The 144,179-nt window shown below is 46.0% G+C and overlaps 1 protein-coding gene across 2 annotated transcripts; it reads right to left on the minus strand.

Moving 5' to 3' along the window:
• Positions 1-381: 381 nt before the first annotated feature.
• On the minus strand, positions 382-71,363 carry SMIM24 (small integral membrane protein 24). Of its 2 annotated transcripts, XM_069964526.1 has the most exons (5): positions 71,157-71,363; positions 33,158-33,290; positions 30,647-30,682; positions 23,796-23,893; positions 587-680 (listed from the first exon to the last, which is right to left on the minus strand). In XM_069964526.1, exons 1-5 carry the CDS (start codon positions 71,218-71,220, stop codon positions 670-672), a joined length of 342 nt encoding a protein of 113 aa, XP_069820627.1. In that variant the 5' UTR covers positions 71,221-71,363; the 3' UTR covers positions 587-669. The 2 variants fall into 2 exon arrangements, with proteins under 2 accessions (XP_069820626.1, XP_069820627.1); XM_069964525.1 differs by lacking the exon at positions 23,796-23,893 and having other exon boundaries at positions 382-680; positions 71,157-71,360.
• Between the last annotated feature and the right edge of the window lie 72,816 nt (positions 71,364-144,179).

A 144,179-nucleotide genomic window follows, 5' to 3' on the forward strand; every position in this document is an offset into this window, starting at 1 on the left:
AATGTTAAGTATTGGGCATCTCCGCTCTACATGGCTCCCTGTTAAGAAATGACAGCCGATGTGAGCGGAGGCGCTCTATACTTACCAGTGAGGCAGGCGGAATTCCGCAGTGGGAATTCCACGCCTGTAAATGCGGCATTGCATTTTAAAGTTTAATTTATTTAACTTTAAGTATAAACTCAAATTTATTTAATTTTAATTGTAATTCAATTTAAACAGTCAAACAATCAATAAATTTGATCACTAACATGTTTCAGTTGGGTAACGTCTTTTGTTTAAAGCAAAAGTAAAAGTGGTTATTTATTTAAAAGACACTAGTGTCTGTTTGCGGAATGGAGGACCCACAGTTTTTGAACTAAACACAGAATCACAGAACATGGCTTTATTAAAAATTAATTTTTAATTTTTTTTATGTAACACTTATAGGATGACATTCTTACTATATGTTTCAACAAGACTACATGATCTAATTAAACAAATCTGCAGGAAATATATATATTTTTGAGATTAGAATAATGATACTGAAGTGTCAGAAAGATCACATTGGTGTGGCCTTTGATTCATCATTTTCTTTTTCATCCCACTTCCCCATAGCTTTCTTGTTTCCTTCATGTTGTTGTAGCTTGGTTTCAAATTCTTCTTCGTCAAGACCATTATTTTCGTAGACATTCATGTGAACACTGTAAATTGTAAACATTAACCCAAGATAAGATATGTAAATATAGTATTGAACATATGCAGTGCACGCGGTTTTGCCAAATGACTAAAGAAATGTATTGAAAAAGCAAAGCACCCTTGGTCCACTGTATTTATAAGCTGCTCCCACCCTGAGCAGAGCTGGAACCCCTTCTCTGAAAGCTGTACTGGCAATCAGCTTCATATGACCATGCATTTCCCTTGCAGAAAATGAAAGTAATGTCTAATCAAATCATTTAGGAGTGGGTAAGGTCTGTGTGAAAACAGTGTAATACATGTCTAATTATTTTCAATTTAAAATCATGCTTTAGTTTACACTGTGAACTAAACTACAACTTTTTATTCCATGGATTTAAAATTTGTGTCAAGGAAAAAAATTATTTATTTGTTTTCTGTATCCATTTTGTTTAACCCCTAGACGACCCTGGACGTAGGGTTACGTCATGGAAGTCTGTCCTCAGACGACCCATGACGTAACCTTACGTCCTGGGTGTTTTTCCCGCTATGAAGCGCGCTACGGAGCGCGCTACGGAGCGGAGCGCGCTTCATAGCAGGTGGGGGCCGGCTGCAATCAGCAGCCGGGACCTCACCGGTAATGACACGCTGCAGCGATCGCGCTGCCGCGTGTCATTAACCCCTTAAACGCCGCGACCGCGGCGTTTAAGTGTAAGTGACAGGGGGAGTCCCCTGTCACTTACCGATCGGGACCCCCGCAGTGTGACTGCGGGGGTCCCGATCGTTGAAACGGACTGCCGGAGGTCTCTTACCTGCCTCCGTGCGGTCCGATCGGCGATCTGCTACACTGAGCCTGCACAGGCAGGCTCAATGAGCAGATCGCCGATAACACTGATCAATGCTATGCCTATGGTATAGCATTCATCAGTGTAGAAATCTAAGTACTGGATGTAAAAGTCCCCCAAAGGGACTTCAAAAGTGTAAAAAAAAAAAAGTTCAAAACACTAACACACTACCCCAAAACCCCTCCCCCAATAAAAGTCTAAATCACCCCCCTTTCCCATTATATAAATAAAACATATAAAAATGAATAAATAGATAAACATATAATATACCGTAGCGTGCGTAATTGTCCGATCTATTAAAATATAACAAGCGTCATTGTGACCGGTAAACGGCGTACACGAAAAGAGGGGGAAAAGTGCGCAGATTACCGATTTTATGTTACATTATATATTTTAAAAAATCAATAAAAAGTGATCAAAACGTCCGATCTTCACAAATATGGTATTAATAAAAACTAGAGATCATGGCGGAAAAAATGACACCCCATACAGCCCCGTAGGTGAAAAAATAAAACCGTTATAAGCGTTTTTTCACTCTTTTATCTGTTTTAGGACTACAAACCCCAGCCCACATGTACATGTTAGGAGTTGTAGTCCTGGATAACATATACACTAGATATGAGTGAACCCCCTGGATTTCTGGTTCATATGAACCAGAACTCTTGGTGTCTGATTCCCGCTGTCTGCAGGCTCCGTGCAGCGGGTGGATACAGCTGGAGGACCGCCTGGAAAACTAGGATACAGCCGGCGGGTTCGCTCATCTCTAATATGCACTACAGTAACCATCCTACTGGTGGGCGGGGTCTCAATGAGGCAGGATTCTGCTACCTCAGCAAGAAATAGATATAATAGTGACTGGCATGAGGTGAAGTAGCCTCTCTCCTCTCCATATTACACACAGTAGCATCTCTCCTCTCCATATTACAGACAGCAGCAGCACTGCCCTAACACTGTACATCCTTACAGTACAATAGTAACAATATAGGGGAAGATTTAGCAAAGCCTGTGCAGGGGAGCAGTTACCCATAGCAACCAATCAGATTGCTTCTTTCATTTTTAAAAAGACCTTGAAAATGAATCCTAGAATCTGACTGCTTGCTATGGGTGACTGCTTTCCTGTTCCTCTACACAAGTTTTGATAAATCACCCCTATAGTTCCTTTATTTACTGTTTATCGCTCCAACCTAAGCTGCAGTAGAGATTGTAGTCTGTCCTGCTGTCCTGCTGCAGTTTCTTCTGGGCTCAGATGTTACATGTTAGGGTTGTGGCTAAAAAAATGTGGGATGCATAACCACACCCATCTGATGACTCACTGTTCCCTCACTGGCAGGAACAGGAAACAAAAAGGGAACAGGACATCACAGGAAGTAAAGAAAACACAGGCAGAATGATCATGTGACTGAGCCTGAGAACACAATAAGCACTCTAAATAAAAAATAGAAGTGTATGTTGAATATGCAACACCCACAGAGGTCAATGCAATGCTAGTTTATTGAAAAATCCCGGACAACCCCTTTAAAGGGGTAGTGCAGCGCTAAACATTTATTCACAAAATAACACACATTACAAAGTTATACAACTTTGTAATGTGTGTTATGTATGTGAATGGCGCCCTTCCCCGTGTTTCCCCCCACCCACGCTAGACCCGGAAGTGTTGGTGCATTATACTTACCGCATTTGTGTCTACCCCCGTCCGCCATCTTGTGACAATGACGTCGTCTTCGGGAAGCCGGCCTAACCGCTCCATCCGTCCCTCATGCCGGCCCCCCTCTGCCGTGTCACCAGCAACTCAGCCGCGAATGGCTAAGCACAGCTATGCTCGGCCATTCGCGGCTGAGCAGCATAGGGGGGCCGGCATGAAGGACGGATGGAGCGGTTCGGCCTGCCTCCCGAAGACGATGTCATTGTCACAAGATGGCGGACGGGGGTCGACACGAATGCGGTAAGTATAATGCACCAACACTTGCAGGTCTAGCGTGGGTGAGGAGGAAAACAGGGAAGGGGGCCATTCACATACATAACACACATTACAAAGAGGTATAGGTGTCGGTTTCCATTCCAAAGGAACATCCATCAGTAGAGGGCGCTCAATTGAAAACCTGGGGTGGATCCACACCAGTAAGGGATAGGATAAGCATAGAAAAAAGCAACAGCGCCCAGAAACCTAAACCAATCAAATCATAAGTGTAGAGAACATTAAATAAGTTAGCTCCACTTACTTCACTAGGGGGGAAAGGCCAATAAGTTCAGACCTGACGCCCATCAGGACGTTCAATGTACACCCGTGGCAGCCATGTCACACTGGGCACGTTGATAATCCAAGGTAATTTATTCCCAAATCAGTCAGGCAACGCATTTCGGTGGGCACAATCCAACTTTTCTCAAGCCAACATAATGCATAGATAACAGTGCTTTTATTAAAAAATACTTACACCATCCAAGAGAAGTTGCACGGATCTCGCGCCGAGCCAGAGGTGATGCATCGCACGGCAAACCAGAAGTCAGAAATTCACCCTGGACACGTATACCCAGGTCCTAGAGCTAACCAGATTTGATCCAGAATTCGCTCTAAAGTAGACATTGGAGCTAATATGTAGTGCGCTGTATTAGTGGCACACAATAGTGTATGGATGTATATAATTATCGGACCGGGGAGATCTCTTAGATCAACATATAGAAGGTGCTATCACATATAACATATGGCATATATATATATAGCATTAGACATAATAGAGTGATAAAATAATATAAAAAGCCATTGCTTAAAAGGCAATCACATACAATGAAATCCATTATAATTAAGCAGAAAAAGGGGAAGGGGTGGGGAAATCATAGAATCATAAAACATAGCATTATATGATGACTAAAAATAGTCCATAAAAGAATACTAAATTCAAAAGAGAATAACTCCAAAAAATAATTGCTTAAAAGGGGCTTTCATAAAAATACATGAATTAAAACTATTCATTCAGAGATGGACCCACACATATTAAACTAATCATCTACTATAATATACTATACCTATATAGTTACATACAAAAACACCCAACTCCACATTTGGAATACATAAATACATCAAAATATATAAATATCTATTTAAAAATATATATTTAAACTGAGATAATCCTTATTTTATATCATACTTCATGGTGCTTGTTTAAGTAAAAAGTGATCTTTTACCATCTGCAGATTGTGCTAAGTGGGAGGACTTCACAAAAACTGTGCTACTTAATCCCACCTACAGCATCACCTGAGGGCCCTGCCCCTCCATTACGTCATTGCCACATAGGCCCCGCCCCCTCGCAAACCATTGGAACAGGCTGGCCTAAAGGTCTAGGCCCCACCCCCTCTAAGTCGGCCCATAGCAATGGGCGTTGAAGGGGCAAGGCCTATGTGCCAATGACGTCATGGAGGGGTTGGGCCTATGGTGGTGCTGTGGGCACGGCTAAGTGGCGGCGTTGACTTGAAGCCCCATCCACTTTGCACAATCTGTAGATGGTAAAAGATCACTTTTTTCATGACATATGATGTAAAATAAGGTATGAAAACTGCTTAATGTACCCTTTACACCTTTGTAGAGGAGTCAGAATGCAAAAAGGGGGTGACAGTGTCACTTTAAAATAGCTGCTCCAAAGATTCATTTAACCCATGAGGCTTCAACGAATTCATCTGAAAAATCCAATACATTTCTTTGTGTCAGAGATTTATGTAGTTTTAATTTGGAATTCTCTCTATCACTGTGATACGCAACAATTTAGGATTGCTATCATGAGCTTCTGAGAAGTGCCTTGAAACGCTATGTTTTTGATATTTATGACATATGTTAAACCTGTGTTTATTTAGTCTTTGTCGTAATGTATTTTTTGTGCATCCAATACTGTATATTTCAAATTACATGGGCATTCTAACATGTAAATTACAAAACTCGAATTACATGTCAAATGTCTTTTTTGAAGTTTTAGGGATAGATGGAGCCATATAATTTTTTACTGTTTTGCTCCTATCTAGAATCAGATCCTTCAAAACCGGGTTACTTTTTAGGATCCCCCAGTTATTACGTAGCACTTTTTTTCTGTTCATGTGGCAGGCATTATATTTAGTTACAAAAAATGTTCCTCTTTCTTTCTCCTCTCTCTTACTTTGTGATGGTAGGAGACAAGCATCTTGGTTAAAATTCAATGCTCTGTCACGAGCTAATCTATTGCAGAGTATAGAAAGTTGCTCCTCGCACCTTACATTAGTACCACAATTGCGCCTAATTCTTTTCATTTGCACAAATGGTATGTTATTCTTCCAGCTATTAAGGTGACAACTATTATAGTCGAGGTAACTGTTGGCATCTACCTCTTTAAAGCCTGTGGCAGTTTGAATAGTGGAATCCTCTATGTATGTAGTTAGGTCCAAAAATACTTCTTTATAACTGATATAACTGGTCAAAAATACTTCTTTATAACTGATATAACTGGTCAACAAAATCGGATAATCCCTCCATATTTCCCTCCCACAGTAAAATAATATCATCAATGTATCGCTTATTAAAGACAACACTAGGGTGGTGTAACTGTCTTTCGAATGCTCCCATGTATAAATTTGCAAAGCATGGGGCAAAATTTGGTCCCCATGGTGGTCCCGCACGTTTGTATAAAAATTTTTTATTGTAAGTGAAATAATTATGAGTTAAAACGAATAAAATGGCTTCCAAAATAAAATCCCTTTGTCTAGTCGGCATTAGGGGATCCTTCTTTAGAAATTATTCCACAGCTTGAATGCCCCTCCCATGAGGGATATTGCTATAAAGGGAGGCGACATCCAGTGTGAGGCATTAGGGGTTTCTCCTTTAGAAATGATTCCACAGCTTGAATGCCCCTCCCATAAGGGATATTGCCTCAGCTTGAATGCCCCTCCCATGATGGATAGTGCCATAGCTTGAATGCCCCTCCCATGAGGGATATTGTACAGAAATTAAACGCTTAACATGCTCCAAAGCCAATGACCCCACTAGTTTAACCACTAAAGCAGTGTTTTTCAACTCCAGTCCTCAAGACCCACCAACAGGTCATGTTTTGAGGATTTCACTATAATTATAGTCAGTGCACTAGTAACTGCCACAGAAGTTCGTTGTATGGGATATCCTCAAAACATGACCTGTTGGTGGGTTTTGAGGACTGGGGTTGAGAAACACTGCACTAAAGTGATTTTTAACCTCTCGCAACACATATTAACATCACATGAAACTAGTGTTCTAAGTAAAGGTCTCTCATTTCGTCCCACCAGTGGGTTTAATTTCTTTGATTGAGGTCAACAAACAACTCAATTTATCCGTAAACTTACATTGAAGAGACATTTCACTTTAAAAACTTTAGGGACTGCAGTAAACTGTACCCCCATTATTATTAATGATGATTCTGATGTTTGTAATTATGTCAATTTAGATGAAATTGTGTTATAGAGGAAGACCAAACTACTACTGACCTTAGGCTCAAATCTAAATCAAAGGTCCCTTTTTAGAGGACTTTTATAATAAAGTGATGAGGAAGTTTAAGACTATGGGTAAAGAAAAACATTATATTTATACTATAGACCGACTATACCATACTTTTATTTTTTTGCCCCAAATCCATAAATGTAGAAAAACACCCCCAGGAAGGCCCATCATTGCTAGTATGGGCTCGGTGACGGGCAATCATTCAGTATATATTGATCGCCAACTCCAGACATTTGTAGTATTCTTACCAGCTTATTTAAAGGATACTAACCACCTCCTTACTTGTTTCACTTGGAAAGACAACTATATTTGAGCCACACTGGATGTCGTCTCCCTTTATAGCCATATCCCTCATGGGAGAGGCATTCAAGGTGTGGAATCATTTCTAAAGGAGGATCCCCTAATGCCCACTAGACAAAGGGATTTTATTTTGGAAGCCATTTTATTCGTTTTAACTCATAATTATTTCACTTACAATAAAAAGTTTATAAAAATGTGTGGGACTGCCATGGGGACCAAATTTGCCCCATGCTTTGCAAATTTATACATGGGAGCATTCGAAAGACAGTTACACCACCCTAATGTTGTCTTTTATAAGCGATACATTGATGATATTATTTTAGTGTGGGAGGGAAATATGAAGGGATTTTCTGATTTTGTTGGTAATCTTAATGCAAATAATTGGGGTCTTGAGTTGACCAGTTATATTAGTAATGCAGAAGTAGTATTTTTGAACCTAACTACAGAGTGGCCCAAAAAAAAATGTATCCACTGTTTAAAAGTCCATAACTTGCAAACTAATTGACGGAATTGTCTCATATTTGGTAGTGTACTAGTTTGTAGTTCTGGCGGTCACCACACAAGCGTTGTATTGTTTTGTCAGATGACAGTCGCCGGATAGTCTGTGTTGTGTTCGTAGTTGCATCTAGTTACTCGAGTAAACATGGCTGGCGCAAGGCTTACATTGGATAAAAGGAAGTTAGTTTTGAAGTGGTGTTTTAAGTACAAAAACATTAATGAGGTTCAAGGGCAATGGCGAAATGAGTATAAACAGAGCCAACGACACGTTTAACGATTCGTCGCATTCGAAACAAATTTGAAGCTGAAGGCTGTGTTGAGGCTGGGTTCACACTATGTATATTTGAGGCTGTATTTGGTCCTCATGTCAGGTCCTCATAGCAACCAAAACCAGGAGTCGATTGAAAACACAGAAAGGCTCTGTTCACATAATGTTGTAACTGAGTGGATGGCCGCCATATAACGGTAAATAACTTCCATTATTTCAATACAACAGCCGTTGTGTTAAAATAACAGCACATATTTGCCATTAAATGACGTCCATCCACTCAATTACAACATTATGTGAACAGAGCCTTTCTGTGTTTTTAATCCACTCCTTGTTTTGGTTGCTATACAGCCTCAAACATACAGCCTCAAATATACGTAGTGTGAACATAGCCTAAAGATGTACACAAACAACGATCTGGACGACCTGTAACAGTAACAAGTCCAGCTAACTCCCGTCGTGTATTACAACAATTCACTCGCTTACTACAGAAGTCTTTGAGACAGTGTGTCCGTGAAACTGGAGTGAGTCGCTCAAGTGTTCGGCGAATTTTGAAGACAGCAAAGTGGAAGTGTTATACCCACGATTGCTACAAGCAATGAACGAGGACAACCCAGATTGTAGAATGGAGTACTGCGAGTGGATTAACAATATGGTGCGCAACAATGACGAGTTTGCAGAGATGATCGAGTAAATCGCCACAATTACATCTACTGGGCCGCTGAAAATCCGAACGTCCATGTCGACAAAGCCGTGAATTTGCCAGGAGTAAATGTGTGGTGTGGGTTGTCGTATCGGGGCTTGATTGGGCCATTCTTCTTTGACGGCACAGTCACCTGTGAGGTGTACCTTCATGAGCTTCAGACATTCATTTTACCTGCCATCCGAGACCTGTATGGAAACGGAAGATTTTACTTTCAACAAGATGGTGCCCCAGCCCACTACCAAAATCGTGTTAGGGCGTATCTCGAAAATCTACCAGGAAGAAGGATAGGCCATAGAGGTGCTGTGGAGTATCCACCACGTTCCCCAGACTTAACTCCTCTGGACTTTTACCTATGGGGAACACTAAAGGACGTCGTTTATCGACAAAAGCCACGCACATTGGATGAACTTCGAGAATCCATCGTTCATTCATGTGCAAATATCGAACTGAACATGTTGCAGTCAGTAGTTCGTGCTGCAGTTCGGCGGCATCGTTTGTGTGTGGATGTGAATGGTGACCATTTCGAACACCTACAGTGATATCTTTAAGTTGGACTTTAAGCTACACTTTCACCAAATATGAGACAACTCTGTCAATGAGTTTGCAAGTTATGGACTTTTAAACAGTGGATACATTTTTTTTGACCACTCTGTATATACATATAGGATTCAACTATTCAAACTGCCAGAACCAGGTAGTTTTAGATGTGGTAGCCAACGTTGTAAATTTACCAGAGGAAGATGCCCCTTTCACTATCAAACAACATTTGACATGTAACTTGAGTTTTGTAATTTAGATATTAGAATGCCCATGTAATTTAAAATATATTGGATGCACAAAAAATACATTACGACAAAGACTAAATAAACACAGGTTTAATATATGCCATAAATATCAAATACATAGCGTTTCTAGGCACTTCTCAGAAGCTCATGACAGCAATCCTAAATTGTTGCTTACCCGAATTCCAAATGAAAACTACAGGAGCCTCTGCCACTAAGAAATGTATTGGATTTTTCAGATGAATTCGTTGAATCCTCATGGGTTAAATGAATCTTTGGAGCAGGTATTTTAACTTCTTACTTATACTTCATACGTATACTTACTTATACTTTATTAGGTACACCATGCTAGTAACGGGTTGGACCCCCTTTTGCCTTCAGAACTGCCTCAATTCTTCGTGGCATAGATTCAACAAGGTGCTGGAAGCATTCCTCAGAGATTTTGGTCCATATTGACATGATGGCATCACACAGTTGCCGCAGATTTGTCGGCTGTACATCCATGATGCGAATCTCCCGTTCCACCACATCCCAAAGATGCTCTATTGGATTGAGATCTGGTGACTGTGGAGGCCATTTGAGTACAGTGAACTCATTGTCATGTTCAAGAAACCAGTCTGAGATGATGCTAGCTTTATGACATGTCGCATTATCCTGTTGAAAGTAGCCATCAGATGTTGGGTACATTGTGGTCATAAAGGGATGGACATGGTCAACAACAATACTCAGGTAGGCTGTGGCGTTGCAACGATGCTCAATTGGTACCAAGGGGCCCAAAGAGTGCCAAGAAAATATTGCCCACACCATGACACCACCACCACCAGCCTGAACTGTTGATACAAGGCAGGATGGATCCATGCTTTCATGTTGTTGACGCCAAATTCTGACCCTACCATCCGAATGTCGCAGCAGAAATCGAGACTCATCAGACCAGGTAACGTTTTTCCAATCTTCTACTGTCCAATTTCGATGAGCTTGTGCAAATTGTAGCCTCAGTTTCCTGTTCGTAGCTGAAAGGAGTGGCACCTGGTGTGGTCTTCTGCTGCTGTAGCCCATCTGCTTCAAAGTTCGACGTACTGTGCGTTCAGAGATGCTCTTCTGCCTACCTTGGTTGTAACGGTTGGCTATTTGAGTCACTGTTGCCTTTCTATCAGCTCGAACCAGTCTGCCCATTCTCCTCTGACCTCTGGCATCAACAAGGCATTTCCGCCCACAGAACTGCCGCTTATGACATGTCGCATTATCCTGTTGAAAGTAGCCATCAGATGTTGGGTACATTGTGGTCATAAAGGGATGGACATGGTCAACAACAATACTCAGGTAGGCTGTGGCATTGCAACGATGCTCAATTGGTACCAAGGGGCCCAAAGAGTGCCAAGAAAATATTGCCCACACCATGACACCACCACCACCAGCCTGAACCGTTGATACAAGGCAGGATGGATCCATGCTTTCATGTTGTTGACGCCAAATTCTGACCCTACCATCCGAATGTCGCAGCAGAAATCGAGACTCATCAGACCAGGTAACGTTTTTCCAATCTTCTACTGTCCAATTTCGATGAGCTTGTGCAAATTGTAGCCTCAGTTTCCTGTTCGTAGCTGAAAGGAGTGGCACCCGGTGTGGTCTTCTGCTGCTGTAGCCCATCTGCTTCAAAGTTCGACGTACTGTGCGTTCAGAGATGCTCTTCTGCCTACCTTGGTTGTAACGGTTGGCTATTTGAGTCACTGTTGCCTTTCTATCAGCTCGAACCAGTCTGCCCATTCTCCTCTGACCTCTGGCATCAACAAGGCATTTCCGCCCACAGAACTGCCGCTCACTGGATGTTTTTTCTTTCTCTGTAAACCCTAGAGATGGTTGTGCGTGAAAATCCCAGTAGATCAGCAGTTTCTGAAATACTCAGCCCAGCCCTTCTGGCACCAACAACCATGCCACATTCAAAGGCACTCAAATCACCTTTCTTCCCCATACTGATGCTCGGTTTAAACTGCAGGAGATTGTCTTGACCATGTCTACATGCCTAAATGAACTGAGTTGCCGCCATGTGATTGTCTGATTAGAAATTAAGTGGTAACGTGCAGTTGGAAAGGTGTACCTAATAAAGTGGCCGGTGAGTGTATATATATTTTTTTTTTAGATAGATATTTATATATTTTGACATATTTATGTATTCCATATGTGGAGTTGGGTGTTTTTGTATGTAACTATATGGGTATAGTATATTATAGTAGATACGAACTGGAGAGAATGGAACGGCTGCACATCCCATCTATGGCTGATACTAATGCCGCTAGGCCTATATTAAAAATCAACACCAGAGTGTCTGTATATGAATTGATCAAGCCATATTGCCTCGTGTACCACCGCGCAGGTCCTCTGGTCCACACAGGTCCCTACGCTAACTCCACACCGTGTCGGTCAGCGACCGCCAACCCCGCAAAGCGTGCACATGCAGGGAAGGGAGGCCATGGAACAGCCCTGCAACCCCAATGTCACAGGACCAGACCCAAAAAGCCCCACCAAAACCCGGCCAGCACCACCGGCGGGGAAGGCTGCCCCCAAACGACACAAGTATGGATATGGTATTACACTTACCATTGCTGCTCTCCATTCTCTCCAGTTCGTGTTTTACATTTCTCCCTCTCTGAACAGCTAGCACTCCTTTATAAGACCCACATGACCAAAATTAGCAGGATATGCCTGTGCTCACATGTCTGGACCCTATGTCTTCCCCATTCTGTGAGAGCAGCAATGGTAAGTGTAATACCATATCCATACTTGTGTCGTTTGGGGGCAGCCTTCCCCGCCGGTGGTGCTGGCTGGGTTTTGGTGGGGCTTTTTGGGTCTGGTCCTGTGACATTGGGGTTGCAGGGCCGTTCCATGGCCTCCCTTCCCTGCACGTGCACGCTTTGGGGGTTGGCGGTCGCTGACCGACACGGTGTGGAGTTAGCGTAGGGACCCATGTTGACCAGAGGACCTGCGCGGTGGTACACGGGGCAATATGGCTTGATCAATTCATATACAGACACTCTGGTGTTGATTTTTAATATAGGCCTAGCAGCATTAGTATCAGCCATAGATGGGATGTGCAGCGGTTCCATTCTCTCCAGTTCGTGTTTTACAGTTCTCCCTCTCTGAACAGCTAGCACTCCTTTATAAGACCCACATAACCAAAATTAGCAGGATATGCCTGTGCTCACATGTCTGGACCCTATGTCTTCCCCATTCTGTGAGAGCAGCAATGGTAAATGTAATACCATATCCATACTTGTTTCGTTTGGGGGCAGCCTTCCCCGCCGGTGGTGCTGGCTGGGTTTTGGTGGGGCTTTTTGGGTCTGGTCCTGTGACATTGGGGTTGCAGGGCCGTTCCATGGCCTCCCTTCCCTGCACGTGCACGCTTTGCGGGGTTGGCGGTCGCTGACCGACACGGTGTGGAGTTAGCGTAGGGACCCGTGTTGACCAGAGGACCTGCGCGGTGGTACACGGGGCAATATGGCTTGATCAATTCATATACAGACACTCTGGTGTTGATTTTTAATATAGGCCTAGCGGCATTAGTATCAGCCATAGATGGGATGTGCAGCGGTTCCATTCTCTCCAGTTCGCGTATATTATAGTAGATGATTCATCTGTATGGGTCCATCTCTGAGTGAATAGTTTGAATTAATGTATTTTTATGGAAGCCCCTTTTAAGCAATTATTTTAGTATTCTTTTATGGACTATTTTTAGTCATCATGTAATGCTATGTTTTATGATTTTATGAACCCCCTCCCCCTTTCAGCTTTATTTTAATGGATTTAATCGTATGTGATTGCCTTTTAAGCAATTGCTTTTTACAATATTTTATCACTGTATTATGTCTAATGCTATATATATGCCACATGTTATATGTGATAGCACCTTCTATATGTTGATCTAAGAGATCTTCCCGGTCCGATAATTATATCCATCCATACACTATTGTGTGCCACTAATACAGCACACTAAATATTAGCTCCAATAATGTATACTTGAGAGCGAATTCCGGACCGAATCCAGTTAGCTCAAGGACCTGGGTATACGTGTCCAGGGTGGAACGCACTGATGGAACGCAAGGCATTTACGACTTACGGTTTACTGTGCGATGCGTCACTTCCGGCCCGGGGCGAGATCCATGCAACTTCTCTTGGATGATGTAAGTAATTTATCTTATAAAAACCCTGTTATCTATGCATTATGTTGGCTTGAGAAAGGTGGGATTGTGCCCACCGAAATGCGTTGCCTGACTGATTTGGGAATAAATTACCTTGGACATTTCTAAATTGGGTTGGGACTCTCAAGACAAACTCCTCTCTTCTACTCTAAACTTACTCTACTTCTCAGCACGCAACCAAATCAGCACTACTATTCTACCTCTAAAGCTCTCAGCGCAGATCTTGTCTAGTCAAGTCTGAAGTCTATTGTCAGTTAGTGTTCCTTCAGTAAAGAAGAGTTTATTTATGATGCCAGGATTCAGTGATTATTACTCTAGCACATACACAGTAGTTACACTGTCCTTGGGTCATCTCCCCATTCTGTGGGTGGCAAAACTGACAGTCCGGGTGGGTCACAACTCCACTTCCATTTCAGGGTAATTTTTCTGAAAACAATAAATATCTATAGTACAAGCGATTTTAAGAAACTCTGTAATAGGTTTCATTTACCAAAAGAGTTTCCTTCTGTACTGAAAAAGCTGTTTTTCTAGCTCCCCCCTGACTTCAGAAGAAGCAGGATTTCTGTGTCTATTATGTGGCTACAGAGAGGGGAGGGGCTAAGAGCAGTGAGTGAGCAGGGAGCAGTCCTGCACAGCACAACACCCTGCAATCTTCTCTCAGAAAGTTCCTAGATAAGCACTGACCTTTCTGACCCCTGAATCCAGCGTTTTAGGTGGCCAGACAGTCTACAAACAGCTGACCTTCATGTCTCCCTCTTCCTGCTCACTCATATCCCTCGGCCCCTTCCCCTCCATAGGGATATAATGGACACAGCAGAACTTGTCTTCACTGGCTTCTCTGTAATGAAGACGGGTTTGACTGATAATGCACAGATAAGAAGTGAGCGGGGGAGGCTGGGAGATTGCTTTTTGAGTACAGAAAGAGGCTTTTTATACCTATTATAGGGTTTCTTAAAATCGCTTATACTACTGATTTCTGCAAAAAAAAAAAAAAAACGCTTTAACCCCTTAAGGACCGGGCCTGAAATGGCCTTAAGGACCGGAGCAAATTTTATGAATATGACCTGTTTCACTTTATTCATTAATAACTTCGGCATGCTTTTACCTATCCAGCTGATTCTGAGATTGTTTTCTCGTGCCATATTGTACTTCACATTTCTTGTAAATTGGAGTCGATACTTATAACGAATCTTTATGAAAAAAAACAAAATAACTGCAAAATGCATTTTTCCAACTTTAAAACTTTTCTGCTTATACAGAAAATGGTTATGCCACATAAATTATATATTAAATAGCATTAGCAACATGTCTACTTTATGTTGGCGGCATTTATTAAACTATATTTCGGGGGGGGGGGGGGGGCGTGGCCTGCAGCCGTCGGGGAAGGACGCATTTTGCCTGAGCTCCGGCCCGACATAGCTTTTATCAGCTTTATCAAGTGGAATCTTCTACCAGAGGCGCCTCTTTCCGTCACCGGACCTATATTACTACCCGGGGATCTCGTAACATCATGCAGAGACAGAGGAGACAAGCTTACAAGCAGTGCGGACCGAAATCAGGCCTCGCTGAAGCAAGATGGTGCTGGCTGCTCTCCGCAGCGTCGCCTACAGAGCCAGTACTCTGCCTCATCTCCCGCAAGAACCCGCTCATCCCGCACATCAGCAGCGGCGGATTCAGCTGTTTCTTCAGGCTCCCGAAACCCGGGAGCTACTCCCTCCCCATACACCCGCCGCTTTCTTTCCTGGGAGACTGACTCGAAGGACTCTGACGAACAGCCGGCACCCCGTATAAAGGCTTCTAAGGGACAAGGCTTGATGTCACCATCAGCTGGGGTTGCTCGGCTCTCTTCCTCCAGTAGTACTGGTAAGGAAAGCTTCCCTCCGACCCCACCAGCTGATGTGCGGCAAACTCCTCCAGACAAAGTCCCTGACGTTCCTGACACCCTGTCATCTCCCTGCTCGTTGCCTCCTGTGCCTTCACCCTCTCCTCAGCTACCAGCTGCTTCTTCTGTGAACTCTGTGCAGCCATTATTTGCCGCAGACACAAATTTGTCTACTGAAAAGGAGGCAGTCACTCTTTCTCTTAAGACTCTTAACATTACAGGCAACTCCTGACTCCCAACGTGATTCAGATCAAAGGGACATTGTTTCCACATTACCACCACCTACTACAACAATTGTACAAGCAAGTGCTATACAGACCCCACGGTCGCTACTCAACACCACTGAACCCTCAGCCACCAATAACTGTCTGGGAACTCTCTCTCCATCAGCTTCTATTTTCGTCAGCAAAGCCTCTAAGTCTGTCTACAGTGACATCTCTACTTCTACATCTCTTCCTTCGCAACAGATTTTCCAAACAATATGGCGTGAAAAAAGACAAAGTATTTTTTACACTGAAACGTTGTTCTAGCCTTCAATTTTTCATTTTCACAAAGGGATAAAAGGAAGAAAAAACACAAAACATGTAGCGCAGTTTCTCCTGAGTACAGAAATACCACAGATGTGGACATAAAGTGCCAAGCGGGCGCAGGACGAGCCTCCAAAGGGAAGGAGCGCCAATTGGCTTTTGGAAGCTGGATTTCACTGGAATGGATTTCAAGGGCCACGTCGCATTTACAGAGCCCTCGTGCTGCCAAAACACTGGAAATCCCCCACAAGTGAACCCATTCTGGAAACTACACCCCTCAAGGAATCTAACAAGGGGTGCAGTGAGCATATGGACCCCACTAGTGACGGGCACAAATGTGGAAAAATGTGACATGAAAGTGAAAATTTTCATTTTTTCACTTTCACGGCACAAATGTGCCCGTCATCAAGGGGTCCATATCCTCATTGCACCCCTTATTAGATTCCTTGAGGGGTGTAGTTTCCAGAATGGGGTCACTTGTGGGGGGTTTCCAGTGTTTTGGCAGCACGACGGCTCTGTAAATGTGACATGGCGTTCATCATCCATTCTAGCCAAATCCAACCTCCAAAATCCAAATGGCGCTCCTTCCCTTCCCACATGGCGCTTTATGTCCACATGTGGGGTATTTACGGACTCGGGGGAAATTGCTCTACACATGGTGTTTTTTTTCTCTTTTAACCCCTTGTGAAAATGATAAATTCAAGGCTAGACCAACATTATAGTGTAAAAAATTTAATATTTCATTTTCACGCCACATTGTTTCACATTTGTGCCCATCACCAGTGGGGTCCATATGCTCACTACACCCCTTGTTACATTCCCTGAGGGGTGTAGTTTCCAGAATGGGGTCACTTGTGGGGGGTTTCAACTGTCTTGGCAACACAGGGGCCTTTTAAATGCAATATGGCCCCTCGAAATCCATTCCAGCCAAATCCAGCCTCAAAAAACCAAATGGCGCTCCTTCCCTTTGGAGGCTTACCTTGCACCCGCATGGCGCTTTATGTCCACATGTGGGGTATTTCCGTACTCGGGAAATTTCTCTACACATTTTGTGTTTTTTTTTAATCTTTTAACCCCTTTTAAAAAATGAAAAAAATCAAGACAAGATCAATGATTTAGAGTAAAAAGTAAAAAAAAAATTACACTCAATGTTGGTCTAGCCTTGATTTTTTTCCATTTCCACAAGGGGTTAAAAAAATAAATAAACGCAAAACGTGTAGCGTAATTTCCCCTGAGTACGAAAATACCCCACATGTGGACATAATGTGCCACCAAAGGGACAGAGCGCCATTTAGAGGCTGGAATGGAGGATCGAGGCCATGTCGCAATTACAAAGCTCCTGTGCTGCCAGGACAGTAGAAACCCCCCACAAGTGACCCCATTCTGGAAATTACACCCCATAAGGAATCTAACAAGGGGTGCAGTGAGTATATGGACCCCACTGGTAACAGGCACATATGTAGAATATGTGGTGTGAAAATAAAAAATACCATTTTTTTTTTATTTTCACGTCCCAAATGTGGCCGTCACCAGGGGACCATATCCCCGCTGGCCCCCTTGTTAGATTCCTTATGGGGTGTAGTTTCCAGAATGGGGTCACATGTGGGGGTTTTCTACTGTCCTGGCCGCACAGAGGCTTTGTAATTGCATCATGACATCCTCTAATGGGAATGGCGGCCATACCTATTTAGCTGGGGAAAAGGGACAATTCTAATTTATTGGGGGGTATTAGGCCAATTATTAGTTTATAAGGTTGAAAATGACAGGTGTCCATCAAATTCAACCTGTGTTGATCCAGAGGAAGGCAAAAAAAAACCTCGTAAGGCAGACAACAGTAGCCTCATCACAGGGAAAAATTCCTTCCCGACTCCATAATGGCAATCAGAATAATCCATGGACCAACGTGACCCCTGAAATAGGAATAAGGGATAGAATTTAGACAATGTAGAACTCCAATGACGTGTGGTACGCCTTGAAGCGATCCAGTATGCAGAGGCCGGGGTGATCAGGACAGGCGTCACACTGTAAAATGGTGTCCTTCCTGATCCCCCTGTTACGCCACATTCTGCACTTCTTCTGGGGTTTCCTGTTTTCCAGTGTGGGTGACGTCGCCTGAAAAATGTTGCCCAGGGGCGATACGGGGTCCTTCATATCCAGAAGCGCTGGGTCCACTCCTAAATATTAGGGCTCTATTACTGCTTCTAATATATTCGGATCGTGCCGCAAGCTACAGTAGCTCGGGCTGCGAGGGACCGGAAGAGGGGGTGCTGGTATAAAAGTTATACCCTTACAAGTGGTAACCTTTATCCAGCAGTGGGAAGATCAGTTCCCAAATGATCTCCCCATTAACTCAGAGGATGGGGGGGGGGGGGGCGGGCAGGATTCGGGTGTCCCTTCCTTCATACACTCTAATTAGGCTATGTTCACACTACGTATATTTGAGGCTGTATGTTTGAGGCTGTACAGCAACCAAAACAAGGAGTGGATTGAAAGCACAGAAAGGCTATGTTCACATAATGTTGTAATTGAGTGGATGGCCGCCATTTAATGGCAAATATTTGCTGTTATCTTATAACAATGGCTGTTATATAGAAATAATGGCCGTTATTTACTGTTATATGGCGGCCATCCACTCAATTACAACATTATGTGAACAGAGCCTTTCTGTGTTTTCAATCCACTCCTGGTTTTGGTTGCTATGAGGACCTGACATGAGGACCAAATACAGCCTCAAATATACATAGTGTGAACCCAGCCTTAGGGTACGTGCACACTGCGGAATGGCGAAGGATAACCCTTTGTGTATTCCGCAGCTCGCACCCGCCGGCGGACTGATGCAGCTGCGCGTCTCCGCTCGTGTCACACTCCATTCTATGCACGGGCGGATTCCGCCCTCTGTCCAAAGAATGAACGTGTTCATTCTTTGGACAGACGATGGAATCCGCCCGTGCATAGAATGGAGTCTATGACAAGGGTGGAGACACGCGCCCACATCAGTCCACCGGCGGGTGCCAGCTGCGGAATGCACAAAGGGTTATCCTTCGCCATTCTGCAGTGTGCACGTACCCTAAATCGGTAAGTGTACCCTGAGGTACGCTCACAGAGTTTGTAGAATTTCACCGCCATACCGTGATCTCTTATTGGGACAGTACTGGCGGAAAAGACGTGTCTGGGGGGCGGCATACGCTACGCCACCCCCAGATACGTCATTGGATGATGAGGATGAATGGGGGAAAGAAGGATCCCCCCCATTCATCCTCACTGGCTGTTTCGGTGTCGGAGGCAATAATAACGTATGCGTCCGACACCGAAAACACCCTGGGGGCCATTTTTATACGGGGACTAGTATATGGGGTATATAAATGTGTACTGGTGTAGTGTAAAACTTTATTTCGTGTAGTGTAATGTAGTGTTTTTTTATTTTTATTTTTTTTTATAACTGTTTATTTAATTTTTTTAAATTTTTCTTACCAAGAAACAACATAACAAGGATCAATCACAGAGAAATGCATAGAGATCTACAAAAAGCACATATCAGTGTAGTTTGAGTACCAATTTTCAATATTGACAATAAGGTAACGGACGAACAAGAGCGGCCTAGTAAGTGGGTACATATTATTGCTTCTCCTCTCAGTACTCAGGAGAGAGCACCTGTTCGCTAAAAATGAGATGGCACGGCAAATCTCTGTAGTCATATTACATACTTCAGAACAGAGACACTGAAAAAATGAACCAAACATACATACAGACAAACATACGAACAGACAAACCAATAGACGGGGGGGGAGACAGGGGAAAAACACTAGGAAGAGGCTAGGGTTCCCAGAGTTGTGTCCCATGGTTCCCATATTTTCTCAAACTTTTCTACCCTATTGTCGTTCAGTGCAGTCAGGTATTCCATCCGCCTGATATCCCTAATCCTCTGAATGAGCATATCTCGGGATGGGGCTTGCGTGTTCTTCCACATAGCAGGTATCGCACATTTGGCCGCTGTAAGGATGTGCAGGAGGAGTCTGGCTTCGGGTTTTCTCAACCGTTTAGGTGGAACATTGAGTAGGTATGTCAGGATCTCTAGTGGAAGTCGTGTGCGCAGGACCGAGTGTAATAAGTCTCTAACTACTCCCCAGTAATGTTGAATTAGCGGACATTCCCAGAATATATGTATCAGCGTGCCTGGCATTTGGGAGCATCTCCAGCATAGGGGAGACGTAGCCGGGAACAAGCGGTTCAGTAAATCAGGAGTATGATACCAATGCATGAGGAGTTTGTATTGGTTCTCCTTATAACTGACGCATGTCGAGGCCTTCGCCGCTTGGGACCATATAATTTGCCACAGTGTGAAAGGTATGCTTCTCCCCAGGTACGTCTCCCATTTGGACATGTAGCTCCAGCCTCGGGAGGGGTCATCAGGAGGGAAAGCTAGTAAGTTATGTATACTGGTGATCAGTCCACTAGTAGACGTGTTTAGTTTACACAACCACTCAAAGGGGGAAGGCTTAGAGAAAGGCCTGTCTCCACACAGGGAAGTTGCATATTGGCAGAGGTCGTCATAGAAGTGACGGGCCCTCGGGGGTAGGCCATATCTATCCTGAAGTTTAGGAAAAGGTAAGATAGTCCGCTTCAGAGGGTCTATGATATCAGCAAAGTGGAAGGTTTTTGCACGTAGCCACGGGTCAACTGCGTCTGCCACCATACTATTAGGGATGGCGGGGGTGTACAGAAAGGAGGTCAGGGGGGAGAATCGAGACTGTAATGCAAATTTATCTCTAGCTTCCACCCATATTCGTCTAGTCAGTCGCATGGGGCCTAGCATATCTCTATCTGGGACATCTAGAAGGGGGTTCCAGATTAAGACCCCTGGGTGAATGGGCGCCAGCCACAGCTTTTCAATCTGCGTCCATTTCGTGTACGCCCAAAGAGACGTCCACGCTGGGACTCTGCGGAGGTGAGTTGCTAAGTAATACCTATGGACATCTGGGACTCCCAGACCCCCATGTTCTGTTTTTGCTGTAACGATCTGAGCTGAAATTCTATGACGTCCATTCCTCCAGATGAACTTCAGGAGCACCTTCTGAAAAGAGGACATGAAGTTTTTGGAGATTGGGACAGGTAGGGTTTCATACAAATAGAGAAGCTTCGGGAGGATGGACATTTTCACGGCCGCTATCCTCCCCAGGAGGGATAAGGGGAGAGGGTTCCACTTAGAGAGGAGTGCCGTCACTTCCTGCAGGAGTGGTGGGAAGTTAGTTTTGAACAGGGTGGAAAAGGAGGAGGTTATGTTAGTTCCCAGGTACCGAAGGGCACTGTTTTTCCATTTGTACGGGAAGGAGTGCTGTAACGTCTCAGTCAGGGAAGGTGGAAGGTTAATTGGCAAGGCTTCCGTTTTTGTCTTGTTGATTTTATAGCCCGATAACCTCCCATACTCGTCCAAGATGTTGTGTAAGTTAGGGAGGGAAGTCTGGGGGTCACGTAGGGTTAACAGGATGTCATCCGCAAATAAAGATAATTTAAATTCTTTCTCATGAATCAGTATCCCTTTAACATCAGGGCTCAGTCGTATGCGAGCTGCCAGTGGCTCTATACAGAGGACAAACAGCAGGGGTGACAGGGGGCACCCCTGTCTGGTCCCGTTGTGTATGGATATGCGAGGGGACATTGCATGGGGGAGGCGCACTTCGGCAGTCGGGGAAGAATACAGGGAGCATATTGCGGAAAGGAAGGGCCCGGAAAATCCAAAGGCTTTCAGTGTGGCCATCAGAAAGGGCCAGCCCAGCCTGTCAAAGGCTTTTTCCGCGTCTAGGCTCAGGAGGAGCCCTCCAGCCCTTGTTTTATTAAGGACGTCAATTAAATCTATGGTTCTCCGTGTGTTATCCCCCGCCTGACGATTAAGCACGAAACCAACCTGGTCCTTATCAATGAGTTTCGGAAGGAGCGCTCCAAGTCTATTCGCCAGTAATTTTGTGAAAATTTTAAGATCTGAGTTTAACAAGGAGATGGGTCGGTAACTGGCACAGTCTGTGGGATCTTTATTTGGTTTGGGCACGACCGTTATGTAGGAGTCAAGCATCCGTTGTGGAACAGGGGAACCGGAGAGGAAAGAGTTAAATAGGGGCAGGATGTGCTGGGATAATTCAGTCGAGAAGGTCTTATAGTACGAGTATGGGAGGCCATCGGGGCCCGGAGATTTCCCATTAGGGAGGTCCTTAAGTACCTCAGCAAGTTCCTCATGGGTGATTGGACTGTTTAGAGTTGTCAGGTCCTCTGATAAGAGGGTTGGCAACTGACAGGAAAGTAGGTAGTCCTGAAGGGCCCTCTCTCTATCATCCGGGTTGGGCGGTAATTGGGAAGGAAGAGAATATAGATTAGAATAGTAATCAGCAAACAATGATGCCATATGTATTGGGTCATATGTCAAACCACCAGTGGGATCCTTAATGGCAGATGGTGAGTTCATACATCTATTATCCCGGAGCTGGGCTGCTAATAGAGAGTGTGCTTTATTAGCTTTTTCATAATATTTATGTCTCGTGTAGGTCAGTAATTTTTCCACCTTCAGTATCGCCAGATCTTTCAGTTTTGCACGAGTTTCCACTAGCTGCCGGAGGATACGAACCGATGGGGAAGAGATCATTTGGGTCTCCAGTGTTCTGACCCATGAAGCTAGGTTCTGCGCCTGGAAGTTTGCATCCTTCTTCAGCTTAGCGGAGAGTGCTATACAATGCCCTCTAAGAACTGACTTGTGGGCCTCCCACAGGGTTGTCTGTGAGGGCACACTGCCTACGTTTAGTTGAAAGTAGTCATTGATACATTTTCTCAAGGAATCTCTATGGGCTGATTGCTTCACCAGGAGCTCGTTAAGGCGCCAATGGCAAACCCGACGAGGGGAATGTATATCCTTGAGATCAAGGACCACCGGGGAATGGTCTGACCAAGTAATCCCTGGGATGTCAACATGATCAGTCAATCTCAGGCCCAAGATATTGCCAAAGAAAAAGTCAATGCGAGTATGGGTTAAGTGTGGATGAGAGAAGAAGGTGAACGTCTTCTCGTTAGGGTGCGTCACCCGCCATAGGTCAAACAGATCATGTCTCCTAATCAATTGTCGAAATTTCTGAGACGTAAGGCTCACGGTCTGCGGGGTGGGGCCAGGGGTCTGAGGTTGGCGGTCTGTCGAAGGCGAGAACGGGACGTTAAAATCACCTCCCACCAGAAGGGTTGGAGAGGAAAGTGTATTTGCCAGGGCACTAACTTTATTAAATACTGTCGCTAGAAAACTCACCTGACCTGTGTTAGGGCTATACACATTACAGAGGATCATCGGAGAACCCTGTAGGGTACCAGCCAAAATAATATAACGGCCTCCTGTGTCCACATCTGAATGTGTGACCAGGAATGGGCATGATTTAGAAATCAGGATCGCTACCCCTGCTCTCTTTCTGTCTAATGTCGCAGAGTAAGTTGTTGGAAATTGAAAATGGGCAAATTTGAACGTACATGACCCATCATGGTGCGTCTCCTGGAGAAATACTATGTCCGCTCTCAGAGCTTTCAGCTCCCGAAGAAGAAGACGCCTCTTAACGTTTGAGTTGAGGCCCCTCACATTAAACGTAATCAGACGCACCATGACAGGACATGAACAGGTAGGATATCTCGCATACCTTGTGGACTACCGAGTGCGAGGACCCGATAAGGGTAGGGCCGGTTCCATCTCCAGGCAGAGGGAACAGCTGGGACTCGGAGGGAGGAAGCATCAGTTCTAATAGAGAGGGGGGGGAGGAAGGACAAAACATGAATACCACATAACAACATAAAAATACCACAGCAAACAAGAAAACAACAACATTCCTATTGTTTATATGACCGTCAACTCAGTCGGACAGTCCCTATCTAGACAACCGTAGCAAATGTATTATATGAGAGGCCCTCTGAGATCCTATAAGGCCACTCAGGGGCTAGGAGGTCTGAGATAGGAAGGGGGGAAACGAGGCAGATGCCCCAGCTAACAGACACTTCACTGTCTAAAGGTTTGTATATACGAAAAAAAGGAAAAACACTCTTTCTATATCCAGCTCAGAGCAAACCCGCAATAAACAATAAAATTAAAACAGAATTAAGGCAATTAAATGACAACTTGGAGAAAATAAAGGGGGGACCCCTTTATGGTTAAGGAACAGCCACCATCAGACCCATCAATATCCAGTTCAGCGGGGGTTGGACCTCGGGGGGGATCGGAGGTCTGGGGGGGAGCGCATCTGGGAACCCCGCTTTTTTCTTTGGCGAGTTGAGGACCACACTGGTCTGGGGGGAGGTGGTGGGGGGATCAGCTCCCAATCCGGTAAGTCCGGTACCGGAAAATCTAGGGCAGAGCAGAACTGTTCCAAGTCCTCCGCAGAACGCAGGGCCAGGGTCACACCATTTCATCGGACGTTGAGGCTGAAGGGGAACCCCCAGCGATAGGGGATATTCCGATCTCTAAGACATTGTAGCAATGGACGTAGTAATCTGCGTTTCTGGAGCGTCACCCATGACAGATCAGGAAGAAGCTGAATGTAGGTTCCACGGAAGCTAATGTCATTCAACTCTCTGGATTTTTGCATAATGGCTTCTTTAAGCATGAAATCAGTCACACAGCAAATTATGTCCCTTGCTTGGGAGTTTCCAGCTCTAGGTCTGAGGGCTCTGTGAGCCCGGTCTAGCTTTATCTCGTGATCCCGTGGTGTACCCAGGATTTGATTAAACAAAGCCGATAGGATTTCTCTCAGGTCTTCAGCATGCGGAGACTCAGGGAGGCCCCTAACGCGTATGTTGTGTCTGCGCCCCCTATTATCAAGGTCTTCTAGGTGGCGTTGGTAGTCCCCCAAAGCATTATGTTGTGCCAGAACAGTGGACTGTAGGTCCATTATGTAGGATCTGGTGTCATCATGTTCAGTCTCCAGGGAATCCACCCTGTTTCCCACCTGCTGCAGGTCATGGCGTAATGCTGCAATTTCCCCTCGGCATGCTGCTTTAACTTCCTGTATTAGGGCCTTAAAGTCCTCTTTGGTGGGTATATTATTAAGGTATTTACTCAGGGGGTGGTCAGGGGCCATAATGTCATCATCAGACTCCGACTGACGTGGTCCCCATGTCCCTACAGTTCCTGCATGGGGGGACTCAGTATGCTCCAGTGCCTGTGTGCTGTCCTCAGAGCCTGTAGAGAACCAGTCTGGGGGGGAGGAGGACGGTGCAGGCGGGGGGGCCACTCTAGGGCCCTTGGTCTTATGTGGGGGCCTGGGCGGCAGTGGACGTTGCTGCGACGGGGCAGGAAGGACCGGGTCCTGTAAAGAGGCGGCCGGTTCCTCGGCTGTAATGGCGGCCGCCACGTGTGGAGCCGGGTTACCTCGGTCCTCGCCGCCGTCACCAGATGCCAGGCTGCCATGGTCGGAGGCAAGATGGGGTGAGTCCAGGGCTCCCTCGGATGTCTCCGCTGCCTCTGAGTGCCGGGTTGATGGGGGAGGGTGCTCCGCAAGCCGCTGCAGCGCCTGGCGCCCTGCCGGCGCCATCTTGGAATGTGCGGCGGCCTGGTCCGAGACCAAGAAGGTATCCAGGGGACCCGAAATGACGGCTCCTGGAGCCTGAGGCTTGGTGACCGGCTTCTGGGAGCCTCTTCTGGTCATGGTCCAGGTGTGTGGGGTCCCGGTAACTGCGGGTAAACTGCCTGGCGGGTCAGCTCTGAGCGGAGCTCTGAAACGTGCGTCCGCTCACTCCGGCATCTAGACACGCCCCGTGTTTTTTTATTTAACAGTAAGAAAAAAACCTACGCCAACAAAGGAGTTGCGGATAAATGCCGCACTTATGTGCGGCACTTATCAGCAGAAAGTGGTGGTAGGCTATAGGGGGGAAAAAAAGCACCTATGCCAAAAAGGAGGAGTTGCTGATCAGCGGCGCACTTTCGTGCGATGCTGATCAGCACTCAGCGGCAGTAGGGTGCGGAAAATGAAAAAAAAAATGGGGGGAAAAAAAAAAACTGTCTTCAACCCTATAGTTACTGATAAGTGTATTATATACACTTATCAGCCACTAGGAGGCAGTAGAAGGCAAAAAACGAAGACAAACGACGGAAGCTGGAAAAAGCCGAAGTTGAAGCCCCGGAAAAAGCTGAACACAGCCGCCCGGAAGAAGACACCGCGGGACCCGGAAGACACCGATCCGGACGTCAGGATCAGGAGAGTATAGGCTAATACCTGCTCTGAACACCTCAGCTACATAGCTGAGGTGATCAGAGCAGGTATTTTTACACTTTTTAGACTAATATCGCCGTGATTGGCCGATCACGGCGAACGGGACGTGGCACCGTGGCCACCATTACTTTTAACAGTAATGGCGGTCGGTGCTGAATGTAGGGCATGTATGCATGTTTTTAATTATCTGATGAAGAGGGTTGCAGCTCGAAACCTATTATTGTTTTTTACGTCTTACAATAAAGAAGTGGGAGAATCTTGTACTACAACTCCTATGCTTCATCTTGAACCCTGTGAACAAGCCGCTCTGCGCCAGACGTCCGAGTACTCCACACATCCTGCCACCGATGAGTGAATCTTCACTTTGATTTCCTGACCGATTCCTTCGGATCCTCGGACGGCAGTGAGCAGAAAGAGCAAAACTTCTACAAAGCATCAGGCGGTGTCGGGCTCGTAGCACGACCCCCCCAAGGTCAGCAACACCTATTCATAGATACTCACAAATCCAGCTCTGCAGTATCACGGTATGTGAGCCTTGCGCTGTTCCTTTTCTTTTTTGCAGCTTAAAGGGACCCAGGTCGCTTTTAAAGGGACCCAGGTCGCTCTTAAAGGGACCCAGGTCGCTCTTAAAGGGACCCAGGTCGCTCTTAAAGGGACCCAGGTCGCTCTTAAAGGGACCCAGATCGCTTTTAAAGGGACCCAGGTCGCTCTTAAAGGGACCCAAGTTGCTCTTAAAGGGACCCAAGTGGCTCTTAAAGGGACCCAGGTCGCTCTTAAAGGGACCCAGATCGCTCTTAAAGGGACCCAGGTCGCTTTTAAAGGGACCCAGGTCGCTCTTAAAAGGACCCAAGTCGCCCTTAAAGGGACCCAAGTCGCTCTTAAAGGGACCCAGGTCGCTCTTTAATGGACCCAGGTCGCTCTTAAAGGGACCCAGGTCGCTCTTAAAGGGACCCAAGTCGCTCTTAAAGGGACCCATTTCGCTCTTAAAGTGAGCTCTTAAAGTCGCTCTTAAAGGGACCCAGGTAGCTCTTAAAAGGACCGAGGTCGCTCTTAAAGGGACCCAGGTAGCTCTTAAAAGGGACCCAGGTGGCTCTTAAAGGGACCCAGGTCGCTCTTAAAGGGACCCAGGTCGCTCTTAAAGGGACCCAGGTCGCTCTTAAAGGGACCCAGGTAGCTCTTAAAGAGACCCAAGTCGCTCTTAAAGGGACCCAAGTCGCTCTTAAAGGGACCCAAGTCGCTCTTAAAGGGACCCAAGTCGCTTTTAGAGGGACCCAGGTCGCTCTTAAACGGACCCAGGTAGCTCTTAAACGAACCCAGCTCGCTCTTAAAGCGCCTCAAGCCACTCTTAACCCCTTAACGACATCGGGCGTAAATTTACGACCCCGTGCCCTGGTACTTAGCGCAAATGGACGTAAATTTACACCCGATGTTTCTCCGATCGCTGTGTGTTCACACACAGCGGTCGGGGAAGATGGCCTGCTATAATATATAGCAGGCCATCTCTGCTCGTCGGCACGGGAGTTGATTAACCTCTCCCGTGCCGACGATTGCTGCTATAGGCTGATCAATACAGATCAGCCAATAGCAGCTGAAAACAGCTTTCCGGGTCATCGGTGACCCGGTGACCCGGAAAGCACTGGCGATTGGTGCTGTCCGAGACAGCACCAATCGCCATTAGTGTCCGGGAAAAAGATGGCGCCGATGCCACCCACACAATCGCTGTGATAGGCCGGCCAGTACCGTCCGGCCCATCACGGCGATCAAAGCGTTAAAAAACAATGTCCCCGAGTTCTTCACCCCTCAGCTAGGTAGCTGAGGGGTGCAGAACAGGTGTGTATAGTGTAGGTGCACTATACTCACCAGATCTGGGCGTCCGGAGCGTCGATCGGGTCCCGCGCGTCCTCTTCTCTTCACTTCCGGGTTCGGTCGGGTCCCGTCGGCAATTTCCGGCTCTTCTGGCTTTTCCGTGGCCCCTATCTTCGTCAGTCTTCGTCAGCTTCCCTGTACTGCCCCCTAGCGGCTGATCAGTGAATATCATTCACTGATCAGTTGCTTTAGGTTAAAAAAAAAGTTGTTTTTTTTTTCTATTTTTTTTCTTTTTATACGCCCTATCGCCGCTGAGTGCTGATCAGCATAGCACGTAACTGCGCCGCTGATCAGCAACTCCTCCTTTTTGGCGTAGGGGCATTTTTCCCCCCTATATCCCACCGCTACTGGCTGCTAATAAGTGCCGCACATAAGTTTATAAATATAAAAAATATTGGATTACAATAAAATCTCTGCACAGAAAATAAAAAATTTCTAATTTCTTACACACTTAGCTTTTATTTCTGTGACTCTCCTAAAGGGTTAAAAAACTTTCTGGATGTGCTTTTGCAGAGTGTGGGGGGTGCAGTTTCGGAAATGGGGTGCTTTGTGGGGCTTTCTAACATAGAGGACCCTCAAATACACTTTAAACCTGAACAGGTCCCTAAAAATATCTGATTTTGAAATTTTACTGAAATTTGGAAATTTGCTGCTAAGGTTTTAAGCTTTCTATTGTCTAAAAAAAATTAAAGATCGTTTAATAAATGCCGCCAACATAAAGTAGACATGTTGCGAATGCTATTTAATATATAATTTATGTGGTATAACCATTTTCTGTATAAGCAAAAAAGTTTCAAAGTTGGAAAAATGCATTTTTTCACAATTTTTCACGTTATTTGGTTTTTTTTTCATAAAGATTCGTTATAAGTATCGACTCCAATTTACCAGAAATGTAAAGTACAATATGTCACGAGAAAACAATCTCAGAATCAGCCGGATAGGTAAAAGCATCCCGAAGTTATTAATTAATAAAGTGACACTGGTCATATTCATAAAATTGGTCTCTGTCATTAAGGCCATTTCAGGCTCTGTCTTTAAGGGGTTAAAGGGACCGGAGTCGCTCTTAAAGGGGCCCAAGTCGCTTTTAGAGGGACCCAAGTCGCTCTTAAAGGGACCCAGGTCGCTCTTAAAGGGACCCAATGTTTGATTACAGCTGCTACATACTGCATGTGTGCTGCCAGCCAATTTTCTATTGACCTCAATGGAGTTTATTAGAAGGCTATGTTCAGACCTCGTAAGAACGGCCGGTCTCTGAAAAGATCATGATGATCTTTAGCCCTGCAGAGTTCTGATGCGGTCGCATCCATGTGCACCTGCATTAAAACTCCCCACAACACACAATAGAGCAAGCGGCCGGAGCCGCTCGCTCTATTGTGTGAATTGACAGGGTTTTCTGCGGCCACTATTTACTGAATAGTGGCCTCAGAAGACTGACATATCAGTTTTCTACGGCACCACTAGGGGTCCAAGCCAGAGTGTATACCAAGTGTATACACTCCGGCCGGGATTTCCTCAGGCTGCAGCACTATGGCACTTACGTAGTGTGAACATAGCCTGACACTGTAAAATTTTGGCCGTATTTTTACTTCAAAATTACGGATATATTTTGCTTTTATTTTACTGTGTGTGAACATAGGCTAAAACAAAACAAAATTGCTCTTTTCTGACTGTTCTACTTTACTTTTTCAATTTATGAGGCTAATTTGGGACTTGTGTTTTGCGCCATGATTGTTTTTATCAGTACTATTCTGGTTTAGATGGGAATTATTGATCGCTTTTTAACAATTTTCTTTCTGAAATATAATATGACCAAAATCTGCAATTGCATAAATCACTTACATCAGTTCTCTGCTCTGCCTGAGCCAGACTCTACTATGGCAGGACTGGAGGTAAGGCAAAGTCCTCTAGCTGCTGTAGTAACTGGATGATACCTTGCAATCAGGTTGTGAGTGTACTGATCGGACAGACCCAAGGTGTACAGCACCTGTCGCACCCGAGGTGTACAGCACCTGTCATTAAGCTATTTCAGTGCCATGTTTGCTATTGACAATTGCCGGTGTATATATACTATGGGCAGTCCTGAAGATATGAATTGGAGTTCGGCAATTGGGGTTTCACTATAGAATAAATCCCTTTACACTTGAGGTTCATTTCAAAGAGCTATCTTCCTTATTTGGGATTTGTTATACAGTACATCTAAACCAATGTGGGTGACCGAATAAAAAGGTTCTATTCTTGGGAGTCATTGGCTAGGAAATTAATCTTCCTGTTGGCAAAAAAAAGCTTTTCTTTCCAAGGAACCGTGTGTGGTTTTTTACCAAGATATAGTCACCATATTTCAAAAGTGGATCCCTCCTGGAATCATGCTCAGTGGAGCTGTGTGGACATTGTATATGCAGTCAGTATCATTATGGTTTGATTACCTTTCTTTTTTATTGTCTTCCTCATCAATTCCACGCCTGTAAAATATAATGCATATTAGTTTAAACTGAACCAGTATCATTTATTTTTAATTTCTTAGCTAAGCTTTTGGGTGCTTTCACAATAAATGCTGCAGATGTTGTCATTTTTTGAAGAGGCAAATTGCCACAAATGTAGAATGAAAAAATGAAAAAAGTTAATGATGCAAAGGTATTAGAGACCACCATTTTATACAGTATATGTCTTGGCTGAGGATGGAAAATAGTAGAGATGAGCGAAGTTACATTAGAAACCAAGCAAAGCATTTTTAGCTCAGCAGTCGGCTTATATGCCGGCTGCCTTTGATCTCTGTGCCACTTCACCCCCGGTGCCTGGAAAAGTTGGGTCTATTCCTGGGAAACTGGGAGAATTTTCACATTGTTTCATTTGAAATGTAAATTTGCTCATCACTAGAAAATAGAAGTTATGTTTCCATAGGATTATGAAAGGTTTATAGAATAATAACGTTGGAGGCACTAACATCAATAGTAGAGATAATAGTAAGTTCGGGTTCACGTGAACCCGAACTATCAGCATTTGAGTCTTGCTCCTGTTCGCTCATCTCTAGTCAAGAGAATGCTAACATTGTTGGATCAAAAATGTCAAATATATTGCCATTTTCACTTAAAATAAAATTTATAAAAAATTCTGCCACTTTTATTATGTCTCATATATCACTTATTAGTTTTCAAAAAAAGGCAAATTATTTACAGCTATTGCAGCCATTATAATTCTGAACTCTATGGTTTAAGCCCTAAATTGCAAAGAATCATACATATTTGATAAACAAAGTCTCTTAATACTAATTTATACAGAAGGGAGGAGTTCAGTCGCTTTTTTTAGATGAAAGTTAAATGAAACATAATTGGGAACATACACTCACCGGCCACTTTATTAGGTACACCATGCTAGTAACGGGTTGGACCCCCTTTTGCCTTCAGAACTGCCTCAATACTTCGTGGCATAGATTCAACAAGGTGCTGGAAGCATTCCTCAGAGATTTTGGTCCATATTGACATGATGGCATCACACAGTTGCCGCAGATTTGTCGGCTGCACTTCCATGATGCGAATCTCCCGTTCCACCACATCCCAAAGATGCTCTATTGGATTGAGATCTGGTGACTGTGGAGGCCATTTGAGTACAGTGAACTCATTGTCATGTTCAAGAAACCAGTCTGAGATGATGCTAGCTTTATGACATGTCGCATTATCCTGTTGAAAGTAGCCATCAGATGTTGGGTACATTGTGGTCATAAAGGGATGGACATGGTCAACAACAATACTCAGGTAGGCTGTGGCATTGCAACGATGCTCAATTGGTACCAAGGGGCCCAAAGAGTGCCAAGAAAATATTCCCCACACCATGACACAACCACCACCAGCCTGAACCGTTGATATAAGGCAGGATGGATCCATGCTTTGATGTTGTTGACGCCAAATTCTGACCCTACCATCCGAATGTCGCAGCAGAAATCGAGACTCATCAGACCAGGCAACGTTTTTCCAATCTTCTACTGTCCAATTTCGATGAGCTTGTGCAAATTGTAGCCTCAGTTTCCTGTTCGTAGCTGAAAGGAGTGGCACCCGGTGTGGTCTTCTGCTGCTGTAGCCCATCTGCTTCCGCTGACTGTGCGTTCAAAGATGCTCTTCTGCCTACCTTGGTTGTAACGGTTGGCTATATGAGTCACTGTTGCCTTTCTATCAGCTCGAACCAGTCTGCCCATTCTCCTCTGACCTCTGGCATCAACAAGGCATTTCCGCCCACAGAACTGCCGCTCACTGGATGTTTTTTCTTTCTCTGTAAACCCTAGAGATGGTTGTGCGTGAAAATCCCAGTAGATCAGCAGTTTCTGAAATACTCAGCCCAGCCCTTCTGGCACCAACAACCATGCCACGTTCAAAGGCACTCAAATCACCTTTCTTCCCCATACTGATGCTCGGTTTGAACTGCAGGAGATTGTCTTGACCATGTCTACATGCCTAAATGAACTGAGTTGCCGCCATGTGATTGTCTGATTAGAAATTAAGTGGTAACGTGCAGTTGGACAGCTGTACCTAATAAAGTGGCCGGTGAGTGTATGTCTATACTAGAGATGAGCGAACCTGCTGAAAGTTGGAGATTGCACAAACCCAGGCAATTGACATTTAAATCCCACTGCCTGGAGAAGGTGGATGTACCCAATGACTGCCTGGAAAATATGGATACTGCTAAAGGCATCAACCTTCTTCAGGCACCGGGATTCAAATGTTGATCACCTGAGATCATGCTAACCCAAACTTTTGGCAGCTTCACTCATTTCTATATAGTAATATATGCTTGAAAATCATGGCTTAGTCTCTTGGCAGCTTCACTCATTTCTATACAGTAATATATGCTTGAAAATCATGGCTTAGTCTCTTGGCAGCTTCACTCATTTCTATACAGTAATATATGCTTGAAAATCATGGCTTAGTTCCTTGTACTAATCCTACCTTTTCTTGCACCAAACTCTGTTAACAATCAGCAAGATGAACACAATAAAAAGGAACACAACCATGGCTGTGAGACCAAGCAACCATGGCTGAAGCCCACCAGTGTTTGAACTGGATGATTCTTGCTTCATACCTGCAGAAGAAGAATATTAAGACTTACAAGTGATGGCTCCCACTAAGTACTGCTTGCAGCACTCACATTGGCATGTTATTAAGCCATGGCATGTAAAATAGCACTTCTATAACAACATATTGATTGTTTATGGTTTCAGTCATCTCTCCATTTTCCCTTGTTTCCTCCAGACGATACAGATTTAGTTCAATTTTTTTGGGTTTACCATTAAAATTTTCCACCATTTTGTAGCCTCTCTGTGGATCTTTTTAATTTTATTGATAATTTTTGTAGGTCTCCAGAACGGGATACAGTATTCCAGATGTGGGCTTACTAGATTACAGTCTGCTCCTTCCTAATGGTTATACCTCTAGCTATACTGCCCTGCATTGGATTAGATTTTCCTACTAACTGGTGACTCTTTTTAAAGGGGTACTCTAACATCGGGGGGAAAAATAATAATGCTGCAGAAGCATATAGCATTGCTTACCTTTTTGTCCAAGTTCTGAACCTACCAACAATCTAAAGTGGTGCCTTGGATTACAAGCATAATTCGTTCCAGGGCCATGCTTGTAATCCAAATCCACTCTTAAAGCAAAGCAAATTTCCCATAAGAAATCACTGATATGCAGACAATTGGTTCCACACCCCAAATATAATGATTCATTATTCTGAATAACATGTAGAACAGATGAAACAAACATTTAGAAACAGCAGAATATGTGATATTATAAGTTACTGTACAGTAATGGAGAGGATGGGAAACACAAGGGCGAACACTGCAGGGAGCATGAAGGAATAAGCAGGGCAGATGTGGGCACATACTTGCAGTGCTTTCTGTCCGGGGAGAGAGGGGTTACAGCTATGGAGAGATTACCTCCGCAGTCCTGTCCCCTGATGCAAGCCCCAGCCTGAAGTGGATCTGCTATGATTTGGAAGGTGAGGGAGACTTTCTGGGTCAGAGTACAGGGCTGTAGACCATGCTATGCAGACTATGCCCCTCCTCCACTCACGCTCCCACCCAGTACTGGGAGCTTTTAAACCAAAGCAATGCTCTTAAACCAAGTCACAATTTTTAAAAACTGTGAGCACTTAAACCAAAATGTTCTTAAACCAAGTTACTCTTAAACCAAGGTACCACTGTATTTGTTTTGGGGGTCTTAGTTCTGTATTTCGTGGTTGTACTCCCTGGTTGAGCAGTTGTACACTAAAAGTATTAAAAAAAAAAAAAAGGCATTGCTTTCCCTCAGTTCTTCATCACAGTCGTCCCACCCTGCCTACTCCCCTCCCTCAGCAGTCCTGGCAGTTCCCCACCTTAAACATCTAATTTGACTGTCCACCATTGCACAATCCTACTACTATATTGCACCTGTACGTGGCTTGTGTTGTCTTGTTATAATGTTGTCACGAGTTGGGTGAGATTGTGCATGTACCAGCATAGCTCCTTTCATTGGTCAGCATTGTCTGAAGAGGACATCACTTCCCTTCGGCATAGTTCATCCTGTGTCACTTCTGGCCATAAGTGGCCATAAATGGCGTCATCAGCTGCTCAGCCGCGATTGGTTGAGCATAACAGAAGCCCCAGACATCTTCTGTTATGCTCAGCCAATGGTGGCTGAGCAGCTGATGACGCACTGAATGGGGGCCGGGATGAGGGAGGGCTGGAGCAGTCAGGCCGGCCTCCTGAAGATGACGTGATCGTCCCAAGATGGCAGCCAGGGTCGACAGTGATTCCGTAAGTATACTGAATCAAACTTCCGGGTCCATGGTCATGGGGAGGGGACATGGGGAAGGGGACCATTCACTTAAATAACACACATTACAATGTTGTATATCTTTGTAATATGTGTTATTTAGTGAAAAAATGTCTTACACCGCACTACCCCTTTAATATGCCTCAACCAATGTAGTATAAATTATTTACAGTGTATCCTCCGAAAGGAGACTTGGTTCTGTCCTGCTGCAGTGGCAGAATAGCAGGGAGAGCCAGTGGCTGTAATACAATATATCAGCCGCAAAGCCCCAGTGCATCTGATGTCACTGCTGCACTCTGGAGCGTGCCAAGCATCAGACACTCCCCCCACATGCCTAATGGAGTGACTGATCCCTGGTTGTAAACAGTTGATGGAGGTGTCGAGCAGCTTCAGGGTAGCGGCCAGTGGCAAAACTACTGGCGTAGCAGCCGTATTGGCCGCTACGGGGCCCCGCCGCATCAGGGGCCCGTGGCGCGGGCCCCCGGAGCTCACATAGCCTATAGCACCCGGCGTCTGAGCAGGCCTCCTGGGTGCTACAGCTGTTTGGGGTCCGGGGGTGTCCCGGGGATTCCCGGGCAGCACAGGTGACAGGCTCGGAGTGACTTGGCGTCCTCCGGGGGCCGGGGCAAGTACTTCCGGCGCAGGGACTTCCAGCACTCTTAACAAGCACTCCTGTGTACAGGCTAGGGGCGGACGCTGAGCTCACTGGTACCTGTGCTGCGGGGGATGCTGCCCCCCCTTGCCGCCATATTGCCGTCCCGGCAGTACCAGTACCAGTGAGCTCAGCGTCCGCCCCAGCCTGTACTTCCGGCACAGGAGCGCTTGTTAGAGATGCACCCTGCGCCGGAAGTACTTGCCCCAGCGGACACTGAGCCACGCTGAGCCCGACACCTGTGCTACCCGGAAATCCCCAGGATGCCCCCCCCCCCGGGAGAAGAGGAGAAGACAGCCTACGGGGGAGTTAGGTGAGTTGTGTTTTTTTATTTTCTATCTGCTTTGCAAAGGGGGATAATACAGGGGGAGCATCTATGGGGGATATACAGGGGGCCATCTATGGGGGATATACAGGGGGGGGCATCTATGGGGAATATACAGGGAGAGCATCTATTGGGGATATACAGGGGGAGCATCTATTGGGGATATACAGGGGGGGGACATCTATGGGGGATATACAGGGGGCCATCTATGGGGGATATACAGGGGGGGGCATCTATGGGGAATATACAGGGGGAGCATCTATTGGGGATATACAAGGGGCCATCTACGGGGGATATACAGGGGGCCATCTATGGGGGATATACAGGGGGGGGCATCTATGGGGAATATACAGGGGGAGCATCTATTGGGGATATACAGGGGGGGGCCATCTATGGGGGATATACAGGGGGGCCATCTATGGGGGATATACAGGGGGGCCAACTATAGGGGATATACAGGGGGGCCATTTATGGGGGATAATACAGGGAGGACATCTATGAGGGATATACAGGGGGCCATCTATGGGGGATATACAGGGGGCCATCTATGGGGGATATACAGAGGGGGGCATCTATGGGGGATTAACAGGGGGGGCATCTTTGGGGAATATACAGGGGGAGCATCTATTGGGGATATACAGGGGGCCATCTATGGGGGATATACAGGGGGGGGGCATCTATGGGGAATATACAGGGGGAGCATCTATTGGGGATATACAGGGGGCCATCTATGGGGGATATACAGGGGGCCATCTATGGGGGATATACAGGGGGGACATCTATGGGGGATATACAGGGGGACATCTATGGGGGATATACAGGGGGAGCATCTATTGGGGATATACAGGGGGCCATCTATGGGGGATATACAGGGGGGACATCTATGGGGGATATACAGGGAGGACATCTATGGGGGATATACAGGGGGCCATCTATGGGGGATAATACAGGGGGGGCCAATCTATGGGGGATTATACAGGGGGCCATCTATGAGGGATAATACAGGGGGGCCAATCTATGGGGGATTATACAGGGAGGTATATATAGGGGGATAATACAAGGGGCCATCTATAGGGGGACACCATAAGGGGGCATTTATAAGGGGACCAAATGAAAGGGCATCTATAGGGGGACAACATGGGGGACCATCTATAAGGGGGATGGATGACACAGGGGGGTAATTTATAAGGGGCCAACAAGGGTGGCATCAGTAAGGGGGAATACACAGAGGGGCATATACTATAAGGGGATCACATAGTGTCAGGGCTATGCACTAAACAAGGGTGTAAAGGGGCCAATACAAATGTGCAGTGTGTATAGAGATGAGGATGGTGCCAGAGTGAGGAGCCTAATATGTTTCTCTGGCAGATTCTGTGGATTCTGTGGATTCGTGGCTCTGAGAAGTTCTCATAATGGCCCAGGAAGGATGAAGAAGAAAATGAAAAGGAAACAACTCCGATCAAAGAAGACGTCCCCTGTGAGTCAATTAATATAACTGTACTGTAATTTATATGGTGTACAGAACCTGTGTAGAGCTGAGTGTGTTGATGGCGTAGTGGTCGATTGAGGCGGGGGGGCCAATCAAACGTTTGCTATGGGGCCCAGCCATTTCTAGTTACGCCCCTGGTAGCGGCAATTTGTCACCTGTCAGATATGTTAAAAAACTGAAGCTGAAACTTTCCGAACGGGCATAGGTAGGTAATTCTGACTACTATAGTTCCTAACCTGATAAATCTAGGTGACAACAAGTGACCCTAGAGCAGGGGTACTCAACAACTTTTAGTGAAGGTCCACTTACCGGGGTCTATTGTCAGGTGAAGGTCCGAGCTGAACATCATTAGCCTTGCCGCAAAATGATGTTCCTGGAACGTCATGTAAAGCTGGTGGTTCCTGCAACCCCCTGGGCAGTTAACCCCATAGGTGCTGCGGTCCATGGGACTGCAGCGTCTATGGGGAATCCAGAGGGAGATCCGCTCCCTCTGACGCCCAATCTCCCCCCCGGAGCAGCGTGAGCGATTGCACGGCTCAGGGGGGTAAACATAGCAACCCAGACGCTGCTTAATCCGTCTGGGCTGCTATGGTTAAAACAATCATTACATTACATTACAGCACAGATCAGAAGTGAAAGTGAAAAAACACACACACACACACATAAATACGTAAATAAATACGTTACATAAATAAATAAATAAATAAAATAAATAAATAAAATACACATCCCCCCCCCTCTTTATAAATGATCGCCTATAAATAAAATATACATATTTGGTATCGACACGTACGTAATGACCCCATCTAATAACACGTTACATTAATTATCCCGCCAAATTAATGCTGTAAAAAAAAAAAATTAACCAAAAGGACTTTTTTTTTTAATCCCGACCCCTAAAAAATATAGAAAAAGGCTATCAAAACGTCACATGTAACCAAAAGGTGTACCACTAAAAACATCAGCTTATGCTGCAAAAAAAAAGCCCTCACATAACTCCATTGGTGAAAAAATTAAAATATTACTGTTTTTACAATATGCAAGACACAAACAGTTTTTATAGTATAAATGCCATAAACTATAACAAAAGCTATATAAAATGGATATAACTGTAATCGTACTGACCTGACAAATAACGATAACGATGTCATATGTAACATATAGTAAACGGTGTACAAAACAATGATCAAAAACAGCTGCTAAATTGTGTTTTTTACTTGTACCGCCTCACAAAAAATTAAATAAAAAATGATCAGGGTGTCACATGTCAGAACCAGATAGTGTCAGAATTATCCCCCTTGTTCCTCCATATAGAAGATAGGCCTTCTGTGCCTCAATATAGTAATTATTTCCCTCTGCATCTATCTAGTATTTAGACCTCTCTGTGCAGGCAAAACCCCAAAGGTAGTATCCTCCATGAATCCTCCATGCATCGCCTCCAGCACCATGTCATGTAGGTAATCCCCCTGGTATGTATTCCCCATGCAGCCACCCCCTTCCCCAGCAGTAATCTCCCTGGTAATCCTCCTGGTGGTTAGACACCCCCACCGCCACTGTGAGTAGACTGTACCTCCAAATTAGGTACCCCCTTTTCAGTTAGCCAGCACATATCATACCCCAACCCCCATAGATAGCATCCTTCCCAGGAGTTAGACCCCCCCCCCCCCCCACCCACATAGGTCTTCTCCTCTATAACTAAAGAAAAAAAGCCATACTTACCTGCTGTGCAGTCCAGTTCTGTAGTCTTCTTAGGTCAACTCTCTCTCTGCTCTGTGACCGCACAAGTGACATCACTCATGTCCCACAGCTCTAAGGGAGGAAACGGCCTTTTGTGGCCACAACAGTGATTGGCAGGGTGGGGAGTAAATGCTCTCCTCACCTTGTCAATCACCCTGCTGCATTCAACTGTATGTTCTCTTCACATACAATCACATACAGCTAAATGGTCAGACACAACATTCGGTAGCCGTGTGGGCCCTTCAGGAGCACAGGTTGCTGGCCAGGGGCCACCTACAGCCAATAGACATTTGTTAAATCTGTCTGCAAAAGCAATAGCATTTGCGGACAGCATTAACTGTCGAAATCTTCAGTGGGCCATAATTCAGTGGGGGACATAATAGGGGACTATCTGTTAGGATAGGGACAGGGAGACACAAGGACATGTGAGCCCTAAAGCTGGCACCCGCCCCGCTGCCCCTACCTGCTTGCCTCAGATGCCCTAGGTGGCAAACGGACAACTGGACGGCAGTCCCTGATCTACTAAAGTGCAACACTAAACGAAACAAGACAGACAAAACACAATGAGAGCAAGGTCAGGAATCCGGGTCAGTAACAGTCGAGCAGTGCAGTCCAAGGGGTAGTCGATAAGTCAGAAGCCAGAAGTCAAGTTACCAGAAATACAAAGCAGGGAAACACTTGATCCAGATACACTAGCGAACTAGGCACTTTCACAGGCAGGGGGTGGAAGACAGAGGAGGATACTTATGCAACCTGTAGTCCCAGCCCCCAGGAGTGATAGGGGCTGAGGCTCCAGATCCTGCCCAGGTACTGACAGCTGACTGGTGTGTCAGCTGTCAATCAACAATCAGTGAAACCTACTACAGCTTATGCTGAGCACCCTGGCCACTGCTTCAACAAGGAGTAGTAGAGCAGAGTTAGTGAAAAACATGCACAGCAGACCGGCTGCTATGGACGCCGTCGTCGCGCCCCCAGCAACCGGCCTGAGCGTTTATTCCTAGTCCTAACAGAACCCCCCCCCCCCCCTGAGGAGGGGCCTCCGGACCCTCACGATGACCTCCAGGCTTATCAGTGTATGACAGATGAAATTTTCTGATTAAATCAGAAGCATGGAGATTTTGTGCAGTTACCCATGTACGCTCTTCCGGGCCGTAGCCCTTCCAGTGTATTAAATACTGTGTGGAATTGCGTACTTTTCTAGAATCTAGAATCCGTTCCACCTCAAACTCTAATTCCCCCTGTATTACCACTGGAGAAGGTGGAGGATGAGGACTCACAGGAGGTACATATTGTTTAAGGAGACTCTTATGGAACACAGGGTGCACACGCAGAGATCGGGGTAACTGTAACTTGAAAGACACTGGTTTTATGACTTTGATGATGGGGAATGGACCAATAAAACGAGGAGCAAGTTTGTGAGAGGAAACACGGAGATGCAAATTTTTTGTTGACAACCAAACCTTATCACCAACGGAGTAGTCAGGGCCGGGACGGCGTTTACGGTTGGCGTATTTTATTTGTTTTTGCTGGGCATCTTGAAGAGTCACCAGACTCTCTGCCCAAACTGTGCACAGTTTTTGGGTCAACTCAGCTACAGATGAAAATTGTGTTTCATTATTGGGAATAGCAGAAAACTGGGGATGGTAACCATAATTACAGTAGAAGGGGGATTGTTGTGTTGACGTGTTTACGTGGTTATTGAGAGCGAATTCTGCCATCGGTAGGAACTTTGACCATTTATCTTGGTTTTCAGAAACATAACACCGTAAGTATTGTTCTAATGATTGATTTAAGCGCTCAGTCTGGCCGTTAGTCTCAGGGTGAAAAGCCGATGAGAAGGACAACGATATTCCTAGCATGTTGCAGAACGCTCTCCAAAATTTTGCCACAAATTGGACACCCCTATCTGAGATAATATTCATTGGTATCCCATGCAACCGGAGAACATGCCGCACGAACAATCCGGCCATTGTTCTAGCGCTAGGTAACTTATTAAGTGCAATAAGATGACACATCTTAGTAAATCGGTCCACAATCGCCCAAATCACAGTCTTCCCTTGGGAAGGAGGAAGATCTGTGACAAAATCCATGGAAATATGGGACCATGGCCGACTGGGCAGAGGGAGAGGTTGAAGTAGACCCTCGGGTAAAGACCTAGGGGTCTTAGCCCGGGCACAGGTCTCACATGACTTCTCGAACATCCCTCTGCCAAGAAGGCCACCAACAAGAGCGAGTAAGTAGGTAACCTGTTCCTGCTATACCTAGGTGACCTGCCAGTACCGAGGAGTGAACCTCTTTTAATACTGCCCATCTGAGGTTTACCGGCACAAACAATTTGTCAGAAGGTGAATCATTCGGCGCATCCCCCTGTGATTTCAAAATAGCATTTTTCAGATCCACAGATATACTAGCTATTACTGTACCAGGGGTCAGGATACCTTCTGATTCCACCTGAGGTGCTTCACAAAACCCAAAGCTTCGGGATAAGGCATCTGCCTTTACATTTTTAGACCCAGGACGGTAAGTCACAACAAAATGGAACCGGGTGAAGAACAGGGCCCAGAGTGCTTGTCTGGGATTTAACCTTTTGGCCTCATCCAAATACAGCAAATTTTTGTGGTCTGTTAGGACCGTAATCTGGTGTCTGGCTCCCTCCAGGAAGTGTCTCCATTCCTCAAAAGCCCATTTAATGGCCAAAAGCTCCCGGTTACCGATGTCATAATTCATTTCTGAGGAGGAGAACTTCCTGGAGAAGTATGCAATGGCTCTTAGGTTGGTATAAGGCTCTTTACCCTGGGACAATACGGCCCCAACACCTGTCTCGGATGCATCCACTTCTACCACAAATGGTAGCTCCGAGTTGGGGTGCACCAATACAGGGGCAGACGAAAAACTATGCTTCAACCGGACAAAGGCCTGTTCGGCCTCGGGAGACCAGGAGGTTGGATCCGTACCTTTTTTTTTTAACTCTGTTAAAGGTGGTGGGCCTTGCCCACTCTAACACCGCTGACACTTTTTTAGGGTCCATTTGTACCAATTCTGGAGTGAGCATGTACCCTAAGAATCCAACCTCCTTGACTCCAAATAGACACTTAGAGAGCTTGGCACAAAGAGAATTCTTCCTTAGTCTAGACAGCACCTCACGGACATGTTTTACATGTGATTCCCAATCAGGGGAGTAGATGAGGATGTCGTCTAGGTAAATCACGACAAATTGGCCGAACAGGTCGCGGAACAGGTCATTAACGAACCTCTGGAAAACGGCGGGGGCATTACTCAGTCCGAAGGGCATCACAAGATACTCAAAATGCCCCTCGGGAGTGTTAAACGCCGTTTTCCACTCATCACCTTCCCTGATCCAGATCAAATTGTATGCACCCCGAAGGTCAATTTTGGAGAACCAACGGGCGCCTACCACCTGGTTCAGGAGATCCGGGATCAGGGGAAGTGGGTGATGATCCTTAATGGTGATCTTATTTAATTCTCTATAGTCTATACAAGGACGTAGGCCTCCATCTTTCTTCTCCACGAAGAAAAAACCAGCACCCATGGGAGACACGGAAGGCCGAATGTGACCCTTTCTCAGACTGTCCTGTATGTACTGACACATCGACTCTCGTTCTGGGGGGGACAAGTTAAAAATACGGCCTTTAGGAAACTTGGCCCCAGACACGAGATCGATGGCGCAGTCATACAGACGGTGAGGAGGCAAGGCATCAGCAATGGCCTCATTAAACACATCAGAGAAATCATAAATGTATTCAAGTATATCAGAAGCACTACTGACAGTGCACACTTTAGGGTTAACTTGAGACAGGTGGGAACCACAAGAATTACCCCACTTAACTAACTCGGTGGTTCTCCAATCAAATACCGGGTTGTGTAGACGTAACCAGGGTAACCCCAGGATGATGTCTGCGGCCACCTTGTCCATGACAAAAAATAAATAAATAAAATAAATAAACTCATAATGGAGACATCCCACCCTCATTGATACTTCTGGGGTCCGGAATCTAATTTTTCCACCACTTAGGGGGGCCGAGTCAGCACCTGCAACTGAAAAAGGAAAACAAAGGAGAACCAGTTCTAAACCCAGGGACAATGCCACAGAGGTACGCATAAAGTTCAGGGCGGCGCCTGAATCAACCATAGCTTGACAGGAGAAGACAATCACCTTAGAATACAAAGTAATAGGCAGGAAAAATTTATCAAATTTTTTCGGAGGTACCTGGGTGCCTGAGTGACCCTCCGGACTGTCACTCAGGCACTGGAGTTTTCCGACTGCTGTTTTGGTTTGGAAGGACAATTGTGGACGAAGTGACCAGGCTTCCCACAGTAGAGGCACAGAGACATCTCTAGGCGTGCTTCCTGCGGGCTGCGGTTGAGGTAGATCCCAACATCATTGGCTCTTCTCCTGGCAATTGAGGAGACGAGGATTTCGTAGCCCTAAGAGGGGTCAGGGAAGGTCTGGCTGACTGACTCTGACGTGTATAAGTAGTCGTCACCCCCTGTTTCTCCCGCCGTCTCTCTCTTAGGCGTCTGTCTATGGAGATGGCAAGAGTCATCAAGTCACTCAGTGAGTTAGGGGAGGGATGACTAACCATAGTATCCTTAATAGCATCTGACAGTCCCTGGCGGTAAAGAGTCTTTAGGGGAGCGTCAGGCCATCCAGTAACTGCACTCCACTGCCTAAATTCAGAAGAATAGTCCTCTGCCGTGCGGCGGCCTTGCTGAATGGACAAATGATGAGACTCAGCTAAAGCGGCACGATTGGGGTCGTCATAAATTTGTCCTAAGGACCAAGAAAAACTTTGGACTGATCCCCATTCAGGGGCTTCAGGAGGAAGGGACAGAGCCCAATCCTGGGGTGCCCCCTGGAGGAGAGACACTATCATAGCAACTCTCTCAGCATCCCCTGAGAAAGGATTAAACCTAAAGTATAACTTACAAGCCTCCCTAAATGTCCTGAATTTGTCGGGGTTTCAATCAAACAGATCTGGCATCAGCATTTTGGGCCGGGAAGTCTGCACTGGAACTGTCACAGGGGCCGTCTGCGTCGCCGACAGGGTTAGAGAATCAACTCGGTGTGACAATTGCGCCACGGCACCAGCCATGCCTTCCATCAGGGTCACAATATCATCCAAGCGATCAGCTACTGACGGCTCAGCAGACATGGTGAACCGTCGAGATCGCTGACGTGGGTATGGGCCTGTGAAAATGTTAGGATAGGGACAGGGAGACACAAGGACAGGTGAGCCCTAAAGCTGGCACCCGCCCCGCTGCCCCTACCTGCTTGCCTCAGATGCCCTAGGTGGCAAACGGACAACTGGACGGCAGTCCCCGATCTACTAAAGTGCAACACTAAACGAAACAAGACAGACAAAACACAATGAGAGCAAGGTCAGTAACAGTCGAGCAGTGCAGTACAAAACGTGTCCAAGGGGTAGTCGATAAGTCAGAAGTCAAGTTATCAGAAATACAAAGCAGGGAAAACACTTGATCCAGATACACTAGCGAACTAGGCACTTTCACAGGCAGGGGGTGGAAGACAGAGGAGGATACTTATGCAACCTGTAGTCCCAGCCCCCAGGAGTGATAGGGGCTGAGGCTCCAGATCCTGCCCAGGTACTGACAGCTGACTGGTTTGTCAGCTGTCAATCAACAATCAGTGAAACCTACTACAGCTTATGCTGAGCACCCTGGCCACTGCTTCAACAAGGAGTAGCAGAGCAGAGTTAGTGAAAAACATGCACAGCAGACCGGCTGCTATGGACGCCGTCGCCGCGCCCCCAGCAACCGGCCTGAGCGTTTATTCCTAGTCCTAACACTATCCCTGATCACATACTGTAAATGGTGGAGTATTGGGGATCAGGTTACACAGAGTCATCCATCACCAGTCCAGGGAATGGTGCAAGAGAATTTTAGAGCATACAGGGGATATCCGTAACAAGAGAGACACCCCACTGGCCAAACACACCCAAGAACATCATGGGGGCAACCCAGAAAGCGTAACCTTTCGGGCCCGTTCACTCTGAACAAAACAAGCAGAAATTCTGAGTGGAACGCCCACCACGGACTCTGCTCGGAATCTCATCTGCCTCACTTTCTTAATATGATGTCTTGTGCGCCTCTGCTCTCCGCTGCTCTCCGTTCAAAGAATTGACATGTCAATTCTTTGAGCAGAGAGCAATGAGGAGCAGAGACAAGCAAGACATCACAGTGAGGCAGATGGGATTCCGAGCAGAGTCTGAGGCAGGCGATCCGCTCGGAATTACCGCCTGTTTTAATCAGTGTGAACGGGCCATTACAGCAACCACCACAGAGGAAAGGAGATTTGAATAGAATCTTACTCCAAAAAGAGACTAGGTGAATGTATATACTGCCAACAGTTTCCCCTTTAGGACTTAAACAGAACCTGTCACCCCCAATGCCTGGGTGACAGGCTCCCGACCCGCCGCTAGAGCCCCCTATACTTACCTGATCGCGCCGGGTCCCGCTTCTTGATCCGGTCCGGTGACAGAGATTTTATCGGCCAAAGCCCGGCGCGTGACGCTCATAGAGAAAGAATGGTGAGTCTGACGCTCTATTCATTCTCTATGAGCGTCGGACTCATCTCAGGAGCACGTTCATCGGGCTTCGGGTGCTGAAATCTCCGTCACTGGACCGGATCAAGAAGCGGGACCCCGCATGATCAGGTAAGTATAGGGGGCTTTAGCGGGGGGTTGGGAGCCTGTCACGCCGGCATGGGGGGTGACAGGTCCTATTTAATGAATGCCTCAATTTTGCATGCTTCATATAGCCCCACTCCCCCCCCCCCCCATGCCAGTAGGATTAAAGAGGGAAGGCCCTAGTGCGCCTCCACCAAGTTAGAAGAGCCAGCTTTGATAACTAGGGAGTATACAGGGACATATACCATTAGGTTCCAGAGTGGAACTGCAGTGTCCCAGAACAGCCCTTCTCATGCTCATACTTTTATTATAACCAGTTCTGTTCTGGAAAGCTATGGTCCACTGCAAACTGCGTGTATTGTGTTACCCTTCTCAGTATTCAGGTCTGCTATTTCATTCATTTATTGCATGTATATTCAGGTATCAGTGTCTAATGGTATTATGTCGCCTCCTAGTGTTCAAGTATGGTACTTCTCATGTATATTTCTCTGTATATGCCTAATGGTGTGATGATGCAATGGCTGGATGTCACGTGACTGTGCCCTGCTTCCAGGGTAACTCCAATGGTCATCGAGCTTTTGGCTGGGGTTACCATGTGACTTCCTGTTCTATCGGAGTCTATTCCCTACCATCAAGGGAATAGGTTGTGTGTCTGTCCTCTCTCCCTGCTAAGAGGGAGGCCTGCGTGTGCTCTGCTGCTCCTGTCCACTGGCTATGTTCCTGTCTTAAGTCTCAAGATTCTCATCTGGGTGTCGATTCTTCGGTCATTCTTCAGTTCCTATCATCATCATCTTCTCTAATCATCAACAGCAAGTATTTCATTCAAGTCTCATTCCACCCAGCATCTCAACTTCAGTATCACTACTACTCCCATCATTCAGCACTCTACTCTCACAGCCTATTGCAGCATCACCCATTACTCTGCTTTATTCAAGATTGCCTTATTCCCGGTTGCATCCGGAGAGACTGTTGCTACTAGTTACCACCGTTACAATAAATATACAACCAGTGGCGGTCTTTGGCACCAAGCACACCAAGCGATCGCTTGGGGCCCCCAACATCCAGGGGGGCCCCACGCCCCGCTCTTGTGCTCAAGACCGCTGGACATGGCCGCTGCCCCGCTCGCTGCTGCCATCTAAACTGTAACTATAAGCACTCATAATGAGCGATCATGGTTACATGCAGCAGCCCTGATAGGGCGGGAGACATTGGCCCCCTTCCTGTCAGTCACTCTTGTGGCCACAGGAAGGGTTTTCCCTGCGGTCACAAGTGGCAGCTTTGTCCTTGTGGTGCTGGCGCTCCAGTGACATCACTGGAGCATCGGCGCCAGGACAAGGGGAGTGCGGCCTCTTGTGATCGCAGGGAAAACCCTTCCTGCGGCCGGAAGAGTGAAGAGAAGAGGAGACGCCCGTACCCAGGTGAGTATAAGTGTTTGTTTTATTGTGTTATATACTATATGGGAGGGGGAGCACACAGGGGCCTCTGTAACTGGGGGAGCGCACATCTGGGGTCTATATAAATGGGGAAGCACACAGGGGGGCTATATAACAGGGGGAGCACACAGGGGGCTATAGACTACTGGGGCTTCACAGTGGGGTCTATATAATACTACTGGGGGCAGCACACAGGGGGTCTATATACTACTTAAGGCAGCAGAATGAGGTCTATATACAAATTGGAGAGCAAACAGGAGGTCTAAATCCAAGTGGGGGAGCACACAGGGGGGCTATATACTACTGGGGGAGCACACAGGGGTCTATGTACTACTGGTGGGGCAAACAGGGGGTCTATATACTACTGGGGGAACATACAGGGGGTCTATATACTACTTGTGAGGCACACAGGTGGTCTATATATAACTGGGGGAGCACACAGGGGTCTGTATACTACTGGGGCAGCACACAAGGGGTCTATATAATACTGGTGGGGCATACAGGGGGTCTATATACTACTGGGGGAACCACACAGGGGGTTTATATACTACTGGAGGAGCACACAGGGGTCTATATCCAAGTGGGGGAGCACACAGGAGGTCTATATCCAAGTGGGGGAGCACACAGGGGGGCTAAATACCCCTGAGGGAGCACACAGGGGGCCGATATACTAGTGGGGGAGCACACAGGGGGTATATACAACTGGGGGCAGCACACAGGGGGTCTATATACAACTGGGGCAGCACACAGGAGGTCTATATGCTTCTGGGGGAGCACACGGGGGGCTATATATAACTGGGGGAACACACAGGGGTCTTTATACTACTGGGGGCAGGACACAAGGGGTGTATACCACTGGGAGCAACACACAGTGGTCTATTGTTTTGGAACGCGTGTCGAGGGGGGGCCCCAGACATAACTTCGCTTGGGGCCCCAGAAATGCCAAGACCGCCCCTGTATACAACTACCGTTGTTTCTGAACCTTGGCATTGGTGTGATAATTGGTGCCCTGACTCAGGACAACGAAGAATCGCATGCCCAGTATTCCCGCATGGTCAGGAGCCCGTTGTCCAGCTGTATCACCCTCGTGCCTACACCGTGACCACATTATCCTACAGCTGCCCCGGTTCCTGCCTGTTAGCACCATCTATACTACGGAGTGGCCCCTAGGGGCCAGGGCATCGCATTTTTGGCGTCACGAACAGGATTACGATCGCATTGTGTGCCACCAAGAGTGTGCCGCCACCCCAAAGAGACTTTGCCATATCACCATGGGGGTAATCGAGGCGCTCAGGGCCCTAGACTGTACACAAGATGGCCGCTGTCTTCTCCAATTTCTAACTGCGCCATACCCCGGAGAGGAGGGGGTTAATTGCCATGCTGCCCAAGCTAGGGAATCGCCCGGCGCCATAGACTTTGCATTGACTGCTCCTGATTGGCTGCCTGCGCTAGATGACGTCACTGTTGCCGGGCAGACTGCTGGGCCGGAACTTCAGCCTCTGTGCTCCGCCTCCTCCCAGGTCCTCAAGACCACGCCAGTGCGTAGCAAGATGGCGTCCTGTGAGGAGTGTAACTCCGCGGCTGCCGTACTTCCTCTACCGGCGCTTCCTACGCTTCTGCCCGAACTCGATCCAGCCTGTTTGCTAGCCCCGCTGCCCTCGGACAGGGACAGTAGCTGGGGTTCCCTCCGGTCCAGAGGAGGGCATCCAAGCCGGGCCTCCACACCAAGCTCCCCTGACAGAGATGAGGAGACTTCTTCTGGACTCAGCGGTGCCTCCAGCCCTGAGCATTCCGGCTCCTCCCGCTACACCTTCTCCACCGGACCATCGCTTTTTTCCGACGATGTCCGGATCGTAGACGGGTCCTTGACAGTGCCTCCAGACTCGGAGCTCTGGGGTAAGACTCTCTCTAAGGGCCCCATCTCCCCGGACCTGTGGCGACCCCCTGGCCGAGATTCTCCACCTCTCCCGCAATGGGTATTTGGCCGGGAGCCTAGGGTCATGCAGTTGGTGGACGAGATCCAGCGGGCTCTTACTCTTTTACCCCCTGCCACTAAAGCTGCGCCCGCTATGGCTACCACGGTGCTGCAGCAGCTACCACCGCCCGGCAGTTCACAGCAGCCCCTACTGCCGGTGATACCTTCTCTCCCCAACCTGGCCTAGCACCGGAACCACCTCCATCTGTGCCTTATCCAGATTATGCTTCGCTGTGGGGTCACCCATATACCCCCTATCTGGAATCTCATGCTACATCTGTTCATCCGCAAGTTGGAAAAACCTCGACCCGGTGCTGCCCCCCTAGAAAGGAGGAGAGGAACCGTGACCAAATTTGACAAGCGACGGGGGTACGGCCTGGTCATGGATTAGTACACCGGGTTACTAGTGCTGGTGAATAGACGAGCTGTAATGCGGGACTACCAACCCGCCTATCTCAATAACCTTGTTCCTGGAGAAGTGATTGAGTATACCCTGGTGGGATCCCCAAAGGGTCCATGGGCTGCAGCAGTTACCCGGCCTAAGAATCCGGTACAGCGGCCCTTCCTACCAACTCCCTCAGAGAACTGGAACGAAGATTGGCAGGATTTTAAACCGCTGGGTTCTATCACTACTGCTTCCAGGGCTCCAGGTTCAGCTACCACCGCAGCCTGCTCTACTGCTCCTGCTGCTGTGGCTAAAGCCGCTTGCTCCACTACTACGGTCACTTACCATGTGGCGCCAATCATCTCCCCCGTCACCACAGTGACCCCTAGCATTGTGGGAGAAGGGGCCTAATGAGGTTCCTCCCGCCTCTTCACAATAATCCGCTACAGAGACCAAAGTCCTTAACCCTTTGAGGACCAGGCCCAAAATGACCCAGTGGACTGCGCAAATTTTGATCTTAGTGCTTTCGTTTTTCCCTCCTCCCCTTCTAAGAGCTCCAGCACTCTCAGTTTTCTATCTACAAGCCATGTAAGTGCTTGTTTTTTACAGGAATAGTTGTACTTTGTAATGGCGTCATTCATTTTACCATAACATGTATGATGGAATTACAAATATATTATTTATGAAGATATAAATAGGTGAAATCGTAAAAAAGAATGCAATATGGTAACGTTTGGGGGGCTCCTGTGTCTACGTAATGCAGTATATGGTAACAGCGACATGACACTATTATTCTATAGGTCAGTCTGAACACAATCATATGCAGGTTACACAGATTCTTTAATGTTATATATGTATTTTTTTTATGAAATCCTTTTTTTTGGCAATTAAATATTAATAAAATGGGCCTATTGTGACGCTTATAACGGTTTTATTTTTTCACCTACGGGGCTGTATGGGGTGTCATTTTTTCCGCCATAATCTCTAGTTTTTATTAATACCATATTTGTGAAGATCGGACGTTTTGATCACTTTTTATTGATTTTTTTTAATATATAATGTAACATAAAATCGGTAATCAGCGCACTATTTCCCCTCTTTTCGTGTACGCCGTTTACCGTTCGCAATGACGCTTATTATATTTTAATAGATCGGACAATTACGCACGCTACGGTATATTATATGTTTATCTATTTATTTATTTTTATATGTTTTATTTATATAATGGGAACGGGGGGTGATTTAGACTTTTATTGGGGGAGGGGTTTTGGGGTAGTGTGTTGGTGTTTTGAACTTTTTTTTTTTTACACTTTTGAAGTCCCTTTGGGGGACTTTTACATCCAGTACTTTGATTTTCACACTGATGAATGCTATGCCATAGGCATAGCATTGATCAGTGTTATCGGCGATCTGCTCATTGAGCCTGCAGATCGCCGATCGGACCACACGGAGGCAGGTAAGAGACCTCCGGCAGTCCGTTTCAACGATCGGGACCCCCACAGTCACACTGCGGGGGTCCCGATCGGTTAGTGACAGGAGACTCCCCCTGTCACTTACACTTAAACGCCGCGGTCGCGCCGCGATCGCGGCGTTTAAGGGGTTAATGACACGCGGCAGCGCGATCGCTGCAGCGTGTCATTACCGGTGAGGTCCCGGCTGCTGATTGCAGCCGGCCCCCACCTGCTATGAAGCGCCCTCCGCTCCGGAGCGCGCATCATAGCGGGAAAAACACCCAGGACGTAAGGTTACGTCATGGGTCGTCTGGGGACAGACTTCCATGACATAACCCTAAGTCCAGGGTCGTCTAGGGGTTAAACTGTTTTCCTTTTCAGTTTTGTTCACTGTTTTGCAACGTTCAAGGTTCGTGCCTGGTCCTCCTGACCAAGTTTCCTTATTATCACCCAGCTATGTGCTGATGGACACTCATTGACCAAACTGTTCTTCAGTGCCTGTCCCAGAGCCTTTACATGGATGATGTTCTATGTTGCCTAAAGAGACTCTACCACACAGAGACACTTAACCGATTCCTTCCTAAAGCATTTTCCAGAGTATGTGATTGTCAGAGGTTTATTATTGTATTTCATGATTGCACTTCAGCAAAAGTCTATTTTCTTGTCAGAGTCTTATATATATATATATATTTTCCTACCTCTGAAAAGTCATTTAGATAGTCTCAGAGTAAAGTGTGTCTTTTGAAAAAGTATTTCTTCTCACAGTGTATATTTTCATGTCAGAGTCAGACAGTTTCCTCCTCCTCTGAGTAAAGAAGTCAGTCTACATATTTATATCTATAGCCTCAGAGAAAGTCTATTTTCTAAAGGAGTATTTTCTAAAAAGTGTATTTTTCAGAAGGATCTTCTATTTTATCCATGCATAATATTATTGTATCTATTGTATCTACAGCTGGAAAGATTATTGGAGCCAGTTTTCTTCAGATGTCTTCAGAGTTATGTGAGCCAATCCTCCTCCAGACCTCGCAGTATTTGTTGTCTTTTGTATTTCCCTTCCCTGTGTCTCCAGTGTTTGTTCACCTCTGTCTTGTCCCAACATAGTAGTTGCTACACATAGTCTTACCTAACATTCACACTTGTCCATACATATTGCACCTTGGATACCTTTTCGTGTGTTCGGCCTATTGAGTAATTGTGTTGTATGATTGACCAGTATGTATGGGCGCCCAAATGTATGTTTGCTTTTGTTATTTTATTCTTTCTCTTCCAGGTGTCCAAGTCACTTCACAAAGACACCCAAGGCAGTACACAGGTCTTCACAGTTTTCTTCCAGTTGGGTAACTCATTGTCATTGAAAACCTACTGTCAAACTGACTGGAATATTGAGGGTTCCCCCGCCAGCAGTTAAGTAGTCCTGACTTCCATGTCAGATGGTCCACGCACTAACTACCTGTAACCAGAGTACGTTAGGCACCCCTAGGTGAAGTCCTGCCACTAGGGTTTTCTTTCTCTTCATATCTCTTGTCACCTGTGCCTTGAGCGTGGGAAACACACATCTACATATTCACTCACACTAACATTCCTTCCTCTTGTCTTGTTGTCCTGGTCCTCTATGTTCATTCGGCCACATCTACCTTAGCTTGTGATTCGCCAAGGTCGGCTCATTTCTAGTAGGGAGGTATGCAGTGTCCCAGAACAGCCCTTCTCATGCTCATACTTTTATTATAACCAGTTATGTTCTGGAAAGCTATGGTCCACTGCAAACTGTGTGTATTGTGTTACCCTTCTCAGTATTCAGGTCTGCTATTTCATTCATTTATTGCATGTATATTCAGGTATCAGTGTCTAATGGTATTATGTCGCCTCCTAGTGTTCAAGTATGGTACTTCTCATGTATATTTCTCTGTATATGCCTAATGGTGTGATGATGCAATGGCTGGATGTCACTTGACTGTGCCCTGCTTCCATGGTAACTCCAATGGTCATCGAGCTTTTGGCTGGGGTTACCATGTGACTTCCTGTTCTACCGGAGTCTATTCCCTACCATCAAGGGAATAGGTTGTGTGTCTGTCCTCTCTCCCTGCTAAGAGGGAGGCCTGCGTGTGCTCTGCTGCTCCTGTCCACTGGCTATGTTCCTGTCTTAAGTCTCAAGATTCTCATCTGGGTGTCGATTCTTCAGTCATTCTTCAGTTCCTCTCATCATCATCTTCTCTAATCATCAACAGCAAGTATTTCATTCAAGTCTCATTCCACCCAGCATCTCAACTTCAGTATCACTACTACTCCCATCATTCAGCACGCTACTCTCACCGCCTATTGCAGCATCACCCATTACTCTGCTTTATTCAAGATTGCCTTATTCCCGGTTGAATCCGGAGAGACTGTTGCTACTAGTTACCACCATTACAATAAATATACAACTACCGTTGTTTCTGAACCTTGGCATTGGTGTGATAATTGGTGCCCTGACTAAGGACAACGAAGAATCGCATGCCCAGTATTCCCGCATGGTCAGGAGCCCGGTGTCCAGCTGTATCACCCTCGTGCCTACACCGTGACCACATTATCCTACAGCTGCCCCGGTTCCTGCCTGTTAGCACCATCTATACTGCGGAGTGGCCCCTAGGGGCCATGGCATAGCAGGACCGTTGTTTTTAGGATAACCCATACACACACATAGGCACAGGGACTGCAGACGCAGGGTCGATTAGGGATTAACAGGCCCATAGTATAGCCTACGTCTGTCCCCCTTCTCTTAATAGGGATATCTGTCCACATAGTGAGGATATCATATTATCACCCAATGTGTTTATGTGGAAGCAGTGGCGTAGCTTTCTATGGTCACTGTGGTTGCCATGGCAACCGGGCCCACCAGCCAAGTGGGGCCTGGCATGGCCCCCCTTATGACCTCTCTGTGTCCATATCCACCTGGGGTTTACTTACTTTCTGCCCACTGTGTGAATCCCCCCAACCTCTGCCAGAACGTTCCCTGGAGTCAGATATGACAGGAAAGCAGGCAAGTGTACTGCTCTGTGTACTGTGAGTTACAGCAAGAGGGCAGGACAGCTGTAATGAGTGTTATAGAAGCTGTAGTGAGTGTTATAGAGCTGCTTCCCAGTCCTGTCGTGAGATCAGGGATGTGCTCTCCTCTCTGGCTGCAGAGGTCAGAGTCAGGGGAAGAGAGGATGGGGAGGGGGTGCTTGTTCTCTATTACAGTCTGTATGGGTGCAGCCAGGCTGCCCTGAGAGAGCAGTGACAGCTCCATAGTCCTGTCCTGTGCCCAGAGACCCCCAGCCCCCTCACTGCTCTCCTAAAGATGGTGGGTAGGACAAACCCTGATACCAGAGCCCCTCAGGATGGTGAGTGTGCACATGTACTGTGTATGTCTTTGTCTACATGTGTAACCACTGGCGTAGCTACCATGGGGGCAGGGTAGGCAGTTGCTATGGGGCCCCTGCACACTGTGGGGCCCGGGCCAGCCACCATGGTAGCTACATCTCTTAGCACTCCTAACCTGTGTCGGACGGAGCCACGGAGGATCCTCTGGTGTTACCTCGGCTGAGAGAAGTCCCGCCCATTACCCAGGGTCCCCTGCAGAGCTGAGCAGCTATAATTCTTCTACATTGCTTCTCCTTTCCTTCCGGCACATGTGACCTCAGGCAGACTCCTCCCCCTCCTCTCCTGCCTGTGCGGCTCTCTGCTTGTCTCCAGCCTGGGCCATGTGATGTGTGCCCGACCCTGCCGAGCAGTGAAGGAAACAGAGACAGGAGGGGGAGACCGGGCTGTGGGCAAAGGAGAAGCAGGAAAGTGTCAGCCCTGTCCCCTGCTCACCCCTCCAGCTGTACTATGGACATGTGTATAGCTGCTGCTCTCCTGGACTGCAGCTATGTCCACACTAGCACAGGATTTGTGTAGGTAAGTGTGTGTGTGTGTGTGTGTGTGTATGTACAGTATGTATCTTTGGTGTATATGTGTGTGCAGTATGTTAGTATATATGTGAGCCATATGCATGTCATGTGTATATGTGTGTAGTATCTAGTTATGTTTATATAAGTGTGTAGTAATTATGTTGTGTATGTGTGTGTGCAGTATCCAGGTATGCATACATAAGTGTGTTCTATCCAGTTTTATGTATAAATGTGTGCAGTGGAAATGGCATGTACTGTATATGTGTGTGTGTGTGCATACAGTAGGCATGTCATGTGTATATATGTGTGAGGTATGTGTGTGTGTATGTGTACAGTAGGCATGTCATGTGTATATGTGTGTGAGGTATGTGTGTGTGTATGTGTACAGTAGGCATGTCATGTGTATATGTGTTTGTGGTATATGTATGTATGTGTACAGTATGCATGTCATGTGTATATGTGTGTGTGAGGTATATGTGTGTATGTGTACAGTATACATGTCATGTGTATATGTGTGTGGTATATGTATGTGTACAGTATACATGTCATGTGTATATGTGTGTGTGAGGTATATGTGTGTATGTGTACAGTATACATGTCATGTGTATATGTGTGTGTGGTATATGTATGTATGTGTACAGTATACATGTCATGTGTATATGTGTGTGAGGTATATGTGTGTATGTGTACAGTATACATGTCATGTGTATATGTGTGTGTGAGGTATATGTGTGTATGTGTACAGTATACGTGTCATGTGTATATGTGTGTGTGGTATATGTATGTATGTGTACAGTATACATGTCATGTGTATATGTGTGTGTGAGGTATATGTGTGTATGTGTACAGTATACATGTCATGTGTATATGTGTGTGTGGTATATGTATGTATGTGTACAGTATGCATGTCGTGTATATGTGTGTGTGGTATATGTATGTATGTGTACAGTATACATGTCATGTGTATATGTGTGTGTGAGGTATATGTGTGTATGTGTACAGTATACATGTCATGTGTATATGTGTGTGTGAGGTATATGTGTGTATGTGTACAGTATACATGTCATGTGTATATGTGTGTGTGGTATATGTGTGTGTACAGCAGGCATGTCATGTGTGTGTGTATATATATATATGTGTGTGTGTGTGGTATATGTGTGTATGTGTACAGCAGGAATGTCATGTGTATATGTGTGTAGTAATCGTGTATATCTGTGTGCTGTATACATGTTGTGTATATGTGTGTGCAGTATACAGTACATGTGTATATGTGTGCGGTATGAATGTGTCAGTACATAAGGGACCATGGTGCGGTGGTTTATGTATTTCAGCAGCTTGTGATGTTAGTGACCCCCCTGTCCTTACACGTCTATCAGTGACATGTGCATCAGTGCTATCAGGAGGCGGAGGCCACAGGAAAACACTTACTGTTTTACTGAGATATTTAAGGGAAACTCTAGTTTTCTAACCTGCTGTTCTTTTCCCATGGAGCCGGGATGCTGAGGAGAAAGGTCATTTTCTTACCTTTATTCTCAGTGTCCCAATTTTCAGGAAATATTGACTGTGTATATGAGGTGGCTTGGTACACAGTGGGGGTACTGATCAGCAGACGGATCTGCCCCTGTTGGCCCTCTTTTATTAATGTTCATCTGACCCTGTATAGCTGAGCACTGGAGGGACGTCATTGCAGAGCATTGCCTCACTGTATAGCTGAGCACTGGAGGGACGTCATTGCAGAGCATTGCCTCACTATTCATTAGAAGGGTCTGGCCAGTACACTGAGGTAAATGGCACCGGTCCCAGTGCACCAAACCACCTTGTTTCATTCCTCTGTACAGAAGGAAGGTGGTCCATCAGCAGTAATTCCTCTGGTGGGCCCTGTATACTCCAGTCCAACACTGCCCATATCTGCCACCACTAACAGGGCTTCCGGCCCTCTCAGTCTCTCTTGTGGCTGGAGGCTGCATTGCACTTTCAGCCATAAGAGGCCTCAAAACCTATGCACATACCTGACCCAGCACAGTCTATCAGCGTTTGTTCTCCCAGCTCCCTGGTGCATGAGTAACATCATTAATGCGCTAGAGATCTGGGTGAACAAAACACCACGGAAATGCGCTTGGTCAGGTGAGTATGTGCATCCAAGGGGGGCCTGTACAATTTCTTGCTATGGGGCCCAATGACTCCTAGCTACGCCCCTGTGTGTAACTATATGTCATGTAGGTGTAACATGTGTGCATGCATACTGTATATATGGGTGTTATATATGTGTATTTATTACTGTGATTTTTTATTTTTTTTTACCTCTTAACAACTAATGATAGCCTGATGCTTGCTTCCATGTTGTGTTGAAAATCTGTCATGATCTCACTATTTGATCTCACTGTCATGATCTCACTATGATCTCAGCGGAATCTCTCCCGTCTGTTTCAATGGGACCGCTTGCACGGGAGGCGTGCAAGCCATCCCATTGAAACAGACGGCAGGAGGGATTCCGCCGCGGAGAGCTCCCCTGTGGAATTCTGCCGATTTTACTCAGTGTGAACATACCCTTAGGCAGCAGAAAGGATAAATACCCCCTAGTATGATGGTATATAAACAGTGAGAATATTTGTTCCCTGTATAGTTTGCCGGCATCGCTACCCCTATGTCTGCGTGCTGGGGGTGCAGACTGCAGTGTCAGGTTTAAGATGCTGCATGCAGGGGGAACATTATAAACCATCATTACCTTGCCTCTCCAGCCTCTCCTTGCCTCTCCAGCGCTAAATTGCTGCTCAGCGACCCTTGCCAGGCTCTGGGAAAAACTTCTCAGCCGGGTCAGCATTTCCCCCCGTGCCTTGACATAATCAAAGCTGGGGGGGGGGGAGGTTGGGGGATCCCACTTGGCTCTCTATGCAAAGAATTGACTTGTGAGATCACAATGAGACATATAGACAGGTGGGACTCCGAGCAGAGTCCGTAGTGGGGATTATAATTGGAACTTCCACCTGTTTTACTCAGTGTGAACAGGCCCTTAAGCATGCAGCTTAATAGAGAGGAATGGGGACAGAATGAGGCTGGGAGCCAAAAGCCAGCCTATCAGGAAGCATAAAGAAGGCAGGTAGCCATTTCAGCCAGCCAGTGTATTGGAAACAGTCAGGCCAGGCCAGTAAGGGTAATTAATAAAAAATGTTATATATACACATAAATACACTTATTAAAATGTCCCCATTACCCACCTATAGTAGTTCCAGTTCCACATATTGATGGCCCATCCTCAGGAGAGAATATCAATATGGGATCAGGGTGCCAAAAACCCACTGGTCAGCTGTCCTGCAGGGCTGCCACAGGTGAGCCTGACCTTTAAACAAAAACAAATGGCTTCCTTTCGTATGTAGCAGTTGTGCGGAGTTACTGCAGATCAGCTCCCATACATTGTATCAGGAGTTGAGCTGCAGTAACTCAGCACAGCCACTATGCAGTGAATGGAGCCATCTGCTTTTGGCGCTGTCCACAGCATAGATTTAGTCGCAGCAGCCCTGCAGAACTATTGTAGCAAAATTGTACAGAACAAGCATGTTGGGATTGGGAGTAGCGCTTAAAGTGGCCTGGCATTGCCTATGGCAGGGGCCAAAGTTGACCTCTTGCACCAGGGCCCATGAGACATTAGCTACGCCCCTGGAAGTAGCTTTAATTTGGGCCATATTAAATAAGAGACCATCTGCCTCCAACATACATATACAATATACACTGCTCAAAAAAATAAAGTGTACACTCAAATAACACATCCTATATCTGAATGAATGAAATGTCATCATTGAATACTTTGTTCTGTACAAAGTTGAATGTGCTGACAACAAAATCACATAAAAATCATTAATGAGAATCAAATTTATTAGCCAATGGAGCCCTGGATTTGGAGTCAAACACAAAATTGAAAAAAAAAAGTGGAAAAACACACTACAGGCTGATCCAACTTTGATGTAATGTCCTTTAAACAAGTCAAAATGAGGCACAGTATTGTGTGTGGTCTCCACGTGCCTATATGACCTCCCATGCTCCTGATGAGGTTGCAGAAGGTCTCCTGAGGGATCTCCTCCCAGACCTGGACTAAAGCATCCGCCAACTCCTGCACAGTCTGTGGTGCAACGTGACGTTGGTGGATGGAGCAAGACATGAAGTCCCAGATGTGCTCAATCGGATTCAGGTCTGGGGAACGGGCAGGCCAGTCCATAGCTTCAATGCCTTCATCTTGCAGGAACTGATGACACACTCCAGCCAAATAAGGTCTAGCATTGTCCTGCATTAGGAGGAACCCAGGGCAAGCATATGGTCTCACAAGGGGTCTCATCTCAGTACCTAATGGCAGTCAGGCTACCCCTGGCGAGCACATGTGGCCCTCCAAAAAAAATGACACCCCACACCATTACTAACCCACTGCCAAACCGGTCATACAGAAGGACTCTGACTCTGCTTTCATCTGTGAAGAGCACAGGGGGCCAGTGGCGAATTTGTCAATCATGGTGTTCTATGGCAAATGCCAAGTACCCTGCACGGTGTTGGGCTGTGAGCATAAACCCCATCGGTGGACGTCAGGCCCTCATACCATCCTGACGGAGTCAGTTTCTAATTGTTTGTCCAGAGATATGCACAATTGTGGCCTACTGGAGGTCATTTTGCAGGGCTCTGACAGTGCTCCTCCTGTTCATCTTTGCACAAAGGCAAAGGTACCGGTCCTGCTGCTGGGTTGTTGCCCTACTATGGCCTCCTCTACCTCTCCTGGTATACTGGCCTGTCTCCTGGTAGCGCCTTCAGCCAGACACAGCAAACCTTCTTGCCACAGCTCACATTAATGTGCCATCCTGGATGAGCTGCACTACCTGAGCCTCTTGGGTTGTAGAGTCCGTCTGATGCTTCCCCGAGTGTGAAAGCACCACCAACATTCAAAAGTGATTAAAACATCAGCCAGAAAGCATAGGTACTGAGAAGTGGTCTGTGGTCCCCACCTGCAGAACCACTCCTTTATTAAGTTTGTCTTGCTAATTGCCAATAATTTTCACCTGTTGTCTACTCCATTTGCCCAACAGCATGTAAAAAATAATTGTCAATCAGTGTTGCTTCAAGTGGACAGTTTGATTTCACAGAAGTTTAATTTACTTGGAGTTATATTGTGTTGTTTAATGCTGCGTTTACACGGAACGATTATCGTGCGAATTTGCACGATAACGATCAAATTCGAATGATAATCGTACATGTAAACGCAGCAAACGATCAAGCGATGAGCGAGAAATCGTTCGCTTTGATCTTTGAACATGTTCTCAAATCGTCGTTGGTCTTTCGCAAAAAATCCGCAGATCGTTCCGTGTAAACAGTCGTTCACCAATTTAACCTATGTGCGAGATAGGCTTAAGCGATCGCAAAACGATTTTTCCGTACGATATATCTTTCCGTCTAAACGCTGATCATTATAAAAAAACAATAACGTTACTTCGAAATGTTTAATCATACGATCGGGCGAATTATCGCTCCATGTAAAAGTGTTCCCTTTATTTTTTTGAGCAGTGTATTTTCCTTCCTCTGCAATAAAACTATCCTTGTCCTGCAAAAGCACACCAGCAGGTTTAAAACCAGTCTCAGCAACTCGGGCCACGGCACAGTGATTGCTAGCAGTCAAGTAACATAGTGCCGATTCTGCAGTCTTATAGGAAGGCACTACTAAGACTAAATAATACTCACTTCTACACCCACTGACCCTGCATAGTAAGTACATACTGTGTACACAGTACCTACATCCTTATATAAACAATATGGGATAAAATGCTTATAACCAAATACTTATTTCACTTACCAGTGTCCACGCTCCACCACTGCCACATGGGACATACAGGGGTACAGCAAGTTACAAAGCCTCAGTGTCCTCTAATACAACATTGCACTGGCTGGTCAATGAATAAGCAGCATTGACAGTTAATGCCAATACTGGCTTATTATTGTAAACAGTACTAGTAGAGAAGCAAATAGTCTATTTGTAGCAGTAATGGCTATTGTGCTTATGCTTGACATAGATCTATCATTTTTGACCAGATTCAATATAGGTCTTGGCTTGAGATAGTGTTTCCTGTGTGTGAACCCGGCCTAAAGGGCTTAATGCCGAGTTGGAGATTTTTGCTTTTCTTTAATTGATCCCTTTGGGCCCCTTCCCCATTGAACAAAGCCACCAGGCTTTAAATTACCAGCGGGATGACAAACCCTGAGGTTTTTGCCCTATTCAGATACTTCTCATTTTGTTCACTTTTTTATTTTTATTTTTACATTTCATTCTTTATTAATGTGTGTAATTATGTGATTAATTTACTATTTTTTTTATTATTTTCACCAATCTACATATTTTCAAATTTCGTTTTATTTTACATTATATTTATGTCCTTATTTATTTACACTACACCTCTGATTTTTATTTTGATGTTTATAACCTTATCATTAAGGGTGCATTCACACCTACCGGATCCGCAGCGGATCTCACTTCTGCGGATTCACAGTGAGATCAGCTGTGGATCCAGTATCAATTCACCCCTATGATAGCACATACTCGCAGCAGGATTGACATACCGCTGTGAATATGTGCTTTAACCCCCCCCGCTGTCCGCAGCCCCGCCGCCGCATCCCCAATCCCCGGCCGCATCCAGCAGCCCGCATCCCCCATCCCCGGCCGCATCCCCCATCCCCGGTCTCATCCTCCCATCCCCGGCCGCATCCTGCAATCTTCCATGCCTCTGTCTCACATTGTGTGTGTTTGCTGAGATCAGGCTGATGATGCAGACAGGAGGCAGGGTGTGATGTCCCAAGAGGCTTAGCTGGATCCCCCAATGCCCTAAATGATTCACCATCTCTGACCGACCTTGCAGCAGCTGCTGCAACTTCGTGCAAAACTCTGCAGTGAAATTAGGGCTGTGTTCACACATGCTGGAGTTTCATTGCAGTACTGCAGCATATTCATAAAAATGATGCAGTAAAACAATTAAATGATGCTAAACGGCACAGAGGATCAGCGCCGGCACAGCCAGTCCCACCTGCACAAAAAACAAGGCATAACCTCCCATGTAAAATAATATCGGATAAAGTCCTTATTGTGGGGGTCAACCTTAAAGATAAAAGATGCTTGATCATAATATGTATGTAGAGATGAAAAGAAAAAAAATAATTACATTTAAAAAGTTCTTTACTTTATTCCAATACTAGCGTTACAGGTAGTAACAGTGCGCTCTGGGGGTGGGACTACTATAAAATGATAAAGTACTGCAAATAATTCAGTAACACAATGAAACTGCAATGTGTGAACACAGCCTAGATGTTTTGTAACAGATTTGGGCGGGGAATGGGGAGGGTGGAGGACTGTGATGAACAGCTGAGGGAAAGCAATACCTTCTGGAACCTGTAGTACTGTGTACAACTGCTCAACCAGGAAGTACAGAAACACAAAACAGAACAAAGATTTTTTGCTAGTTTCAAAACTGGGATAGATAGGTAAGTAATGCTAGTTGCTTCTGCAGAAGGTTCATTTTCCCCCCTCTACCTGGAGTTCCCCTTTAATCCCATAATAATACTGTCACAATCTACCTTTGCTATTCACTCATCATAGAATTGTGTGTTAAACTTGAATTGTGTAATTATTTTCCCATTTTCTCGTACTTTTTTGTTGCATTTTATGAATGCAACAATATATTCAATGTCTGCACAGACTCTGCATACATAATGCATCCACTTAATGGCACCATCACCAGCATCCAATCCCTGCCAGACATCCCACAGCTTAGAGGTAACCTATATCTCAACCTTGCGTTTCTCTTTTTTAACATGATCCCATATAAGTCAGACAAAATACCGCACTGTCTGCACAAACTACTGACGAAGAGACCCAGTTTGCCTTGAAATGCGTTTAGCTCAATAATTACTTTTATCTACTGTCGGTACACCTGTTCAGATATCCATAACCACCAATGCTACAGTCTCTTGTGAGTTATCTATACAATGGCTGTACAGCCCGATATTTGATTGACAGGAGAATTCCCACACACCACATGGCTCAGCAGTCTCCAACCAAGAGCCTGGCACAGCATTGCAGCTTTGCCACTGACAACATCAGAACTAGTCCTTTGAACGGTGTAGCCCTGTGTTCCCAGACGGAGACAGTCTCATGGAGTCCAACACACTACAAGTCTCAGGTTCCTGCATGTTTCACAGCCCTGCAGCGTTCAGCCGTACCATAACTACAGGACATCGCTACTCAGAGCACTGCAGTCTGGTGAGAGGTGTATCACAACGACCTATTTGTATCTTTTTTCTACAGACTATAATACACTGTATTAGGGCTGGGCGGTATACCGCAAAAATACCGATACCGTCACTGGCGTCGGTTAACCGACCTCAACTTAGCCAGGACGGTATCTGCGGTATTTTTGTATTTTTTCTGCTGCTCCTCCAGCTCGGACATGCCGGCGTCCCTGCACACACAGCACAATAACTTGTGCAGGGACGCCGGTATCAGAGCGGGAGGTGGAGGAGCAACAGGGTCCAGGTGACAAAGCCGCCCGCCCCCCCCCCGCAGCCAAGCGCCCCCCGCCCGTCCGAGCGCCCTCACCACTTCCCTCCCCACCCGTCCAGGCCCCGTCCCGCCGCACCTGTCCGTCCATGCGCTCACCCGTCAAGTCCGGTCCCGTCCGGCATCCCTGCACACACAGCATTGCCCTCCCCGCCCCCGCTCGGACGGGACTTGCGTCGGGAAGAGAGGTGCAGGTCGGTCGGGCATTCCGCCTAACAGCCGCGGCTGACCAGCTCTACATATCGCGTCCCGTCGCCCCGGCCACACATGCAGGTCCCGGTCTCTGGCTGCAGAGACTGTAATGGTGATAGCGTCCTGCGGGTCCTGGAGCTGAACAGCGGGATCTGCATCCCCCGATCCCGCTCTACAGCTCCAGTAATGGCAGCGACGCTATCACCATTACAGTCTCTGCAGCCTCCTCCAGAGACCGGGACCTGCATGTGTGGCCGGGAGGGGAACCTGTGTGCCTGAATAAGAGGAGGGCAAAAGTCCCCCTGTGTCCCCCCAGTCCCCCTGTGTCCCCCCAGTCCCCCTGTGTCCCCCCAGTCCCCCTGTGTCCCCCCAGCTGCTCCAGTCCCCCCTGTGTCCCCCCAGCTGCTCCAGTCCCCCTGTGTCCCCCCCCAGCTGCTCCAGTCCCCCTGTGTCCCCCCCCCCAGCTGCTCCAGTCCCCCTGTGTCCCCCCCCCAGCTGCTCCAGTCCCCCCTGTGTCCCCCCAGCTGCTCCAGTCCCCCTGTGTCCCCCCCCCAGCTGCTCCAGTCCCCCTGTGTCCCCCCCCCCAGCTGCTCCAGTCCCCCTGTGTCCCCCCCCAGCTGCTCCAGTCCCCCCCCCCGCTGCTCCAGTCCCCCTGTGTCCCCCCCCAGCTGCTCCAGTCCCCCTGTGTCCCCCCAGCTGCTCCAGTCCCCCTGTGTCCCCCCCCCAGCTGCTCCAGTCCCCCTGTGTCCCCCCCCCAGCTGCTCCAGTCCCCCTGTGTCCCCCCCCAGCTGCTCCAGTCCCCCTGTGTCCCCCCCCAGCTGCTCCAGTGCCCCTGTGTCCCCCCCCCAGCTGCTCCAGTCCCCCTGTGTCCCCCCCCCAGCTGCTCCCGTCCCCCTGTGTCCCCCCCCCCAGCTGCTCCAGTCCCCCTGTGTCCCCCCCCCCAGCTGCCCCAGTCCCCCTGTGTCCCCCCAGCTGCCCCAGTCCCCTGGTGTCTGCTCCAGTCCCCCAGTGTCCCCCCCAGCTGCCCAAGTCCCCCAGTGTCCCCCCCAGCTGCCCCAGTCCCCTGGTGTCTGCTCCAGTCCCCCAGTGTCCCCCCCAGCTGCCCAAGTCCCCCAGTGTCCCCCCCAGCTGCCCCAGTCCCCTGGTGTCTGCTCCAGTCCCCCTGTGTCCCCCCCCCCCCCAGTTTGCCTGAGTCACCCGCAGCTCCCTCAGTTTCCCCCAGTCACCCCTCATCTATACCTGTACTACTACACCCGTCATCTTTACCTGTACTACTACACCCCTCATCTATACCTGTATTAATACTACACCCCTCATCTTTACTTGTATTACTACACCCATCTTTACCTGTACTACTACAGCACACATCGATATCTGTACTACTAATCCTCCTCATCTGTACTACTAAAACACCCCTCATCTTTACCTGTTTACTACTACACCCCTTATCCACTATACCTCCACTACTACACCCTACCTAGATGGAGGCACAAAGAAGATCTCCTATACTATATGGGGACACAGAGGGGGCTTGTCTACTATATGGGGAGCACTGTTACACTGGGAAGCAATACAGTTGTTGTCTCAAACGTCATTAAAATAGTATCTGACGCTGCAGGGAGAAAAATGTGCTGCTGTTAAGCAAAAAGAAAAAAAATCGAGATTTAAATCAAGAATCGTCTAAAAAAATTTTTTTTTAAATCGAGACTTTATTTTTTGGCCATATCGCCCAGCTCTAGTTACAGCTCTATATTGTTATTGAGGGGACTGCAGGTCCCAGCATGCACCTCCCTGTATAATACACTCCTATCCGCCTGCCATCACTATGTGCCCCCTGTAAAGCTACACGCCCCTATCCGCCCCCCTGTATAGTCATACATTCCTGTCCGCCCCCCTGTTTAGTCATACGCCCCTATCCGCTCCCCTATGTATAGTCATACGCCCCTGTCCACCCCCCCGTATAGTCATACACCCTGTCCGCCCCCCATATAGTCATACACCCCTGTCCGCCCCCTCTTATAATCATACACCCCTGTCCTCCCCCCGTATAGTCATACGCCCCTATCCGCCCCCCTATGTATAGTCATATGCCCCTATCTGCCCCCCCCTGTATATTCATACACCTCTATTAGTCATACACCCCTGTCCGCCCCCCCGTATAGTCACACACCCCCATCCGCGCTCCCTGTATAGTCACACACCCCTATCCGCCCCCCCTGTATAGTCACACACCCCTATCCGCCCCCCCCCCCCGTATAAACACACACCCCTATCCGCCCCCCCCTGTATAGTCATACACCCCTGTCCGCCCCCCGTATAGTCACACACCCCCATCCGCGCTCCCTGTATAGTCACACATCCCTATCCGCCCCCCTGTATAGTCACAACCCCTATCCGCCCCCCCTGTATAGTCACACACCCCTATCCGCCCCCCCCCCCCCCTGTATAGTCATACACCCCTATCCGCCCTCCCTGTTTAGTCATACACCCCTATCCGCCCCCTATCCCTATGCGCTGCCTGTATAGTCCTGTAACCCGATCCCAACCTCCTGTATAGTAATACACCCCAATCCATCCCCCCATATAGTCATACACACCTATCCCTCTGTGACCTGTGTATACCCTGTAGAGGCTGTATACCTGTATATACACATGTCCAGGTCTCTGCTGAGACCCCTAATAATGACAAATATTAATGATAATAGACTAACCATGGGTTGCTGCTCACTGAGTTCTATTTTACATTTTTGAATCAAAATATCGCCAGTTTGGCACGGCAAGTGGGTGTGGTTTGCAAAAAAGGGGTGTGTCATAATTATCGTTCAATTATCGTTACCGCGGCTACATGTGCGATAAACCGCGATATTGATTTAGGCCAATATCGCCCAGCCCTACACTGTATCCTAATGAAGTAAGCAAGAGAAACTAATTAAGGGCTGTACTGTTACCACTCTGATCCAACAGTCACAATGTAACCATTCTGTAATATGCTTCAAGTGTCGTATTTATTTATTTATTTATTTTTTTGCTGATTTTAAAAAACATTGTAATTGGGTTTATTAGGCAAATATGCCATTATCTGCATTCAAAAACTTCCCCCAGCCCCCCCCCCCCTTCCTCCTCTCTCTCATTCACTGCTCATTATAAGGAAATCTCGATTCTTTTACATCAATCGAGTCCTTTGTAACCTATGGAGAGGGGAGCAGCAGAGAGCAGAGAACAAAGGATTACACAGCGGGAGCAGTGTGAAAGCAATATTAAGAGGTCAGAGAGGTCAGGTCCTCTGACTTCAGAGGAGATAGCAAGGTGATGTAGCTGTAAATTAACTCTTTGTTGTCCTGTTTTGGTGCCTCATTTCTCTCAACCCCTCCCCTCTCCATAAGTGAACATGGGGGGAGAGCTTCAAACTGCTTTTTTATGATAAAAATGCATTTTTCGGCTAATAAACCCAATTACAAAGTTTCTTAAAATCGCCTGTACTACTGATTTCAGAAAAAAAACCTTTAAACAACAGTGACACTTTAAGGGGAGTGTCACAGTTCTCCTATATTAAGCCTATCTACATGAGGGATATATCTCTGCTATTCTAGGACTATTTGCCTGGGACAAGATTCCATAGTGATTAGAGCTTTTGGAACTTGATCTTTACATTTATCGGATTCGCAGCGGATTTCTCTATGTGGATCCCTGCCCAGTACTCTCTATGGCCAGACAAACTCGCGGCGGGATGGACATCTCGCTTTGAGTATGTCAGCAGCACGCCCCGTCAACCCCTCGCCACCGGAGCATATACATCACCTTCTCCACGCTCCAGCTTTCTTCGGGGCTCCCATTCAGTGCACTGCCCACTGATTGAATATTTTTTTTTTTGAATTTCACTTTTTGAATATATTTTTAAATAATAAAAAGGATATCCCATTTTTCTTAATACACCTTTGAGGATTAGTCAGATTTATTATATTGGATTTACTTTCACTTTTTACCCTTGGTACGGGGTTGACCACTGACATCAAGTATATCACAGTATAGTAAGCTCCACTATTCTTATATTGTTGAATTTTTCTATCTTTTGGCTACAAAAATGGTGCAGGTATCAGGCATATACATTTTTCTGTTTATCCTATAGGCATAAAACATATCAGGAAAGGATCAAAACCTGTATAGTCCAGAGGAAATAAGGGAAAGGGGGGACATGATCAAAACCTTTAAATATGTTAAAGGACTAAATAAGGTTCAAAAGGGTAAAAAAAAACTGAACTCAAAAACAAGGGACACAATCTGAGAGTAAATATCAGAAGCAATATGAGAAAATATTACTTGGAAGTTTGGAACAAACTTCCAGCAGATGTGCTAGGTGAAACCACAATAACGGAATTTAAGAAAAGTAAAAGGGCAGACTAAATGGACCAGGTGGTCAATATGAAATCACTGGAGCAGTGATATCCTATTGAATCAGACTCATCTCTTCTCATTTGCATATTGAGTGCACAGACGTGCATGCGCCAATTTCTCTGCAGCGGGACCAGCTTCGGGAGTGGGAACTGCAGTAGTGGATAAGTATCGGGGGTTCTATCAGGGGGGAGGGTGGTTTCTGCCCCAGTGTCGGGGTGACAGGTTCCCTTTCACCTCTGTTGTAAGCCATGCAGTATTTGATTTTAACCGTTTATATTTGTTACCCATAGGAATAAATTTATCAGTAGAGTAATTTAATGTGGATTTGAAGATTTCCCATTTATTAGCTGTTTCAGTATGTGACAGCAGCCGCTCCCAGTCTATGCCCTGAGTTTCACCCCTCAACCCATGAAATTGGCCTTTTTTTTAAATTAAACGTTTTTGCCTCCCAACCTGTCTTTGTTTTCTACACTTTAAGCTACAAGTCACTATATTGTGGTCACGTTTACCCAGGTGTTCATGGACAGTGACATCCCCAACCAGCTCAGCATTGTTAGAAATACCCATCACTTCTAGTTGGCTCCTCCACAAAATTATCATGCAGTAGGTTAAGAAGTTCTCTCCCCTTTGCGGATTTGGCTGAACTGTGAACCCAACCTATATCTGGATAGTTGAAATCACCCATTACCACTACTGTCCCCTCCCGGGCAACCGGCTCTATTTGTGTATCCAAATGACTGTCAATCATATCAGTAATGCTGGGGGGGGGGGCTTTTTCACTCACTGTAATATAATTTATACTATAAAGACATACTCCTCCTCCCCTTCTGCCCACCCTGTCCCTTCTAAACAATGTAAGTAAATATTGACAGCCCAGTCATATGAGGAGTCCAGCCATGTCTCAGTGACAACTACATCAATGTGTTCCTTCAGAACCAAGGCCTCAAGCTCCCCCATTTTCCTGGCTAGACTTCTGGCTTTAGTGAAAATACAATTTAAGTTGCCATCCAGTTTTACACATTTAATATCAGAAATGGGATTTATTGTAATGCTGTGCTTTCCTTTTGCATTTATTGTTGTGATGTTACACAAATTGTAAAAAAAAACATATTACTGTAATATGTAATAGTAATATGTTTGCCCCCCCCCCCCCAACATATTACCTGTCCCGGCGATATGGAGCTGTCCCCCAGCTTTCGTTAGCTCTGAGACGCTGCGCCCTGGGGTGGGGTGGGGGGGTGAGGGGTAGCAGGCCGCTCAGAGTCCCTGCTGGTTGGGGCAGCTCTGAGACACCTGCGGGGTGTGGGCTGCTTTAAAGGGGTTATCCAGCGCTACAAAAACATGGCCACTTTCCCCCTACTGTTGTCTCCAGATTGGGTGGGGTTTTGAAACTCAGTTCCATGGAAGTAAATGGAGCTTAATTGCAAACTGCACCTGAACTGGAGACAACAGTAGGGGGGAAAAGTGGCAATGTTTTTGTAGTGCTGGATAACCCCTTTAAGACAGTGTGTGTGTGTGAGTCCCTGCAGGTCTGGGGGGTGCTCTGAGTCCAGGGGGGTGAGGAGGGGGAGTGACCTCCATTATACTGAATACTATACAAGATGCCAGGCAAGCTAGATGACCCCATTATACAAGATGCTAGGGAAGCTGGATGGCCCCATTATACAAGATGCTAGGGAAGCTGGATGGCCCCATTATACAAGATGCTGGGAAAGCTGGGTGACCTCCATTACACTGACTACTATTCAAGATGCTAGGGAAGCTGAGTGACCCCATTATATAGGATGCTAGGAAAGCTGAGTGACCCCATTATACAGGATGCTGGGAAAGCTGAGTGACCCCATTATATAGGATGCCAGGGCAGCTGAGTGACCCCATTATACAGGATGCTAGGGAAGCTGGGTGACCCCATTATACAGGATGCCAGGGAAGCTGAGTGACCCCATTATACAGGATGATAGGGAAGCTGGGTGACCCCATTATACAGGATGCCAGGGAAGCTGGGTGACCCCATTATACAGGATGCTAGGGAAGCTGAGTGACCCCATTATACAGGATGCCAGGGAGGCTGAGCGACCCCATTATACAGGATGCCAGGGAAGCTGGGTGACCCCATTATACAGGATGCTAGGGAAGATGAGTGACCCCATTATACAGGATGCCAGGAAAGCTGGGTGACCCCATTATATAAAATGCTAGGGAAGCTGGGTGACCCCATTATATAAGATGCTATGGAAGCTGGTGACCCCATTATACCGGATGCCAGGGAAGCTGAGTGACCCCATCATATAAGATGCTAGGGAAGCTGGTGACCCCATTATACAGGATGCTAGGGAAGCTGAGTGGCCCCATTATACAGGATGCTAGGGAAGCTGAGTGACCCCATTATACAGGATGCTAGGGAAGATGAGTGACCCCATTATATAAGATGCCAGGGAAGCTGAGTGACCCCATTATATAAGATGCCAGGGAAACTGAGTGACCCCATTATACAGGATGCTAGGGAAGCTGAGTGACCCCATTATACAGGATGCCAGGGAAGCTGAGTGACCCCAATATACAGGATGCCAGGGAAGCTGGGTGACCCCATTATACAGGATGCCAGGGAATCTGAGTGACCCCATTATACAGGATGCCAGGAAAGCTGGGTGACCCCATTATACAGGATGCCAGGGAAGCTGGGTGAGCCCCATTATACAGGATGCCTGGGAAGCTGAGTGACCCCAATATACAGGATGCCAGGGAAGCTGGATGACCCCATTATACAGGATGCCAGGGAATCTGAGTGACCCCATTATACAGGATGGTATATTATGTGACTGACATATAGTGTTATATAATAGGTTCGAATTTTCATCTTATTTGAGATACAATACTATAATTAACAGATCTCCGACTGCCAACCCAGATGTGTTAAGTTACTTATTACTTATCTGTTACACCAGACTTACCTTGCTGTGCATTTGCAGATATAACAAATAGAAAACCAATGATGATTTTGCCTGTGGTGGTCATCGTGAAGGATTATGGAAGAAGAATATTCTTTGGTGAAACTTCAGCTCCGAAGCAGAAATCCAGCTGGCTGTTGACTGTTTTGATCCTCGCAGAATATACTCCTCACTTTGCCTGTTCCTTAATGCTCTATTAGTCACTCAGTTATCTGCATTTTATGGCAGCTCAGGGGGTAAAATCCACCAACTTTGGATTCTGTAACATGATATCCTATCTCCTCCCAGACTTATGTAACAAAGCAAATTAACTACAGAGTTTACTACTGTAGCACATTGAAATGACATAAAACTGTAGTACTTGAATGTTGGACTCACTGAGGGAGCTTTATCAAGCATGGTGTAAAGTGAAACTGGCTCAGTTGCCCCTAGAAACCAATCAGATTCCACCTTTCATTTTCCAAAGAATCTGTGAGGAATGAAAGGTGGAATCTGATTGGTTGCAAGGGACAACTGAGCCAGTTTCACTTTACACCACGTTTGATAAATCTCCCCCACTGTGTTTATTATAGGCATTCACTCTAAGGATTCACTATTATATTCTATGTGTACTTTTATATAAGTACCAATTTTTTGCAAAAATGCAAAACACTGCACATGGTTTACTGTATAACAATTTAATGCTAGCTAACAATATAATACTAGTGCCTCATGGGAAGAGCTGAAACTAGAAGGCATATTCATCAAAAGTGTATATTTCCAGTTACATTGTATAAACTTAAATGGGAATATGCATCTACAAGAAGCAGTTATGTTTACATAATACACAGACATTTCTTATCATGATCATCAGTGCAGTTTTTGGGAAATCCTGACTTTATTGACTATGCAATTAGGGGGTTTGGTACATTGGTAGAGGACATACCACTACCAGCTTTGGTGCACCAATCTGAATATCCAACTGGTATATTCAATGATATGACTGCAGGGGGCCACTCTAATGTTCATTACGAGGGTTGTGGCTGATTAAGGTGGAAAGTCCTGCCTCTAGTGCACCAAACCACCTTAGTGAATAAAGTCAATATTTCCCAAAAACGGCACCAAGGATCAGGGTAAGAAAATTACCCTCTTTCTTGGTGTCCTGTGTGCTATGGGAACATAAGAGCAGGTTAGGCGCTTCTAACCTGCTGTTAGTTTCCCCCTAATGTATAGTGATCCATATTATCACATGCTTTCCACAAGATGCATTTGCAGCCGCTGTAAATTGATTAAACATTTTATTGTTGGACTTTGACCAGTGAGCGATTTCTGCAGCAATCATTTCAAAGTGTAAAAGCCAGCTTGTCGTAGTAATCTTTTCTCTTATGCAGGTTCACCCTCTGCTTACCCTGTTTCTGATGGTAATATTTTGGTAACAATTAGTAATAACAGTGGACTACAATTTTTTTTCAAAAGTTTTGCTCCCTTGAAAATTTTATGTGATTATGATAAACCTATTTGAGCTAAACAGAAATATAATTTAGGATAGTCTGTATCACATAGAAATGAGAAACATGAGATAAAGTTTTACTGATTATGAAGCATTTTAAATGTTACCCAGTTTGACTGAAACAAAGATGTTTTGCTGCTGGTTTTTGTTTGTACTGAACATCTGGAGCATCCCGTGTCAGTGTCCAGCAATAGTTAGCTATAGGTAGAATATCATGAACAGATTAACGTCTGCGCATTGGACCCATTAAAGTTACTGCACATATTCAGCCTGAGCAGAGGGTAATCTGTTTATGATATTCTACCTATTTCTTGACCACACTATTAATCAGTGTATGGTATCAACTCTGGAGTTTCAGCCTTCACAGTATATGGTGAACACATGCGATGGCTGGGACTATATACTATATATGGTATTCTATATATAACCAGGCCAGGAGAGTCTTGATTCAATGATTTACGAGTATTTAACATAAATGCTTGTCACGTAATGAGCTGCTCTGCCTTCTTTTTGTTTTCTATCTTAGCGAACGTTGATAGATTCCAAGGAAGAATTCCATATGTGGATGCAGAAAGTTAATTTTCATTGACATGATGCACTTTATCACTATGCAAGCTTCAAGAAGGCTGTCAACCAATTCAATGTACAGTAGTTTGGTTCCCTATAGTTGGAAAGGAAATTCTCGCAAACATCTATGATTTCCAAGAAATTTTTAAAAGCCCCAGTGGTCAAACTGTTTAAAAACTGTGTTAAGTCTTCTTGGTGGCTTCAAAAGACAGAAACTTTTGTACCAGATGACAGCAAATGCCATCCTTGAAGTTTTGACACCAGTAAAGGCCCCATTACACTGAACAATTATCGGCCTTACTTGGCCAATTACCGACCATTTAGGGCGATAATTGTTCAGTGTAATAGCAAATGTTGAAAGGCAATGATCAGCAGATAGGCACAATGTCACCTGTTCACTGCTTTTTCTAGGACCGGGCAGGCCGGGCCACCGCACGGAGCGCTGACAGCTAGGGGACGCCCCAGTGGCGCCCGACAGCTCACAGCACTCCAGCACTCACCCAGCGCCATCCTCCCGCACTCACCCCTCCCGCAATCACCCAGTGCTGTCCTCACGAACTCACCCCTCCCGCACGCACCCAATGCGGTCCTCGCGCACTCACCCCTCCTGCATTCACCTAACGCCGTCCTCCCACACTCACGCCGCGCTGCTAATTGGAGGCTAAGGGCCGCTGTCGGACACTCGCTTAGTCGGACACTCCCTTAGTCCGACGGCGGCCCTCAGCCACCAATTAGCAGCGGGGGCACTTATTCTCAGGTCCGGGAGGGGAGGAGGGTTACCAGGGTAACTCACCTGTTCCGCTCCCTAGCAGCTCCTCTCTCCTATTCCAGCGCAGGCAGCAGGGTAGAGGGACGCTGCTTGTGCTGGATGTGAGCTGCAGCCTCTGTCATTTATCTGCAGGGACACTCAGCTCAGGCAGCATCTCTGTACCCAGCTGCCTGTGGTGAAGATTGACAGGAGAACGTTAGATTTCGGGAGAGGAGCTGCTGGGGAGCCAGCACAGGTGAAATACTGTTTTCCTGGTGGGGGCACTATAGGGAGGGGGGCTACTATATGAATATATGGGGCACTGTGGGGAGACATGCTACTATATGGGCCACTATGGAGGGACAGGCTACTATATGGGGCACTATGTGGGGAGCAAGCTACTATATGGGGCATTAAGGGGGGGACAGGCTACTATATGAGGCACTATGGGATGCTGGCAACTAGGGCCAGACTGGCCATAGGGCACTTCTGGCAAATGCCAGAAGGGCCGGTCCCGTAATCCTCCTGACCCGGCGACTCCTTTCCCCAACCATAGGGAAAAGGAGTCACTGGGCCAGGATGAGCACGGGACCGGCCCACATCGCTCTTGTCAGTCCCCCGTCTGATGCGCGGCTGCCGGGGGTGTCACATCCTATCCCCGGTAGCGCACGTATCATAGAGCTCTCTGTGGGCTTGTGCTGCGACCAGAGACGTGTGCCGGAAGTCGCGGCCACAGGCCCACAGAGAGCTGTATGATACGCGCGCTGCCGGGGATAGGATGCGACACCCCCAGCAGCCGCGCATCAGACGGAGGCTGCAGGAAAAAGGCTCGATGGGGGAGCGCATTGTTAGGTGAGTTTTTGTTTGTTTTTTTAAACCTTCTCTCCACGAAAGGGGGGGGGGGGGGAGAAGGGGGCATCTATTAGGGGGGGATAGGGAGAAGAGGCCATCTATAAGGAAGGGGGGGGGAGGGGGACATCTATAAGGGAGGGAGAGGGTGGCATCTATAAGGTGGGGGATGGGGAAAAGAGGCCATCTATAAGGAAGGGGGGAGAGGGGGACATCTATAAGGGAGGGAGAAGGGGGCATCTATAAGGTGGGGGATGGGGAGAAAAGGCCATCTATAAGGAAGGGGGGGAGAGGGGGACATCTATAAGGGAGGGAGAAGGGAGACATCTATAAGGGGGGGCGACAACATAGGAGGAGAGGGGGCCATCTATAAGGGGACAACATAGGGGGAGAGGGGGCCTATAAGGAGACAACATAGGGGAGAGGGGGATTAAAAAGGTACTACATTGGGGGAGAGGGGAACATCTACATATAAGGGGACAATATAGGGGGAGCAACAAAGGGGGCCTTCTTTAAGGGGACATGGGGGGCATCTATAAGGGGGACAGCATGGGGAGGGGCGTCTATAGGGGGGGCACTATAAAGGGGCTATCTATAAGGAGCTGCAACAGAGAGGAGGGCCATATACTAAAATGGGATCACATAGAGTCAGCCTACCCACTAGATGAGGGTGTAAAGGGGACAATATAGGTGTGCAGTGTGTATAGAGATGAGGATGGTGCCGGAGTGAGGAGCCCAATATGTCTGTCTGGCAGATTCTGTGGATTCGTGGCTCGGAGAAGTTCTAATGGCCCAGGGCAGATGGAGAAGAAGATGAAAAGAGAAGAACTCTGATCAGAGAAGACGTCCCCTGTGAGTCACCTAATATAACTGCACTGTAATGTATATGGAGTACAGAACCTGTGTAGAGCTGCGTCCACCTCTATATAACTGGATGAGGTGATAGTGATCTGTGTACAGAGGATCTTATTTAGTAGCAGCGGTGGGGTTAGTCAGTATGTGGTGGTATTAGTCAGTATGTGGTGACATTAGTCAGTATGTGGTGACATTAATACCACCACACACTGACTAATGCCACCACACACTGACTAGTCAGTATGCGGTGACATTAGTCAGTATGCGGTGGCATTAGTCAGTATGCGGTGGTGGTGTTAAACTCAGCACGGTGACCGGGGCCGGAAGCTTCTGTCTCTGTACACTGTGTAGTGGTGAAGACCTGTAACTGCAGCACAGCTACGCAGTACAGAGACAGAAGCTTCTGACCCCATTTACTGTGTTATTATCTGTAATTCCAGTCATGGCCGTGATGATACAACATGTAGCCGTGCTGCACTCACAACATTGTCTCATAACTTTTCACGGCGCGTCGAGTGGGCCTGTGTGCTCTAAAATGCCAGGGCTGATTTTCAGTCCCAGTCCGGCCCTGCTGGCAACTATATGTGACACTATGGGGGAGGCTACTATAGGGGGGACAGGCTACTCTATGGGGGACTGGCTACTATATGGGGCATTATGGGAGGGGGGAGTAGCTACTGTATGGGGCACTATGGGGGGAGACAGGCTATTGTATGGGCCACTATTGGGGGGGACAGGCTACTGTATGGGGCACTATGGGGGGTGGACAGGCTACTGTATGGGGCATTATGGGTGGTGGACAGGCAACTATATGGGGCATTATGGGAGGTAATGGTTTCTTTATGAGGCACTATTGGGGGTGATTGTCTTCTATGTGGGGCAGGTCCGGGGGATGGATTATAGTGGCTTTAGACGTGGTTGTGAAGATGGGAGGGGTCGCAATGTTGGGGTGTTTGGTCAGCGGAGGGGGGGGAACAGTTCACAGCTCTGCCCAGGGGCCCATAATGCTCTGCCCCTTTCCCAGGACCCCACTGAGCTCTGGGCTAAATGTCGGCACCAGCCAGCACCCACCAAACCCTCCCTCTCTGCAAACCCCATTAATCTCCCTATCCCTAGCACCACCCCCTAATCTCTCTAGCAGAAGGATCCTCCAGCTGACGGGCTGAAAAGGAGGGCAGAGAGCCAGGATTAGGTGAGAATTTTGATTTGTTTTTGTGTTGGGGCAATGCGGGGGAACATCATCACTATGGGGACGCGCTTTTATCAATATTCCCCCTGTTGCTAAAATGACCTAGAAACTTCCCTGCACCTGATTGTGGTCTTAAGGCCACCACTAAGTTTAATGGGTCATCCGAACGATGTAAGGACTGTTACAGTGGCCTTTCCAACTGCTTCCTGCTTGCTGTTTGTGCATGTAATAGCACAGTGCAGTGAGTGGGGAATGAGTGGGAAGTGATCACTGAGCTGACAGGTCAGTGCTTGCTTCCTCATTGCATCAGGCCATGTAATACGGACGTAACTCTGCATTTGTTTTTGACAAATATAAGTCCCGGACCAAGTCATTCAGTTCTGGCTGTGTTATAAGGTGAGGCTCACCAGATATACATGGCTCAATGTCTAAATTGCTATTGTTCCTCACCTCTGACCTATGGACTGCAAAATCTACATTGCCTGCCTCATCCATCTATGCTCCTTGTCTCTGGTGGCTTTGGTAATGAAAGAGTGTCATCATGTGGCACTGGTCTTAAAGGGAACCTGTCGACCCGGCTGCCGGGGTGAAGCCTGCCCAACTCCCCGGTGAAGCACCTTATACTTACCCCTTCCTCGAAGTCCCGGTCTCGGATCCCGTCCCGTTGCCGAGAAATCCCAGTCGGAAGCCGTGTGCACGCTCATCAGAGATGAGTCCTACGCCCATAGAGAATGACTGGAGTAGTCATTCTCTATGGGTGTCGGACTCATCTCTGGTGAGCGCGCACACGGCTTCCGACTGGGATTGCAAGAACCTCTCAGCCAACAGATGTGAGGAGCCCAGGATTTTTCTTGATCACCAATCCTGCATACAAAGTACAGCTCATAGGCTTTTATGCTGAGAACTGTCAAGGTCTTCATGTGCGTACTCTCCATAAGGTATCACAACTGTTCGGACACCAGCAAGATATTTTAGCTTGATAAAATTGTACTTTACATTGTACTTTACTGTATTAGTTACATAGTTACATAGTTAATACGGTTGAAAAAAGACACATGTCCATCAAGTTCAACCAAGGAGGGGATGGATACAGGGAAGGGGGAGGGGTGATAGGTTCTATACATATGCTTAGATTTAAAATAATTAGCTTTCTTATAATTGTTCTTTACTTTATTAGAGTACGTGCACACTGTGGAATGGCAACGGATAACCCGCAGCGCATTCCGCAGCTCGCACTCGCCAACGGACTGATACGGGCGTGCCATCCGTGTCATAGATTCATTTCTATGCATGGGCGTATTCCGGCGCCCGTCCAAAGAATGAAAATGTCCATTTTCTGGACGGAGGGCAGAATCCGTCCATGCAAAGAATGTCTATGACACGGGGGGGGGGGGGGAAGCACAAGCCCGCCTCAGTCCACCGGCAGGTGCGAGCTGCGGAATGTGTAGCGGGTTATTTATCACCATTCCGCAGTGTGCACGTTCCCTTAGTTTATAGTTGCTTAGATTTAAAATAATTTGCAGAATCTTTGCCAGCAGATTTTACAGCCTCTGCAGGCAGCATCCAGACATGTTTAGGTGTGCCTGGACCATGGGTCTCCAAACTGCGGCCCTCTAGCTGTTGTGAAACTACAACTCCCATAATACCTGGACATGGATTTGGCTGTCCAGGCATGATGGGAAATGTAGTTTTGCAACAGCTGGAGAGCCGCAGTTTGGAAACCCATGGCCTAGACTAACAATTCCACTGAAGTTTTGTAACTTCAATGAATTGCAAGGAACCCATGCCTTTGTTTGCCTGTTATGGATAAATTACATAACAGCATATATATTGTAGACAATACATAGACAGCTTAAAAAAATGAAAAAAAAATTACTTGAAAATATTTTAAAAAATGTAATAAAAAAAGCGATTTTCGTGATCAGCAGCTTAAAACGTAACTATAAAATATTTTGACCTTTCAGTTTTAGTTAGCTTAGGGCATGATAAGAATTTTTGCAATATACATTAATAACCTAAAATGAACAGTTTTTTAAATACATAAGGCTGACTATGCCCTTACAGCTCTGTCTGGCTCTGACTTATTTCTGCATTCCTGCTGGACACGCCCCCTCCCTGCAGATCCGTAGTTAAGGCCCTATTCCACGGAACGATTATCGTCCATATTCGGCCGATATTGGCCGCTACCAACGATAATCGTCCTGTGGAATAGAGTGCAACGATCGGCTGATCGTTGCAGTCGCTTGTTTTTCAACATGTTGAAAAACAAGTGACTTATATAGCAGCGATCTGCTGCCGTCGCTCCGTTGAATAGGAGCGTCGGCAGCAGACGCTGCTATATCCTATGGGCTGCCCCGACGATCAGCGATCACCCGGGCAGCCCTCCCGCACTCACCCGCTCGCTGCAGCCGGGTAGAATAGCGGTGGCAGCGAGCGGGGAACGAGGAGCAAAGCTGAGAGCGCTCGTTTGCTCCTCTAAACGCCCCGTGGAATAGGCCCTTTAGCGTACAGACTCTGACAGGAGGATCAGATAACAGCCCTGACACAGAGAGAAACATAAACAAAACCTCCTCCCCCCCCTCCCAGCACATTTTCCCACCTTCCCTCACAGAGATCACATAGCAGAGCTGAGGCTGTTGTGTGTGAGAAGCAGGGCAGGGGAAGAGCTGGATGGAGGGACAAATACCCAGTGCTTCACCCAGGGGGAACATGGCAGCCATGACTCCAATGTACTACATGAGGGAGAGTCGGTGAGTCACTGAGGGGAGGACTACAAGTCCCAGCACAACACAGCTGTAGTCCTTCCATAGTACATATAACATTCACTATCAGAGGTCTGCAGCAGGTGCCCCCACCTCCATGGCTGACATAATCCTACAGTGTAATGAGAGCAGATGACTGTATCTAATCCCACTGTGTGTGATACCATCGGCTGGTGCTTTGTATCTAATCTTACATTGTGATACTGTATGCTGGGTGCTGCTCAGTGAATGGAGGGATGCAGCCAGGGAGATGAGGGATAGGCCACGCCCACTTTCTCTCAGTCAGAAGAAAAATTCATTTATTCTTCTGAGCCAAACAACTGGGGATATCTCAGCGAGCACACACACTATCAACGCAGTTTATGGCTCTTTTTAAAGGGTAACACGTGGGCTTTTTATTTGAGGAATTTCATTTTTTGGCTACTGAAATTATAGTTACGCTTTAAATTACATAAGATACACTCAAAGGTTTTTAGGAAGCAAAATCTTTGTTGTCCAGTGTAATAGGTATAATGTTTATTGACATTGGTTTTTACATTTAGGAGTTAACATTACAGTGTATACAGTATTACATTATTTGCAATTCACAACCATAGTCCATCAATTTTATGGTTCTTGAGTTCTGTTCTGTTAGAACAGCTTGCCCCGACTGACTTCTTTAAAGGTGATCAGAGAAGGTCGGTGAGCTGAACGTGCAGGTAAGGGATCTCTGTCCAGGAAGGCCAGATCTCCACATTGCATATCCTCTCCATCCATGCTCAGTTTGAACTCACCAGCATGTCGTTCGCTCTCATCTTTGTAGCCTTTTTCCCCTGGTTTCTGGTCTTCCATCTTAGGGCCAAATGCCCAATCTAAAAAAGAAAAAGGTATTACAAAATTCTTCATTGTCATGTATGTAGTTAACGCTTAATGGGTAGATGCCAAATATTAATGTAACATGTAAGTGGATAGAAAAAAGCATAGTGTACATTTTTACTTATTTTAAATTTTTTTATAGTTCTGAATGGGAAAAAAGAAACACATGGCTTTAAGGTGAAGAAGGCGTTTAGGAAAAACAAGTGGAGGAGAGGAAGAAAATTCCAGTACACAAACCCCTGTATGATCTTAGCCAGGTTTGTCTTTTTGTCAATTAGCTATCTAATCAGTTGATGCTCACTCACTTTGTGCATAGTAAACACGCAGGAAGATAGGGGTTCACAAATTTTACCTTAGGGTACGTTCACACTTACTGGATCCGCAGCAGATTTCATTTAAATAACTGAACACAGTATCAAATCTGCAACATTACTGAGGAGGTAGATGGCCAGTTGAATAGACAAATAGAGCGGGCTGCCCGGGAGGGAACAGTAGTGATAATGGGGGACCTCAACTACCCAGATATAGATTGGGGTCACGGTTCAGCTAAAACCACAAAGGGGAGGGAATTTCTTAACCTCCTGCAGGATAATTTTCTGGGCCAGTTTGTGGAGGAGCCAACTAGAAGTGATGCCTTGTTGGATCTGGTTATTTCTAACAACGCTGAGCTGGTTGGGGATGTCACTGTCCATGAACACCTGGGTAATAGTGACCACAATATAGTGACTTTAGCTTAAAGTGTAGAAAAGAAAAACATGTTGGGAGGGCAAAAACTCTTAATTTTAAAAGGGCCAATTTTCCTGGGTTAAGGGCAGAACTTCAGGGCATAGACTGGGAGCGGCTGCTGTCACAAACGGATAGAGCTAATAAATGGGAAATCTTCAAATCCACATTAAATAACTGTACTGCCAAATATATTCCTATGGGTAACAAATATAAACGGTTAAAATCCAATCCCACATGGCTTACAACCGAGGTTAGAAGGGCTATAAATGAGAAAAAAGGGGCATTCAAAAAATATAAATCAGAGGGGTCAGCTGTAGCATTTAAACATTACAAAGAAGTCAACAAAACCTGTAAAAATGTAATAAAAGCAGCAAAAATTCACAATGAAAGGCAGGTAGCTATAGAAAGCAAAAGAAACCCCCAAAAATTCTTCAAATATATTAATGCAAAAAAGCCAAGGTCAGAGCATGTAGGACCCCTAAATAATGGTGAAGGGAAATTAATAACTGGGGATCAGGAGAAAGCTGAGTTACTTAATGGGTTCTTCAGTTCTGTATATACAAAAGAGGGTGGAGCTGTGGTGGGTGGGGCCAGTACTGAGGTGGGTGGGGCCAGTGCTGCTAACACATGTAATGTACTGAACTGGTTTACTATAGATATGGTCCAAGATAAATTAAACAAACTCAATGTAACCAAAGCTCCAGGGCCTGATGGATTGCACCCCAGAGTTCTTAGGGAACTCAGTTCTGTAATTTGTCTACCCTTGTATGAAATATTCCGTGATTCTTTGCTTACTGGTATTGTGCCGAGGGACTGGCGTAAGGCAAATGTAATGCCGATCTTCAAAAAGGGCTCTCGAACTTCCCCAGGTAACTATAGACCCGTAAGCTTAACGTCCATTGTGGGGAAACTATTTGAGGGGCTTATAAGGGACTACATCCAGGAATATGTAGTGGCTAATAGTATTATAAGTGATAACCAGCATGGTTTTACTAAGGACAGAAGCTGTCAAACCAACCTAATATGTTTCTATGAATAGGTAAGTAGAAGCCTGGATGGCGGCGCGGCTGTGGATATAGTGTACCTGGATTTTGCTAAAGCGTTTGACACAGTTCCTCATGGACGTCTGATGGGTAAGTTAAAGTCTATCGGTTTGGAAAATTTAATGTGTAACTGGATTGAAAACTGGCTTAATAATCGTACCCAGAGAGTGGTGGTCAATGATTCCTACTCCGAATGGTCCCCGGTAATAAGTGGTGTACCCCAAGGGTCAGTACTGGGCCCTCTTCTGTTTAACTTGTTTATTAATGATATTGAGAATGGAATTAACAGCAATGTTTCTATCTTTGCAGATGACACCAAGCTTTGTAGTACAGTACAGTCTATGGAGGATGTGCAGATGTTACAGGATGACTTAGACACACTGAGTATTTGGGCGTCCACTTGGCAAATGAGGTTCAATGTGGATAAATGTAAAGTTATGCACCTGGGTACTAATAACCCACATGCATCATATGTCCTGGGGGGAGTTACTCTGCGAGAGTCACTGATAGAGAAGGATCTAGGTATACTTGTAGATAATAGACTACAGAACAGCACACAATGTCAGTCAGCTGCTTCTAAGGCCAGCAGGATATTGTCATGCATTAAAACAGGCATGGACTCTCGGGACAGGGATATAATATTACCGCTTTATAAAGCTTTGGTGCGGCCTCATCTGGAGTATGCCGTCCAGTTTTGGAACCCGATTCATAAAAAGGATGTTCTAGAGCTGGAGAGGGTACAAAGACGGGCAACTAAACTAATAAGGGGAATGGAGCATCTTAGTTATGAGGAGAGATTAAAAGAATTACATTTGTTTAGTCTGGAGAAGAGACGTTTAAGGGGAGATATGATTAACTTATTTAAATATATAAATGGCCCCTACAAGAGTTATGGGGAAAAGATGTTCCAGGTAAAACCCCCTCAAAGGACAAGAGGGCATTGCCTCCGCCTGGAGAAAAAAAGGTTCAATCTCCGGAGGCGACAAGCCTTCTTTACCTTGAGAACTGTGAATCTGTGGAACAGTCTACCACAGGATCTGGTCACAGCAAAAACAGTAGAGGGCTTCAAAACCGGCCTTGACAAGTTCTTAGACCAAAATAATATAAATGCATATGTATAGAACCTATCACCCCTCCCCCTTCCCTGTATCCATCCCCTCCTTGGTTGAACTTGATGGACATGTGTCTTTTTTCAACCGTATTAACTATGTAACATCAAATCTGCTGCGGATCTGCTGCAGATCTGCTGCGGATCCTGTAGGTGTGAACACACCCTTATTCTGGATAAGGAGATATCCAGAATAAGGAAATCTTATCTGTTTTCTTCCAGAAACAACTCCACCTCTGTCCTAAGGTTGTATAGTATTCCAATTCAGCCTTATTTACTTCAATGGAACCGAGCTGCAAAACCATACCCAAAAGGGTAGAAGTGGTGCTGTTTCTGAAAGAGAGTGACCATGTTTTATAAAGTGGGATAACCCCTTTAAGGAATCCCAACTAGCCATTTCCTAAAGTGTTTCTCTGATATCAGGTAAAAAAATAAGTGTGCCGCAGAATCAAATAGCATTACTTACTTGTCTGCCCCATTTCTGAAACCACAAATCTTTTGTTTTTGTGGTATGTTGACCTCTCCTCTATCATGTCTGTAATCTTATTACTTTCTGTTTAAGTAGTTACTTAGTTTCATGCTTCCCTTGTCTTTCCTCCTAAGTAGTTCTTTGCAGCTCAAGCCAAGATTCTGAGATCCTTCTAGTGGCAAGGTGGGTCTCCTAGGATTGGATACTCTCACCTCCTTGCGCCTAAACATCAGGGGGGCCTCGCTGCTCCTAATATGTACCACTACTTCCTAGCCTCTCAATTGGTATATGCTAATTGGTGGTTGGATCTGGACCTTAGCAATGCAGCGGTGGCGTTGGGTCATCTGAGGGCCTGACAAATACCCTTTATAGGTACACCCCCTCTTCACCCTGGCTTCCTCCCTTAGCTACGGTGCAGAGGGTATGGAGGATTGTACATAAGTAGATGCCGTCTTCGTTCTTCTCTCCCCGTACCCCCCTGTGGCTCGACCCCCATCTCTCGGAACTCATAGGCCTGCAGGGCGCTGCTCTCTGGGGTAAACATGGGGTTTGCTATTTGTCTCACAATTTTTTACCCTGATAATGCATTCCGCTCCTTCTCTGACATGTGTGAACTGTATGGGATTCCGCGCTCAGCGTTCTTTCACTATTTGCAGCTGCCGCATGCTGTTTGTTCTCAGTTTGACAGCCTTACGGGTTCCCTGGAGTTCACACAGACTGAGAAGCTCCTGGGTTCCCCTGAAATGGATAAGCCTCTGACGCACAGTTATTTAATGTTAAGCCCAGAGGACTCGTCCCCTTTTTAGAAGGTGTATGAGAAATGGGTGGTGGATGTTCCCTCCCTGGGGGATCAGCAGTGGAAAGAGGTGGTGCATACCTACTACCCTACGGTAGTCAGAGCTACAGACCGGTTGATTTAGTTTCACTTTCTAATGCGAACATATTATACTCCGGAAAGACTCAGGAAGATGGGGGTTTCCCCCTCGGATACCTGTTTCAAGTGTATGTCAGATGTCAGCACCTTCATGCACGCTGTGTGGTCGTGCCCTAAAATACAAACCTTTTGGCAATCCGTCTTGCAGTTTCTGTCCGATCATTTTGATTTTCCATTTGTACCCCTTCTGTCTGTCTGTTAGGTCTTATTAATGGAATCACACAAAACAAATACTATAGGATGTTCATTAGATTTATTTTATTCTGTGCCAAAAAAATTATAGCCATGGAATGGAAGTGCACGGATGTCCCTTCCCTGGCCCGCTGGAAACAGATGATTAATAAATATGTCCCGCTATAAGAGGCCCTTTATGAACATCGCAAGTGCCCCAAGAAATGTAAAAAAATTTGGATTCACTGGCTCGTGCTAGATGAATCGGCAGATATATAGACATTTCTGTAGGCTATCTGGTTGGGGGGGGGGGGGGGGGGCGAGGTGCAGCGCTGTCTTGGTGTGTGTGTGCTTGGCTGTGTGTGGTGTCTTTTTTTGTTCCCTCTTTTCCACAGTGGTCAGGAACACCTGTTCTCTGGCAATTTAAATTTTCTGAGATGCACTTCAACTGTTACCCTTCTATGGCCCGTTCTATTGCATCCTGCCCCCCTGAAGTTGTGTATCTGTTTAACATGTGATGGGCGGATTGTGCCTGGCTTTTCTTCTGTATGTTTTTTCTTCTGTGAAAAAGTTTAAATAAATTCTTTTTTAAAAAAAAGTAGTTACTTAGTACGATAATCCCAAAAATGCATTGCTTGCCCTCAGCTCTCCATAACTCTCGCCTAACCTGTCAACTCCTTGCCCACAGCACTCCTTCCAGTTTCCCATCCAGAGCTACTGCAGAACACTGCTCCTCTAACTGTGACATTGTTTAGCAAAAGGCAACATGCTCTAAGCATACCCAGGGCCGTCTTAAAAGCATTATGGGCCCCTGGGCAGAGCTGTGACCTGCCAACCTCCAAGCTAACCAACCCCCTCCCCCCCCCCCAACCTTGCAACCCTTCCTGTCTCAAGGCTATACTCTATCACTGCCTTTGAGACCCCAACCAGAGCACGCATGCATGATGATTATGATAATCCAATCAGCTGTTTGCCAGAGCCACGACACCCACATATACAGGGAACAGAGCTAGCTACGGTACATTGCCTAGTAGCATGCTGAACTACTGCTACTCAAATTCCTCTTCCCCACATCGTTGTTGTCTGACCACATGAAAACATTCAGTATCCTCCTCCACTCCAAGGCGGGTAAAACAGGCACAGGTTCAAAGGGTAATAGTGATATAAAATATCATAAAATTTATTAAAAGAATTATGCCAGCGACACGACGTGTTTCGAGACCGTTCCAGTCTCCTTATCAAGTGTACTGACTGTCTTTAATCCCTGTGGGGATTAGTCAGTGGTGGCTGCGGTTCATTCACATGCTATTAGTAAGAGTTGTGCCTTACATCGGCACAACCTAATCAGGTGAGAGTTCTATGTGCTTTCTTTCACCACTTTAGCCCTGTCTGAATTACGCTATGGAGCACTGTCTTATATTTTGTCACATGAAAACATAGCATGATATTTTGATCAAATAAAAAGAAGAATTTTTTATTTAATTTCAAAGTACCCAGTGAGTCTGCACAACTTTGCACAAGCCTAAAGGACAGAAATGGCTGCACATCACACCCATGGTTGATACGAAAGCCTATCAGCTATATTAAGAACCAACATCTGAAGTTCGTATGTAATTTGATCAAACCGTATTGCCTCATGTACCACGTGCAGGTCTCTGATACACGCTAAATGGCACTTTACCTGTCAGCGATTGCTAAACCCGCAAAGCGTGCACAAGCAGGGATGGGGGACCACAAAATGGCCCTGCAACCCCACTGTCACAGAACCAAACCCCTAGGGCCCCCACAAACCCCAAGGGCGCTGCCGGCAGATAAAGCGGCCACCAAGCAACACAAGTGTGAATGAGGTGTTACTACTCACCATCTACAGTCAGGTAGAATGGGAAAAAGAGAAGGTACCTACCATATGTACACAGGTGCTTCCTGCTAATTTGGGTTACATGGGTCTTACAAGGGAGGAGTGCTAGCCCACGGAAAAAACAGACAGAATACATAAAATATGCACAAGCCTAAAAGACTCATGTGTGTCAGAGACCTGCATGTGGTACATGAGGCAATATGGTTTGATCAAATTATATACTAACTTCTGATGTTGGTTTTTAATGTAGCTGTTAGGCTTTCGTATCAACCATGGGTGGAATGTGCAGCGATTTCTGTCTTCCAGTCTGCACAACTTTATAAGTGTATTGTCATCTTAGAAATTAGACATGAACTTTCATGATCCCATGACTCAGTCCCATCAGGTGCATTGGCTGTTTGCTGTAGAAACGAGTGAACTTTAAAAAAAAATAGTTTGGCAGGTGCGCTTAATTTTGCCTTAATATTCGGGTTTGTCCAAATCTAAACTGCACTAAAATAGCTAAACTATCGCAGCTACACTGGTGGGACTATTGGGGCTTTATTTGTAGGTAAAACCGCATGTTCTTTCATGCATTGCTTTTTATGGGTGAAGTGGCTGTTCCAAGCATTTTAAAGTATCACTGTTGTTATAACTTTCAAAATCTAAATCAACAGTAGATGTGAAATAAAGTTTACAATATACATTCATTATTTTTTGTTGTTGTTATTCTGCTGTAAAACAAAGCTGAACTTACCAGAAATCCAGGTCCAGTTTCCTGAGGGCAGATTTTTAGACTTGTGCCGGATGAAAAAAACAGACTAAACACAGGAATTCCGGCCAGTGCAGACTCCTGTGTACATCAATCACATGAATGCTTTTTTCGTGAGCGCTTAGATGGCCTGGGATAACCAGGGCTTCCTGTTTTCTGGCTCTTTGAGAAAAACAGACAGAAAACAGGAAGTGCCGTGTTCTCCATGAAAATTAAAAAAAAAATTAAAGGGGTATTCCAGGGAAAATCAATAATTTAGCAAAGGAAAGGGTTAACCAAAGTTAACCCTTTCCTAATATACTTACCTGTTGTTTATTGGCCCCCCAAGGAGATCTCCGGTCCGGCCACGTGATCTTGCAGCTTGTGGCTCGGATCCTCTTCTCCTTCCGGTCCGGTGACGTCACCACACGGCCGGCGTCGCTCTCCGTCTCATTAGCAGCAGAGCACTGAACGCTGACTGGCTTGGTAGCGTGTAGCCAATCAGGGTTCAGTGCTCTGCATCCCCACACGCTTCAGAGTGGGGGTCCCCGAGGCTGCAGTAAATTATCAGGGGTCGTCAGGCTCAGTGCCGGTCACCAGTTACATGGGCCGGCACTGCACTACAGCAGGTAAATGCGGGGTCTAGCATCCATCATCACTCCGCAGAAACTCACCCCCACCCCCGGAGCGTGCTGCCGCACTGGCCCCGATCTCGGCACTGGTCTCAAGCACCTGTACTCAGCTGACAGGCTCTATGTGAGTGAGGCAGGAGAGATTTCTTGCTCTGTACACAGCGCCTGTCAGCTGAGTACAGGTGCTTCAGACCAGTGCTGAGATCGGGGCCAGCAGCACGCTCCGGGGGTGGGGGTGAGTGATCTCTGACAGGGACACAGTGAGGGGGGGCCGGGGGGGATCAGCAGCCGATACACATTACTTCCCCACCTATGCTGACCCTGAGTCCCTGGGGGGAGGGGATGCGGCGGGCGGCCGGGTGTCTGGTAGCTATGAATGAAGTAATGCCGCCCGCCGCATCCCCTCCCGGGACTCGGTCGGCATCGCTGACACGGGGGGCGGGGGGGGGGGGTTAGGGGGTTTCTGCGGAGTGATGATGGATGCTAGACCCCGCATTTACCTGCTGTAGTGCAGTGCCGGCCCATGTAACTGGTGACCGGCACTGAGCCCGACGACCCCTGATAATTTACTGCAGCCTCAGGGGACCCCCACTCTGAAGCGTGTGGGGATGCAGAGCACTGAACCCTGATTGGCTACACGCTACCAAGCCAGTCAGGGTTCAGTGCTCTGCTGCTAATGAGACGGAGAGCGACGCCGGCCGGGTGGTGACGTCACCGGACCGGAAGGAGAAGAGGATCCGAGCCACAAGCTGCAAGATCACGTGACCGGACCGGAGATCTCCTTGGGGGGCCAATAAACAACAGGTAAGTATATTAGGAAAGGGTTAACCTTGGTTAACCCTTTCCTTTGCTAAATTATTGATTTTCCCTGGAATACCCCTTTAATGTAAATTGCAAACTTACTTTGTATCACATCTACTGCTGACTTACATTTTGAAAGTTATAACGACAGTGACATTTTAAGTGTTTCTGCGATCGTGCAATGTTATAGTGCAAAAGTGGTGGTGGCTTAGTATACGTTAGCGTATGCTACTTGTAATCTCCTAAGAAAAAACAACAACAATTTGGGGAATAATAGTGTAAAATGGGGAGGATGTTGGCGTACTGATGAGAGCGTGGGCACAAGCCATGGGCCTGGGCATCTTGAATCAGAGCCTGCTGCTGATCACATATATATATAATGCATTTGTCATGAATGTGCAGTAGCCTGGTGTGAACTGGGCCTGTTTTTACTTTTGTGTGACACACCCGCTTGCTTCTCAGCTTCTGGCAATGCAGGAGTTACACTAAGCTCTGCTAGACTTGATTAAGCTGAGCAAGTTATTTGATTGACATATTCCTTTGCCTGTACGGAACCTTAAGGATCAGAGTGCCGATCCAATACGGATCCGGACCGGGCTCTTGATCCTCTAAAAAAAAGAGCTGAGCCAGTCCTTCTCTGCTGGCTATTAAGGTTCATACCCTGATTCCAGCTCCCCCTGTCTATTCCTGCGATCCCCGTTCCTAATTCCTCTGCTTGCTCAACTTGTTACCTGACCTCCCGCCTGACCTTTGACTATCCCATTGTTTCCTGATTTTGAACTGCGTTGCCCGTTTGGTTCTGACTTAGCTTGTTGACTTCCCTTTATTGTGTTTGTCTGTCTTATTCTATGTTGCACTTATACCAGAGCAGGGACTGCCTTCGTGGTTGTCCGTGGCTGCCTAGGGCCGTTTGAGGCAAGTAGGTAGGGACAGTGTGCTGGTTCAGGCTAAGGGCTCACTGTCGTGTCTCATCCCTACCTCCCTGTCCTGACAGCATTACAGCACATGATCTGTTCTGTAATGTATTATATACATATACTTCCTCACTGACAGCTCATACAGATCAGGCTCCTGCCTCAGTGCAGGAGCCTGATCGGTTAATAAAGCTAGCAACCCAGAAGCATCGGCTGGCTTCTGGGTTGCTATGTCTACCTCGGAGCCATGCGGCAGGAGAAGGCAATGTGCGGCAGCCGCTTCCCACTGTCCGATTGCCACTGGGACAGTGGGGGGAGGCAGGGACAGCATGACGTCCAGGGACGTCTTAATGCAGTAACTCACTGCTTTTCATGACGTCCCCAGATGTCATATTGGGGGAAGGGCTTAATGGTAGCTTGAACTTTCAATTGGAAAAAAGAGGGGGGACAACACAGAAAAGAATTGGAAAACCTTTGCAAAAATTTTCTTCACATCTCACACAATACTTGAACCCTAGGAGTGTAAAGCCAACATCCATATATCAGTTTAAAGTTATGCAAAGAATTATATTTTAATATACAACACTTTCAGCCTAATGATTGAGTTTAAAGGTTTAAACTCAGGTACAGTGGGTGGATTTCATGCAATGAAAGGCGATTGTTTTCAGGCCTGATACAGCATACTTTGGACTAATAAAATTGTATCAATATGGGGCGTGGCCTGGACAGCAAGGAGAGCAGACGCATGTAGGAGCTGCTCCGTGAGGATCCCGCTGTCTACATCCTCCTGTGATTATCCTGAGCACGCTTTACACTGCAAACCCTGGGTGGCAGACCGGTGGCATCACTTACCCCCGACATGAGTCCCACCAGAGCGCGGCAAGCAGCGGCGGAGCGGCTGGCGGAGTTTACCCGCCATGAGGTCCAAGATGGCGCCGGCTCCTCTCAGTCACAGCGCTCGGAGCGCGGCACACCGGACTCCATCGCCTCTGACGGGGAAGACCAGCCGGAACCTACTCTGAAGGAGGTATCGGCACAGCTTTCCTCCGTACTAGAGGCTATTGCAGCCAGCACCACCTCCCTCACAGGAAAGATAGAGGAGGTAAAGATAGATGTGGGGCTCCTGAGGCAGGACATGCAGGCACTCAGGGAGAGAGTCAGACATGTGGAGGATCGGGTGTCCGGGTTAGAGGACAGGATGGAACCGATCCCTGCAGCAGTAGCAGCCCTGGAACACCAAGCAGAGGGTTGGCGCCAGAAAGCTGACGACCTTGAGAACCGGCTCAGGCGCAATAACCTGCGGATTATAGGCCTGCCGGAGAGGGCTGAAGGGCAAGATCCGATCGCCTTTACCACGCAGTGGCTGACATCATTACTGCCTGAGGTAACTTTCTCATCTGCGTTCGCCATTGAACGAGCGCACAGGGTGCCTGCTAGGCCTCCGCAGCCTGGAGCGCCTCCTAGGCCTTTCTTGGCCCGTCTACTGAATAGCACAGACCGAGATCTGGTCCTACGCCATGCAAGGCGGTTGGCAGAAATTACATATAATGGTGCTCACGTTTCCATCTTCCCTGATTTCTCAGCGGAACTACAGAAAAAACGGGCAACGTATACGGTGGTGAAACGTAAACTTCGTGAGAAGAATATTCCCTACTCTATGGCATATCCTGCTCGCCTCAGGGTGGTGGATGGTGAGAGAGCGGTATTCTTTGGGACTCCACAAGAGGCGGAGGAATGGCTATACCGCCAGAATAGACGCTCACCTAACCGTCCCTGAGAGCATGGACTTTTCTGCAGAGGAATATCGGCTGATATCTGGGGGTACACATGTTATGCTACTTAATATGGTGGATCGTTCAAGTTTCCTTACAAGTAGCTGCCCACGGACACGCCGACGACATGGTCTGTTCTGAGAAAAATTGTGTTGGGCTTCTGTTTACTTCGCATTAATAGGAAGATGACTGTTTGACCCCTAATTCCTTCACTGTATACCTCTAATGCCGCCCCTATGGGCGATAGGATTAATATACTGCATATTGCCAATGTGCTGTTGGTCTTAAAGGCATATAGTGGGCTCTTAGCTCAAGTATTCTACTCTAAAGGTGGTATTTGTTGCAGTCTCCCTTCTGTTTCTTGTGAGTGTCGGCCCCCGTTTGTTCAACCTGAGTGTGGCTGTCTGGTTATGTACCCGCATTACTTGTAACCTACCGTTAGAGGACAGCATTGCTACATACCACATACCCTATGTTATATGCTGGTTATTTTTCTCATGCAAAGGTGTATTCCTCTACCTCTTGACTCGGTATGTGCTTGTTTAGTTGTTATAACCACTCTCACTATGACCTCAACCGCCATATAGTGCCTTACAGGTGGTCTTAATCACAGCCTCCCCTTCTATCTATTGTATGTGTCGGTCCCAGTTTGTTCATCCTGAAGTGTGGATGTCTTTTTTATGTGCCCACATTACTTGTGACCCGCTCTTGGAAGGTAGTATTGCTCTATCTTGTACGCTCTTTACTGGGTGCGGGTTATTATTCTCATGTGATAGTTCATTCCTCTGCCACTTTGATTCAGTATATGCTTATTTAGTTGTTATAACTACTTTACTTGGGTTCCTCTAGTGTTACTTCCCTAGGCGGTGGGATTCATATACAGCATATTACCAATGTAATGAAGGCCGTAAAAAGGTTTTATAAGGGGACCTCAGCTACTTTATAATGCTTTGGAGATGGTTTCTGTTACATCTCTCTCCTCTGTTTCTTATGCGTGTTTTTCCATGTTTGTTCCTCCTGAGTGTAACTGTCTCGTTATACACTGACAGCACCTGTGCATCTCCACTAGAGGGCAGCATTGTTCTATATTTCATGTTCTCTGCTCTGTACTCATTATTATTATATATTTTTTCAGATGACAGTGTATCCCTCTACCACTATGATCTAGTATACGCTTACTTAGTTGTTATAACTGGGACTCGGGTTCTACACAGGTCCTCCTGCTCTGCATGAGTAAAAGTAGGCGGGCATATGTTCTTTTGGCTACTGCTACGGTCCCCACCCGGGGGGGGGGGGGGGGTTTTTGCTTTTCTTTTCATCATATACCCTTTCTTAGTGTAAAGCGTGACTAAGTGTATTCTAATATGCAGCGGGGTTCTTCCCCCGTATGACACTTGTCACGAACTTTAGTGCAACGGAGACGTTTTACTCTCTGTTTCTTCAACAGTTGGTTTGGTTTCAATTTGTTTTGTCACCACGGTTTGGTGATATGATCATTAAGCACTGGGCTAGTACAGTTTTCTGTTTACCTTTTTTATTACACATGTCGCATCTCATTACACAATGTACCTACTATGCGAGCCGTTTCCTTATGGGGGACATCTTTGCTATGCATTATTTATCTCATGGTAAGATATGGCATCTATCACGGTAATGTCATGGAATGTCAGAGGTTTGGGCACGCCAAGGAAACGTGTTATGGTGTTTTCACATATTAGACGCTTTAATCCCCATATTCTGTGCTTACAAGAGACACATCTCACGCCTGACACATCTCATAGATTGAGGAGACAGTGGGTCCAGTGGTCTGAACATGCCTGTCATTCTTCCTTCTCCAGAGGGGTATCGTTACTAGTCAATAAATCACTCAAATGGGATCCTATTAATGTCCGGAGGGATAAAGAGGGGAGGTTTATATTTGTCTTTGCCTACATTGATAGTAACCCTTATGTAATTTTGGGTATCTACAACCCTCCACACGCCTCCTTGCAGGTATTGCATCAAGCTGCGGTTTTTGCGGCTACATACCCGCAGGCGAGAGTGCTCTGTATTGGGGACCTTAACATGATGATTAACCCTCTCATAGATAAACATTGCGGGGGACAGTCCACAAGCTCACAATCTGGTTCACAATTGGGATCCTTGTTAGCTGAACTTGGGTGGGTAGATATTTATAGACATTATCATCCCAATGGGAGGGACTATTCGTGTCATGCAGCTGGTAGACACTCCTTATCTAGGATAGACCATGCATTGGGTACCCCTTCTATGGCATCTGCCGTTTCTAGAGTATTCTATTCGCAGAGGGGGATTTCAGACCATTCGGCAATGCTGTTGCATGTTCGGACCGCTGGAGCCTATAAGGCCAGAAACCATAGAATACACCCCTTTTGGCTTTCTCTGATAGGTTCTCATGACAGAATCCCTGACCAGTTATCTCAGTTTGCTCTTGCTAATGATGCTCATGAAAATAAGAATGTACTATGGGAAACGTTTAAGGCCTACTTGCGTGGTTGTGTGCAGTCCACGATTTCATATCTGAAGCGTGAGTCCGCCCGGGAGGAGATGGAACTAGCAGCACAATGTACACATTTAGAGCAGCAATTTATACGGGATCCTAGCGATTCACATAAGCAGGATTGGTTGGTGGCAGGTCGCAAATACCTACTTCACATTGCAGAAAAAGCGAGCAGGAAATTATTCTTTACTAAACAAACGTTTTTTGAATTGGGGAACCAATCGAGTAAAATGCTTGCACATCTGATTCACCAAAATTCGGCCTCCCCTGCTATTCTTAAGGTTAGGGACTCACGGGGCGTGATTCACGCTTCGGATCATGATATAGCAGCTTGTTTTACGGACTTCTATGTGGACCTGTACACAACCAAAGTGGACTACACCAAGTCCGAACTAAATGACTATCTGGATGGTATTTCTTTTCCCACCCTGTCCGCAGATAGTAGAGAGAGCTTGGAGGCTGTGTTTACCTCCGAGGAGCTATTGGAAGCTATTTCAGATATTAAGACAGGTAAAGCTCCCGGCCCGGATGGAATCCCGATTGAGGTCTTTAATCGCTATGTAGATCAGTTTCTTCCCCACATGCTCAGCATGTTTCAGTATGCTTTTGACGTGAATAGACTTCCAGACTCTATGAACGAGGCCACTATCATTGTATTATTGAAACCTGACAAGGATCCCCTAGATTGTAGTTCATATAGACCCATCTCTTTACTTAATCTAGATTATAAAATCCTCACAAAAATGCTGGCTAAAAGACTTAACAACTATATTACTGAGATTATCCATAGTGACCAGGCGGGATTTATTCCGGGCCGCTCTACTTCGGATAATATCCGTAGAGTGCAGTCTCTTGTCCAGGTGGGGGGAGCGAAAGGTGAGAATTGGGCCATGGCCTCGTTAGACGCGGCCAAGGCATTCGATTCTGTGGAATGGGGTTATCTACTGGAAGTCTTGCAGAGGTTTGGGTTTGGTCCTAATTTTCTTAAGTGGGTATCCTTATTATACCAGGCTCCAAAAGCTAGGCTCATGGTGAACGGCGTGTATTCCCAATACTTTCCATTATCTCGTGGGACTAGACAGGGATGCCCATTGTCACCCCTATTGTTTGCCCTGGCCATTGAACCCATGGCATTGAGGATACGGAGAGAGCCCCTGTATAAAGGCATTATAATAGGTGATAGAGAGGATAGAGTAGGGCTATATGCCGATGACACTATTCTATTTATGTCCTCTCCGCAAACTACCCTCCCACTAGCGATATCCCTTATTAATCTATTTGGTAGATATTCCGGCCTTTATATTAATTGGTCCAAATCCGTTTTTATGCCACTGTGTCCCGATGGTTGGATGGCTAATGCTCAAGGACTTCCAGTGGTGACTCAATTTAAATATTTGGGCATCATAATTTGTAGACAATATTCTCTAGATGCCAAGGCAAATGTTTACCCCCTATTGGAATACATAAAATCCAAATTTAAGATTTGGTCGACTCTTCCTCTAGCAGTGCCTGGACGTATTAATCTCATTAAAATGGTGATATTGCCTAAATGCCTGTATATACTGGAACATGCTTCAGCCCCAGTTCCCATGTCCTTTTTCAGAAACTTGCACTCTTTATTTCCATCCTTTGTGTGGGGGGCATCTAGATCCAAACTGAGCTTACTGACACTTCAGAGGCCCAAGGCGTATGGTGGAATGTCTCTCCCAGACATTTACTTGTACTATCTGGCGGGACAGTTGAGGTATCTCGAGAGGTGGGTGGAGGCAAAGATTTTACCTAATAGGGAACATCATTTGGCTCACTTCCTGGACCTCCAGCATTTATGGCCGGTCTTGGAGGGTGGCTATTTGAAACAGTCCCGGCTTTTACCACTACACAAGTTAGCATCACAAGTGTGGGGCGCAGTCAAAAAATTGCTACATTATCAGGGAGTGATGATAGAGACGCCCTTATGGTATCACCCTAATCTGCCACATTTTTCTGAACACCTGGAACCCCGCTTCTGGATACGACATGGTGTCTGTACAGTGGGGGATGTGTGTCGGGGCCAGGTCTTCTGCTCATTCCAACAATTGCAAGACAAGTTTGACTTACCACGGGGATCCATGTACAGATACTTACAACTTCGGCACGCTTTCAACGCCCAGTTCCCGAGACCCTCTCTACCCTTCTCAGATTATCCTCTTATCGGTGTGTTTAGATCTCAGGGCCCTGGAGGCCTGATCTCTGCACTATACTCATTCCTCATACAGTACCGAATAGAGAATAATCCTCTACCAGTGGAAGACAGGTGGCGCTCTTCCTTAGGAGAGTTGTCTGAGGACGAGTGGTCTGACGTCCTATCCTCTCATCTATATGTTTCCCCTGCCGTTAACAATAAATTGACACAGTTGTTTATCATCCACCAAAGTTACCTCACCCCTGTTAGGATGCATAGAATGGGTAGGTACCCCTTGGAGGAATGTCATAGATGCCACTACCCGAGATCCGACTTTTGGCATATGATCTAGACTTGTCCAGATGTTGGATCTTTTTGGCAGGAAATAACAGTCCAGTTGTCTCAGATGATAGGTATCCCGGTACCATGTACCCCCAAAATATGTTTGTTAGGCTTACTGGACGAGGAGGAGTGGCCACATCACTGTAGAATTTTCCTTAGAGCATCTCTATTCATGGCTCGAAAGACAATTGCGATGAGATGGATGGACGTCAGACCCCCTTCAGTGGGTAAATGGAAAAAACTAGTCAATTCCACACTGTCGTATGAGTTTATTGTATACAAGCACAGAGGCTGCCCTGGAAAGTTTCGCAAGGTATGGGGATGGTGGTGTGACTCACCTCTGACGGCATTTCAGCCTAGTCGATTTATACGGATTGGTGAACACAATCTCCCTTCCCCTCAAGGAGGGAACTAGTATGACTTAGTGTAATGTTTATATGCGGATGTTTCTTTCAGTTATGATGTAACTTATGTAATGTTTGCTACATTGTACTACCTTCTCTTTTCTGTACTGCCAATTTTCTCTTATGTTTTAATATTTCTTGGATGCAAGTATACTTCTTTCTGCTCTGCTGAGCTGTCATGTACTTGTGACGATATGACATATGTAATGCTTGTGTCTGTTCTTTATCCTTCAATAAAAGGAGTTTAAAAAAAAAAAAAATTGTATCAATATACATTGTATTTACGTTAAAGGGAACAAATCACTCAAAAAATGGCTATAACACTAATGAAAGGTACTGCTACATGCCTAAGCATACTTCCGAAACATATTCCTGTAGCCCTGCTTGGTATTAAGAGCAAACTTAAATCTATAAATGACAAGTAATCTTTTTCGATAAGAACCAAAGGGACAGCGCTCATCCAAAATGAATTTATAGTGGTGATGTTACTCACCCAGTGTATGTGAGTATGGGGGCTAGATAAGCCCTACCCACTCCACCTACAATCCACAAAAGCCAAATGTTAGGGGTAGTAGACTCTGTTCCTATAAAACATCCATCCAGGAGGGCACTAAGTAGATCCGGATATGTATCCCACAACGGTAGACAGTATATAATGTATAGAACAAAAAACAACAACAGCGCTCAGAGGCCAACCTCCTCAATGTAATATAAATAGCCAAATAGGTTAGTCATAGGGACTTACTCCACTGTGGGGGAGAGGCTGCAGCCAGGGCCGTATTTATCACTAGGCACCCGTGGTTATTTTTCTAGTCTCCCACCTCCTGTTCAGACTCACCAGTAAATCTGGTGTCTTATCAAGGGGGGTGGAGGAGTAGGGGGTATAGTGGTATTGGTCAGGTCTGGTATGGTGAGGTTATCCAATCACAGTATGGTGGTATTGTTTAGGTCTGGTGTGGTGGTGTTATCCAGTCACAGTATTGTGGTATTGTTCAGGTCTGGTGTGGTGGTTGTTAAATGTAACGCCTGGAGCTATTACCTACCAATCTACCAATCATAATGCTAATTGGTGAGTGAAGAAGGGGCGTCTTCAGGTTTAGTGCCTAGGGCAGCAGAAGCTGTTAATACAGCCCTGGCTGCAGAACAAACCTTTCCCCCTCCGATTCACTCCAATACATACAAGACCGGAACTCACCATGCGTATCATCTATGCGTTACATGGAATGCATAGATGGAACGCATGGTGAGTTCCGGCTCACCTTGTGATATGTCATTTCCGGTTTAGCTTAGAAAATCTCTTACATGTCAGTGATAATTGTGTATATAAACCCTGTTGTTTTTAAGATTCTGTTGGCTTGAGGAATGTTGGAGTGAGCCCACCGAAATGCGTTTTTAAAAAAAACAGATAGTCATATAGGCTAGTATTTAAAATAGTGACTTGTGACTCACAGTTGACGTCTTCTCTCATCAGAGTCGCTCACTTTTCTCTTTCTTTTCCATTCGGCCCTAGCCATAACCCTTCTCTTTAGAATCTGCCAGGAAAAACATTTCAGGCTCCTTGCTCCAGCACACACAGTAATTAGGTCTCCTCTGTGCCCTATCTGTGCTTCCATATAGTATAGACCTTCTCTTTACCCCCACATAGTAGTAGCCCCCCCTTTTCTTCTGTGTCTGCATAAATTATAGGCCTCAACTGTGCCTTCAAATAGTATAGGTCCCCATGCAGCAGTTCTCATGTAGTATATGACCCCCTGTGCAACACACCCTATATAGTATATGCCCCCCCGTGCATCAAACCCCATATAGTATATGCCCCCCTCTGCTGTGCAGCATCTCCATATGTAATATCCCCCCTGCTGTGCAGCATCATCATATAGAATATCCCCACCAGCTGTGCAGGCTCCCCATATAGAATCCCCCCTGCTGTGCATCATCCCCATATAGAATACCCCCCTGCTGTGCAGCTTCCCCATATAGAATACCCCCCTGCTGTGCAGCTTCCCCATATAGAATACCCTCCTGCTGTGCAGAATCTCTATATAGAATACCCCCTGCTGTGCAGCATGCCCATATAGAATACCCCCAGCTGTGCAGCATCCCCATATAGAATAGCCCCCCTGCTGTGCAGCATGCCCATATAGAATACCCCCAGCTGTGCAGCATCCCCATATAGAATAGCCCCCCTGCTGTGCAGCATTCCCATGTAGAATCCCCCCCTGCTGTGCAGCATCCCCATATAGAATAGCCCCCCCCCCTGCTGTGCAGCATGCCCATATAGAATACCCCCAGCTGTGCAACATTTCCGTATATAATAAATCCCTGCTCTGCACCCAAATATAGTAATGCTCCCTGCTTTGTTATCCCACATTGTAAAATGTCCCTACTCAATATAGTAATAATGTCCCCCTGCTGTGCCCCCTATATAGTAATAATGCTCCTGCTGTGCACCCTAATATGGTAATGTCCCCTGCTGTGCCTCACATTGTAAAATGCCCCTACTGTGCCCCCATATAGTAAAAATGCTCCCACCGCTGTGCCACCTATATAGTAATAATGTGCCTGCTGTACCCACCATAGTAATAAAGTTCTCCCCTCTGCCTGCAATAAACCTGCCTCCCACACTATCCCACCTGACCCCCCTACGCACACTATCCCACCTGACTCCCACTACGCATACTATCCCAAATGACCCCCCCCCCTACGCACACTATCCCACCTGACCCCCCAAACACACTATCCCACCTGACCCCACCTACACACTATCCCACCTGACCCCCCCTAAGCATACTATCCCAAATTACCCCCCTACGCACACTATCCCACCTAACCCCCCCAAACACATTATCCCACCTGACCCCCCCTACACACTATCCCACTTGAAACCCCCCCCTACACACACTATCACATCTGCCACCACCCCCCTACACACACTACCCTACCTGACCCCACCTACACACACTAACCCACCCGGCCCCACCATCCCCCACACACATACACACTACCCCACCTGGCCACCATCCTCACACACACTGCCAACCCCCCCCCCCCTCCGCTGCCGTCCCCCAGGTTACAATATTACAATACTCACCAGCTGGGTGCCGATATCGCCGGCTGGGGGGCAGGCCAGGTGACATAACTTGAACAGGGAGAGAGGCGCCGCAGGAGCGTTTAGCCGCTGCGACTGTACCTCCAATGAATGAAGGGCTGGATGACGTCACTGGAGTAGCATGTCCCCAGCGTGCGGTACGTCCGTGGGGTCCGACCTCGGGGAGAGTGGGGATAGAGAGAGCTTCCGTGAGTGCGGGGGCGCTGCAGGGCGCCCCGTGTGACGGCCCTGACCCTGTCGCATGACGTCAATAGGCAAAAGATTCGGAGCAGTAAACTTTCTATCTGGGGCACTGGCCCCAAATCTTAATGCCTAGCGACGCCACTGCGGTCTTGTATGTAAGCGAATTGGAGTGGGAAAGGTTTGTGCTGCAGCCTCTTCCCCACAGTGGAGTAGGTCCATATGACTAACCTAGTTGGCTATCAATTGCAAAACAAATTTTCAGCAGCACCAGAAAAAACAGTATGTGGGTGCACGTCTCACCAAAGCGGACCCAGGTTCGTATGTAATATCCAAGAAGAAGATGGAGACCGCACTTATAAGAACAGTGTTCACCTTTTAATCACACCAATGCAACGTTTTGGCTCTATGTGTAGCCTTTCTCAAGCAGTGATACAAAATGCTCCAAAAGCTCAGTGTAAATACATGTGTGCATGATTACAATTCATCAGACACTCAATTCATGAAAAAATATAAACAAAGTGAATAAAACATGATCAATCATAATGTGGTATTCAATCCTATCATACTATGAAGTGAAAATAATATAAGACCCAAATATCATGGTCTACAACAGTGATCATAGTAAGGGTAATGTGTAAAACAATGCAGTAACATGATTAGGTGTAATACAAACAGCTGTGATAGTTAATTACAAACAGACTACAAGTAGTACATACATCACACCAAAGCAGGGAATCCACATGGAGGTGACATGTCCGGGACTCGGATTTCCGTGATCCGGACGCTATGCGCAGCTGGGGACTTCATCGGCGGGCGACGCTGGCGTTCCCTGACTTGTCACCTCCATGTGGATTGCCTGCTTTGGTGTGATGTATGTACTACTTGTTGTCTGTTTGTAATTAACTGTCACAGCTGCTTGAGAAAGGCTACACATAGAGCCGAAACGTTGCATTGGTGTGATTAAAAGTTGAACGCTAACTTATTTGGCTATTTACATTACATTGGGGAGGTTGGCCTCTGAGCGCTGTTGTTGTTTTTTGTTCTATACATTATATAATGTCATCTTTCTCGTGCTTCTTTTTACCACCTTTGTTCATGACATTTTTACACTTTAGATCTTGTTCACACATAAGCTATGTTCACATGTCATGTTAGCCATAGGTTGACATGCACTGAACTAATTAACACATTCTGCATTTTTTGTACTTGTACTTCAAGGACATTTGGCATACATTCTTGTACTTCAATGACATGTCCTGGTACCATAAAATGATAGCTATTTAGCATACTTATATTCTCCATGCAGGTTGCCATTACTAAGCTTTCCCACATCTGCCCTTTTCCAATGTGTCTACCAAAACCTCAGATTGGATTTGCACATGTGCAGCTCCATCAGCATCATTCCAGGGGCAAGCTAGGAAGACGCTTGGCGTCACTTCCGGCTCCAGGTTGGCGCAGCTGGAAGCTGTTTACAGCACTTGAATTATCAGTATTCCTGATATACTACAGGTATTTCGTTTTTTCTCGACCAATCTATGTATACCTTACCCCTATTTAACCGTCATCTGGTCCCCACCACAGTACTCCCGAAGGAAGCTTGGATGTAATGTTGGAACCGTGGTGGAGGCCATGTAGCTGGGATCACTTATACTGTGGGGATTTACCAAGGAGGCATCCACATAATTTTTTACATGTATTTACTGGCCTAGAGTGCAAGCACTGTGCACTTTACCAGGTCCACCACCAGAGGGCCATAATATATTTATGTTGTATGTATTGATTGATGTGCCTTATTTATGTTTTCTGTGATTTTGTATCCACTGGCCTTCTGCCTCTGTGTTTTTAATGTGTGTTAGCATATGCAATAATAAAGGAGATATTTATTCAACAAGTTGTTTTCATTTTTGGGATCATACTGGCCTGGGTGCCAGGGTTCGGCATGTGGTGGAAAGGGTGGACAAATTACTTGGAGGGGATGGGTATGAACCAGCCGTTGTTCTCCATGTCCGAACCAACATCAGAATACAAGATAGGTGGAGGTCCATTAAGAATATCTTTAGAGAATTAGGTGAAGAGAACTAAGTTGAAGGGAAGGACCTCCAAGGTTGTATTCTCTGGAATACTGCCTGTGCCGTGTGCATCACAGGAAACACAGCGGGAGCCTGGGGAGTTAAATGCATGGCTCAAGTCGTGGTGTAGAGGAGAAGGGTTCAGGTTTTTAGAGCACTGGGCTGATTTTTTATTGCAGTACAATGTTTTCCGTAGATAAATTGCACCTGAATGGAAGGGGTCCACTGTGCTGGGGGAGAGAATCTTTGAAGGGGTGGAAGGGTTTTTGAAGTAAGGATGTGGAGGGAGGGTTCCGATCAATGTATCTGACTGCCGGAGGTCTCTTACCTTCTTCCTGGCAGTCAGATCGGCGATCAGGCAGGCTCTATGCAATGATGGCAGATTACACTGATGAATGCTATGCTATGGCATAGCAATGATCAGTGTAAGAAATCAAATGTCAAAATGTTAAAGTCCCCTAAGGGGACATAAAAAGTGTAAAAAAAAAAAAAAAAAAAAGAATATATAAAAGTTTTAAAAAACACACCATAGCCCCTCCCCCAATAAAAGTTTAAATCACTCCCTTTTACCATTTTATAAATAAAACACATATAAATAAACAAACATATAATATACTGTGGCGTGCGTAATCGTCCAATCTAAAAAAATAAATCAATATTGTTCTCGCGCGGTGAATGGCGTAAACAAAAAGCGGTAAAAAATGCCAGGATCGATTATTTTTATTACATTTTATTTAAAATAAAATGAATAAAAATTGATCAATATATCTCATCTACACAAATATGGTATTAATAAAAACTAGAAAACATGGCACAAAAAATTACACCCCATACAGCCGCATACGTAAAAAATAGAGTCAAAAAAGGGCCATTGTAATCACACCTATTTGCAAAAATTTGCAGAATTGCATTTTTTCCCCCAATTTCACCTCATAAATGATATTTTGGGGGTTCCGTCATACATGGTATGGTAGATCAAAAAGCACCTTTACAAAGTACACCTGTTCCAGAAAAAAACACGCCCTTACATGGCCCAGTAGCTGGAAAAATAAAAGAGTTATGGCTCTTAGATGATGAGGAGGAAAAAAACAAAAACACTAAATTGAAAATTGTCCTAAGGCCATTTTGGGCTCTGTCCTTAACCCCTTAACGACATCGGGCGTAAATTTACGCCCTGATGCCGGTAAGGGAGTTCAGAGCGGGGCCGCGCGGCGGCCCCGCTCTGAACCGCGCCGGTCCCGGGTGCCGCGTGTAGCCCGGGACCGTAGGTATTAGCGGGCACGGTCCGATCGCCGTGCCCGCTAATACAGTAATCGGATGCAGCTGTCAAAGTTGACAGCTGCATCCGATTACCGGACGCAGCGTCATCCCTGGTGTCTAGTGGGGAGATCGCTCCTCCGGGATGTTATCCCGGAGGAGCGATCTCCGTAAATGAAGCCGGCCGGGGACCGCTCCAAGATGGCGCCGTCCCCGGCTCGGCACTCGTTTACTTCCGGCTGCAGCAGCCGGAAGTAAACGAGTGCCTATCTCATGGATCTCTGCAGCATATCTATGCTGCAGAGATCTCTATGAGAGATCAGTGCACTTATACTAGAGGTCCCCTAGGGGGGCTTCTAGTATAAGTGTAAAAGTTAAAAAAAAAATGTTGTTAATAGTAAAAAGCCCCCTCCCCTAATAAAAGTCTGAATCACCCCCCTTTTCCCAGGTTATAAATAAAAGTAAACAAATAAATAAATAAATAAACATGTTTGCTATCGCCGCGTGCGTAATCGCCCAAACTATTAATTATTCATATTCCTGATCTCGCACGGTAAATAGCGTCAGCGCAAAAAAATCCCAAAGTGCAAAATTGCGCATTTTTGGTCGCATCAAATCCAGAAAAATTGTAATAAAAAGCGATCAAAAAGTCGTATATGCGCAATCAAGGTACCGATAGAAAGAACACATCATGGCGCAAAAAATGACACCTGACACAGCCCCATAGACCAAAGGATAAAAGCGCTATAAGCCTGGGAATGGAGCGGTTTTAAGTGTCGTATATTTGTTGACAATGGTTTAAATTTTTTACAGGCCATCCGATACAATATAAGTTATACATGTTACATATCGTTTTAATCGTAACGACTTGAGGAACATATATAACAAGTCAGTTTTACCCCAGGGCGAATGGCGTAAAAACACATTTCCCCCAAATAAACAAAATGCGTTTTATTTTTCAATTTCATCACACTTTGAATTTTTTTCTGGTTTCGCAGTGTACTTTATGCAAAAATTCAGACTGTAATTGCAAAGTACAATTAGTGACGCAAAAAATAAGGGGTCATGTGGGTCTCTAGGTGGAAAAATGCAAGTGCTATGGCCTTTTATGCACAAGGAGGAAAAACCGAAAACGCAAAAATCGAAATTTGCTCTGTCCTTAAAGGGTTAAGGGGTTAATGCAAACAAAACCTAGGTCAGATCATGTAGGACTCCTAAAAAATGGTGACGGGGAGTTAATTTCTGGGGATCAAGAGAAATGGGTTCTGCTCTGTATATACAAAAGAAGAGGTTGGAGCTGAGGTAGGCGGGTCCCAGTGCTGCTAACACTTGTAATGTACTGAAGCAAAGCAAAGCTTCAGGATTTGATGGATTACACCCAAGAGTTTTTAGGGAACTCAGTTCTGTAATTTCTCTATGGGTCTAAGGGGTTAGAAAGTTTAGTCTGTAACTGGATTAAAAAATGGGTTAATGACTGTACCCAGAGATTAGTGGTTAATGATTCCTACTCTGAATAGTCCCCAGTTATATGTGGTGTACCCCAAGGGTCAGTACTGGGCCCCCTTCTGTTTAACTTGTTTATTATTGATATTGAGGATGGAATCAGGGCCGTTTCTAGTGGCTGGCGGGCCGGGCGACCGCTCGGCCCCTCACCTGCCCAGATGCCCGCCCGCAGCTCCCTGGCAGTTCCCCCCAAGCTGCCCCCCCCGGACCGCGCTGGTGGCACCTCACTCAGTGGCATGCGTGCCGCCCCATCACCTGCTCAGATCACTGTCCGCAGTGCCCCCCGGACCGCGCTCAGCCGCCAGGCCACCGCCCCCGCACGCATCTTCTCTGCTGGAGGATCCGTCCTGTTCCTCGCAAGCTTGAGGAGAAGATGAGAAGAGAAATGGACCCCGCCGTATGTCAGGATAAGGTGAGTATAATGTGTTTTTTTTCCTTTTGTGTGTGTGTATATTTGGCAATGCGGGGGCCAGTGTTACTATAGGGGAAAACCACAGAAGTATTATTACTATAAGGGGGAGCACTGGGGGGATTATTACTATGGGGAGAGCACTGGGGGGATTATTACTATAAGGGGGAGCACTGGGGGGATAATAACTATAAGGGGGAGCACTGGGGGGATTTTTACTATAAACGAGAGCACTGGGGGGATTATTACTATAAGGGGGAGCACTGGGGGGATTATTACTATAAGGGGGAGAACTGGGGGATTATTACTATAAGAGGAAGCACTGGGGGATTATTACTATAAGGGGGAGCACTGGGGGGATTATTACTATAAGGGGGAGCAGTGGGGGATTATTAATATAAGGGGAAGCACTGGGGGGATTATTACTATAAGGGGGAGTACTGGGTGGATTATTACTATAAGGGGGAGCACTGGGGGGATTATTACTATAAGGGGAAGCACTGGGGGGATTATTACTATGGGGAGAGCACTGGGGGGATTATTACTATAAGGGGGAGCACTGGGGGGATAATAACTATAAGGGGGAGCACTGGGGGGATTTTTACTATAAACGAGAGCACTGGGGGGATTATTACTATAAGGGGGAGCACTGGGGGGATTATTACTATAAGGGGGAGAACTGGGGGATTATTACTATAAGGGGAAGCACTGGGGGATTATTACTATAAGGTGGAGCACTGGGGGGATTATTACTATAAGGGGGAGCAGTGGGGGATTATTAATATAAGGGGAAGCACTGGGGGGATTATTACTATAAGGGGGAGTACTGGGTGGATTATTACTATAAGGGGGAGCACTGGGGGGATTATTACTATAAGGGGAAGCACTGGGGGGATTATTACTATAAGGGGGAGCACTGGGTGGATTATTACTATAAGGGGGAGCACTGGGGGGATTATTACTATAAGGGGGAGCACTCTAGAGAATATTACTATAAGGGGGAGCACTGGGGAGATTATTACTATTTGGGTACTGCACAGTGAGCATTATTACTATATAGAGGCAAAGCAGGGGGCATAATTACTATATGGAGGACACAGCAGGGGATCCTACCTACAGGGGACAACCCACAAACCTACAGATTTTTCTGCACATGATACAAAGAAGCGGAAGTTGTTGTAAAAGTGCAGAGCCTAAAGTGCTTGTCTGGCAGGTTCAGAAGAGATAAAGTATTGCTGCAAGAAATCATCATGGTGGTCCGGGCCAGAAGGGGAGGAAAAGTGACGCCTCAGATCAAAGAAGACGTCACCCGTGTGTCACTAAATTACTTTTTTTTGCCTCAAGTTAAAAAAAAAGGTTGAATAACACGGCTCTATGCCATAATACACACGCTCTTCTCCATAGCAACAAACGCCCTGCCCCCCCCCCCTTGACATCACTCAAAGGGGGAGGGCAATTTTAGCAAGATTCGCCCTGTAGTCAAAATTACCTAGAAACGGCCCTGGATGGAATTACCTGCAACATTTCTATCTTTGCAGATGACACCAAGCTTTGTAGTGTAGTTACAAGCTGACTTAGACACATTGGGGGAGATTTATCAAAGGGTGTAAAATTTACAATGGTGCAAACTACCCACAGCAACCAATCACAGCTTAGCTTTAGGCAGTGCTGAAAGGAAAGCTGAGCTGTGATTGGTTGCTGTGGGCAGTTTGCGCCATTCTAAATTTTACACCCTTTGATAAAAGCTGGAAAGGGTACAAAGGCAGGCAACTAATTTAACTAGATTTGCATTTGCAGGGACATACATAGTGCTTGAAAAGAGCGCCTCTTTAACCTCTTAAGGACATAGGACGTACCGGTACGTCCTATGTCCTCACTTGCACTTCAAAGCGGGGCCGCGCGGCGGCCCCGCTTTGAAGTGCCGCGATCCCGGGTGCCGCGAGTAGCCCGGGACCGCCGCTATTAGCGGGCACGGTCTGATCGCCGTGCCCGCTAATTAGCTAATCGGAGGCAGCTGTCAAAGTTGACAGCTGCCTCCGATTACCGGAGGCAACGTTTCCCTGGTGTCTAGTGGGGGAGATCGCTCCTCCGGGACCTTGTCCCGGAGGAGCGATCTCCGTTACTGATGCCGGCCGGGGACGCGTCCAAGATGGCGCCGTCCTCGGCTCGGCACTCGTTTACTTCCGGCTGCAGCAGCCGAAAGCAAACGAGTGCCGATCTCATGGATCTCTGCAGCATATCTATGCTGCAGAGATCTCAATGAGAGATCCAAGTGTATATACTAGATGTCCCCCATGGGGGCTTCTAGTATATGTGTAAAAAAAAAAAAAAAAGTGTTGTTAATAGTAAAAAGCCCCCTCCCCTAATAAAAGTCTGAATCACCCCCCTTTTCCCAGGTTTTAAATAAAAGTAAACAAATAAATAAATAAATAAACATGTTTGCTATCGCCGCGTGCGTAATCGCCCGAACTATTAATTAATCACATTCCTGATCTCGTACGGTAAACGGCGTCAGCGCAAAAAAATCCCAAAGTGCAAAATTGCGCATTTTTGGTCGCATCAAATCCAGAATAAATGTAATAAAAAGCGATCAAAAAGACGTATATGGGCAATCAAGGTACCGATAGAAAGATCACATCATGGCGCAAAAAATGACACCTCGCACAGCCCCATAGACCAAAGGATAAAAGCGCTATAAGCCTGGGAATGGAGCGATTTTAAGGAACGTATATTGGTTAACAACGGTTTGAATTTTTTACAGGCCATCAGATACAATATAAGTTATACATGTTATATATCGTTTTAATCGTAACGACTTGAGGAACATGCATAACAAGTCAGTTTTACCCCAGGGTGAATGGCGTAAAAACACATTTCCCCCAAATAAAAGAAATGCGTTTTTTTTCTCAATTTCACCACACTTCGAATTTTTTTCTGGTTTCGCAGTGTACTTTATGCAAAAATTCAGCCTGTAATTGCAAAGTACAATTAGTGACGCAAAAATTAAGGGGTCATGTGGGTTTCTAGGTGGAAAAATGCAAGTGCTATGGCCTTTTAAACACAAGGAGGAAAAACCGAAAACGTAAAAACGAAAATGGGCCATGTCCTTAAAGGGTTAATGACTTCCCTTTAAGAAAAACTTTAACCCTTGATTCCCCTTTCTTTAAGAGCGACTTTGGTACAGTCCCTTAAGGAGCAACTTTGGTGCCAACTCTTTAAGAGTGACTTATATACTGTCCCTTTAAGACCAGCTTATGTGCTGGCTCTTTAAAAGCAACTTAAAGTGTCACTGTCGTGAATTTTTTTTTTGCAGAAATCAATAGTCCAGGCGATTTTAAGAAACTTTGTAATTGGGTTTATTATCCGAAAAATGCATTTTTATCATGAAAAAGCAGTTTGAAGCTCTCCCCCCTGTCTTCATTGTTCTCCTATGGAGAGAGCTAAAGAAAAGACCAAAACAGGACAACAAAGAGTTAATCTACAAATCCCTCACCCGTTATCTGTTCTGACCATCACCAGTGACCTGTCTGAGCTCGGATTACAGCTGTCACCCAGCTCTGTGCCTGTAATCCTCTGTTATCTGCTTTCTGCTGCCGGCTAACTCCCTCCTTCCTCCTCCCCCCTCCCCCCTCCCCTCTCCCTAGAACAGACAGGGGACGTCTCCTGCAACAAGTCACAATTTTCAGATTTTTCAGAGTGGATGAAAAAGAGGAAGGAGGGGGGGACCTGGGAAAAGGCTTTTTACATGCAGATAATGGCAGATTTGGCTAATAAACCCAATTACAAAGTTTCTTAAAATCGCCTGGACTATTGATTTCTGCAAAAAAAAAAATACGACAGTGACTCTTTAAGGCCCTATTCCACGGGCAGACTTGAGGAGCAAACGAGCGCTCTCAGCGCTCGTTTGCTCCTCGTTCCCCGCTCACTGACGCCACTATTCCATGCGGCAGCAGCAAGTCCGGGGATGGCTGGAGGGAGCTGCAGGGGGGCTGCCTGGGTGATTGCTAGATCGTCCGGGCAGCCCATAGCATACAGCAGCATCTGCTGCCGCCGCTCCTATTCCACGGAGCGATGGCAACAGATTGTTGCTATATCAGTTGTTTGTTTTTCAACATGTTGAAAAACAAACGACTGCAATGATCAGCCGAAATGAACAGCATCCAACACGACGGAATCCGCTGCGGATCCATTGTCATTCAACCCTATTGACATTACATACTTGCAGCGGGATTGACATCCCCGGCTGCCGGAGCGTAGCACTGACAGCGGCCGGAGCGGAGCGGCACCCATCCTCCTGCACAGAGCACTGTTAGATCGTGCAGGTTTCGCTCCACTGTGCTGCTGCTGCTGTCGGGCACGACTCTCTCCTCACGGCTTGGGACGCTGCACACATCGCTCCAGCTTGAGTAGAGGGCCGTGCCCGACAGCAACAGCAGCACAGCGAAGTGGAGCCTGCACAATCTAACAGTGCTCTGTGCGGGAGGGTGGATGCCAATCCGCTCCGGCCACTGTCAATGCTACGCATTGGCCACCGGGGGGTTAATTAACATACTCGCAGGGGGATGTCAATCCCGCTGCAAGTATGTAATGTCAATAGGGTTAAATGAAAATGGATCTGCAGCAGATTTCGCTGCAAATTCACAGCGTGAAATCCGCTGCGGATCCCATAAGTGTGAACGTACCCTTAAGAGCGACTTTGATACTGCCCTTTTAACAGTGGCTTTGGTACCTTCCTTTTAATGTTTCAATAGTATTTATTAAATTATATATATTATAAATACACAAAAATCGCAATACATTTACATATAATAGTCGCTCTTAAAGTCCCAATGTATGTTGTTAAAGTCAAATAGGATTGATGCTGGAAGAGTCACAGGAAAAGTCAAGGTCCAAAATGAGCATAAATGGAGACCTAAGAATATGCAGCTTAACTAGAACGCACAAAACACACAATAAACAACAAAGTGGCCTTTTAGAAATGTTATACAAGGTTGTTGCCGCTGTAATAGTCGCTGGAATATCGGGTATGACTTAAAACACAGGAGTTTCGCTTGTAGTGGAAAAGTCTACCTCGAAAAATAGCCTCTTATACTAAGGGCGAACAACGATTCAGTAGCTTGGCAATATGGCACGGCAGTAAAAGATACACACAAAAACAAGGAACTACAAATAAACAGACAAGCAACAACAGAGGCGCTTTACTGCGCAACAAGGAAGTGCTAAACCACGGTTAGCAAAATTAGGGTGGGCACATAAAGTTCAGCTGTTGCCAAAATATGGAGTGATATATTCCGTTGTACAGTTTATTTCGCTATGTTGAAGTAAGTATCAGAAGGTAGTGTCTGAAGCTTGGTATATTCCAAGTGTGAAGCAGACTCAGTCTGTCTTCTAGGGATTGGATCACCCAGGAAGACCTTTGAGAAGTCACCTTTGAGAACTGTTAGTCACGCAGGGGATTTCCAAGTGTACAGAATTCATGTGCTCTCATAGCAGTGGTTATCGGAGCTAGAGACTTACGCCAATGCAAGGCTGCAGCAGAGAGGTCTAGGTAAACAGAAATATTTCTGCATTTGACAGGCATAGTCGCTTTCTCCTTCAGTGCTGCCAGGAGAGCTGATTTAATATGCGTAAAATGGATGCGCACTATAGTGTCTCTAGGACTGGGGTTAGCACGAAGATCCATTTGACCACCGACAAGTGGACAAGTGCTTGCGGCCAGGGACGCTATATATCACTCACGGCACACTGGGTAATTGTTGTGGAGGTGGGTACCGGGTCTCAGGCAGGGACAGCCTCCCTCCTCCCCCCGCCTTAGATTGCCATCTTGGACAGCCTCTCCTCCTCCTCTGTAAAATCACCCTCATCGGTCAGCTGGAAACGCTGCAGCACTGGCGTGGGGAAACGTCAGCAGGCCGTGCTCAAGCTTATCAGCCTGGGTGATAAGAAGCACAGCGCCCCAGAGGTCAAGTATGCCATCTTGCAGCAGGCAAAAATTTGGCTGTTGCCGATGCAGCTGGGACCAGGCATGGCCGTATGTGATAGTGGCCGTAACTTGGTGGCAGCTCTGCAGCTTGGAGAACTCCAACACGTTCCACGCCTGGTCCACGTTTTTAATTTGGTGGTGCAGCGCTTTTTAAAGACCTATCCCGACCTGCCGGAGCTACTGGTGAAAGTGTGGCGCCTGTGTGCCCACTTTCGGAAGTCCACTGTGGCAGCTGCTAGCCTTAAAAAGCTCCAAAAACACCTACATTTGCCAGAACACCGGCTGTTGTGTGATGTCACCACTCGCTGGAATTCCACATATCATATGTTGTCCAGGGTGTGTGAGCAGCAGAGAGCTCTCATGGAATACCAGCTACAAAACCCACGGGTGCCATCAACTCAGCTCCCTCAGTTTGCCAACCATGAGTGGCCATGGATGGCAGACTTATGTGAAGTTTTAAGGTCATTCGAGGAGTCCACTAAGAGGGTCAGCTGCGATGATGCCATAGTGAGAATAACCATCCCACTCCTATGCGTCATTAAAGAATCCCTCATCGCCATCAGGGAGAATGCCTTGCACGCACCGGAGGCCGGGATAGGAGGAGACGTGACGGAGCTAGACAGTCACACTACACTACTATCAGCTTCTCAGGAGCGATTCCTGGAGGAAAAAGAGGAAGAGGAGGAGGCTGTTGACCACACTGTCGTCAAGGCTAGTGGTGCAGTTGTGTGCGTCACATTGGTCCAGCGAGGATGGGGCGAAGAGGAGGGAGAGGATTAGGAAATGTTGAGCGATACTTCTGGTGGGGGCAACAATGTCATGCCAATTCACAGCCTGGCACACATAGCTGAATTTATGTTGGGCTGCTTTGCGAGGGACAAACGTGTTGTCCACATAATGGGGAAAAAAAAATACTGGCTTTTCGCAATACTGGACCCCCAGTATAAAGATAATGGGGGAGATTTATGAAAGGGTGTAAATATACACCTAGTGTAAACTGCCCACAGCAGCCAATCACAGATCAGTTTTCAGCTCTGGTAAAATAAAAGAGGAGCTGTTATTGGATACGGGGGGCTGTTTACACCAGGTGTATATTTACACCCTTTCATAAATCTCCCCCAATGTCTCCTCATTCATTCCAGTAGAGGAGAGGACCACCAGACTACTGGAGTATCAGAGAGAACTGCTGCAGAATATAATGGAAATATTTCCACCTTCTATTGCTGGCAGCAGAGAAGAGAGTTCCTCCCAAAGCCGGACAACATTCATCAGGTCCACGGCCGCCAGAGGAACACTCTCCAAAGTATGGGACACGTTCATGGCACCCCCTCGCCAAAGTACCATCAGTGTAGGGCCTAGTACGAGCAGGAGAGACAAGTATCGGCGAATGTTGCGGGAGTACATGGCTGACCACAACCCTGTCCTCCCCAATCCCTCGGCACCCTACACGTATTGGGTCTCCCAAGTTGGACACGTGGCTGGAACTCTCACTTTACACCTTGGAGGTGCTGGCCTGCCCTGCTGCCAGTGTTCTGTCCGAAAGAGTCTTTAGCGCAGCTGGGGGCATCATCACAGATAAGCGCTGCCGCCTGTCAACTGACAGTGCTGACCGTCTGACGCTCATTAAAATGAACGCCCAGTGGATAGACCCAAACTTTGCTCCTCCACCAGTTGAAAGCCTCGAGAAGTGAAGTCACATGTTTCAGCTCTAGGTTATTTCCTCCTCCGCCTCCACTGCCATAGAAATGGGCCATTTAAAAAAAAAATGAACAAGGCTCTTCTAAAGGGCTATGTTCACAATTTTTTTTAAGGGCTCACCTCGTGGTCCTAATTTCATACGCCTCTATACAATTTTTTTGAGGTCTCACTTTATAGGCCTCTATACAATTTTTTTAAGGGCTCACCTCGTGGGCCTAATTTTATACGCCTCTATACAATTTTTTTTGAAAGCTCACTTTATAGGCCTCTATACAATTTTTTTGAGGGCTTACTTCATAGGCCTCTATACAATTTTTTTAAGAGCTCACCTCATGGGCTTAAGTTCATAGGCCTCTATCCAATGTTTTTGAGGGCTCACCTCATGGGCCTAAGTTCATAGGCCTCTATACAATGTCTTTGAGGGCTCACCTCATGGGCCAAAGTTTATAGGCTTCTATACAATTTTTTTTGAGGGCTCACTTCATGGGCCGAAGTTCGTAGGCCTCTATAACATTTTTGGAGGGCTCACATCATGGGCCTCAAGCAAATTTTTCGAGGGCCAACCTCATGGGCCACAAGCTAATTTTTCAAAAGCTAACCTCATGGGCCTCAAGCTAATTTTTCGAGGGCTCAACTCATAGGCCTTTTTTAGAGGACAGATGTCCTTTAGAGGACGTGTCACCGAGGTGCCTGGCCTTGGAGAATTGAACTGGTAGCTTTAGACAGTAACTGTAGGTTATTGTCACTTTTATTAAATGCATCAGCTGTTTCCACAGGTGATCCGGGTCCAGCTTTACTGGAGCAGTCAAAGTGACGGGTGGGGCGACTGCTCCCACGTATTCCAGGCTTTTCCATTGCCTCAAAAAATAAAAGGACTGCTGTTTGGCTAAACAGCATGGGGAAAGAGACTCTATTGCCGTTTACAGTAATCCCCACACCAACTTTGCTTTTTGTGATTTAAATGGCTGCATGATGAAAAAATTTTTGCTCAATATTTGGCTTTCTGTCCACGCTAATGTTGAGGAAATAAGTTGTCCGAGTATTTTTTCAATTATTCAAAGCGGTTATATTGTGTTTGGAGTATATAGTTGATAGTCTGTGATAGGGGCGTAATACTGAAAGTGGATATATAAATGCAATATATTCATGTGTGCAATTCACATGACTGGCTGGGCAATATATAACTCTGCAAACAATTGTATTTCACAAGTGTACTGAATAAACAAGAAACAAACATACTCTAATATTATTATAAGTAATATTAAAAGTAATAGTGGTACCCCCTTATAAGTACCACTAGACCAAAAGGTACACTTGTACTTTACGTTCATGTACCCTGGCATGTTTCCCCTGATGTCCCATATGCATTCCAGAGGTGTTGGCATCATTTCCTGAGGTTTCATTGGGCACTTGGTGACCTCCTAGTGGTCGAATCTTGATTTCCAAGTCCCAAGAATTTTTCTCCTATAGACTATAATGGGATTCGATATTCGATTGAATAGTCGAAAATCGTGAGCTATTCAAATCGAATCGAATGTTTGACTATTCGCTCATCTCTAGCCAGATCCCCGTATGGGCAGGAAGCAAGACAAAACACAGCTAACAGTTTTTTTCTCAGTTTACTCTACACAACACTATGTAGTGTTAAACCCCTACAGGAGAAAACAAGTCAGAGATTATCTCAACCCATGCGGTGGACTAAGAGAGTCACAGTGCAGGACAGTATCCACAGACAGCAGTAAGCTAGGAACTGATCCGGATAGAGCAAAGTTGCTAAGAACCTAGGAATTCTATCTTGCAGCACGGTTGTCAGCAGGAAATCCTCAGCAATCCACTCATCCCAGGTAACAAGGTCTCTGGCCTTGTGTCACCCTCATAGGATGTGTCACCCGACACTAGTGGGCATTAGGTGGTGCGAAGACCCAAAGGTCAATACACGGGCACAAGTATTCTCTTCTTCTACCTCCAACATCCCGGCAGAGCACAGTACTACTTGGGTTGGGACTCTCACAACCTCCTCCTCTCTGCCACTCTGATTCTTTGTATCTCTCAACACGCTACTCAGTCAGCACGACTGTACTCTTCACTGTATCCCTGTCACAGATCTGGTTGCTGTATTATCAAGTGTACTACTGAGTGTATTATCAAGTGCTTTATCGGGAGAACTATCAAGTGTATCATACCCTAACAAGGGAAAGCTGTATAACTTGCTGCACAAAAGTATTTCTCAAGTAAAAACAAGATTATTTATGATAAAGAGACTCTGATTCTTCACCTCATACCGACACAGTGTATACCACATCCTTGGGACATTTCCCCTTTCTGTGCATGGCAGTTCCAATAGTCCGTGAGGGTCACTACACCACTCCAAACCACTGTGATATCATCCCTAGGCCGCCCGGCAGGACACTGTCCACAGGGGAACAAGGTATAGCCGGCCCTCTAAAGTAAAAGCAGGTGTGCCACGCTACCTGTGTGCCCAACCGGCACTGGCGTCACTACATAACATCACTGGGCCTGGCTGTATCTCGACCAACCACCATAGAGCAGGCGTCACACCTTACCATCTAGCAAGTTACCGGCCTATTATCCGACATAACACCTCAGGGGGTCACCACACTGTCAAATAAAGTACTACACTTTAATGCTTCTCAGCTTAAAGCGACTCTGTACCCACAATCTGAACCCCCCAAACCGCTTGTACCTTCGGATAGCTGCTTTTAATCCAAGATCTGTCCTGGGGTCCGTTCGGCAGGTGATGCAGTTATTGTCCTAAAAAAAAAAATTCTAAACTGGCAGCCCCGTGCCCAACGGCCGGAGATAAGATTGTTTATGCATTAGGCTGGAACTATCTCTCTGTCCCTCCTCCTTGCCCTCCTCATCATTAGGAATGCTCCAGACAGATTGTCTCCAATTCCTCAGCTGTGTGACTACTGAACATGGGCTGGATCGTTAAGGCACCTGTGCAATGTTCAAACAGGAGAAAATATTCCAGTGGCATTCCTAATGATGAAGAGGGTGGTGGAGGAGGGACAGAGGGGTGGTGCAATGTTAGGGCACAGATACTCTAAGCCCCGGCCGTTGGGCACGGGGCTGCAAGTTTAAAAGTTGTTTTTTAGGACAATAACTGCATCAGCTGCCAAACAGACCCCAGGACAGATCTTGGATCAAAAGCAGCTATCCGAAGGTACAAGTGGTTTGGGGGGACAGATTGTGGGTACAGAGTCAACTTGAAAGTTTTTGATAGTGTCTTCTGATGCTCATTTAAAGAGTCACTGTAGTTATAACTTTCAAAATCTAAATAAACAGGGGATGTGAAATAAGGCACGTTTGCAAATTACATTAATTAATTTTCAAATTGATTTTTATAAATAATTCTAAAAATAAAAAGTGTGTGGTCCTCCATATAACATAACCAGCCAGACACAAACCAAGCAATAGCAGCCTTATTTTACCAGGGTGGGAAAAGCCCTACCTACCTGCCTGTTGCCCCTGCCTAGTATAATAATGTCAGCCTGTTACCACCCCAGGCACTGACCACCAATTTTGATGGTAGTCGCATTATGTACTGGGGTAATAAGGGGAGAGGTTAAAGTGTCACTGTCGTTTAATTTTTTTATTTTATTTTTTTTCGCAGAAATCAATAGTACAGGCGATTTTAAGAAACTTTGTAATTATAGTGTTTGAAAAAGCACTATATTGTAATCTGTATTCTTCTTCCGCTTCTTCTTCCAGCCAGACTCTTCTTCTTCTTCCAGACTCTGTTCAAACTGCGTTTCGAAGCCCTCGGCGGTGACAGGTGTGCTATGTATTTTGGGTTTTGTTTGGATTTGTCGTTTTTAAGAAATATACATTTAAAGACCCCTAATTTCCCATAGGAAATAATGGCCCATTAGAAATAATGGCCACACTGTAAATGCTAACAGCCAATCACAGCACATATGCAAATAGCTGAAATATAGCACCCAATAGAAATTCAAAGGTCTTGTCAGTCAATGCCCTTACAACATCCACACAGTCACATGTCCAATATTGGCCAATAGAAGATGTAGAAGATGGAAGGTCCTTAATGATTTTGTCTCACTGACATGAGTAATGCTCTGTTTACATGGAACGATTATCGTCCAAATTTTCACAATAACGATTGCATTTGAGCGATAATCGTTCCATGTAAACACAGAAAATGATCAAGCGCGGAGGGAGAAATCGTTCATTTTGATCTTTCAACATGTTCTCAAATTCTCGTTCACTAAAAATTTGCAGATCGCTTCGTGTAAGCAGTTTTTCAAAGATTCACCCTATGTGAAAGATGGGCTTAAGCGATCTTGAAAACGATCGCAATAACGATTTTTCTTACAAATTTTCTAAGGATTTATCTAACAATTTATTCGTCTAAACGCTTTGCTTCAAAATCGTTAAACGATCGGTTAGGTTAATTATCGCTTCATGTAAATGCAGCATAAGATTGTCATGGTAACCGAGCAATGTTCTTTATCATTATAAGTAGCTGAGTTCAGTCAGTAAAGTAGAAGAGCTGAGGCAGCCGTGTAACAGAGCCGATACCCGCACTATGCAGCAGAGCCGATACTCACACTTCGTATCAAAGCTGAGGCAGCAATGCAGCAGAGCCAATACCCGCACTTTGTATCAAAGCTGAGGCAGCAGTGCAGCAGAGCCGATACCCGCACTTCGTAGCAAAGCTGAGGCAGCGGTGTAGCAGAACAGATACCCGCACTACATAGCAGAGCTGAGGCAGCTGTGTAACAAACCGATACCCGCACTACATAGTAGAGCTGAGGCGGCCTTGTAGCAGAGCCTATACCCACACTACGTAGCAGAGCTGAGCCAGCCGTATATCAGATCCAACACCAGCACTACATAGCAGAGCTGAGCCAGCCGTATATCAGATCCAACACCAGCACTACATAGCAGAGCTGAGCCAGCCGTGTAGCAGAGCAGACACCCGCACTACGTAGCAGAGCTGAGGCAGCCGTGTAGCAGAGCCAACAACCACACTATGTAGCAGAGTTGAGGAAGCCGTATAGCAGATCCAACACCGGCACTACGTAGCAAAGCTGAGGCAGCCGTGTAGCAGAGCCGACACCGCCAATACATAGCAGAGCTGAGCCAGCCGTGTAGCAGAGCCAACACCCGCACTCCGTAGCAGAGCTGAGGACCATGAAGCAGAGCAGACACCCGCACTATGTAGTAGAGCTGAGGCAGCCATATAGCAGAGCCGAAACCCACACTACGTAGCAGGGCAGAGCCAGCTGTGTAGCAGAGCCGACACCCACACTACATAGCAGAGCTGAGTCAGTAAAGTAGCAGAGCTGAGTCAGTTCTGAAGTAGAGCAAATACCCGCATGCAGGGGCGTAGCTAATGTCTCCTGGGCCCTGGTGCGAGAGGCCAACTTGGGCCCCCCCCCCTCCTTTCACGACCAAGTGATGCTATTGTTGTGTGTGTGTGTGTGTGTGTGTGTGTGTATATATATATATATATATATATATATATATATATATATATACACAGTGGTGCCTTGGATTATGAGCATAATTCGTTCCAGGACCGTGCTTGTAATCCAAATCCACTCTTAAACCAAAGCAAATTTTCCTATAAGAAATCATGTAAATGCAGACAATTGGTTCCACACCCCAAATATATTTATTATTCTGTACTGTACAGTAATGGAGAGGATGGGAAACACAAGGGCTGACAGAGACTGCAGGGAGCATGAAGGAATGAGCAGGGCAGATGTGGGCACATACATGCAGCACTCTCTGTCCGGGGAGAGAGGGGTTACAGCTATGGAGAGATTACCCCCCTCCTTCCCCCCACCCTCATAGATGGCCCCCCTCTTTCCCCCCACCCTCATAAATGCCCCCCTCCTTTCCCCCCACCCTCATAGATGGCCCCCTCTTTCCCCCCACCCTCATAGATGGCCCCCTCTTTCCCCCCACCCTCATAGATGCCCCCTCCTCCCCCCCCACCCTCATAGATGGCCCCCTCTTTCCCCCCACCCTCATAGATGGCCCCCTCTTTCCCCCCACCCTCATAGATGCCCCCCTCCTTTCCCCCCACCCTCATAGATGGCCCCCTCTTTCCCCCCACCCTCATAAATGCCCCCCTCCTTTACCCCCACCCTCATAGATGGCCCCCTCTTTCCCCCCACCCTCATAGATGCCCCCCTCCTTTACCCCCACCCTCATAGATGGCCCCCTCTTTCCCCCCACCCTCATAAATGCCCCCCTCCTTTACCCCCACCCTCATAGATGGCCCCCTCTTTCCCCCCACCCTCATAGATGCCCCCCTCCTTTCCCCCCACCCGTACAGGCTGATAAAAAAACAAAACTTAACTCACCTGACATCGCGCTCCCACGTTGATCCTCACTCCTTCGATCTGTCCCCGGCTGCTGCGCGGCTGCCGCGTCTTTTCCCCGGCAGTGCGCGCATCCCAGAACTCCCTGCGCGCCGGAAACCGGAAGTCAGGGACCAAGGCGCGCAGGGAGTTCTGGGATGCGCGCGCTGCCGGGGGTAAGACGCGACACCCCCGGCAGCCGCGCAGCAGCCGTGGGAAAGACGGAGCCAGACTCTTATGACCGCAAGCAAAACAATGCTTGCGGTCACAAGAGTGACTGATCGGGGGGCCCCGCGGGCCCCCCTTGTGGCGGGCCCGGTCGCGGCGGCGACCCCCGCGACCACGGTGGCTACGCCACTGCCCGCATGATACAACAGAGCAGAGTCAGTCAAGTAGCAGAGGTACCCAAGTCGCTTTTAAAGGGATGGCACCCAAGTTGCCGTTAAAGGGACGGTACCCAAGTCGCCCTTAAAGGGACTGTACACAAGTTGCCTTTAAAGGTACGGTACCCAAGTCGCCCTTAACCCCTTGTCGCAAAATGACGTTAGGGAAACGTCACGTTAAGCAGGTAGTTCCTGCTTCATGATGTTTCCCAAACATCATTCTCTCCCTGCCTCCCCCCGCTGTCCCTAAAAGCGATCAGGCAGCAGGAGGAGTCTGTGTCACACAGCCTCCTCCCGCTGCCCCTGCCCAGAGGGGAGCCAGGCTCCTGAGGGGTTACCATAGCAACCCAGACACTACTTAATGTGTCTGGGCAACTATGCTATATGATGATCAAGCCACTGCATCTGATTGGACCTGTGGGACCTGATTGTATGAATGAGCTGTCAGGTTCTGACAGCTCATTCATTCTATAATACATTACAGCACTGATCATGTGCTGTAATGTATTATAGAGGTACCTGTAAAAGTTACACACAAGCACACACAAATACATACATACATAAATAAATAAACACATTCCCCATCCGCCTTTATAAATGATCCCCTATAAATACACATATTTGGTATTGCCGTGTGCGTAATGACCCCGTCTATTAACCCGTTACATTAATTATCCCGCCCAATTAATGCCGCAAAAAAATAAATAAATAAAAAACTAATCAAAATTTTTTGTTAATCCCACCCCTAAAAAATATAGATAAAAGCTATCAAAACGTCACATGTACCCAAAAGGTGTACCACTAAAAACATCAGTTTATGCCAAAAAAAACTAAAATATTACTGCTCTTACAATATGCAAGACAAACAGTTTTTATAGTATAAACGCCATAAAATATAACAAAAGCTATATAAAATAAATATCACTGTATTTATACCGACCTGATGAATGACGATAACATGTCATATGTGACATATAGTAAACTGCATACAAAAACAATGGTGAAAAACGGCTGCTAAATTGTTTGTGTTCATACCACCTCATAAAAAATTTTACAAAAAATCATCAGGGTGTCACATGTCCCCCAGAACGTCAACTTGTCTTACACAAATATTTTGGAACCACAAGGCCTCTGTGACATGGCAAAAAAAAATCTGAAATAAAAAAAAGGCCCCAAAATTCACCAGGTCTCTGTCATGTCTGCGGCTTGTGGTTGAGTCAGGTGATGCACTATGGCCACATATGAGGGATTTCTAGAAACACTGGAATAAGGGGAATAAATAGTGAGTGGTATTTCGCAGTTAGTATTTGCTGTGTTAGGAAAAAATTTATTAAAATAGAATATCTGCCCCAAAAATTAACATTTTAAATTTCCCCTCCAGCTTAAATTTCTGCAAAACACCTAAAGGGTTAATAAACTTATGAAATGTTACTTTGAATACTTTGAGGGGTGCAGTTTTTACAGTGGAGGGATTAATTACAGGCCCCACACATCCACTTCAGAACTGAACTGGTCCCTTATAAAATCAGAATTGAAATTTTCATAAAAATTTGAAAAATCGTTGCAAAATTTCGAAGTCCTCTAACATCCTAACAAGTAGAAAGAAGTTCCCCAAATGACGTCACCATAAAGCAGACATGTTGTAGATGTTGCTGTGATAATTATTTCATGTGGCATGACTTTCTTTCTTAGGAAAAGAGAATTTTGAATATATAGAAATTAAGAATATAGAATATAAAGAATATAAAAAAAGGCCAAAACAGGATGAAGAGGCAAGGGGTTACAGGGATGGTACCCAATTCCCCCTTAAAGGGATGGTACCCAAGTCGCTCTTAAAGGGACGGTACCCAAGTCACTCTGGTACCCAAGTCACTCTTAAACGGAGGGTACTCAAGTCGCTGTTAAAGGGACGGTACCCAAGTCGCTGTTAAAGGAACGGTACCCAAGTCTCTCTTAAAGGGACGGTACCCAAATCACTCTTAAAGGGAGGGTATCAAGGGTTAAAGTTTCTCTTAAAGGGAAGTCACTGTTAATTGGGCGCTCTTTTCAAGCACTATGTATTTCCCTGAAAATGCATATCTAGTTGGGTTTATTAGCCGAAAAATGCATTTTAATCATGAAAAAGCAGTTTAAAGCTCTGCCCCTGTCTTCATGGTTCTCTACGGAGAGGGGTGGAAAGAGATGAAACACTAAAACAGGACAACAAAAAGTTAATTTACAGCTACATCACCAGACTCTCTCTTCTGAAGTCAGCACTAAATACCTGCTTTCATACAGCTCTCACTGTGTTTTCTGCTCTCTGCTGGTGACTAATCTCCCTCCTCCCCTCTCCAAAGATTAGACATGGCTCGACTGATGTAAACTAGTCGAGATTTCCTGATAATGAGCAGTAAATGAAGGAGAGGAGTGAGAGGGTACCTGGAGAAAGTCTTTTTGAATGCAGATAATGGCATATTTAGTTAAAGGACAACTCCGGCGGGACCCCCCCCCAAAAAAAAACACAGACACACACAGACACCATACTCACCATCCCTCCGGTGACGATCGCCACTCCATTCGCCCGCCGTCCGCCTCACCGTCACCTGCCTCCGCCGTCCAGCGATGTCTCTTGCTTCCGGGTCCATGAGAGAGAAAAGGCTGCCAGTGCGCTTGCGCACCGGCAGTCTTTTCATTGGCTGGAGCGCATCACATGGCTTCCAGCAAGCTCAGCCAATCAGGGCTGAGCAAGCTGGAAGCCATGTGATGCGCTCCAGCCAATGAAAAGGCTGCTGGTGCGCATGTGCACCAGCAGCCTTTTCTCTCCCATTCACTCTCAATGAAGACGCCGAAGAGGAAGAAGACCCGGACCGCCCCCCAGCTCTGACGTCACTCGACACAAGAGAAGAGGACCGTGACGACCGTAATAGGTAATGTATATATTCTTTAACTTCCGGGGTGGGGGGTCGGGGGTCGGAAAGTGGGGGAAGGGGGCCAGACCGGGTATTTAACCACATTACAAAGTTATATACCTTTGTAATGTGTGTTAAATAAGCCAAAAAAAATTTTCGCCGGAGTTGTCCTTTAATAAACCTAATTACAAAGTTTCTTAAAATCGCCTGTACTATTGATTTCTGGGGGGAAAAAAAAAACCGGACAGTGACACTTTAACCCTTTAAGGACATGGCCCATTTTCGTTTTTACGTTTTCGGTTTTTCCTCCTTGTGTTTAAAAGGTCATAGCACTTGCATTTTTCCACCTAGAAACCCACATGACCCCTTATTTTTTGCGTCACTAATTGTACTTTGCAATTACAGGCTGAATTTTTGCATAAAGTACACTGCGAAACCAGAAAAAAATTCAAAGTGTGGTGAAATTGAAAAAAAAAACGCATTTCTTTTATTTGGGGGAAATGTGTTTTTACGCCATTCGCCCTGGGGTAAAACTGACTTGTTATGCATGTTCCACAAGTCGTTACGATTAAAACGATATATAACATGTATAACTTATATTGTATCTGATGGCCTGTAAAAAATTCAAACCGTTGTTAACCAATATACGTTCCTTAAAATTGCTCCATTCCCAGGCTTATAGCGCTTTTATCCTTTGGTCTATGGGGCTGTGCGAGGTGTCATTTTTTGCGCCATGATGTGATCTTTCTATCGGTACCTTGATTGCGCATATACGACTTTTTGATCGCTTTATATTACATTTTTTCTGGATTTGATGCAACCAAAAATGCGCAATTTTGCACTTTGGGATTTTTTTGCGCTGACGCCGTTTACCGTACGAGATCAGGAATGTGATTAATTAATAGTTCGGGCGATTACGCACGCGGCGATAGCAAACATGTTTATTTATTTATTTATTTGTTTACTTTTATTTAAAACCTGGGAAAAGGGGGGTGATTCAGACTTTTATTAGGGGAGGGCGCTTTTTACTATTAACAACACTTTTTTTTTTTTTTTTTACACATATACTAGAAGCCCCCCTGGGGGACTTCTAGTATATACACTTGGATCTCTCATTGAGATCTCTGCAGCATAGATATGCTGCAGAGATCCATGAGATCGGCACTCGTTTGCTTTCGGCTGCTGCAGCCGAAAACGAACGAGTGCCGAGCCGAGGACGGCGCCATCTTGGACGCGTCCCCGGCCGGCATCAGTAACGGAGATCGCTCCTCCGGGACAAGGTCCCGGAGGAGCGATCTCCCCCACTAGACCCCAGGGAAACGTTGCCTCCGGTAATCGAAGGCAGCTGTCAACTTTGACAGCTGCCTCCGATTAGCTAATTAGCGGGCACGGCGATCAGACCGTGCCCGCTAATAGCAGCGGTCCCGGGCTACTCGCGGCACCCGGGATCGCGGCACTTCAAAGCGGGGCCGCCGCGCGGCCCCGCTTTGGAGTGCAAGTGAGGACATATGACGTACGCATACGTCCTATGTCCTTAAGAGGTTAATGTTAGCCTTTTTACAAGATGATGCCAAGCCCTGGCTTAAAAATGGATGCTATCCATTAAAGGGGTCCGTGTACAAGTCCCAAAACACGTAAATGGCAAGATATCCCTCCAGGGAAGGAAAACCTGTTGCCAAGGGGTGCCTTCTAGTGGAGAGATCACCAGATCACCATGATACATAGCTCCTTATGTCCCACTCAGTTGTGAGCCCTTTTTATCAGGTTTTTCATTTTAAATCTTCTTTCTTTGTCTTCTTCTTGAAGCACTCCATGTGTTCTTTCTGTTTAAAAAAAAGTTAATAAAAATAATAAAGGGGGAAAAATAAAAACCATACTTATCTCTGCACTTCAGTGTTTGACAGTGTTTACTACCACACAGTTTCCCAGGCGGTTACTTCTGTCTAGGAAACCCTGTAGCAGTCAGCAGTTGCCAGAAAGCCAGTAGGGTTGGGGGCTTACTGTATATGCGGCAGCAATTCATTGGATTAGACGTGGTGCGCCTTGCCCAGGGAATCTGTAGTACACAGCTGTGCGCAAACTGTGTAGAGCTGTGTACTTTATCTACTTTAGGTTGGTAGGCTACAATACTGAAATGTTGTGTGCAGTGCGGCATGTTTAAAGGGGTAGTGTGGCACAAAAAAATTATTCGCGGCCGTGTCATCAGCCGCTCAGCCGCGATTGGCTGAGCATAACTGTGCTCAGCCAATCGCGTCTGAGCACAGTTGTGACGGGGCGGAGGGGGGGCGGCGGCAAGAATTCAGCCGTCCTTCCGAAGATGACGTTTGGCACAAAATGGCGGACGGCTCTCGACACGGATCAGGTAATGTATAATGCACCACACACTTCCGGGTACACGGGTGGGGGTGGTGGGACACGGGAAGGGGGCGATTCACAGACATAACATACATTACAAAGTTGTATAACTTTGTAATGTGTGTTATTCTGTGAATAATTTTTTAGCGCTGCACTACCCCTTTAACAGGGGCTGTGTCTATTATGTGAAGATATTATTGTGAAACTTTATGTTTTACCCAGTTATATGTGAATATTTGTTTGCTAAGACCAATCCCTGTTGAGGGTACCTCATGTAGGCCTTATTTTATAACCAGATGTGTTTCCCCCAATTGTACAGCTCCCTAAAACATTTATGATGTGAGGTAAAGCTAGTTGGAGCAGATTAGTCAGTGTGTTTCCAGAGAAAATATGTACCAGAAAGAGAGTTCCTGCTACAGTCTATTCCAGGGCTTGGCCTTGAGGCTAAGGGCCCTATTACACAGGACGATTATCGTGTGAAAAATCGTTATATTGTTCGAATTTGACGATAATCGTTCTGTGTAATTGCAGGCAACCATTGAAAACTCTTTCGTATCATTGATTTAGATCTGAACCTAAAATTATTGTTAATCGTTCGCTAATCGTTTGCTGTAATTCCACGTTTGTTCGCTCAAAATCCGCATTTTTTCACTAATCGTTCAGTGTAATAGCACATTGCTCATTGTTTTCCTGAGATCATAAGGAATAAACGATCGCAATAACGATCGCAATAACGATCGCAATAACGATTATCGTTCTGTGTAATATGGTGAACGATTTCAGTTTAACAATAAACCATCTCGTTTTGCGATCATTTATCGTTAGTCTTTAATCGTTAACAATCACTCTGTGTAATAGGACCCTAAGGGCCCTATTACACCAACAGATTATCTGACTGATTTTTTTGAGCCAAAGCCAGGAAAGGACTATAGACAGAGAACAGGTAATAATGGAAAGACTGAAATTTCTCCTCATTTCAAATCCACTCCTGGCTTTGGTTTACAAAAATCTGTTAGATAATCTGTTGGTGTAATAGGGCCCTTAGTCTTCTGTGTGGGACTTTATGCTATAGACTTTATCTATACACTTCCAAGCACCTTCACCCAAGCCATGTCCAGGCTAGAGCCATAAGACAGAAAACTTTTCTTTCTTAATCCTGATAACTTGACAGGAGAAAACGTCAGTAGCTAGGTAAGCACAACTAAAATAGAAAAATCTACTGCTGACTGCTAGGTTTCCTTGGGGGTCTTTCCAATGGCTAGCTCTACTGACTAGGTGGGGCCTACGTCACTAGATTGTGTGTCACTCTGTGGCTATAGACAGCAATAGGCAGATGTTCATACCCATAGACATTTAGTAGGTACTTCTTCACTAAAGCCCGCACAGCTGAGTATCCAAGGGTCTGGATAGGGCCCCACTCAACCCCAACACTGCAGGCAGTCCTCCGTCACCACCGCTAGTCAAGCTTAACAAGTCAACTCAGTCAGGTAAAGTTTATTGAAGTCTAAAGTATTCAGAGACCTTATCTAAACTATATCTGTCAGCGAGAGGCTGGGATTTATAAAGTATATCCAAGAGTATATTCAGAAAGGCATCTCAGTCAGCACAAGTATTAAAGTGACTGTACCACCAGGCCCAGGCTGAAGCACTGAAGGCGGGCCGACCCACCCTTAGTGGGAGGAAACCCTAGCCCCTCTATGATAGGGTTCCATTGATTCTAATGGAGTCACATCATGGAGGGGCTGGGGTTTCTTCCCACTAAGGGTGGGTCGGCCCGCCTCCAGTGCTTCAGCCTGGGCCTGGTGGTACAGTCACTTTAACTACTGTATTGCACCTATACTGAAAGAGAGAGACTTATATTCTGTACTGTGACTTTAAGAACATTCCTACAGTACAGTTTGCTGGTTAAGTTTATCTGCTGGTCTCTGTGGTTTTTCTGAACAAACAACTTCACTACACTAACCTATTAATGGGCATATGTTGGTATATCCAGGGGTAGGAGCATACCACTCCTGGCCACAATGACATCTTGCCCCCAGCTAAACACCACCTGGCTCCCCTGGGTTTATTAATAATAATATAATAATAGTAGTAGTAGTAATAATAATAAACTATTATTATTATTATTATTATTATTATTATTATTATTATTATTATTATTATTATCTTAATAAACCCTATTAGTGGGGAGGGGGGCAGGTCCATAGCTGCTATTTACCCCATCTTTTTTCTACTTTTCTACTGACACCACAGTAAATTTATGCTTCGTTCACATCATTCCTTGTAAAACAATAGATCATTCAGCAGTTACAGCAGTAAACATGAGAGGTAGGAGATGTGGCTGTTCCTCAATCCTGAAAATTTAAACAAGAATCTAATAATATAATAATTTCAATTAGATATAACAGATAAACAATGACACCTAACTTACCATGAGATTAAAACAGCAAACTATTATCATGATGCATGGGCTCAGCAGCACTGTATCAAACATGTGAGGCCCAAATACACTGGCTTGATAGCATCACACATAATATGCCTAAATACACCATCGCAACAGACAGTATTACGTAGGACAGGCTTAGATACCTAGTCCAAAATATCACTAGTTACTACTGTAGCATAGCTAATGTCTCATGGGCCCTGGTGCAAGAGGTGCCACGCGACTCCAATACCGTAACCCATCTGCCACCCCACACGCAGAAATGTGGGATAGTGGCACAGGCAGGGCTGCTTCTAGCTTTTTGCTGCCTGAGGCAAAAACTAAAACTCCCTGTACCTCTAGCTTACAGTCATACAGTTACCAAATAATAGCAGTAAACTGGGAAGAAATACATTACATTGCACCAACTCCCCTCCCCAGTATACAAGGAAAAAATATAGTCACTTTAAATATACCATCAGACCAGGGGGTGGTTTCTAGGAAGAAGCAGTGTGTGTATTATGAGCAGTGTGTATTATTGAGCAGTATTGCCCAACCTTTTCCACCCCACGGCACCCCTTCCCATTCAGTGACTCACAGGTGAGATCTTCTTTCATCTGAGGCATCATTTCCCTTTTTCCATACAGTAGTAATTTCACTGTTTGGTGTTATGTGCAGTAAAGTGAGTAGGTATGTTGGTTGCCCCCTATATATAGGATCTCCTGCTGTGCCCCCATATAGTAGTAATGTCCCATGCCCTGCTGTCTCCACATGTGGTAATAATGTCTCCTGCTGTGCCTCCATATAGTAATAATGTCTCCTGCTTTGCCCCCACATATAGTAATAATGCCTGCTGCTGTACCCTCCATATAGTAATAATGCCCCATGCTTTGCCCCCACATATAGTAATTATAACCCTTGCTGTGTCCCCATATAGTAATAATAACCCCTGCTGTGCCCCCAAGTAATAATAACCCCTACTGTGTCTTCTGCTGTGCCCCCATATAGTAGTATTGCCTCCTGTTGTGCCTCCATATAGTAATAATGTCACCTGCTGCGCCCCATATAGTAATAATGTCCCCTGCTGTGCCCCCATGATAATGCCTCCTGCAGTCCCCATATAGTAATAATGCCCTCTGCTGCCCCCCATATAGTAATAATGACCCTGCTTTGCCCTATATAGTAATAATGTCTCCTGCTGTGCCCCCACATATAGTAATAATGTCTCCTGCTGTGCCCCCACATATAGTAATAATGTCCCCTGCTTTGCCCCCATATAGTAATAATAACCCCTGCTGTGCCCCACATATAGTAATAATGTCTCTCTGCTGTGCTCCCATAATAATGCCTCCTGCTGTTCCCCATATAGTAATAATGCCTCCTGCTTCCCCCCACACATATAGTAATAATGCCCCCTGCTGTGCCCCCATATAGTAATAATGTCTTCTGCTTTGCCCCCCATATAGTGATAAAGCTTCCTGCTGTGCCCCCATGTAGTAATAATGCCTACTGCTTCCGGCTGATATACACTAATTTAACAAGACACAATAGCACAGTATACCACACTACTGAGTCCAGGTTAACAATCTCTAGCTGACTACATTATGCCAAGTGAATGGGACCTGCTGCACTACACCGCACTATATGTCAGCATCTCTTTGGTGGTGGGATGCTGAAGATGTACCTGTCATTACAAAAAAAAAAAAAAAAACATTTCTCATGTCATTGAGACATGTTATAGATACACAGAGACATGTCATAGATACATCATAGAGACATGTCATTGAGACATCATAGAGGGGGGCTGCGACCCCCCTCACTTGCTGACTTGGGGGGGGGGGGGGGGGAACTATGACCGCTGTAGCTACACCACTGCTACTGCTCTGTAGACAACATCACAAATGACAGGCTGCTCATAAGAGGCTGTGTCTATATTGTACACAAGGCTGGAATCTGGGGGCATGTCCTATGTATAAGGCCTCATTAAGCTGTTTCCATAGCAGTTCTCTCATACTATAGTGACTGAATGTACAGCTCTTATGCTTTCAAAGGTGATTTATTTCATGTTTAGTTATCCTTTCCTCCTCACAGCTGTAATAAAACTAACTATACTTGATGGTAATAGGTCCTCTTTAATGAACTATGGTAAAATGAAAGCTGAGCTCTGATTGCTATGAACAACAAAGAATATTCTTACTATAAGACTGTTAGAGAATGGTGAGACACAGGCTCTGTCCAGCGAGAGGACTACAATCCTTAGCCACCCCACAGGCCTCCTCCCCATTTCACTCCTGGTGGGCTTCTACACGTGTTAAAGTAATAAAACTTTCAGAGATTACCTATTAGCATATAAATGTATCTTATGGTCACTGTTTTGAAGCCAAAAGATACAGATTGTAGTGGGTTGAGTTGGCAAATATTTGAGGTCTGAACTGTTGCTATGGGCGACAAAGAACATTCCCCCTGTAAGGCTGCTTGATAAAACTCCCCCAAATATTTTAATGGGAACATTATTGTACATACTTGTTTAAAAGAATACATACCAGGAAATAATATCCCATAAAAAAACTCACTCTGCTTGTCATAGTTTACTATTTTACAAAATATAATTAATCTATAAAATCTATTGTTACTTGGCAGCTTTGTTATTTTTTTTCTGTCCAATTATGCTTATTTATGTCAGATTTATTATACACAAGCTCTAGTTTAATACAAATTTTAGGAGTAAACTAAGTAATATTTTGCTTACCTGCAAAATCATGTAGAAGATCTTTCATTAAATGCCCCACAATTGCATACGCTACCACAATAACTACAAGGGCTGCCATCAACAAGTATAGGACATATTTTGGCAACTGGATAGCATCTAACGCTGGTGGTTTATAGTCCTGATACAGTGGTTCCTCAGTTTCTTCTTCCATGTAGTATGTTAGTATTTGACCGTCCATGTTCCGAAGCCTCACTGCTCACTGCTACTCATACTCAGAGTTTTGTCCTGTAAGCATTCCATTCTTCTGCTGAGAGGTGTACTGTGGTTCCCATTAAACATTCTCTTTTGTTCAAGATCTTACACCAAATCCCGGTTCCTTAGGCACTGCTTTATTCAGCATACAGTGCTATTTCTTCAGCTATTGGATCATATGTTAACAGGTGCCCTTATGTCTCACGTGTCCAGGCTGCAGTGCCAATCTGTTACCAGTGTTCATACAAATCATAGGATATGTTCATATTCTTCTAATTATCTATGCAGACAATTCTTCTCATCATGTTCCAACTGACAACTTCATAGCAACCATATTTCTTTTTTTACAGTAGCTCCCTGCTAACCCAGACTGTGAGCAGATGATCCAATGACATAACCAGTGCTTTCTGTGCATACATTAAGGTATTAAAGCATAAGCTTTTCCACACAAGGAATACTGTGCAGAAAAGCTGAATGGCTGTATAAGGAATGCTTAGCAATGTTTGCTAATTAGCGGATGCAAGAAGTTTAATCTTTACTAACAAACAAAACACTGCCATAGTGCAGAATGGCTTAACTTATAAAGCCAGTACATTTATAGCATCAGTGTTAATGATCTTAACTATTTATTTCTGAAAACTGTAACAAATAAGTATATATTACATAAAAGCCGTAATCTGTAGAGCACTGTACAGGTACAATCTAAAGAGAAATATGTAAATAATATACAGCAGAATAAAAAGAAAATAAAGAAACCGTTTTTACAATATTGCCTTTGCAGAAGAAGTAGTTAACAAAACATTGATAGGATATGAGGGGATTGTTAATCATATAAGAGGATCAGGACAGAGAGAAAAGGAGATTGGTGAAGGTGACGTTGGGTACCAGGTAAACTTTTCAAGCTCCACAGACACTCTGGAGACAGGGTTTTATGGGGAGGTCAGGCTAGAACATACACACATATTAAAAAATGTGATTTTCTGGGGGCAGCAAAGGATTGGGACTACTGAATAAAAAATATGCAATCCTTGTTTCCCAAACAGTGGATAACTGATAGCCACCATGCTCATTAGATTCTTGAACAACCCAGAAAAAATATTATTATTATTATTATCAATAATAAAAATAATAATAATCTACTGTTTAGGCAGTTAAATTGATTAATGCTTGTTTTAGTGAATATTGTGAAAAGTAGAAAATTTGGCACGTGTAGTAGTCAACTAAAACCTTCTTACATTATAAGGCTATGTTCACACTACGTATCTTTTGCAATTGGCAACAACAGCCATAGTTTTTACGAAAAGATAAGTTGCCTAGTCTTCTATGGAATCCCGTCCGGAGCGTATACACATAGTAGGATCTCTCGCGGCGCCGTAGAAAACTGTCAGTTTTCTGTGGCTACTATTCAGTGAAAAGCGGCTGCAGAAAACCCTGTCAGTGCACACTATGGAGTGAGCAGCTCGTGTGCAGTGGGAAGTTCTGATGCGGGCGCGCATGGATGCACCCACATCAGAACTCTGCGGCTGCAAAGATCATCCTGCTGGTACTGCAGTACCGGCCGGGATGATCTTTTCCAAGACCCTGCCGGTCTCTTACGATGTGTGAACATAGCCCAATATAGCATGATTAAATTTATTCTACTGTTGAGAATAACTTATTTAAAATCATATAGTAAGTATAAAAAATATATTAAAAGCACATATTCCTGTGCCCTTATGCTCATGCAAACTGCATATAATTCTTATAGCTGTACAGTTAAGGGGGTTATCCACATTTAATCACATCACCCCAGTATGTATTCCATACTAGCTGCTCATGTAGCAGAGCTGACATGCGCATTGTGCATAATGGACATCTGTTTACTGGGGTGGTGGGGGGTATAGTGCAGGTTTAGATCTCTGCTTGCTGAGTGTAAATGAAAATGTTTTCAAGCGCTCCCCCCGGGACCAGCAGACAGCAGACGGCACCGGACTCCGCCCTTGCCGATGCCCCAGTCACCCCCAGCTGATGCCTCCCCTGCCCCAGTCACTACCAGCTGCCCCCCCCTGCCCCAGTCATCTCCAGCTGCCCCCTGCTCTAATCACCCCCAGCTGTTCCCCTGCCTCAATCACCCCATCTGCCAGCCTTCCCCAGTCACCCTCACCTGCCTCAGTCACTTCCAGCTGTCCCCTTCCCCAGTCATCCGCCTCAATCACCGCCAGCTGCCCCCCTTCCCCAATCACCCCCAGCTGCCCCCCTTCTCCAATCACCCCAAGCTTCTACAGTCACCTGCCTTAGTCACTCCCAGATGCCTCCCTTCCCCAGTCACTGGATTTGGTTACAGTGTGACAGTGTGGTGATAATATAGTAGTGGTATGTGTTTTTGTTTTATCCTTTATTAGTGCTGTTCTGGGGTTACTTCCCTACACTGAGCCCCCACAGAACTATGTATTCTTATATGCCACAAAGTATCCAGTGTATAATGCACCTAGGACCCAACTACAACAGCTACAAGCACTACAACTCCCAGCATTTACTGACAGTCTGCAGCCTTCAGGATAGGGTAGGAATTGTAGTACAGTAAAGAGACAATCCTCGGATAACTGCCGCTGTAGACAGATGTATTGCTGGATCTTCAGGGCTGATGGTTGACACCCACAGATTGCAGCCACCAGAATTAGATTGATTTATTGAAGTGTTGTCCTCTCTGAAACTACACCTCTCAGCATACCTTGACAGCTTTATAAATGTAGGCAGAGCCGTTTTAATACATTGGTGGGCCCAGTGCACAGCCCTCAAGAGTGGGCCCTCCCCTTCCCTTTCGGCACATTGTATAATGTACTGAATTTGCCCCCACACTGTATCAAGAGCCCCAATACATACAGTAGTTACCTTATAAAACTATTTCCACAATACAGTGATTTACATATTACATAAAAACTGCACTAAACAAAACAGAAAGATATCACCAATGATACCATTACATAATACCGCCACATCATGACCCCTAACACTACAATCCTATAACAGAGTGCAGTTACATCCAGTGACTCACCGGGGGCGTCTTCTCCGATCAGAGTCTGTCACCTTTTCTTTTTCTCTCCATCCAGCCTGGGCCACCTTGAAGTCTTCTCCTGGCTGTGAATCTTCTCTCCAGAATCTGCCAGACAAATATTTTAGGCTTCAACACATCCAGTAGTTAGGTCCCTTGTACCCCTATACAGTAGTTACACCCCTCTGTACTCCTACATAGTTACACCCCTCTGTGCCTCCATAGTTTTAAGGTGTCCCTGTAGTATATAGACCCTCATGTGCTCCTCCAGTTATATACAGCCCTCCTGTGCGCTCCCCCATTAGTATATAGCCCCCCTGTGCACTCTCCCCAGTAGTATATAGCCCCCCTGTGCTCTCCCACAATAGTATATAGCCCCCCTGTGCTCTCCCACAATAGTATATAGCCCCCCTGTGCTCTCCCCCAATAGTATATAGCCCCCCTGTGCTCTCCAATAGTATATAGCCCCCTATGCTCTCCCACAATAGTATATAGCCCCCCTGTGCTCTCCCCCAATAGTATATAGCCCCCCTGTGCTCCCCCAATAGTATATAGCCCCCTGTGCTCTCCCCAATAGTATATAGCCCCCCTGTGCTCTCCATAATATATAGCCCCCCTGTGCTCTCCCCCATAGTATATAGACCCCTGTGCTCCTCAATATGATATAGCTCCCTGTGCTCACCAATAGTATATAGCTCCACTGTGCTCCCCAATAGTATATAGTCCCCTGTGCTCCCCAATAGTATATAGCTCCCCAGTGCTCCCCCATAGTATATAGCCCCCTGTGCTCCCCCATAGCATATAGCCCCCTGTGCTCCCCCATAGTATATAGCCCCCTGTGCTCCCCAGTAGTATATAGCCCCCTGTGCTCCCCAGTAGTATATAGCTCCCCTGTGCTCCCCAGTAGTATATAGCTCCCCTGTGCTCCCCAGTAGTATATAGCTCCCCTGTGCTCCCCCATAGTATATAGCTCCCCTGTGCTCCCCCATAGTATATAGCCCCCTGTGCTCCCCCATAGTATATAGCTCCCCTGTGCTCCCCCATAGTATATAGCCCCCTGTGCTCCCCAATAGTATATAGCTCCCCTGTGCTCCCCAGTAGTATATAGCTCCCCTGTGCTCCCCCATAGTATATAGCTTCCCTGTGCTCCCCATAGTATATAGACCCCTGTGCTCCCCAGTAGTATATAGCTCCCCTGTGCTCCCCAGTAGTATATAGCTCCCCTGTGCTCCCCAGTAGTATATAGCCCCCTGTGCTCCCCCATAGTATATAGCCCCCTGTGCTCCCCCATAGTATATAGCCCCCTGTGCTCCCCCATAGTATATAGCCCCGTCCTCCCAGATAGTATATAGCCCCCTGTGCCCCCCCATAGTATATAGCCCCCTGTGTCCCCCCCCATATAACATTGAAAAAAACAAACACTGTTACTCACCTAGGTCCACGCGTTCCTCTTCTCTTCCCTCTTGTGGCCGCACTTCCTGCGGTCACAAGAGGCTGCACTCCCCTTACCCTCGCGCCGACGCTCCAGTGACGTCGGGCGCTAGAGGGAGAGTGCGGCCTCTTGTGACCGCAGGAAGTGCGGCCACAAGAGTGACTGACAGGGAGGGAGCCAATGGCTGAAGCGCCACAGCAGCAGCGGGCGGGGGCAGCGTCGATCACCGGGGGGGCCCTGCAGGGGGCGCCATGGAGGGGTAAGTAGATTACCCATCCATGGCGCTCCCCCCTGACAGGCTGGTGGCCGGAGCCCTGTGCGACCGCATTGGTCGCACCTAGCAACGGCCGGCCTGCTCGGGGGGGCCCCTTTAACCAGTGGGCCCGGTGCACGTGCACCATGTGCCCTCTGGTTAAAGCGGCCCTGAATGTGGGGTGTTCTGAGAGTTTTAGTTCGACTGAAAATTTTTTCACAAGGGATCTGTCACAGATACAGATAAATCTAGGAAAGGATCGGGTCAGCATGTAGCTGGTTCTATATTGGTGGGCCCCAAGAATCATTTCCTCTGGTGGGTCCCAGGTACCCCAGTCTGACACTGTGTGTCTACAAAGGGAGGGGGGAAGAGGGAGCTCAGTGTTGTGGACACAGAGAAGATGAATTTAGAAGGCCAGAGTGGATAAGAATGAGAAAAAAAAACAGGGAAAAGGCGCAAGATAGTTTATACATGTATATTAGATATAGTGTAGTGTTGGAAAGGGAAATCTTTTAGAAGATTGTTTTTGTTACCCGGATAACCCCTTTAATGTCACTGCTGGTTATGATTTATATAATTTAAGCCCCTTTAACATGTTTCACTGTCACACACTGCATTCAATCTGGATTCCTGAGGATGCTGTGTGTGACAGTGAAACAATATTGTTTATTTTTAACTGCTACACTATATAAATAATAACCAGCAGTGACAATAACTGTAGGGCTACAAGAATTATATGCAATTTGCATGAGCATAAGGGTACAGGAGTATGTGCTTTTAATATAAGTTTTTGTTTTTATACTTACCATATAATTTTAACCCCTTAGTGACCGCCATGCTGCCTTTTCACGGCGGCCACTAATGGGCTTTATTCCGATGCGTACGCCTTTTAACGGCAGCCGCATCGGAATAAATTACCGCCCGGCGGCGGCTGCAGAACGGGTGGTCAGGTACTGCAATGTATTGTATCAATGATCTAAGTATTTTACACTAGTGTACAGTAATGTACACCAGTGTAAAAGTAAAAAAAAGTGAAAAAAAAGTGTGCACCAAACACAACACAGCCCCCCCCCCCAATAATAAAGATGCATTACATTCCCCATACACTATAAAACATTACATAAAAGTGATCAAAAACACAAATCCTATACATATTTGGTATTGTTACGTCCGTAACGACCCAATCTATAAAACTATATCAATAATTATATCGCACGACACACGCTGTAAAAAAAAAAAAAAAGTACCAGAATAGCTGTATTTTATTAATCCACTTTAGAAAATATGTCATAAAAGAGAACAAAAAGTCATATACATATAAAACTTGGTATCAGTAGAAACTACAGATCTTCCCGCAAAAAATAAGCCCAAAACCAGCTCTGTCGCGCAAAAGATGAGAAAACGCTATGGATCTTGCAATGCGGCGACAGTTTTTGTGGGTTTTTGCTAGGAAGATAGTTTCTATTGTGCCAAAGCGGTAATAGTTAAAAAAAACTATACAAATGTGGTATCGCCGTAACCATAGCGACCCAGAGAATACATGTATTATGTTATTAGTGACCGCCGATACGGATTTTGTACAGCGATCACTAATGGGCTCTATTCTGCTGCCATCAGCTCTTTATGGCGATGGTTCAGAATAGTGCAGCGGCGCCGGTAATGCCCGCAGCCCCCTCCTCTCAGCTATCGGAGGTCGCTGAGGGGTTGGGGCAGAGTGTGGGGTCAGGCCCGGCAAGTCCCCTCACCGGCGATCGCCGTTATTATCAGTATAACTGCGGCCACCGGTAACAGACATTGCCAGTGCAGCTGAACGCTTTCATCTCTTCTCACCGTAAATCCACAGTGAGAGGAGATGAGAACATGTCCCCCCCCCGTCCCCAAAATTAACCCTAGTGACCTGGCCACTGACCCTCCCCTCCTTGGGCGGCCATCTGGTCGAAGATGGCCGCCGTCATCGCTGTGAACAGACTCTGTTCACAGTGATGGATTCCTAAAAATGATCAAAGCTTCATTCTCTCCACCACCGGAGGTGGCGGAGAGCAAGGGGCAATGATCGGTGACCACCCGGTGTGGTCCCAGTACAATATACCACTATATACCACTGATCGCTTGTTCCAAATGGTGCCGGCACTTTTTTACGCCTGTCACCAAAGTCAAGTGCCCTGGATTACCCGTAACCACCCTGGATTACTTGTAACCACCCCAGATTACCTGTAACCACCCCAGATTACCTGTAACCACCCCAGATTGCCCGTCACCACCCCAGATTACCCGTCACCACCCCAGATTGCCTGTAACCACCCCAGATTGCCTGTAACCACCCCAGATTGCCTGTAACCACCCTAGATTGCCTGTAATCTCCCCAGATTGTCCGTATCCACCCCAGATTGCCCTTATCCACCCCAGATTGCCCGTATCCACCCCAGATAGCCCATAACCATCCCAGACAGCCCATAACCATCCCAGACAGCCCATAACCACCCCAGATTGCCCGTCACCAGCCCAGATTGCTCGTCACTACCCCAGATTGCCTGTCACTACCCCAGATTGCCCATATCCCCCCTGATAGCCCAAAACCATTCCAGACAGCCCATAACCACCCCAGATTGCCACAGACTGCCTGTAACTACCCCAAATTGCCTGTAACCACCACAGATTGCTCACAACCACCCCAGATTGCCCGTCACCACTCCAGATTGCCCGTTGCAACCCCAGATAGTCAGTTAATACCACCAGATTGCCCGTCACCACCCCAGATAGCCAGTAACCACCCCTAGATAGCCAGTAAACACCTGAAGATTGCCCATAACCACCCCATACAGCCAGTAAACACCCCAGATTGCCCGTAACCACCCCAGTTTGCCTGTGACCACCCCAGATTGACCGTAACCACCCCAGATTGGCACAGACTGCTCGTAACCACCCCAGATTGCCCATAACCCCACCAGATTGCCTGTTGCCACCTCAAATAGCCAGTAAAGACCCCGAGATTGTCTATTACCACCCCAGATAACCAGTAAACACCCACATATTGCCTGTAACTAAAATGACACTCCTTCTCTTCTGAGCCCTGCTGTGTGCCCATACAGTGGTTTATGCCCACATATGGGGTACCATTGTACTCAGGAGAACCTCCGTTACAAATTTTGGGGTGCTTTTCCTCCCCTGTTCCTAGTGAAATTGAGAAATTTCAAACTAAACAAACATGTTATTGGAAAAATTCTATTTTTTTTTCATTTTTACGGTCTAGTTTTGAATACTTTCCTCCAATACCTGTGGGGTCAAAATGCTCACCACACCCCAAGATGAATTCCTTGAGGGGTGTACTTTCCAAAATGGGGTGACTTTTGGGGGGGGGGGTTCTATTCTGTAGACATTACAGGGGCACTGCAAACGCACCTGGCGCTCAGAAACTTCTTCAGAAAAATCATGCACTGAAAATGCTTGGCGCTCCCTTAATTCTGAGGCCTGCTGTGTGCCCACACAGTGGTTTATGCCCACATATGGGGTACCGTTCTTCAGGAGTACCTGCGTTACATATATTAGGGTGAGTTTTCTCCCCTGTTTCTCGTGAAATTGAGAAATTTCAAACTAAACAAATTCAAATTCTATTTTTTCATTTTTACTGTCTTCTTTTGAATACCTTCCTCTAATAGCTGTGGGGTCAAAATGGTCACCAAACCCCAAGATTAATTCTTTGAGGGGTGCACTTTCCAAAATGGGGTGACTTTTGGGGGGGTTCTATTCTGCTGACACTACAGGGGCTCTGCAAACGCACCTGGCGCTCAGAAACTTCTTCAGCAAAATCTGAACTGGAAATGCTAATTGGCGCTCCTTCCCTTCTGAGCCCCGCTGTGTGCCCACACAGTGGTTTATTCCCACATATGGGGTATCGTTCTACTCAGGAGTACCTGCGTTACATATATTAGGGTGAGTTTTCTCCCCTGTTCCTCCTGAAATTTCAAACTAAACAAACATATTATTGGAAAAATTCTATTTTTTTCATTTTTACTGTCTTCTTTTGAATACTTTCCTCTAATACCTGTGGGGTCAAAATGGTCACCATAACCCAAGATGTATTCTTTGAGGGGTGTACTTTCAAAAATGGGGTGACTTTTGGGGGGGTTCTATTCTGCTGACACTACACAGGCTCTGCAAACGCACCTGGCGCTCAGAAACTTCTTCAGCAAAATCTGAACTGGAGATGCTAATTGGCGCTCCTTCCCTTCTGAGCCCCGCTGTGTGCCCACACAGTGGTTTATGCCCACATATGGGGTATAGTTCTACTCAGGAGTACCTGCGTTACATATATTGGGGTGAGTTTTCTCCCCTGTTCCTCGTGAAATTGAGAAATTTCAAACTAAACAAACATATTATTGAAAAAATTCTATTTTTTTTTCATTTTTACTGTCTTCTTTTGAATACTTTCCTCTAATACCTGTGCGGTCAAAATGGTCACCACACCCCAAGATGTATTCTTTGAGGGGTGTACTTTCAAAAATGGGGTGACTTTTGGGGGGGTTCTATTCTGCTGACACTACAGGGGCTCTGCAAACACACCTGGCGCTGAGAAACTTCTTCAGCAAAATCTGAACTGGAAATGCTAATTGGCGCTCCTTCCCTTCTGAGCCCCGCTGTGTGCCCACACAGTGGTTTATGCCCACATATGGGGTATCGTTCTACTCAGAAGAACCAGCGTTACATATATTAGGGTGAGTTTTCTCCCCTCTTCCTCGTGAAATTGAGAAATTTCAAACTAAACAAACATATTATTGAGAAAATTCTATTTTTTCATTTTTACTGTCTTCTTTTGAATACTTTCCTCTAATACCTGTGGGGTCAAAATGGTCAGGAGAACCTGCGTTACAAAATTTGTGGTGCATTTTCTCTCATGTTTATTATGAAAATGAGATACTTTAATCTTAACAAATATATTATTGGAAAATTTTTATTTTCCATTTTTTCCCGGCCTAATTGTGAATACTTTCCTCCAGCCTCTGTAGGGTTAAAATGCTCATTATACCCCTAGATTAATTCTTTAAGGTGTCTAGTTTCCAAAATGGGGTCACTTATGGGGGTTTGCAGTATACAAGCCTCCTAAATCAACTTAAAAAAAGAACTGGTCCCTAAAAAAATCAGTTTTGGAAATTTCATGAAAATTTGATAATTTGCTGATACATTTCTAAGCCCCGTAACACCCTAAAAAAGTGAAATATGTTTACGAAATGAAGCCAGAATAAAGAGGACATATTGATAATGTGACTTACTAACCAATTTTTGTCATGTGCCTTTTTTTTATAGAAGCAAAGAATTTCAAAGTTCGTAAAGTGCAAAATTTTCAAATTTTTCATTATATTTTGATGTTTTTCACAAAAAACACACAAGACAGTGACCAAATTTTGCCACTAACATAAAGTACCATATGTTACGAAAAAACTATCTCAGAATCGCTAGCATACGTTAAAGCATCACTGAGCTATAAGCGCATAAAGTGAGACAGGTCAGATTTTGAAAAATGAGCCTGGTCATTAAGGCCCAAACAGGTTTGGTCCCTAAGGGGTTAAATAACTAATCAAAAGTAAAGTTTTAAGTCAGATCACTAATGGGGCTTTACTCCCCAGGCTTTTCCCGTTGGATTGATACAAGTGGTCATATTGGACCCCTGACCGACAACAAGGAGGATTTGTGATTGGTATTGTTAGGAACTTACTTTACCGGGATCCAGCGCTGTCCTCCTTGCCAGCTGATGTGCCGTCCCGGACTGTCAGAGGTCCGCCCCAGCAGTGCTCCTCTGCCATAGCGTCACGGAGACCCACAGGCCACGTCACTGAACTGAGAGTAGTAGGCTGATTGTCAGATCTCCCTGATCAGAGGTCCGGTCCAATCACCCTTAGGACTGGATCTCTGGTCTACATAGTGTGTGCCTGATTAGTCTTCCATTGCTGGTTATTGAGCTTGTCTCTGTGGTGTGCTAGGTCAGGTTAGCCTAGTGTAGTGCTTTTTAGGTGATGTTATATCAACTAAGCCAAATATGGTATTGTTGTGACGCCAGTGCTTGTCCAGCACACAGTTGTGATACCTGCTTGTGTTGTGGCTGGCTGTAACCCCCAAATGGTCGGTGACCTGTTGGTTGTATTGGATCCCTTGGGCTCTTGTCATGGTAGTCCTGAGTGGCAATTGACCCAGCCAGACTATCAGTACCGCCACCCACAGAAAAGGGCAAAATAACCCAAGGTGTGTGTTTTGTGTGTGTGTGGGTGCTGTTGAGGATAAATATGACAAAGTCTCAGTGATATAAAAATAGAACAGCTTTACTATAAAGTAAGGTAAAGTAGTACAATACACTTCAGTAGAATAGATAAATCTTCACATAGACTTTAGTGCTGGAACTTGGTTTGTGCTTGAGGAGGTGCTTAGAGAAGTAGAGTAGAAGAGAGGTAGTTGTAGCAGTGCTTGAAGACTTGAGTAGAGTAGAGGAGAAAAGTTGGTTGACGCAATGTACTCTGCCAGAACTTTTGAAAATACTTTGTGGTGAGATGTTTACTTGTAACCGTCTATAGACCAATTCTGACTACCTTGTGGCCAACAGTGTCGAGTTACCCATCCTAATAGGGTGATACAAGCCCCAGTCATGGTTATCTGGGTGAAGCTACGTTTCCGGGGGTGTCCCAGTTACCTGCACTGCGAGATAGGATACGTAGACCTTCTTTTGGTAGCTTTGTCCTATTCAGGCTAGTTCCTCTTGTACTTAGGATACTGCTCTGCACTTTTTAGACTTGTTCACGGCATGGGTTAGGGTGTTCCTGGACTCTTCTCCATTAGGCCAGGTTCACACGACATAATGGAATTCCTATAGAATCCGTCGGTATTTATCCACATGGATTCCGTAGTCTGAACCCACCCTTAAAGTGCTTAGCACTGCATAGTTGATGTAGTAGAAGGGGTAGTAAAGGAACTGGTTGTCTCTAGCTGCATCTGAACACACTCGTGTCTTAGACTAGACTCTCTGCACTTTGGTGCCGGACAAGGGTCCTGGCATAAGCCGGGCCCTGGCTTGGCTACAGCAGGGACACTTGCCTTTCTCCCATGTGTCTTTCTCCCACGAGAATCTGGATAAGACTGAGCTGCATTTCCTCCACCAAGTAACTACTTCCTACAGGGGCCAAGTGAACTACCATGTGAGTGGTGGGGATGAGTGTGTGCATAAGAGAAAAGGATAGAGATTGGTCAGAACTAGAAAGCACCTCCTATTGGACAATAGGAGCACATAGTACACATTAACCGTTACTTTCCTCAGCTGTTCAATACATAGGAATACATAGACATATAAAAGGTTTATATACAAAACTAGTGGGCACCGCTATAAATAAAAAAAAGAGTGCTAAACCAATGCATATAAACAACACAAACCCTCCTGAAGATCTAAAGCACATGCATAAAATGGTAGCACATCAAAAATCCTTTATTACAACACTATCATGAATACAAAAAATAAAAAAAATTACAATTATGCAGGAGTATAGCAAGAAGGGAGACACACCCCAAATACTACTCTACATTAAAAACACTTAAAATGTCAACATGTGTCCCGCTGGCATTCCAGCTGGGACTAAACAACCAACCTAACCCTGGACTGTATGTACATATAAGTCTAGCAGATCTGTCTAAACAGAACCCCTGTATAACATGATATAACCACAAATGGTATATACATATGAAGAAAAAAATGAAAAGAAATCACCATATACAGTCAAAACATATAACAGAAGGGTTAGATGGGAAAGGAATCACCCCACGCGTTCCGCCGCCTAGCGGCTTCCTCAGGGATGTGGCCCTGACATTTCGCCTGACGTGTGGCTTTATTTGTTGGATTAATATTTTTTTACCTTTGCTGCCTGCCATTGTGACCTCAGACCATTGGCCATTCTTTGTTACGTTTGTTTGTCTTGTCCGTGTTCTGTTTGTCACCTATTTAAGTAAGGGATTGTCTTTGTGGTTATCCGCAGTCGTTTAGGGCTGTTTGAGGCAAGTAGGCAGGGACAGGGGGTGAGGACATGCGCAGGGTTCACTGTCTGTGTTTTTCCCATCACTTCCCTGACCGTTATCCAAAGTCCCTTACAGGTATACTGTTAAGAATAATACCCAATTTAAATAATAATCAAACTTTCTGTACTTATGTTGCCAGAACTCTTTCATGTGCTTTTTTCCATGACCAACGATTACACTTTGCTCAACGATATACAACACTGTCATGGCACTCAACACATCTATGACCCCTTTTTCTACAGGGAATCTGTCAGCACCTTGGCCCTCCCTGAGGGGATGACAGTGTGTTGTAGTTGGCAGTCCCCTAGTGAGCATGTTACCTTTTGGTAATTTGTCTGTGGAGGGATTATGTGCAATCTTGGGTCTCCTGCTTTATTAAAGAGTCAATGAGTTGCGGCTCAGCGATTGTACTGCACTCTAGCATATCTCACCACTTCTTCCTCCTACGTCTTCTTCATGAATAAATAATGTTGCCCGGCCTTTGCCAACAGAGCACTGATCAACAATTACATATAGTGAACCTCCTAGTCTGTGAGGTCCTTAATTTTGGATGGCATCTGTGGGCTACCTAAAATTACAGACTGGTAATGCTGTATGACCTACAGAAAGTGGTGTATTCTTTCTATGGGGATTTGCTACTGCTCTGGACAGTCTGATAAGTTCTGTAAGACTTGAGATTTTCAAATGAAAGTAATTTACAAATCTGTATAACTTTCTGGCACCAGTTGATTTGATGTTTTTTTTAGGCAAATATACAATCCATGTGATACCTCATCAGTCACTGATCAGTGGG

Source organism: Dendropsophus ebraccatus, chromosome 3 (assembly GCF_027789765.1).
Source record: "Dendropsophus ebraccatus isolate aDenEbr1 chromosome 3, aDenEbr1.pat, whole genome shotgun sequence".
Taxonomy (NCBI): domain Eukaryota; kingdom Metazoa; phylum Chordata; class Amphibia; order Anura; family Hylidae; genus Dendropsophus; species Dendropsophus ebraccatus.

Bases quoted from the DNA above. Each gene is read 5' to 3' on its own strand.
- SMIM24 (XM_069964525.1), bottom strand. From the start codon at position 71,220: ATGACCACCACAGGCAAAATCATCATTGGTTTTCTATTTGTTATATCT. The intron at 33,291-71,156 runs GTAAGTCTGGTG...CTTCTTCTGCAG, and splicing joins ATCTGCAAATGCACAGCAAG to GTATGAAGCAAGAATCATCC. The intron at 30,683-33,157 runs GTAGGATTAGTA...TATATTTTACAG, and splicing joins AGAGTTTGGTGCAAGAAAAG to GCGTGGAATTGATGAGGAAG.